Below are 133,913 nucleotides of genomic sequence, written 5' to 3' on the forward strand. Positions count from 1 at the left end.
CCCGAAATTTTTATCCCCGACCAAAACTTTTACCCGATTTTTTAAACCTCAACCAAAATTAGAATCTAAATTTTTTACACCTTTATTAACCGAAATTAGTTCTTTAAACGCGTCAAATTACAAGATCTTTTTTCGAGCTAGTGAAGGAAACCATTTCATTTGGACAATTTAGTTGGGTGAAAGTGAGTAAATTTAAAATTTTGTCGGGGAAAAGTGACGAATTTGAATTTTGGTCGGGGAAAGTGACAAAAATGCCTCTAGATGACGAAATTTTTCCCCGATGGAAAAAATCCCGGCTTAATAAAACTAATAATGGATATATTTTGAATAACTAATGGAAAAAAAATATCGCGGGGATTAAATTTCTCGGTTGGGCTTATCTGCGAAACTCAAAAATTTCACAGGGACTTAATTTCGCGGGTGGAACTATTGGATGGCAATATTTTCACGATTTTGTATCTTTATACTGTTGAATCATGCATATTGGTGCTTGAAATACACATTATTTTGAAAAATATAAAATATACTATATACCGGAGCCTGTCCCGGCATGGATCTTTTGGATTTAAATAGAATTCTACTAGAATTATGGATTATGTATAAGAAAGGAAAAATAAAAACTTAAACTTCATCTTGAGGGAGTCGTACTCTACCTCTCGACCCACGGATGCATCTCACTGTAGATCTAACGAGCGAGAAGCATATGATAGTTCTAATGCTGTTAGTAACTTTTGAGAAAGTTTCATGTCTTTTGTCTGCTATCATTTCAGCTAGACGCTTGTAAAATAACGTACATTCACGTCCCATCGCACCATTTGCCGCAAAAAAACAAGCGGAGAAAAAGTCCCATTTTCGGCTTGCAAAATACGTTCACCATATTGTCTCTTCTTTTCGCGTTATTGGATGATAAGCAGTTCTCAATTTTTGAATTGGTGTACCTTCGAGCAAACGGGTTGAAAACCCTCACATCAAAAAATGCTCTTTGGCCAGCAGTCCAAAAACTGAGAGCGCTTATATCCAGTCTCGCCTCGCGTGAGACATTTGCATGTCTTGGTAGATCTTCGTTATTAAGTTCGTTTAATAGGGGTTCAGTTCTTACATCTACGCACACTTCTCTTAGCAATTTGGACGTAATGTCTCTAATTTCATTGTGTCTCAAAGACACGAATCCTCCCTTCTTGCACGAGAGCGCGTGTGCTAGATCGAACGATGATCCGCACGCGCAAGTTGATGGTAGTCGGTCGAGAGGCCAGTTGTATCGAATTCTGATGGCATCCCAAAACTCTTGCTTGGTCAGCTCGAAACCTTGTTCATTCAAAGGAATGGATGTCAGCCAATTTGAAACACCTTTTTGATTGAGCGTCTCCATCGTTCGTTTGGTGTTGATGTCGGCTGTCTCCAAGAAAGCTCGTAGCTTTTCCTGGTGACGTTGCTGCCGTTCGTTGTGAAGACGAGACTTGGATTTCGCTTCGGGTGCACCGTCATTTGTTTGAAGGATTTGATTCTGCAGTGCCACGGTTGCACTCATCGAGTCTCTGTGATCGTGGCTCGTGACTACACATTATTTGCGCTTTTTTGATGCAAGTAACCATTCAAAAAGTATTTATTTGACATATTTTGAGTTTTGATTAGAAGTATTTCGCGGATGAGGCCCTTCCAAATTTCCATCGGGATTTAATTTCGCGGATTTTCGCGTGAGGCCCTTCCAAATTTCCATCGGGATTTAATTTCGCGGATTTTCGCGGATGACACCCAAATCCGCGAAATTTAATCCCTGCGAAAGTTTATCCCACTAAAGTAAACGATTCCCGTGCTGAAGTCATTACGTCATTACGTCAAGTCAAACGAAGGAGGTGTTTTCGGGGGAGTATTTCTTAATAACTTTTTATTCGTTTTTTTTCGGAACACACTAATATTTGGGACCGAACACGATGCATGCGCTCATTGACCTCAGACTCTCTTCTTAGTTGGTCAATTACTTACTTCACAAGTATTAGAAAAAAGGTTACGTCACCCAGTATCATATGTTAGCTCTTCTAGAAAATAGGTGTATATGCATTGGCGGCAAGGTGGATCTGAGGAAGAGAGCTGGGGACCTTTAGTGATGTTCCTCATAAGGAAACCCAGCTGGCACACAACGTTGTTTTCAACGTACATCTAACGTTATATCGATTTTATGAACGTTAGATAAACGTTGAAACAACGTTGTGTGCCCGCTGGGAAAGAAGACTCTCCAAGTTAAGACAAGACAAATAGATTAACCGTCGTCTATGTAGTGATTCGAGACCTAAAATCTAATACCACATTTCCTTTGGTTATTTTTCAGATTCAATAAAAATAAAAGTAACGTTTAAAAAAAAGGTCAGATTTAGCATCCATGATTCGTTAAATAGTTTTACTTTAAATACGATGGATCAATGTGGACACGCTCTGCAAACGATATCAACTACCTTCGACACAATATTACTTTATTGGACTGCATTTTCACAAGGTATGATAATTAGTTTAATTTAAATATGTTTTTTTTTTCTTAAAAAATGGATTTTTAGTATGGTAACCAGCTCGGTCACCAGTTTTAGCCCCAAAACAAGACTTAAAAAAGGAATATTTTTTTTCTTCAAAATTTTCAACTAAAGGGGTGTGATCACCAGTTACAGCCCCAAAAGGAGGCTAAGATTTTTGGCAATGCTGAAATCTTGCACATATTACCCTTAGGTGAATCCAGGGTATTTTTCTTTTTTTCAAAATTTTCTTTTTTTCCCAAGGTTTTTTTCATCAATTTTACAATTAGGGCCTACAAATGACTTAAATACTAAAATTGAGCCAGTGCGGTTAGCACGTTCGACAGTTCATTTACGAAGCAATTTCTTTATTCATTTTTTAGTCATTTACAACAAGGAGATAAAATATGTTTAGTATAATGGGCTATTCCATTTTTAATCCATACAGGAATATTGACGAACTTTTTTCACATACCCCCCCCCCCCTTGGGAATTTCCAATATCAGCTGGAAATTGAGCTACAAGCTCCCTGGAAATTAAAATCTTATGGGTTTTTTACTGAATTCCTTAAATTAGGTCCTGGAAAACTCTCTTTAAGTTACTCTGATCCCCTGGAAAATATCAATAATCCCCCTTAGAAATTTTCAAAAACAATTAAACCCCTTGGAAAATCTGGGAAAGTTCATCAATACCCCTTTATGGCTTAAAAATGAAATAGTCCAATCTTCCGAGAATGATTACACCAGACGATTATTATCAAACAGCTTGGCTTCGACACATTCCACACGAATAAGGACACATTTTACGGACGTTACCAATGGATCGGCAATATTTCTTCCATGAACCACACTTGTGTGATGTGTTTTGACATGGTTCTGAAGAAAGAAAAAGAATCTTAACGTGAGTTATCAACCTTTTAATGATGGCCAGCAATTAGAAAAAGGCCCGGGTTCAAAACTGGATTAGCAGCCGATTAGCTTAATTTTTGATTGAATCTCGATTAGCGCCGATTATTAGCAGAAGACCGTCGGTTGTTCGAAAAATATAAGGCTTATATACATTACGTAATGGGCGTAAACATTACATTACTGTATAAAAGAGAAATGAAGTAAGTGTTCTAAGCAATGTCTTACTAGGAGGCGGTGTTCCACAATTAAAACATGATTTTGGACATTTTTGCTGAACGTATTCGTTTGTTTTGCATTGATGTTGAGAAACCCATTTCTGACAGAGATTTCCAGCCATTTTGTCAGTACATGTTGCTAAAATGGTACAAGAAAGAAATTATTATAGATATAAACTAATAATAAAACTTCAGTCACATCCATTCCTTATCTGTAGACCCGATATCTAAAGGAATTTCAAAGTTCATTTGCGTTACTCTGGTGCCGAGTAATCTTTTCCGAATCCCTAAAAATTAAAGAATCTCAAAAAATTCTCAAGTATGTGTCTATATTAGGTACTTGCATTTAACTCTTGCTTAATTCGAGTGCAATTGTTAAATATTGTTTCTTCGAATTACTGAGAGATTCAAATTATAGATAGTAGGCGTATTTTAGGAGGGTCCCCCTTGACGGGAACTCTAGTTTGAATCAGAGAAAGATTCGAAATTATAGAAGTTCGAATTAACTACAGACTTATGTAGTTACAAAGACTACAGTAGTACTTACCGTCGGCTGAAAGGCTGCAGACTACAACAACCAAAAATAAAGCAAGCACTCTTGTTGTTATAGCCATTTTAAGAATCTCCGCTAAAACTACTAGTGTCTTTTCAGGTACTTTAATATGTTAAATATGTTAAAATTTCTAATAATCATGACCCATTTTATACTCGTTCATTCAAGTCTTTTAGTTTACTCTTACCTTTATGTATGTTCTGAACGTCGAGATAACGCCCATGTAACTTTCACAGCGTTCACATGTTATCTTAGATGAACGTTGAAACAATGTCAAGTTGCATTCACTGAAAATTTATCCATGGTAACTTAGTGTAATAACTTTTGATTGTAGATGAGATGGAGTTTTTATAAGATACTTTAATAATTGGTCATTTGAAGTAATAAAAATAATAAGGCGCTCTTTAGAAATAGTAACACAATTGTTTTATTACTGGTTAACGACCAACCAAATCAAATAAGAGCTTGTAAAACTCCATCACGTCCCTTTTAATTGATCAGTGAAATCCTTAGTATGTTTGTGATAAATAAATGTATGATTAGGCAGACAGCTGTTTAGACCTCAAGTTTTTTATGTTGCAACTTCGTTTGATCAGATATGTTTGATACATTGACTTATTATGTGTGATAAAATGGTATACACGTTTTTTATTAGAACATCCAAAATCTTTAATTTTTTCTTCGGATGTTCTTAACTTTTTGGGTTTCAAGCCTAAAAATATTCTTAAAATTTTCTTATTTTCACTATTTTATGACCATTTACACCCATTTTCCCAAGGAATCGTCCACAAAGCCTTAAAATGTTTTTAACTTGTTCTTAATATTTTGGCCATCAAAGCCTTATGTTGTTTGTTCTTATAAAAAAAAGGTGTAATACTAATTAATGTTAACTCTTGTGAATAAAATTTCGCTTTGATTTTTGATATTGTTTTAATACCAGATTATTGTGGATGAACTAGCCTGGATATCCAAGCTCAAAATTTTAGAAAAAACAAAATTTACCTCAACATAAAAAATCATAGAGCTTGGTCTCCCTAGAGAAATGAAAGTGCAAACCCATGTTTCCAAAATTTCCCTAGCCAACCCAGGGCAGCAAAACAGAAATTAATAAAAAGCAGCCTTGAAAAATGAACATGCCTGTTTTCTTCTTTTTCATGTTTTCATGTAACAGAAAGCTCTATCTTCACTAGCAAGTGGAAGACTATCCTATTTTTGCTTCAGAATTGCTCCGCGCCTTGTAGATTGGGCCTTACAGCTTTAGCGAAGTAAGCGCAAGCAAGTGGATTGCATTCTCATAAAGAGAATGCAAAACGCTCTAGGGAGACCAGGCTGTAAACCAGAACATAAAATATCAAAAATTAGACTGTGAAATAGTTTACAGCCTGGATATCCAGGCTATGGATGGCTTTTTAATTATAAAACACTAAGCCAACATAAAACCAAGCGACAACGCAATGTACGATTGTTTGTTGGCAATGCCTTCACTTCGTACTGATTGTTACAAGGCGCCGTTTCTTCCAAAATGAATATGAATTGACAAAATGCTGCTTCTTCATAAATGGACATACAGAACTAGCCTAATTAATACAGAACCACGGACAGCGACATGCTAATGGAAGGCCCAATGCTGGGCCAAATATTCTTTTACACACTAGATAGTTAAAATTATCAAAAAGTAAAATCTCCAGTCACGATAGCCATATATGGATTGACTTTTAATAAATGAAGGTCTAGCTGTGTAAATTTTTACCAGTCTTGGCCATCTGTGCAGGAGGTCGGGGTTCGGCTCCTACCCGACTCCTACCCTGTGATTCACTTGATAAGTGTATCACCTTTCCCGGATCAATCCATTCCATTTGGCAAAATTGTACTGGCCTTGATGTTGTGTGGTTTCCAATACTTGCTAGGTTCGACTATGCCAGGAAAGAATGTTTTCCAGAGTCACTCTTGTAGAGTAACTATATAAGGATGTGTTTTTGTTCGGGCGGGCAAAATTTGTTTTCCAAAAAATGAAATTTAGAAAAATCTTATATCTTCAGTTGTAAAACTTGATTTGGAGTTTATATATGAACAGCAGCTTCTTTCGAAGAGTCAGGTATGCGCAGTGTTTACCTCTAGTCCTTGATTAGTCCTCTAGTCCTTGAATAGTCCTCTAGTCCTTGAATAGTCCTCTAGTCCTTGAATAGGCATGTTTTGTTTATCGGAAGTAATATCTATCTAAAAGTGTCACTTTGTTGTCAAAAGAGTAACCTTTCATTCTTTGTATCAACAGCAAATTTCCTATGCTTCGCATCCAGGGAAATTTCTTTTATCTACGTCATCTTGAAATTTTATTGATTCAACTTTCATGTTCGAGACTTTTTTGTTATGTCATCTTGTTTAAACGTAACAAAAGACACTATTTCCCTAACATTGACCAGAAGAGTCTAAACATCAAAACTCAAAACAGTCTATATGTTTGTATGGTAAAAGCAAGAAATGTCGATACAAGAAATGCAATTATACTTGGATAAGTTTTTTTATTTTGATGAATCTATCAGCCTAATTATGGCAAAGACTGAGACTGGTATTCCTGATGATCCTATCGAAAAAATCATCCATTTGTTGTTCAAAAGAGATTGGTTTCCTAGTGGAAGTTCAATGGAAGGAGCTTTTTTGACTCCTCTAATGATACCAGTTAAAAACAAAACTCCTGACTTAGATTTCATGAGGGTCGAAGGTGTGTTGTCAAAAGAAGACGCATCTGGTATTCTTATTGAGACTGAATATCCAGGCTTTTATCGTATCGATGTTGGGAATCCCCAACTTAAAATCTTCTTTATCACCCATCGAAGTTTTTTCATCTCCTTGCTGGAGATGATACTGTGCAAGAAGCACTGAAAAAGCTTAATAAGGAGCACAAGGATGACAAAAATCTGACGTTTCTGGAATCTAACCATGGATGTCCATCAGCTACCGTGGATATAAGGGATCAATTTCTTAGAGATAATGGGGGAAAGAACGCTGAGCGTTCATATTATAAAATCCTCAGTTTATTGACAGTTGATTTGTTATTTTGTCTACGTTTGAAATTCTACACCCCTGTCTCAGTGCCCCGGTAGAACTTTTTCCCTCAGTGGGGATGAAAATTTCTATCAAAATGCCAATGGGGATAGAAAATCTATTGTTTCTATCTCGAAAATTCCAGTGGCGATGGTTTACATTCAGTTTTCAACGGGGATAAAATCAGAGCAATTTCGCAGTGGGGTTGAAATTGTAGCATATTTGTTCCACCGGGGATGATTTTTTGGCCTATTCGGGTGGGGGGGGGGGGCCCACCGGGTCTGTGACACAGGGATGTAATTCTGGCCCGATATCGCTTCAAAATGGTTCGAAAGAAAGCGATAGTGGCCAGATCAACAGACCTTGTGTGAAATTCGTAAGCTTGGATGCACCTTAGTACGGAAATCTATTGGAGAAGAATCGAAGACGTGGCGGTTATCTTTCTCTGAAGCTGAATCTATTTTGGCAAATCAACAAAATTCTTTCCAAAAGCAAAGTTACCTTTTGGCAAAGTTGATCTTCACATTGGAAACTCATGGGCTTGTTGAGAGCGAAACTGATCGTAAATTATCTTCTTATCACTTGAAAACTGTGTTTCTTTTCACGTTAGAAGAGACACCACCAGAGGAGTTTCAAACGCTTGATCAAACGAATGATTATTTGAAGCTTGCATTTATGATGTTGGAAAAATTGTCACAAGCTTTAAAGAATGGCTACCTACCTTGCTATTTCGTACAAGAAATGAACTTGCTGTATGGTTTCGGTCAAAGCTTTTTAGACAGCATTGCTGATCGTTTGGATAAAATACAAATGGACGAAGCTTTTGTAAAGAGCCTTGTCGAGAATTTCAAGAAAGCTCCGATTTGTCATTCTTTCGATGAAAGAGAGACTTAAACTGAAATTTCCATCATTTTCACTAGAAAAAAGGTGCTCTGTTATGTGAAGCCATATGTAATATGAGGAGAAACACAAAGTTAGTTTTTAAGGAAATATAAGGGACTGTTTAGCGCACACTTCTTATGTAAGTTTTGCGCAGTTTTGTAATTTTTGCGCACTTTTGTTATTTTTGAGCTGCGCACTTTTGTAAGTAATTGTAATTTTGACAAAAGATCGACTAAATTTTCCCTTTCATTGTGCATAAAAATCCTAGACAACAAACTTAAAATTGCAAGATCGCGAATTATGTCGAGCTATAAATTCATTATTAAAGTGATTTATCAGCTCCCTAACGTAAACATTTATTATCACGATAAGTATGAACTAAATTTTGCTTTGCTTGTTATTTCTCAACCATGCTTCAATCTTAAAAGGTTTGGTATCGTTGGGAAGGTAGGAAGGAGCTTATTAATTTACTGTTAGTTTTTTTCATGAAATTTTTTATAAATAGATCGTTATTTTTACATATTTGGAAAGCTTAAAGCTTAGCGATTTCAAAAATATATACTTTGACTATGAGATATACAATTTGAAATTTGCAACATTCAACAGAATGAAACAAAATTTTTCGGGGACCAACCATCTCTAGGGTTATTGTCCTAGTGTGTACTTGTCCGAGCTGTAATTCAGGGGGCAATCACCCTGTTACGCCTTAGGTACTACCCACCTGATAGGATTATGCACGGCAACTCACAACCTTTAAAGAGAAAATGACTTACCATTTTAATATTCTCCTTTTTTAACAGGAAAGAATAAGTCACAAGTTACATATCAACTAATTTAAAAATAGCGTGAAATAAAAAAAATGCTATCTAGGATAAATATTCTAGCCTATTTAGGATTAAAGCCTAATTAGGATAATTTATCCTAGTTGCAATAGTCCTTGACTGTATATTATACGAGTAAAAGTGTGATAACTGGTTTATATCAAATTGATGTCCGATTTAGGAAGGACGGCGGCAAATAGGGGGGGGGTAAAGAAAAAGGAAAAGGTAAGGGAAATTAAAGGTGCGCGGACCTGCCTGAATGATAGAGAGGTGCCCAGTTCTGAAACTTCAAATTGATTGATTCGCTGGAAGACAGAATCAAGTAAAGCAAGGCCAAGTTTGGAGGTTCTTGGATCACTCATTGACTTAAAAATGGTCGAAATCTTAAACAAGTGGATTTTTGTCAAAGTTTTTTTTTATTTTTTTTCTACTTTTTAGCTCAAAATCTCGCTGAAAAGACCCACTTTTTTTTTTTTTGCTTGACCATGAAGCCTAGTCCAATTTCTACGAGTTAGACCAAAAGTGACGATTTCTTACTCAAACTGGGCATGGAGAGCAAAATGGGTTACAGGGATGCGCTGCTGGTCAAGGTACCTTTTTTAACCTCTACGAGTCCCAGGTAGCAAATTTCGGCAAAATTTTTGAAAAAAACGAGTCCCACCTAGGGTCCATTTTTCGAACCCCAGCAGAGCACCCCCGTCTGTCGGCAAAGCTCTTACCCTTCCCCGGGCTAACAGATTTAAGAATTGTGATCATGACCTTGATGAGATAAAAACGTTATAATAAAAAGTCATACAGTTTAAACTGGATAATGTTTTAGTAGCCTGTGCAGTGTATAAAATTCATATATAGGGAAAACAGCTAACAAGTTACAGTATGTTTTATAATTTAAAATTTAAAATAAAACATAATATTTCTGAAATATTATGGTTAATTCATCGAAAACAACTTGACTCCATTCGAGTCAATACTTAACTTTGAAAAATATAGAGCCAAAAGTAACAATTTCTCTATTGTATAAAGATTTTCCATTTAAATTAAAAAGTGGCTTAAACTTGAGTTACAAACAATGCCAGCAATAATTTGTAAACTGAATAACTAAATAAAGGATCGAACAGATTCTGAGACTTCCTCTTCCTTACTGTTAAAACTTTAAATAATAATTCAAAGATGCATCAACCACAAGTAGTTATTCTGCTCTTACGAATATAACAACGTTTATATGTATATCGCACATGTGTTTCGTTCATGTACACTTTCCACTCTATTAGGCTTGGCAGGCTAAACGCGGAAATTGAAAGCCAATTTTAGGGGTTGGTACTTCTTCTAAAGGCTGTAGGGTAGGTCTAAAGGCTTAACCAAGCAAAATGACCCACCGCGTTTGGCTTGGCAGGCTAAACGCGGAAATTGAAAGCCAATTTTAGGGGTTGGTACTTCTTCTAAAGGCTGTAGGGTAGGTCTAAAGGCCTAACCAAGCAAAATGACCCACCGCGTTTGGCTTGGCAGGCTAAACGCGGAAATTGAAAGCCAATTTTAGGGGTTGGTACTTCTTCTAAAGGCTGTAGGGTAGGTCTAAAGGCCTAACCAAGCAAAATGACCCACCGCGTTTGGCTTGGCAGGCTAAACGCGGAAATTGAAAGCCAATTTTAGGGGTTGGTACTTCTTCTAAAGGCTGTAGGGTAGGTCTAAAGGCTTAACCAAGCAAAATGACCCACCGCGTTTGGCTTGGCAGGCTAAACGCGGAAATTGAAAGCCAATTTTAGGGGTTGGTACTTCTTCTAAAGGCTGTAGGGTAGGTCTAAAGGCTTAACCAAGCAAAAATGACCCACCGCGTTTGGCTTGGCAGGCTAAACGCGGAAATTGAAAGCCAATTTTAGGGGTTGGTACTTCTTCTAAAGGCTGTAGGGTAGGTCTAAAGGCTTAACCAAGCAAAATGACCCACCGCGTTTGGCTTGGCAGGCTAAACGCGGAAATTGAAAGCCAATTTTAGGGGTTGGTACTTCTTCTAAAGGCTGTAGGGTAGGTCTAAAGGCTTAACCAAGCAAAATGACCCACCGCGTTTGGCTTGGCAGGCTAAACGCGGAAATTGAAAGCCAATTTTAGGGGTTGGTACTTCTTCTAAAGGCTGTAGGGTAGGTCTAAAGGCTTAACCAAGCAAAATGACCCACCGCGTTTGGCTTGGCAGGCTAAACGCGGAAATTGAAAGCCAATTTTAGGGGTTGGTACTTCTTCTAAAGGCTGTAGGGTAGGTCTAAAGGCTTAACCAAGCAAAATGACCCACTGCGTTTGGCTTGGCAGGCTAAACGCGGAAATTGAAAGCCAATTTTAGGGGTTGGTACTTCTTCTAAAGGCTGTAGGGTAGGTCTAAAGGCTTAACCAAGCAAAATGACCCACCGCGTTTGGCTTGGCAGGCTAAACGCGGAAATTGAAAGCCAATTTTAGGGGTTGGTACTTCTTCTAAAGGCTGTAGGGTAGGTCTAAAGGCTTAACCAAGCAAAATGACCCACCGCGTTTGGCTTGGCAGGCTAAACGCGGAAATTGAAAGCCAATTTTAGGGGTTGGTACTTCTTCTAAAGGCTGTAGGGTAGGTCTAAAGGCTTAACCAAGCAAAATGACCCACCGCGTTTGGCTTGGCAGGCTAAACGCGGAAATTGAAAGCCAATTTTAGGGGTTGGTACTTCTTCTAAAGGCTGTAGGGTAGGTCTAAAGGCTTAACCAAGCAAAATGACCCACCGCGTTTGGCTTGGCAGGCTAAACGCGGAAATTGAAAGCCAATTTTAGGGTTGGTACTTCTTCTAAAGGCTGTAGGGTAGGTCTAAAGGCTTAACCAAGCAAAATGACCCACCGCGTTTGGCTTGGCAGGCTAAACGCGGAAATTGAAAGCCAATTTTAGGGGTTGGTACTTCTTCTAAAGGCTGTAGGGTAGGTCTAAAGGCTTAACCAAGCAAAATGACCCACCGCGTTTGGCTTGGCAGGCTAAACGCGGAAATTGAAAGCCAATTTTAGGGGTTGGTACTTCTTCTAAAGGCTGTAGGGTAGGTCTAAAGGCTTAACCAAGCAAAATGACCCACCGCGTTTGGCTTGGCAGGCTAAACGCGGAAATTGAAAGCCAATTTTAGGGGTTGGTACTTCTTCTAAAGGCTGTAGGGTAGGTCTAAAGGCTTAACCAAGCAAAATGACCCACCGCGTTTGGCTTGGCAGGCTAAACGCGGAAATTGAAAGCCAATTTTAGGGGTTGGTACTTCTTCTAAAGGCTGTAGGGTAGGTCTAAAGGCTTAACCAAGCAAAATGACCCACCGCGTTTGGCTTGGCAGGCTAAACGCGGAAATTGAAAGCCAATTTTAGGGGTTGGTACTTCTTCTAAAGGCTGTAGGGTAGGTCTAAAGGCTTAACCAAGCAAAATGACCCACCGCGTTTGGCTTGGCAGGCTAAACGCGGAAATTGAAAGCCAATTTTAGGGTTGGTACTTCTTCTAAAGGCTGTAGGGTAGGTCTAAAGGCTTAACCAAGCAAAATGACCCACCGCGTTTGGCTTGGCAGGCTAAACGCGGAAATTGAAAGCCAATTTTAGGGGTTGGTACTTCTTCTAAAGGCTGTAGGGTAGGTCTAAAGGCTTAACCAAGCAAAATGACCCACCGCGTTTGGCTTGGCAGGCTAAACGCGGAAATTGAAAGCCAATTTTAGGGGTTGGTACTTCTTCTAAAGGCTGTAGGGTAGGTCTAAAGGCTTAACCAAGCAAAATGACCCACCGCGTTTGGCTTGGCAGGCTAAACGCGGAAATTGAAAGCCAATTTTAGGGGTTGGTACTTCTTCTAAAGGCTGTAGGGTAGGTCTAAAGGCTTAACCAAGCAAAATGACCCACCGCGTTTGGCTTGGCAGGCTAAACGCGGAAATTGAAAGCCAATTTTAGGGGTTGGTACTTCTTCTAAAGGCTGTAGGGTAGGTCTAAAGGCTTAACCAAGCAAAATGACCCACCGCGTTTGGCTTGGCAGGCTAAACGCGGAAATTGAAAGCCAATTTTAGGGGTTGGTACTTCTTCTAAAGGCTGTAGGGTAGGTCTAAAGGCTTAACCAAGCAAAATTACCCACCGCGTTTGGCTTGGCAGGCTAAACGCGGAAATTGAAAGCCAATTTTAGGGGTTGGTACTTCTTCTAAAGGCTGTAGGGTAGGTCTAAAGGCTTAACCAAGCAAAATGACCCACCGCGTTTGGCTTGGCAGGCTAAACGCGGAAATTGAAAGCCAATTTTAGGGGTTGGTACTTCTTCTAAAGGCTGTAGGGTAGGTCTAAAGGCTTAACCAAGCAAAATGACCCACCGCGTTTGGCTTGGCAGGCTAAACGCGGAAATTGAAAGCCAATTTTAGGGGTTGGTACTTCTTCTAAAGGCTGTAGGGTAGGTCTAAAGGCTTAACCAAGCAAAATGACCCACCGCGTTTGGCTTGGCAGGCTAAACGCGGAAATTGAAAGCCAATTTTAGGGGTTGGTACTTCTTCTAAAGGCTGTAGGGTAGGTCTAAAGGCTTAACCAAGCAAAATGACCACCGCGTTTGGCTTGGCAGGCTAAACGCGGAAATTGAAAGCCAATTTTAGGGGTTGGTACTTCTTCTAAAGGCTGTAGGGTAGGTCTAAAGGCTTAACCAAGCAAAATGACCCACCGCGTTTGGCTTGGCAGGCTAAACGCGGAAATTGAAAGCCAATTTTAGGGGTTGGTACTTCTTCTAAAGGCTGTAGGGTAGGTCTAAAGGCTTAACCAAGCAAAAATGACCCACCGCGTTTGGCTTGGCAGGCTAAACGCGGAAATTGAAAGCCAATTTTAGGGGTTGGTACTTCTTCTAAAGGCTGTAGGGTAGGTCTAAAGGCCTAACCAAGCAAAATGACCCACCGCGTTTGGCTTGGCAGGCTAAACGCGGAAATTGAAAGCCAATTTTAGGGGTTGGTACTTCTTCTAAAGGCTGTAGGGTAGGTCTAAAGGCCTAACCAAGCAAAATGACCCACCGCGTTTGGCTTGGCAGGCTAAACGCGGAAATTGAAAGCCAATTTTAGGGGTTGGTACTTCTTCTAAAGGCTGTAGGGTAGGTCTAAAGGCCTAACCAAGCAAAATGACCCACCGCGTTTGGCTTGGCAGGCTAAACGCGGAAATTGAAAGCCAATTTTAGGGGTTGGTACTTCTTCTAAAGGCTGTAGGGTAGGTCTAAAGGCCTAACCAAGCAAAATGACCCACCGCGTTTGGCTTGGCAGGCTAAACGCGGAAATTGAAAGCCAATTTTAGGGGTTGGTACTTCTTCTAAAGGCTGTAGGGTAGGTCTAAAGGCCTAACCAAGCAAAATGACCCACCGCGTTTGGCTTGGCAGGCTAAACGCGGAAATTGAAAGCCAATTTTAGGGGTTGGTACTTCTTCTAAAGGCTGTAGGGTAGGTCTAAAGGCCTAACCAAGCAAAATGACCCACCGCGTTTGGCTTGGCAGGCTAAACGCGGAAATTGAAAGCCAATTTTAGGGGTTGGTACTTCTTCTAAAGGCTGTAGGGTAGGTCTAAAGGCCTAACCAAGCAAAATGACCCACCGCGTTTGGCTTGGCAGGCTAAACGCGGAAATTGAAAGCCAATTTTAGGGGTTGGTACTTCTTCTAAAGGCTGTAGGGTAGGTCTAAAGGCCTAACCAAGCAAAATGACCCACCGCGTTTGGCTTGGCAGGCTAAACGCGGAAATTGAAAGCCAATTTTAGGGGTTGGTACTTCTTCTAAAGGCTGTAGGGTAGGTCTAAAGGCCTAACCAAGCAAAATGACCCACCGCGTTTGGCTTGGCAGGCTAAACGCGGAAATTGAAAGCCAATTTTAGGGGTTGGTACTTCTTCTAAAGGCTGTAGGGTAGGTCTAAAGGCCTAACCAAGCAAAATGACCCACCGCGTTTGGCTTGGCAGGCTAAACGCGGAAATTGAAAGCCAATTTTAGGGGTTGGTACTTCTTCTAAAGGCTGTAGGGTAGGTCTAAAGGCCTAACCAAGCAAAATGACCCACCGCGTTTGGCTTGGCAGGCTAAACGCGGAAATTGAAAGCCAATTTTAGGGGTTGGTACTTCTTCTAAAGGCTGTAGGGTAGGTCTAAAGGCCTAACCAAGCAAAATGACCCACCGCGTTTGGCTTGGCAGGCTAAACGCGGAAATTGAAAGCCAATTTTAGGGGTTGGTACTTCTTCTAAAGGCTGTAGGGTAGGTCTAAAGGCCTAACCAAGCAAAATGACCCACCGCGTTTGGCTTGGCAGGCTAAACGCGGAAATTGAAAGCCAATTTTAGGGGTTGGTACTTCTTCTAAAGGCTGTAGGGTAGGTCTAAAGGCCTAACCAAGCAAAATGACCCACCGCGTTTGGCTTGGCAGGCTAAACGCGGAAATTGAAAGCCAATTTTAGGGGTTGGTACTTCTTCTAAAGGCTGTAGGGTAGGTCTAAAGGCCTAACCAAGCAAAATGACCCACCGCGTTTGGCTTGGCAGGCTAAACGCGGAAATTGAAAGCCAATTTTAGGGGTTGGTACTTCTTCTAAAGGCTGTAGGGTAGGTCTAAAGGCCTAACCAAGCAAAATGACCCACCGCGTTTGGCTTGGCAGGCTAAACGCGGAAATTGAAAGCCAATTTTAGGGGTTGGTACTTCTTCTAAAGGCTGTAGGGTAGGTCTAAAGGCTTAACCAAGCAAAATGACCCACCGCGTTTGGCTTGGCAGGCTAAACGCGGAAATTGAAAGCCAATTTTAGGGGTTGGTACTTCTTCTAAAGGCTGTAGGGTAGGTCTAAAGGCCTAACCAAGCAAAATGACCCACCGCGTTTGGCTTGGCAGGCTAAACGCGGAAATTGAAAGCCAATTTTAGGGGTTGGTACTTCTTCTAAAGGCTGTAGGGTAGGTCTAAAGGCCTAACCAAGCAAAATGACCCACCGCGTTTGGCTTGGCAGGCTAAACGCGGAAATTGAAAGCCAATTTTAGGGGTTGGTACTTCTTCTAAAGGCTGTAGGGTAGGTCTAAAGGCTTAACCAAGCAAAATGACCCACCGCGTTTGGCTTGGCAGGCTAAACGCGGAAATTGAAAGCCAATTTTAGGGGTTGGTACTTCTTCTAAAGGCTGTAGGGTAGGTCTAAAGGCTTAACCAAGCAAAATGACCCACCGCGTTTGGCTTGGCAGGCTAAACGCGGAAATTGAAAGCCAATTTTAGGGGTTGGTACTTCTTCTAAAGGCTGTAGGGTAGGTCTAAAGGCTTAACCAAGCAAAATGACCCACCGCGTTTGGCTTGGCAGGCTAAACGCGGAAATTGAAAGCCAATTTTAGGGGTTGGTACTTCTTCTAAAGGCTGTAGGGTAGGTCTAAAGGCTTAACCAAGCAAAATGACCCACCGCGTTTGGCTTGGCAGGCTAAACGCGGAAATTGAAAGCCAATTTTAGGGGTTGGTACTTCTTCTAAAGGCTGTAGGGTAGGTCTAAAGGCTTAACCAAGCAAAATGACCCACCGCGTTTGGCTTGGCAGGCTAAACGCGGAAATTGAAAGCCAATTTTAGGGGTTGGTACTTCTTCTAAAGGCTGTAGGGTAGGTCTAAAGGCTTAACCAAGCAAAATGACCCACCGCGTTTGGCTTGGCAGGCTAAACGCGGAAATTGAAAGCCAATTTTAGGGGTTGGTACTTCTTCTAAAGGCTGTAGGGTAGGTCTAAAGGCCTAACCAAGCAAAATGACCCACCGCGTTTGGCTTGGCAGGCTAAACGCGGAAATTGAAAGCCAATTTTAGGGGTTGGTACTTCTTCTAAAGGCTGTAGGGTAGGTCTAAAGGCCTAACCAAGCAAAATGACCCACCGCGTTTGGCTTGGCAGGCTAAACGCGGAAATTGAAAGCCAATTTTAGGGGTTGGTACTTCTTCTAAAGGCTGTAGGGTAGGTCTAAAGGCCTAACCAAGCAAAATGACCCACCGCGTTTGGCTTGGCAGGCTAAACGCGGAAATTGAAAGCCAATTTTAGGGGTTGGTACTTCTTCTAAAGGCTGTAGGGTAGGTCTAAAGGCTTAACCAAGCAAAATGACCCACCGCGTTTGGCTTGGCAGGCTAAACGCGGAAATTGAAAGCCAATTTTAGGGGTTGGTACTTCTTCTAAAGGCTGTAGGGTAGGTCTAAAGGCTTAACCAAGCAAAATGACCCACCGCGTTTGGCTTGGCAGGCTAAACGCGGAAATTGAAAGCCAATTTTAGGGGTTGGTACTTCTTCTAAAGGCTGTAGGGTAGGTCTAAAGGCCTAACCAAGCAAAATGACCCACCGCGTTTGGCTTGGCAGGCTAAACGCGGAAATTGAAAGCCAATTTTAGGGGTTGGTACTTCTTCTAAAGGCTGTAGGGTAGGTCTAAAGGCTTAACCAAGCAAAAGACCCACCGCGTTTGGCTTGGCAGGCTAAACGCGGAAATTGAAAGCCAATTTTAGGGGTTGGTACTTCTTCTAAAGGCTGTAGGGTAGGTCTAAAGGCTTAACCAAGCAAAATGACCCACCGCGTTTGGCTTGGCAGGCTAAACGCGGAAATTGAAAGCCAATTTTAGGGGTTGGTACTTCTTCTAAAGGCTGTAGGGTAGGTCTAAAGGCTTAACCAAGCAAAATGACCCACCGCGTTTGGCTTGGCAGGCTAAACGCGGAAATTGAAAGCCAATTTTAGGGGTTGGTACTTCTTCTAAAGGCTGTAGGGTAGGTCTAAAGGCTTAACCAAGCAAAATGACCCACCGCGTTTGGCTTGGCAGGCTAAACGCGGAAATTGAAAGCCAATTTTAGGGGTTGGTACTTCTTCTAAAGGCTGTAGGGTAGGTCTAAAGGCCTAACCAAGCAAAATGACCCACCGCGTTTGGCTTGGCAGGCTAAACGCGGAAATTGAAAGCCAATTTTAGGGGTTGGTACTTCTTCTAAAGGCTGTAGGGTAGGTCTAAAGGCTTAACCAAGCAAAATGACCCACCGCGTTTGGCTTGGCAGGCTAAACGCGGAAATTGAAAGCCAATTTTAGGGGTTGGTACTTCTTCTAAAGGCTGTAGGGTAGGTCTAAAGGCTTAACCAAGCAAAATGACCCACCGCGTTTGGCTTGGCAGGCTAAACGCGGAAATTGAAAGCCAATTTTAGGGGTTGGTACTTCTTCTAAAGGCTGTAGGGTAGGTCTAAAGGCCTAACCAAGCAAAATGACCCACCGCGTTTGGCTTGGCAGGCTAAACGCGGAAATTGAAAGCCAATTTTAGGGGTTGGTACTTCTTCTAAAGGCTGTAGGGTAGGTCTAAAGGCCTAACCAAGCAAAATGACCAACCGCGTTTGGCTTGGCAGGCTAAACGCGGAAATTGAAAGCCAATTTTAGGGGTTGGTACTTCTTCTAAAGGCTGTAGGGTAGGTCTAAAGGCCTAACCAAGCAAAATGACCCACCGCGTTTGGCTTGGCAGGCTAAACGCGGAAATTGAAAGCCAATTTTAGGGGTTGGTACTTCTTCTAAAGGCTGTAGGGTAGGTCTAAAGGCTTAACCAAGCAAAATGACCCACCGCGTTTGGCTTGGCAGGCTAAACGCGGAAATTGAAAGCCAATTTTAGGGGTTGGTACTTCTTCTAAAGGCTGTAGGGTAGGTCTAAAGGCTTAACCAAGCAAAATGACCCACCGCGTTTGGCTTGGCAGGCTAAACGCGGAAATTGAAAGCCAATTTTAGGGGTTGGTACTTCTTCTAAAGGCTGTAGGGTAGGTCTAAAGGCTTAACCAAGCAAAATGACCCACCGCGTTTGGCTTGGCAGGCTAAACGCGGAAATTGAAAGCCAATTTTAGGGGTTGGTACTTCTTCTAAAGGCTGTAGGGTAGGTCTAAAGGCTTAACCAAGCAAAATGACCCACCGCGTTTGGCTTGGCAGGCTAAACGCGGAAATTGAAAGCCAATTTTAGGGGTTGGTACTTCTTCTAAAGGCTGTAGGGTAGGTCTAAAGGCCTAACCAAGCAAAATGACCCACCGCGTTTGGCTTGGCAGGCTAAACGCGGAAATTGAAAGCCAATTTTAGGGGTTGGTACTTCTTCTAAAGGCTGTAGGGTAGGTCTAAAGGCCTAACCAAGCAAAATGACCCACCGCGTTTGGCTTGGCAGGCTAAACGCGGAAATTGAAAGCCAATTTTAGGGGTTGGTACTTCTTCTAAAGGCTGTAGGGTAGGTCTAAAGGCCTAACCAAGCAAAATGACCCACCGCGTTTGGCTTGGCAGGCTAAACGCGGAAATTGAAAGCCAATTTTAGGGGTTGGTACTTCTTCTAAAGGCTGTAGGGTAGGTCTAAAGGCCTAACCAAGCAAAATGACCCACCGCGTTTGGCTTGGCAGGCTAAACGCGGAAATTGAAAGCCAATTTTAGGGGTTGGTACTTCTTCTAAAGGCTGTAGGGTAGGTCTAAAGGCCTAACCAAGCAAAATGACCCACCGCGTTTGGCTTGGCAGGCTAAACGCGGAAATTGAAAGCCAATTTAGGGGTTGGTACTTCTTCTAAAGGCTGTAGGGTAGGTCTAAAGGCCTAACCAAGCAAAATGACCCACCGCGTTTGGCTTGGCAGGCTAAACGCGGAAATTGAAAGCCAATTTTAGGGGTTGGTACTTCTTCTAAAGGCTGTAGGGTAGGTCTAAAGGCCTAACCAAGCAAAATGACCCACCGCGTTTGGCTTGGCAGGCTAAACGCGGAAATTGAAAGCCAATTTTAGGGTTAGGTACTTCTTCTAAAGGCTGTAGGGTAGGTCTAAAGGCCTAACCAAGCAAAATGACCCACCGCGTTTGGCTTGGCAGGCTAAACGCGGAAATTGAAAGCCAATTTTAGGGGTTGGTACTTCTTCTAAAGGCTGTAGGGTAGGTCTAAAGGCCTAACCAAGCAAAATGACCCACCGCGTTTGGCTTGGCAGGCTAAACGCGGAAATTGAAAGCCAATTTTAGGGGTTGGTACTTCTTCTAAAGGCTGTAGGGTAGGTCTAAAGGCTTAACCAAGCAAAATGACCCACCGCGTTTGGCTTGGCAGGCTAAACGCGGAAATTGAAAGCCAATTTTAGGGGTTGGTACTTCTTCTAAAGGCTGTAGGGTAGGTCTAAAGGCCTAACCAAGCAAAATGACCCACCGCGTTTGGCTTGGCAGGCTAAACGCGGAAATTGAAAGCCAATTTTAGGGGTTGGTACTTCTTCTAAAGGCTGTAGGGTAGGTCTAAAGGCCTAACCAAGCAAAATGACCCACCGCGTTTGGCTTGGCAGGCTAAACGCGGAAATTGAAAGCCAATTTTAGGGGTTGGTACTTCTTCTAAAGGCTGTAGGGTAGGTCTAAAGGCCTAACCAAGCAAAATGACCCACCGCGTTTGGCTTGGCAGGCTAAACGCGGAAATTGAAAGCCAATTTTAGGGGTTGGTACTTCTTCTAAAGGCTGTAGGGTAGGTCTAAAGGCTTAACCAAGCAAAATGACCCACTTTGGCTTGGCAGGCTAAACGCGGAAATTGAAAGCCAATTTTAGGGGTTGGTACTTCTTCTAAAGGCTGTAGGGTAGGTCTAAAGGCTTAACCAAGCAAAATGACCCACCGCGTTTGGCTTGGCAGGCTAAACGCGGAAATTGAAAGCCAATTTTAGGGGTTGGTACTTCTTCTAAAGGCTGTAGGGAAGGTCTAAAGGCTTAACCAAGCAAAATGACCCACCGCGTTTGGCTTGGCAGGCTAAACGCGGAAATTGAAAGCCAATTTTAGGGGTTGGTACTTCTTCTAAAGGCTGTAGGGTAGGTCTAAAGGCTTAACCAAGCAAAATGACCACCGCGTTTGGCTTGGCAGGCTAAACGCGGAAATTGAAAGCCAATTTAGGGGTTGGTACTTCTTCTAAAGGCTGTAGGGTAGGTCTAAAGGCTTAACCAAGCAAAATGACCCACCGCGTTTGGCTTGGCAGGCTAAACGCGGAAATTGAAAGCCAATTTTAGGGGTTGGTACTTCTTCTAAAGGCTGTAGGGTAGGTCTAAAGGCTTAACCAAGCAAAATGACCCACCGCGTTTGGCTTGGCAGGCTAAACGCGGAAATTGAAAGCCAATTTTAGGGGTTGGTACTTCTTCTAAAGGCTGTAGGGTAGGTCTAAAGGCTTAACCAAGCAAAATGACCCACCAGGCTAAACGCGGAAATTGAAAGCCAATTTTAGGGGTTGGTACTTCTTCTAAAGGCTGTAGGGAAGGTCTAAAGGCTTAACCAAGCAAAATGACCCACCGCGTTTGGCTTGGCAGGCTAAACGCGGAAATTGAAAGCCAATTTTAGGGGTTGGTACTTCTTCTAAAGGCTGTAGGGAAGGTCTAAAGGCTTAACCAAGCAAAATGACCCACCGCGTTTGGCTTGGCAGGCTAAACGCGGAAATTGAAAGCCAATTTTAGGGGTTGGTACTTCTTCTAAAGGCTGTAGGGAAGGTCTAAAGGCTTAACCAAGCAAAATGACCCACCGCGTTTGGCTTGGCAGGCTAAACGCGGAAATTGAAAGCCAATTTTAGGGGTTGGTACTTCTTCTAAAGGCTGTAGGGTAGGTCTAAAGGCTTAACCAAGCAAAATGACCCACCGCGTTTGGCTTGGCAGGCTAAACGCGGAAATTGAAAGCCAATTTTAGGGGTTGGTACTTCTTCTAAAGGCTGTAGGGTAGGTCTAAAGGCCTAACCAAGCAAAATGACCCACCGCGTTTGCTTGGCAGGCTAAACGCGGAAATTGAAAGCCAATTTTAGGGGTTGGTACTTCTTCTAAAGGCTGTAGGGTAGGTCTAAAGGCTTAACCAAGCAAAATGACCCACCGCGTTTGGCTTGGCAGGCTAAACGCGGAAATTGAAAGCCAATTTTAGGGGTTGGTACTTCTTCTAAAGGCTGTAGGGTAGGTCTAAAGGCTTAACCAAGCAAAATGACCCACCGCGTTTGGCTTGGCAGGCTAAACGCGGAAATTGAAAGCCAATTTTAGGGGTTGGTACTTCTTCTAAAGGCTGTAGGGTAGGTCTAAAGGCTTAACCAAGCAAAATGACCCACCGCGTTTGGCTTGGCAGGCTAAACGCGGAAATTGAAAGCCAATTTTAGGGGTTGGTACTTCTTCTAAAGGCTGTAGGGTAGGTCTAAAGGCTTAACCAAGCAAAATGACCCACCGCGTTTGGCTTGGCAGGCTAAACGCGGAAATTGAAAGCCAATTTTAGGGGTTGGTACTTCTTCTAAAGGCTGTAGGGTAGGTCTAAAGGCCTAACCAAGCAAAATGACCCACCGCGTTTGGCTTGGCAGGCTAAACGCGGAAATTGAAAGCCAATTTTAGGGGTTGGTACTTCTTCTAAAGGCTGTAGGGTAGGTCTAAAGGCTTAACCAAGCAAAATGACCCACCGCGTTTGGCTTGGCAGGCTAAACGCGGAAATTGAAAGCCAATTTTAGGGGTTGGTACTTCTTCTAAAGGCTGTAGGGTAGGTCTAAAGGCTTAACCAAGCAAAATGACCCACCGCGTTTGGCTTGGCAGGCTAAACGCGGAAATTGAAAGCCAATTTTAGGGGTTGGTACTTCTTCTAAAGGCTGTAGGGAAGGTCTAAAGGCTTAACCAAGCAAAATGACCCACCGCGTTTGGCTTGGCAGGCTAAACGCGGAAATTGAAAGCCAATTTTAGGGGTTGGTACTTCTTCTAAAGGCTGTAGGGTAGGTCTAAAGGCTTAACCAAGCAAAATGACCCACCGCGTTTGGCTTGGCAGGCTAAACGCGGAAATTGAAAGCCAATTTAGGGGTTGGTACTTCTTCTAAAGGCTGTAGGGTAGGTCTAAAGGCTTAACCAAGCAAAATGACCCACCGCGTTTGGCTTGGCAGGCTAAACGCGGAAATTGAAAGCCAATTTTAGGGGTTGGTACTTCTTCTAAAGGCTGTAGGGTAGGTCTAAAGGCTTAACCAAGCAAAATGACCCACCGCGTTGGCTTGGCAGGCTAAACGCGGAGAAATTGAAAGCCAATTTAGGGGTTGGTACTTCTTTAAAGCTGTAGGGTAGGTCTAAAGGCCTAACCAAGCAAAATGACCCACCGCGTTTGGCTTGGCAGGCTAAACGCGGAAATTGAAAGCCAATTTTAGGGGTTGGTACTTCTTCTAAAGGCTGTAGGGAAGGTCTAAAGGCTTAACCAAGCAAAATGACCCACCGCGTTTGGCTTGGCAGGCTAAACGCGGAAATTGAAAGCCAATTTTAGGGGTTGGTACTTCTTCTAAAGGCTGTAGGGAAGGTCTAAAGGCTTAACCAAGCAAAATGACCCACCGCGTTTGGCTTGGCAGGCTAAACGCGGAAATTGAAAGCCAATTTTAGGGGTGGTACTTCTTCTAAAGGCTGTAGGGTAGGTCTAAAGGCTTAACCAAGCAAAATGACCCACCGCGTTTGGCTTGGCAGGCTAAACGCGGAAATTGAAAGCCAATTTTAGGGGTTGGTACTTCTTCTAAAGGCTGTAGGGTAGGTCTAAAGGCTTAACCAAGCAAAATGACCCACCGCGTTTGGCTTGGCAGGCTAAACGCGGAAATTGAAAGCCAATTTTAGGGGTTGGTACTTCTTCTAAAGGCTGTAGGGAAGGTCTAAAGGCTTAACCAAGCAAAATGACCCACCGCGTTTGGCTTGGCAGGCTAAAAGGGAAATTGAAAGCCAATTTTAGGGGTTGGTACTTCTTCTAAGGCTGTAGGGAAGGTCTAAAGGCTTAACCAAGCAAAATGACCCACCGCGTTTGGCTTGGCAGGCTAAACGCGGAAATTGAAAGCCAATTTTAGGGGTTGGTACTTCTTCTAAAGGCTGTAGGGAAGGTCTAAAGGCTTAACCAAGCAAAATGAACCACCGCGTTTGGCTTGGCAGGCTAAACGCGGAAATTGAAAGCCAATTTTAGGGGTTGGTACTTCTTCTAAAGGCTGTAGGGAAGGTCTAAAGGCTTAACCAAGCAAAATGACCCACCAGGCTAAACGCGGAAATTGAAAGCCAATTTTAGGGGTTGGTACTTCTTCTAAGGCTGTAGGAAGGTCTAAAGGCTTAACCAAGCAAAATGACCCACCGCGTTGGCTTGGCAGGCTAAACGCGGAAATTGAAAGCCAATTTTAGGGGTTGGTACTTCTTCTAAAGGCTGTAGGGAAGGTCTAAAGGCTTAACCAAGCAAAAGACCCACCGCGTTTGCTTGGCAGGCTAAACGCGGAAATTGAAAGCCAATTTTAGGGGTTGGTACTTCTTCTAAAGGCTGTAGGGAAGGTCTAAAGGCTTAACCAAGCAAAATGACCCACCGCGTTTGGCTTGGCAGGCTAAACGCGGAAATTGAAAGCCAATTTTAGGGGTTGGTACTTCTTCTAAAGGCTGTAGGGAAGGTCTAAAGGCTTAACCAAGCAAAATGACCCACCGCGTTTGGCTTGGCAGGCTAAACGCGGAAATTGAAAGCCAATTTTAGGGGTTGGTACTTCTTCTAAAGGCTGTAGGGAAGGTCTAAAGGCTTAACCAAGCAAAATGACCCACCGCGTTTGGCTTGGCAGGCTAAACGCGGAAATTGAAAGCCAATTTTAGGGGTTGGTACTTCTTCTAAAGGCTGTAGGGTAGGTCTAAAGGCTTAACCAAGCCCAATGACCACCCTGGCTAAACGCGGAAATTGAAAGCCAATTTTAGGGGTTGGTACTTCTTCTAAAGGCTGTAGGGTAGGTCTAAAGGCTTAACCAAGCAAAATGACCCACCGCGTTTGCTTGGCAGGCTAAACGCGGAAATTGAAAGCCATTTTAGGGTTGGTACTTCTTCTAAGGCTGTAGGGTAGGTCTAAAGGCTTAACCAAGCAAAATGACCCACCGCGTGGCTTGGCAGGCTAAACGCGGAAATTGAAAGCCAATTTTAGGGGTTGGTACTTCTTCTAAAGGGTCTAAAGGCTTAACCAAGCAAAATGACCCACCGCGTTTGGCTTGGCAGGCTAACGCGGAAATTGAAAGCCAATTTTAGGGGTTGGTACTTCTTCTAAAGGCTGTAGGGAAGGTCTAAAGGCTTAACCAAGCAAAATGACCCACCGCGTTGGCTTGGCAGGCTAAACGCGGAAATTGAAAGCCAATTTTAGGGGTTGGTACTTCTTCTAAAGGCTAGGGTAGGGTAGGTCTAAAGGCTTAACCAAGCAAAATGACCCACCGCGTTTGGCTTGGCAGGCTAAACGCGGAAATTGAAAGCCAATTTTAGGGGTTGGTACTTCTTCTAAGGCTGTAGGGAAGGTCTAAAGGCTTTACCCAAGCAAAATGACCCACCGCGTTTGGCTTGGCAGGCTAAACGCGGAAATTGAAAGCCAATTTTAGGGGTTGGTACTTCTTCTAAAGGCTGTAGGGAAGGTCTAAAGGCTTAACCAAGCAAAATGACCCACCGCGTTTGGCTTGGCAGGCTAAACGCGGAAATTGAAAGCCAATTTTAGGGGTTGGTACTTCTTCTAAAGGCTAACCAAGCANGCTTGGCAGGCTAACGTTGAATGAAAACCAATTTTAGGAGTTGGTACCTTCTAAACGCTGTAGGGTAGGTCTAAAAGCCTAACCAAGCAAAATGAGCCACCGCGTTTGGCTTGGCAGGCTAAACGCGGAAATTGAAAGCCAATTTTAGTGGTTGGTACTTCTTCTAAAGGCTTTAGGGTAGGTCTAAAGGCCTAACCAAGCAAAATGACCCACTGCGTTTGGCTTGGCAGGCTAAACAGGGAAATTGAAAGCCAATTTTAGGGGTTGGTACTTCTTCTAAAGGCTTTAGGGTAGGTCTAATGGCCTAACCAAGAAAAATGATCCACTACGTTTGGCTTGGCAGGCTAAACGCAGAATTGAAAGCCCAATTTTTAGGGGTTGGTATTTCTTCCAAAGGCTGTAGGGTAGGTCTAAAGGCCTAACTAAGCAAAATGACCCACCACGTTTTACTTGGCAGGCTGAATTCCGAAATTGAAAATAAATTTTATGAGTTGGTACTTCTTTTAAACGCTGTAGGGTAGGTCTAAAGGCCTAAGCAAGCAAAATGATCCAGAGTGTTTGGCTTGGCAGGCTAAACGCGGAAATTGAAAGCCAATTTTAGGAGTTGGTACTTCTTCTAAAGGCTGTAGGGTAGGTCTAAAGCCCTAACCAAGCAAAATGACCCACCGCGTTTTGCTTGGCAGGCTAAACGCGGAATCTGTGTGGGGGTTGATTAGGGGTGATTGTTTTTACTGAAGCAGCAAAACAATCATTTCAAATTTGTTTCGTTAAATTAGGTTGCCTACTGTGTAATGTATTCGATTATTTTAGAACTATAATAGTATAAAGAGTTTACAACAATCGAAATATATGATAACTATAAAATATTTGAAAGCCAATTTTAGGGGTTGGTACTTCTTCTAAAGGCTGTAGGGTAGGTCTAAAGTCCTAACCAAGCAAAATGACCCAACACGTTTGGCTTGGCAGGCTAAACGCGGAAATTGAAAGCCAATTTTAGGGGTTGGTACTTCTTCTAAAGGCTGTAGGGTAGGTCTAAAGGCCTAACCAAGCAAAATGACCCAGTGCGTTTGGCTTGTCAGGCTAAACGCAGAAATTTAAAGCCAATTTTAGGGGTTGGTACTTCTTCTAAAGGCTGTAGGGTAGGTGTAAAGGCCTAACCAAGCAAAATGACCCACCGTGTTTGGCTTGGCAGGCTAAACGCGGAAATTTAAAGCCAATTTTAGGGGTTGGTACTTCTTCTAAAGGTTGTAGGGTAGGTTTAAAGGCCTAACCAAGCAAAATGACCCACCGCGTTTGACTTGGCAGGCTAAACGCGGAAATTGAAAGCCAATTTTAGGGGTTGGTACTTCTTCTAAAGGCTGTAGGGTAGGTCTAAAGGCCTAACCAAGCAAAATGACCCACTGCGTTTGGCTTGGCAGGCTAAATGCAAAAATTGAAAGCCAATTTTAGGGGTTGGTACTTCTTCTAAAGGCTGTAGTGTAGGTCTAAAGGCCTAACCAAGCAAAATGACCCACCGCGTTTGGCTTGGCAGGCTAAATGCGGAAATTGAAAGCCAATTTTAGGGGTTGGTACTTCTTCTAAAGGCTGTAGGGTAGGTCTAAAGGCCTAACCAAGCAAAATGACCCACCGCGTTTGGCTTGGCAGGCAAAACACGGAAATTGAAGCAAAATGACCCACCCGCGTTTTGGCTTGGCAGGCTAAACGCTGAAATTGAAAGCCAATTTTAGGGGTTGGTACTTCTTCTAAAGGCTGTAGGGTAGGTCTAAAGGCCTAACCAAGCAAAATGACCCACCGCGTTTGGCTTGGCAGGCTAAACGCGGAAATTCAAAGCCAATTTTAGGGGTTGGTACTTGTTCTAAAGGCTGTAGGGAAGGTTTAAAGGACTAACCAAGCAAAATGACCCACCGCGTTTGTCTTGGCAGGCTAAACGCGGAAATTGAAAGCCAATTTTAGGGGTTGGTACTTCTTCTAAAGGCTGTAGGGTAGGTCTAAAGGCCTAATCAAGCAAAATGACCCACCGCGTTTCACAGTGATCTTTCATTGGAACTTTTGAAAAATCGGGATTATTTTGGCTAATATCCTTTGTATCTCCTTAAGTAGTGCTCATAAAGAGATAAATTTGGTATATAAGGTATCCTTATAGCAATGTAAAAGTAGGAAAAAAATGTTTTTTTGATGCATAAAATTGTTCAACGGTTATTGGGCTCTTTCGTTTTCGAGAGATCCCTCTATCCCGTCCTCATCCCTCTTGAGATCCCTCTAAATCGGAATCAAGATAATTCCGGATAGGAAAGTGCTAGATACTTGAAATTTTCACAGAATGTACTTATATTTGTCCTCTAAAGGATAAAAGAAAAAGAAAGCATTTCTTCTCAGTTAATTTCCTAAAAGTTGGCTAAAACAAAGAAAATTGAATCCGATTAATCCGATCAAAGATCGCCGTGGTTTGGCTTGGCAGGCTAAACGCGGAAATTGAAAGCCAATTTTAGGGGTTGGTACTTCTTCTAAAGGCTGTAGGGTAGGTCTAAAGGCCTAACCAAGCAAAATGACCCACCGCGTTTGGCTTGGTAGGCTAAACGCGGAAATTGAAAGCCAATTTTAGGGGTTGGTACTTCTTCTAAAGGCTGTAGGGTAGGTCTAAAGGCTTAACCAAGCAAAATGACCCACCGCGTTTGGCTTGGCAGGCTAAATGCGGAAATTGAAAGCCAATTTTAGGGGTTTGTACTTCTTCTAAAGGCTGTAGGGTAGGTCTAAAGGTCTAACCAAGCAAAATGACCCACAGCGTTTGGCTTGGCAGGCTAAACGTGGAAATTGAAAGCCAATTTTAGGCGTTGGTACTTCTTCTAAAGGCTGTAGGGTAGGTCTAAAGGCCTAACCAAGCAAAATGACCCACCGCATTTGGCTTGGCAGGCTAAACGCGGAAATTGAAAGCCAATTTTAGGGGTTGGTACTTCTTCTAAAGGCTGTAGGGTAGGTCTAAAGGCCTAACCAAGCAAAATGACCCACTGCGTTTGGCTTGGCAGGCTAAACGCGGAAATTGAAAGCCAATTTTAGGGGTTGGTACTTCTTCTAAAGGCTGTAGTGTAGGTCTAAAGGCCTCACCAAGCAAAATGACCCACCACGTTTGGCTTGGCAGGCTAAACGCGGAAATTGAAAGCCAATTTTATGGGTTGGTACTTCTTCTAAAGGCTGTAGGGTAGGTCTAAAGGCCTAACCAAGCAAAATGACCCACCGCGTTTGGCTTGGCAGGCTAAACGCGGAAATTGAAAGCCAATTTTAGGGGTTGGTACTTCTTCGAAAGGCTGTAGGGTAGGTCTAAAGTCCTAGCCAAGCAAAATGACCAACCGCGTTTGGCTTGGCAGGCTAAACGTTGAAATTGAAAACCAATTTTAGGAGTTGGTACCTTCTAAATGCTGTAGGGTAGGTCTAAAAGCCTAACCAAGCAAAATGAGCCACCGCGTTTGGCTTGGCAGGCTAAACGCGGAAATTGAAAGCCAATTTTAGGGGTTGGTACTTCTTCCAAAGGCTGTAGGGTAGGTCTGAAGTCCTAACCAAGCAAAATGACCAACTGCGTTTGGCTTGGCAGGCTAAACGTTGAAATTGAAAACCAATTTTAGGAGTTGGTACTTCTTCTAAACGCTGTAGGGTAGGTCTAAAGGCCTAACCAAGCAAAATAACCTACCGCGTTTGGTTTGGCAGGCTAAACGCGGAAATTGAAAGCCAATTTTAGGGGTTGGTACTTGTTCTAAAGGCTGTAGGGTAGGTCTAAAGGCCTCACCAAGCAAAATGACCCACCACGTTTGGCTTGGCAGGCTAAACGCGGAAATTGAAAGCCAATTTTATGGGTTGGTACTTCTTCTAAAGGCTGTAGGGTAGGTCTAAAGGCCTAACCAAGCAAAATGACCCACCGCGTTTGGCTTGGCAGGCTAAACGCGGAAATTGAAAGCCAATTTTAGGGGTTGGTACTTCTTCGAAAGGCTGTAGGGTAGGTCTAAAGTCCTAACCAAGCAAAATGACCAACCGCGTTTGGCTTGGCAGGCTAAACGTTGAAACTGAAAACCAATTTTAGGAGTTGGTACCTTCTAAACGCTGTAGGGTAGGTCTAATGCCTAACCCAGCAAAATGAGCCACCGCGTTTGGCTTGGCAGGCTAAACGCGGAAATTGAAAGCCAATTTTAGGGGTTGGTACTTCTTCCAAAGGCTGTAGGGTAGGTCTAAAGTCCTAACCAAGCAAAATGACCCACCGCGTTTGGCTTGGCAGGCAAAACACGGAAATTGAAGCAAAATGACCCACCGCGTTTGGCTTGGCAGGCTAAACGCTGAAATTGAAAGCCAATTTTAGGGGTTGGTACTTCTTCTAAAGGCTGTAGGGTAGGTCTAAACGCCTAACCAAGCAAAATGACCCACCGCGTTTGGCTTGGCAGGCTAAACGCGGAAATTCAAAGCCAATTTTAGGGGTTGGTACTTGTTCTAAAGGCTGTAGGGAAGGTTTAAAGAACTAACCAAGCAAAATGACCCACCGCGTTTGTCTTGGCAGGCTAAACGCGGAAATTGAAAGCCAATTTTAGGGGTTGGTACTTCTTCTAAAGGCTGTAGGGTAGGTCTAAAGGCCTAATCAAGCAAAATGACCCACCGCGTTTCACAGTGATCTTTCATTGGAACTTTTGAAAAATCGGGATTATTTTGGCTAATATCCTTTGTATCTCCTTAAGTAGTGCTCATAAAGAGATGAAATTTGGTATATAAGGTATCCTTATAGCAATGTAAAAGTAGGAAAAAAATGTTTTTTGATGCATAAAATTGTTCAACGGTTATTGGGCTCTTTCGTTTTCGAGAGATCCCTCTATCCCGTCCTCATCCCTCTTGAGATCCCTCTAAATCGGAATCAAGATAATTCCGGATAGGAAAGTGCTAGATACTTGAAATTTTCACAGAATGTACTTATATTTGTCCTCTAAAGGATAAAAGAAAAAGAAAGCATTTCTTCTCAGTTAATTTCCTAAAAGTTGGCTAAAACAAAGAAAATTGAATCCGATTAATCCGATCAAAGATCGCCGTGGTTTGGCTTGGCAGGCTAAACGCGGAACCTGAAAGCCAATTTTAGGGGTTGGTACTTCTTCTAAAGGCTGTAGGGTAGGTCTAAAGGCCTAACCAAGCAAAATGACCCACCGCGTTTGGCTTGGCAGGCTAAACGCGGAAATTGAAAGCCAATTTTAGGGGTTGGTACTTCTTCTAAAGGCTGTAGGGTAGGTCTAAAGGCATAACCAAGCAAAATGACCCACCGCGTTTGGCTTGGCAGGCTAAATGCGGAAATTGAAAGCCAATTTTAGGGGTTTGTACTTCTTCTAAAGGCTGTAGGGTAGGTCTAAAGGTCTAACCAAGCAAAATGACCCACAGCGTTTGGCTTGGCAGGCTAAACGTGGAAATTGAAAGCCAATTTTAGGCGTTGGTACTTCTTCTAAAGGCTGTAGGGTAGGTCTAAAGGCCTAACCAAGCAAAATGACCCACCGCATTTGGCTTGGCAGGCTAAACGCGGAAATTGAAAGCCAATTTTAGGGGTTGGTACTTCTTCTAAAGGCTGTAGGGTAGGTCTAAAGGCCTAACCAAGCAAAATGACCCACTGCGTTTGGCTTGGCAGGCTAAACGCGGAAATTGAAAGCCAATTTTAGGGGTTGGTACTTCTTCTAAAGGCTGTAGGGTAGGTCTAAAGGCCTCACCAAGCAAAATGACCCACCACGTTTGGCTTGGCAGGCTAAACGCGGAAATTGAAAGCCAATTTTATGGGTTGGTACTTCTTCTAAAGGCTGTAGGGTAGGTCTAAAGGCCTAACCAAGCAAAATGACCCACCGCGTTTGGCTTGGCAGGCTAAACGCGGAAATTGAAAGCCAATTTTAGGGGTTGGTACTTCTTCGAAAGGCTGTAGGGTAGGTCTAAATTCCTAACCAAGCAAAATGACCAACCGCGTTTGGCTTGGCAGGCTAAACGTTGAAATTGAAAACCAATTTTAGGAGTTGGTACCTTCTAAACGCTGTAGGGTAGGTCTAAAAGCCTAACCAAGCAAAATGAGCCACCGCGTTTGGCTTGGCAGGCTAAACGCGGAAATTGAAAGCCAATTTTAGGGGTTGGTACTTCTTCCAAAGGCTGTAGGGTAGGTCTAAAGTCCTAACCAAGCAAAATGACCAACTGCGTTTGGCTTGGCAGGCTAAACGTTGAAATTGAAAACCAATTTTAGGAGTTGGTACTTCTTCTAAACGCTGTAGGGTAGGTCTAAAGGCCTAACCAAGCAAAATAACCCACCGCGTTTGGTTTGGCAGGCTAAACGCGGAAATTGAAAGCCAATTTTAGGGGTTGGTACTTCTTCTAAAGGCTGTAGGGTAGGTCTAAAGGCCTCACCAAGCAAAATGACCCACCACGTTTGGCTTGGCAGGCTAAACGCGGAAATTGAAAGCCAATTTTATGGGTTGGTACTTCTTCTAAAGGCTGTAGGGTAGGTCTAAAGGCCTAACCAAGCAAAATGACCCACCGCGTTTGGCTTGGCAGGCTAAACGCGGAAATTGAAAGCCAATTTTAGGGGTTGGTACTTCTTCGAAAGGCTGTAGGGTAGGTCTAAAGTCCTAACCAAGCAAAATGACCAACCGCGTTTGGCTTGGCAGGCTAAACGTTGAAATTGAAAACCAATTTTAGGAGTTGGTACCTTCTAAACGCTGTAGGGTAGGTCTAAAAGCCTAACCCAGCAAAATGAGCCACCGCGTTTGGCTTGGCAGGCTAAACGCGGAAATTGAAAGCCAATTTTAGGGGTTGGTACTTCTTCCAAAGGCTGTAGGGTAGGTCTAAAGTCCTAACCAAGCAAAATGACCAACTGCGTTTGGCTTGGCAGGCTAAACGTTGAAATTGAAAACCAATTTTAGGAGTTGGTACCTTCTAAACGCTGTAGGGTAGGTCTAAAAGCCTAACCAAGCAAAATGAGCCACCGCGTTTGGCTTGGCAGGCTAAACGCGGAAATTGAAAGCCAATTTTAGGGGTTGGTACTTCTTCTAAAGGCTGTAGGGTAGGTCTAAAGGCCTAACCAAGCAAAATGACCCACCGCGTTTGGCTTGGCAGGCTAAACGCGGAAATTGAAAGCCAATTTTAGGGGTTGGTACTTCTTCTAAAGGCTGTAGGGTAAGTCTAAAGTCCTAACCAAGCAAAATGACCAACTGCGTTTGGCTTGGCAGGCTAAACGTTGAAATTGAAAGCCAATTTTAGGGGTTGGTACTTCTTCCAAAGGCTGTAGGGTAGGTCTAAAGGCCTAACCAAGCAAAATGACCAACTGCGTTTGGCTTGGCAGGCTAAACGCGGAAATTGAAAACCAATTTTAGGGGTTGGTACTTCTTCCAAAGGCTTTAGGGTAGGTCTAAAGGCCTAACCAAACAAAATGACCCACCGCGTTTGGCTTGGCAGGCTAAACACGGAAATTGAAAGCCAATTTTAGGGGTTGGTACTTCTTCTAAAGGCTTTAGGGTAGGTCTAATGGCCTAACCAAGAAAAATGATCCACTACGTTTGGCTTGGCAGGCTAAACGCAGAAATTGAAAGCCAATTTTAGGGGTTGGTACTTCTTCCAAAGGCTGTAGGGTAGGTCTAAAGGCCTAACTAAGCAAAATGACCCACCACGTTTGGCTTGGCAGGCTGAATTCCGAAATTGAAAATAAATTTTATGAGTTGGTACTTCTTTTAAACGCTGTAGGGTAGGTCTAAAGGCCTAAGCAAGCAAAATGATCCAGAGTGTTTGGCTTGGCAGGCTAAACGCGGAAATTGAAAGCCAATTTTAGGAGTTGGTACTTCTTCTAAAGGCTGTAGGGTAAGTCTAAAGCCCTAACCAAGCAAAATGACCCACCGCGTTTTGCTTGGCAGGCTAAACGCGGAATCTGTGTGGGGGTTGATTAGGGGTGATTGTTTTTACTGAAGCAGCAAAGCAATCATTTCAAATTTGTTTCGTTAAATTAGGTTTTCCTACTGTGTAATGTATTCGATTATTTTAGAACTATAATAGTATAAAGAGTTTACAACAATCGAAATATATGATAACTATAAAATATTTGCAGTTCTCTTTTAAGGGCTCTGACCATAGTGAATTTTTCATAATTGCCGTGTTTAAAATGTGTTTTCTGACTGATGTAACCAACAAAACTATGGCATGTTATACATTTTCTGTTAGACAAACTATTCCTGAATCTGAAAATTCAAAAATTGCATTGAAAAAATTTGATGAAGAAGAAAATGAAGACTTTTGCGAGGAAGAGTATTTCAACTTTGAAGAGCTTAGTTTTGGCGAAGAAAAAACATTTTGAAAATTTTTTCGCAGTAGATGGTGTATCTTTTACCGAACAATAAAAATTTTTGCGGAAAATCTTTGTAAATGCTTCTTTATCTCAAAATCTTCAAAATAGTGGATTTTCATCAATTTTTCATTTGGATTTTGCTTAAAAAAACAGTCATAACTTTTGACACATCTTTTTAGAAAATATTTCCGCAAAATTTAAAATAGTTCAATTCTTTGCGGACAGTTTGGAAAAACTTCGAAACAAAAAGGTTAATTACCCATTAAAACTTAGCACTTTTTATAAAAGAAGGTGATGCAACATATTATTAACGTCTTTTTAAAGTTCATAACGTCATTTTTGCAATTAAGTTCTTAATTACTCTTAAGGGATTTGATTAAAAAGCAATTTATAAAGGCAATTCTTTGTTAAAAGTGTTAAAGAATCTAAAACATAACTTTCATGTTCAGATACTAAAATCAATTTTCTGACTATAGTCAGAGCCCTTAAGCAGCTTTTTACAATTATTTGAAAACGATTGAATTACATTCTTTCTATTTTTGCAATAAATATTGTTTAAGTTGAGGCTTATTACAAACTAAAAAGTAAAAGCAGTTCAACGCTAGACATAGAACAACGGGGTTTTAAGCAAATTACGTGTCAAATCAATACCTCACTCAACCATTCAACCAAACCTTAGCCAAATCTACTTCCTAAATTATACTCCCTAAATTGACGTCGTTCTTATAGACAATAAGACCGTCTTAAGCCTCACTAATTAACTACAAGCTTTACTTTTTTATAAGAACATCGAAAAATTTTGAAGCCTTCCAATGTTCTTAACTTTTCGAGTTTGAAGGTCGCTACTCACTCAGCATTTTATGTTCGGCGAACATGGCTCATGGCTCGGGGGCTTTGCGCAGTGGCGTTGTGGGAAAATCTTTCTGGAGGGGCCAAAGCCAATTTTTTTTAAATGGCGCCCCCCTCCAATTTTCCAAAGTGGTGTCCCCACCCACCATTTTCTAAACTTTTACTAAATTCATTAGGCATAATGAGGAAGGAAATATTTAGTGGAGAAGAGTAGATTTATCTTTGATGAATGGAAAAGGGAAAAACAGGCCCCACCATGGTTGGGGCCGACTAGAAAAAATTTTAAAATCAACTGCCAAAAGATACCCTAAATCACTAAATAAAAATAGACAAATTTGACACTTGCTAGAGTGAAAAGAAACTTTAAGAAACAATGTGTTATGCGAGCGAAGCGAGCGAAAAAATTGATGTTTTATGATTTCAATATTGTTGTCAGCATATTGGTCTTGGGGCGTAGTTAGATTTTCATTTAATAATGCTATATTATAGACAAAAAACCTTGTAAATTAGCTGGATTGCAAAGAAGTTACCAATTAACTGTATTGCGAGCGAAGCGAGCGAAAAAAATTGCAAGTATTTTAAAATTATCTCAGCAAAATTGGTCCTGGGCGCAATTTAAGGTGCATAAAGTATGATTTTTAAGATTGGGGCGTTTAAAAAAATCTCTTTTGGCGCCCCTTGCTCTTCGGCGCCCCTTCAAAAAAGCTCCGCTGGGGGGGCCATGGCCCCCCCGGCCCCCCTGCCACAACGCCACTGGCTTTGGTCGCTGAACGTTTTCTTATTCCACTGATCCAAAATAAAGGGGAGATGTGCTGCACATTTTTTAATTTCGCCTAAGGAAAGTATTACGATAGTCTTTTTGCGTGTCTATCGATAAGATTTTTGGGGCGAAATATTGGTGTTTGGGCGTGTATCTCGCTACCATATTTTGTGGAAAATTGACGTATTTAATAAGAAAAATATATTTTGACGTCAAATAAAATTTAAAAACATAAAAAAAAGAAAAAAAAGTTTCGAAAAAATCATCATACTTCGACCCACCTTTGAGAATAGACGCTCGAAGGATTTTTCTCGCTTTTTTGCAGAAATAGTAGTATCGATTTGTTCATATTGATCTGTAACGATTGATATTGATTGTTATAATAATGAGTGGTATAGCACACGAGTGTCTATTGATCCTCTCGCTCGACGGCTCCGCTCCTTAGGACACAATGACCAAGTAAGTTTATGTTGAACTCTGAAGGTTTATGCGAAACTATTCGTGTTTTAAGCTAAATTACCTATGTTTCAAATCTGTTTGGCTTTGTTGTTAGACAGTGACTTCAAAACTTTCAAACACATATTGGGGAAAAAAATTTGAACATTATTCCTTCTTTTTTTCATTGAAGGTTGCTATCAAAGTCATGCCGACTTCACGTGGTATGGCACCCATAATAATGGAGCTTAACGCAATGAACTTGTTGAAAGGTTGTCAGAATGTTGTAAGTATCTTTTGTTTCAGGATTTATATAGCGTTAACGATCTCTAACTCGACGCTCTATTATTCGATACGCTCTTTTATTCCCTTGAAAATTGAATTAAAGAGTTTCAACCTTTCGTGACGGAATCACCCGGACAACTACCGCCGCCCTCTGCCGATCTCCCTGGAGAGCTACCCCAGAATAGAAATATTATTTCAGTACTTCCTAAGAGGTATACTGAAATCCCAGCAGCTTATAGTGAAAAACTGAAGAAACATATTTTTCATATTTTTTATTAAAAGTCGCGCTCTCAAATAAATAAATTCTCAAATGCAAAAATTATTGGACTTACCAAAAAAGAGGATTAGAACATCCCTGTGCCACAGACCCGGTGGGACCTCTACCCACTGGGAAATCAGTCCAAAATTTTGTCTCCGTTGGGAGAAAATACCCTAAAATTTCAGCTCCTCTAGAAAGCTGACTTTGTTTTCTAGAATTTCTATCCCATTATTGGGATTTTGATAGTGATTTTCATTCCCACTTTTGGAAAAAAGTTCCACTGAGGCTGTGAGACAGGGGTGTATTAGATCATCGTTGTCACGCATCGACCTAGATATAAGACGATTCACACTTTTTATGTTCCTATAGGTCCAGATGCTGGATTTCTTTCAAGGAGAAAATCATTGCTACCTAGTAATGGAGCTCTGCAAAGAAGACCTGATGACAACCTTAAACGAACGGATGCACACAAAGCCAAACATAAGAGAAATCTTCACACAAACTTTGAATGGCGTTCATCAATGCCATTTGAAGAGCATTGCTCACTGGTAAGATCTTCTTTGGATAAAGTTTACCCCGGGGGGGGGGCATTAAGGCAAATTGGTGACGGGTATGTGCGGCAGTTAAGGGTAATACTCTATAGAAATGCTCTAAAAGAGTTTAAAATTTGCAAAAATGCACTGTAAGGGTATGAATTTCACCGATTTTGATTCTAAAAGCCATTTTTTCGCCGCACATATCGCCAGTTGATAAACCCACTACCCCCGGGAGTTTACCATTGCATATTAGCAACCCATTTAGTAAAATGTTGGGTGTCATTTAGAATCAATTTTACACCCCTGTCTAACAGCCCTGGTGGAAATCTTTTTTTTCGCCAGTCGATATAAAACTTTCTATCAAAAATTCCAATTTGGATAAAACTTTGGACGGCCTTGGATTGCGATTCTTTTTACATTGAAATTCAAATGAGGATGAGGTCAAAGTCAATTTCCCAACTGGGACGAAATTTTGGCCGAATTTTTTAATGTGGTTGGGGTCCCAGCGGGTCTGTGACACAGGACTTTAATATTAATGGTTAATACACAGCTGTCAATTGCGAGTATACAATGTGTAGTATCGGAAGTACCACGAATCTGACAGGTACAAATATACTTGATGTGGTAGTAGAACGAACCGGTAAAGAATGTTGACCTTAGGAATAGATAAATTTTACAAATTTTACAAAAATTCATGTTTTTTTGTTTCAGTGATTTGAAATTAGAGAATGTTCTTATTAATCAGGATGGAGCTGTAAAAATTACAGGTACGTTTTGTTCTCCATGGTTTTATTATAGAACTCCATCATAATTAGGCGCTATGATAAGTCCTACTTATGAAGCGTTTATGAATATTTTTTTGATAGAGGTCTGAAACCTACTGGAGGTTCCCAGCAGGCACACGACGTCGTTTAAACGCTAACCTAACGTTATATGGACGTTGTGAATGTTAGATAAACGTTGAAACAGCGTTGTGTGCCTGGGTAATTAAAATACTTAGATAATAAACAAATCGAATAATACACCATACATTTACGAGATATTTCGCTCATTTCTTTGAGTATTATCTAGTCTAAAAGTAGAAAAATTAACAGATTAGTCAAATAAATCAAGAAAATCAAAAAATAACAAACTAGAAATTCACTATGCCCTCTTCCACAACAACATCACTTAAATAAGTATAATATAAGTATAATCAAAAAATGTATTTTTTTTTCTTATTTCAGACTTTGGTCTTGGAATGATTCCATCCTCACCCGGTAACGGTTGCCAAAAATTTTGTGGTACACCAGAATACATGGCTCCTGAGGTCCACCGTGGATACGTTGGCTTCGATAACACGCCATACGACCCCTTCAAAGCAGACATGTGGAGCTTGTAAGCTAATGCTTTTTCTCTTTGATTTTAAACTCATCTTTTAACAGCTCTTCTATATCAACCTCTATTTTGTGATGTAGATCTGACCTGTTTGATGAGCCGATTTATTCCAAGTGGCGTTACTTTTCTCGGAAAACGAAATTTGAAAGGGTTAAAAAAAGATTGAATTGAACAAAATTTAATAATTGCTTTTAATAGACGGTGTATAAGAATTCTTCTCCTACATTATATTTTTCAGTTCCTCTATTTACCCTGCTTTTGTGCGCTTTTCCGTGGCCACTATTCTATTGCAACTTGCTATTACATTTGCTTTTTGATTTTCATTTTCAGGGGCGCCATTTTGTATGCAATGTTGACGGGAAAGTTTCTTCCCATTAATTGGTCGAAAGATTTATTCGTGTCTGACGGTATGTTTACATGACTAGTTCTTTTAAATGGATGTTATCTTTCAGTTTCTGAATCCTTGGCCCTCTCTGTACATGTTTTGAGTGAATTAACTTTCTGTTTGGTAAATATTTGAGGCTAACGTAAGAATTTTCTGTTCTCGATTTTCTCAAATGATGATAAGTACTTTAAATTGCTTAAAAAAAACAGATTATGCCAGGAGACTTACTGGACGCATAAGTCCATTCTTTTTAAGGAGACGAGAAATGGATAACCTCGGATTTAAGACTTTTAACACTTTTTCAGCCTGTAATCCATAACCTGTAATATTAGGTACATAATATGTAAAAAACCTGAAAAAGTGTGTTTTTAGCCATTCTTCCTTGGATTTTCATCTTGGTTGCAGGTCTAAGATCTCCTATTCGTCATGGAGATCGAGAGGACTTTTATATCCATTAGTTTGGGGGTGTGATTCAATTTCATTTTTATTCTTTAGAATTGCATGATCTGTTAACCAAATTGTTGAACCACGACCCAGCGTCGAGACCATCTACGTCAGAAATTATCAACCATCCTTGGTTAACACCTTCTCCTTCAGCTATTGAAGCGGTATGACAATTAACTTCTTAACAATAGCCTTTTCAACTTATGACTTTGTATTCCCAGCTGGCAATCAACGTTGTGTCAACGTTTATCTAACGTTCACAACGTCCATATAACGTTAGATTAACGTTAAAACAACGTTGTGTGTCAGCTGGGTTCAGTAAATTTTGGTCATCAACTTTAAGGGACCAGGTTTGACTTTAAAGCAAAAGGTTTAGAAATTGAAAATTTTTCCCTGGAACCAAAAGAAATAGGTACCCCGAAGCGGCAAGCTCGCAATGTATGGATGGATTGAAATAGTCGGACTTCTGAAACCGTCAAAATTGAATTCGACGTACTTTTAATTGCATATCTAGTCGATGTATGATGTTCAAAAGTTATATCACATTATATTCACATCATATTATACATTATATCACACAGTGCGAGCTTGCCATCGAAGCACTGCCTTTCCCAGGTCAAATTAGTCAAATTTTGTCCAAATGTCGTCTGTACTGTAAAACATAAGGGCAAAGTGAAAAATTTTTAACAATGTACGCCTTTTCTTTTCAGAAATCCGCAAACAGTGTTAAGAAAGAACAGAAAGAAGTTGCTAAGGTAAAAGACTTTGATATTGCAATGCCTTCAATGATAAAAAATAATGCAAAATACACCGGAACACCGGGAGAAAACCTAACTTGTCGCCATAAAGAAATCCCCAAATATCGTTTATCTATTGTCTACCACGGATTTCTGAAAGTTTCACAAAATTTTTTTTATATGTTTTCACGGTTTTTCGTCATTTTTGTAGACTGTATCACAATATCATCAAGTGAGCGTTAACAAAGCTTTGGATGAAAAGGTAAGAAACATAATGTTCTTTTAACGTTCATCTAACGTTTCATAAATGATTGTACGTTAGTTGGATGTTAAGTGAACGTTGTTTCGACGTTCCTTTGAACGTTGTTTCGACGTTCCTTTGTCAACGTTCCCTTGTTACACTACCCGCTATTTTATGAAAACCAGTAAATATTGTTTGAAGCTTGGCTTTCTTATTCATTTACTTTAATCATTTGTTGACTTAAAAAGTTCTCAAAACTAGCATTTTCTTGACCATTTTCAAATGTCTTTCCAAATTTGAGCCTTGTATAAATGTTCTTATAAAATTATTCTCGAAAAAGTGTGTATAAGTTAATTCTAAAGAATTAATCTTTGGAAGCCTTGCTTCCTTGAAGGAAACTTAGAAATGAAGCTGTAAATGTAAATCTGTTAACTTTAGGCACAAAAAATGAAGAGCCAAAAATCAGAAGAGCTCGCCTCGCAAGATGTGAGAGTACAAATAAACGAATACCGACTTCATACACTGTTCATCATTGACAATAAGACATTCAAACAGTAAGTTTAGAGTTTTTATTTTTGATGATATGCAAAGTATTTCTAATAACGCAGAATTTAAACAAAATATTTCTTGAAATTTGTGCAAACGACAAAATTCACTCTTTCTTTTGTCTTAAATGCTATTCAAGCAAATTATAATTCATCCACGATTTCACTGTTTAGCCCCTCAAATCTGAGTCACGTGTATTTACACTCAAAATTAGCCAATACATACCGAATCCCAGAATTAAGGCTATTACTCCTGAACATTTGATTTAAAAAGGCATAAGCAGAATGCTTTAAAGAGTATAATATAACCGACCAGAAATGATGTCCAAACGCAACTTTTACGTCATTTTTTTAGAGTTACGTTGGGTAATCGATATCGTTTTTCGAGAGCTTTCGACTGATATAAGCGGTTTCGACTTTGAAATTTTGTCTAAATTTAGGGTTTTGTCAGTGACGTCTATTTTTGGGTCCTGAAACATTTCCCTAGACCTTAGCGAAAAACCACCCAGGCGACAAACTATATAAATGCTTCATTCTTTGAAATATACCAAGTTTGGTTTCGTCTCATAAAAGATATCACGGGCTCCTAAGGGTTTGCCCCCTACTAATACGCCTTTTCGACCGTAGTCGTAAGGTCAGGCGCGTACCACTTTTTATCCCACTAATCTCGATCCAATCCATTTTTGACACATTTTTCTATTGTCTATAGGTGGGAAAAAGGACTGGGACGGTATAGTGGGATAAAGTGGACAAAGAATATGCCTGTGCGATAATTGGCGGCTACAGTCGAAAAGGTGTAATAGGCAATGCGCTGTCAAAGTTTTTGCATACCTTTTAAAAACCTCTTTTCTTTGTTTTGTTTCAGAGATCACGTGAATGTCATCAATGTCGCTTCCAATCCTAAATTCCCTAATGGACATCATTTTCAGCCTGCTGAATTATGGGACTATCCTAACGGTCACCATTTTCCTTGCATGGAATTCTGGGAATGAATAACACAAAAATAATTTATTAGTTTTTTAGTTTTGTAAATAGTATATATACAATCATGGTGTTACATCATCAAAATCAAAACAAAAACAAAATATAAAAAACATTTCAAAAATAATGCACTTATACTCCTCGCTTCTCCCGGCTAGATCTGCGATCTACGTCAAAATATATTGAAAGTTTTGGCTTATTTCCTCAGAAATAAGTTCTTGGGCGAGAAAGTCACTTTTGGACTATTTGTTAAATGTAATCGAATATTTAAATTTGGGAGGGGTTTATAGACTGCCAGGCTATATTGTGAGATTTTTTGGACGATTCTTGAACTTAGCTGGTAAGTCATAAATCTAGTGTTAAAACTCTACCTAACCAACCAAAGGTATAGCCCTTCCAATCATTTGTAGCTATAAATATGTCTTTTTTGAAGAAAAAAGCGGTTTTAATGATAATTTTATACAAGTTCGTAATATATTGTTCTAATATTCTTGTAATATTCTTATAGAAGTTAGTCTTATTATTTAAAATAAGCGTGTACCAACAAATTTTTGAAGGATTTCACGACACACACTTTGTTATAAGAACCAGTAAATTTATCTTATATATAAATATATATATATATTCCTTCCCATCTAGTATGCTTTCTACAACGTTGTGGCAGAAACGTGTACACTTCTTTTTTCATTGTTATTTTAGTTTCTTCGGCTGGTTCCGTGGAGTTTAAGTTTTAGTTTATTTTATATTTGCACGCGTTTCATACTTTCACTAAACACATCTTTTTGCATCTTTTTATCTGTGGTGGTGTCTAGCTAACACTGCTTGGCCTACCTACACAACCCTATTTCCATCATATAGGAGGATATTTTCACAAATGGCCGAAATCCTGTGTAGGTCCAAAACTGAGGAACAGATAATGTGTTTTTTTGAAATATTTTTTGACTCATATTGAGGGGTAAAATGGGTCATAAAAATCGAAACATACAGCCCAGCCTCGCTTTCATTTAATTATATTGTTTTAAATAAAAGTTTAATTCAAAATAACTCAAAATCCAGAAGAGATTTCTAAAAAAATTCTTTTTTTTGTTTTGTATTTTCTTACAGATTTATATTTTACCAAAATGAAACACTCAAACATTGTAACAACAAATAGAAAACATCTCGGGAAAGGTGTAAGGCCTAAGGAAATTCTCTTATTGGCTATTATCAAAGGGTCAAATTATCCGACAATTGAAACTTTCGGGGACCAACCGTCTTTGCGGTTATTGTCCTAGGGTATACTTGTCCGAGTTGTAATTTTTTTCAGGGGGTAATCACCTATTCACGCTCTAGGCACTGATGCACACCGGGTAGGCACAAACTCACAACCATTATTAAACTTCTGTTCGGTTCGACCTTTTTGTCACGGAAAAAAATAAATGTCATTTAACCCTGACCCAACAAAACAAGCTGTAGAAGTCTATTTCAGTTGTATATTCAACCCTGCTAATACTCCTGTGATTCTCTTTCAATACCAATGACATAAATGCCAGTTAGCACCAGAAACATCTTGATCTTATCCTGAATTAAAAACTTTCTTTTAATCGCCATCTTGATGAAAAGATCAAAAAGGCCAATAAAGTTATTGGCTCCATTAACAGACTTCGCAAACATGTACCTAGGAAATTTCTGCTAACTATTTATAAATCTTTCATTAGACCTCATCTTGACTACGGTGATATCGTATATGACCGTCCAGGTAATGCCTCTGTTGTGCAGAAGCTAGAAACCATTCAATACAATGCCTGTTTAGCCATCACAGGCTGTTTTCGTGGAACGTTTCAGGATAAAATATACTCTGAGCTTGGTCTTGAAAGCCTTGCTGACAGGCGTTTTGCAAGAATAATGACATTCTTCTATAAAATTATAAACAACTTAGTCCATCTTATTTACGTAACTACCTACCAGCAAGGCTTTTAGCACCCATAAATCTGAGAACAAGAAATCCTATTTATCCTCTTCCCAGCTGGCACACAACGTTGTTTTAACGTTCATCTGACGTTACATGGACGTTGTGAACGTTAGATAAACGTTAAAAGAACGTTGTGTGCCAACTGGGTTAATGGCGTTAATATACGGACTGAACGTTTCCGAAACACTTTCTTTCCCTACTGCATATCTCAGTGGAATATCCTGGACGATGATATAAGAAATCTACCTTCCACTAAACCCTTTAAAAAAGCTATTTATAAATTTTTGAGACCGAACCAGTGTCATGTTTTTGATGTCCCTGATAATCAAGGTGTTGTCCTTCTCAATAGGCTTCGTGTTGGATTCAGTCATCTCAATGAGCACAAGTTTAGGTACGGTTTTCGTGATACGTTAGACCCTTTCTGTGGTTGTCGGACAAACTCTGTTAAAAATTCACAATACTTTATTTTGCATGGCTCTATATATTCCCATGAAAGACAATCTCTATTCAACAAGCTTCATACCTTAGGCATAAATTTTTTCCCACTTAAACCCCTTCTTGGTGCCTAGCGGGGGGATAAGGCTATTATTTTTTGTCAGTAGTGTTTCGTCTTATTTGTTCGTTAGTGTACCGTGTAACCTATATTATAAAGAAACAAAAAAATAAAATAAAGGTTCGAAGGTTCGAAGATTCTTGCCGACAGAGGAACGGAAATGGCTAGAGAAAATGACTACAGTTTTATTGTTCGTTTTTTTCACAGGAAAGAATAACTCACAAGTTACATATCAGCTTATTTAAAAAGAGTCAAATAAAAAAACTGGAATCCATTACCAGACGATTATTATCAAACAGCTTGGCTTCGACACATTCCACACGAATAAGGACACATTTTACGGACGTTACCAATAGATCGACAATATTTCTTCCATGTACCACACTTAGGGGATGTGTTTTGGCATGGTTCTAAAGAAATGTAAAGGAAATACAGTTTGTAAGTAACATATATCATTTGTAGTTCCTTTTTTGATAAGTAAGTTTGCGACTGCAGTTGGAGGAGACCCGGAGGTTCGATAGCCTATATATCCGAAGGTAGGGGAGGCTTATTTTGTATTTTGGAATTTTAGAGGTCTAATTTCAAACATCCCAACTATAGGTTTGTTATATGTTGGAAAAATTTTGGAGACCCCTTTATTCGGATTCCCTACTATTCTGGACCCCGAAGGGGGAGAGGTACTTATGCAAAATGGGTGCCAGGTATGTGCGAAGAGGTACAAAACCATTTAAAAGCAAGTCGAGTCAATGTGATGATTCATTATGAAAATCAAAAATCGACGCCCTCAAAGGTTCATAAATTCTAGAAATTTTGACTACAATGCTGGACAAAAGGTTGTAGACAAATGAAATTTCAGTGAAAAATGATGAGAAATAGAGCAAAATGACTCTTCGATGTGTCTGAAAGGGGATGGAAATTAAGAAAAACACTTTTGAAGTAGTTGCATTGCTTTTGAATTGCTTTTGAGGGAACCACAAGTTAAAAATCAGCGTTTTGATACTGGTGTAAGCCAGTTAATCAAGCCCTTGTGATTTGCCCTTGCGGTTAGACTGCAGTTGGGTGACTTTGAAAGACTTTGGATGGGTTTGGAAAGCACCCAGAACTTGTTTTTGATCGATATTGAAGTATTTTGCAAATATTGCAGAAGTCTACAAACTTTTTGTCCAGCATTGTAAAATTTGAAAGTTTTGGCTGAAATTTAGGGGAAATAATCTCTCTAAGGGTGGCCAAAACGTTCAAAACATGGACAACATTTTCAAAATTTAGTAATTTGGACACACTTGTCATCTCAAAAACTTAGTAGGTTTTGACCAGGTCTGGACCTCAGAGTAGATCCCTTGCAGAAACGAGGGCTGGGTTCAAGTTTTTTCGAGTTGTAATTACCACAAAATATGTTCAAATAAATTCAAACCATTTTTTTAGAATATTAAGCCTTACTTGGTGGTGGGGGCCCACAGTTGAAACATGATTTTGGACATTGTTTTTGGACGTAATCGTTTGTTTTACATTGATGTTTCGTCACCAAGTTTTGGCAAAGATTGCCTGCCATTTTGTCGGTGCATGTTGCAGCTATAAAGTTAGAAAAATGAGTAAAATAATTATTCTAAGACATACAACTTCTTAAGAAATTGCACAAAAAAACTCACAAAATGGAGAAAATAAGAATTATGTTTTTAAGCTTGAAAACTTCGAAAATTTTGAACACTCTTATGAAAAAAGTTAGTATAACTAAGTATGGCTAATTTATAAAATCATACCTTCAGAAAAGCTCCATACAGCAGCAACAAAAACTAATGCAAAAATAATCTTGATAGCTCCAGCCATTTTAAAGATTTTTCTGAAGCAAATGTTTTCTCTCTAAATGTTCTTTTGAGAATGAATTTTGATTCAGAACTCAATCTTTTAAATAGCTAGGGAAAAAGCTAGTCCCAGTCCTTTTTAAAATTTTGAGCAAAGATCTCAGCAACAGTGTTTCAAAAATTAAAGAACTAATAAACTTTTTATTTTATATACAAGAATAATTTTATGAGAACAAGGCAAGATTTACATTTAAAAACATAAGAAAAATTTAAGAACAACCCTTAGTCTGAAATAACTGAATCAAAAGGGTGAAAGTACAACAGAGAAGGTTTAAATGCCTCGATTCTACCTGAAAAAACAAAAAATGCAAAGTTTGAGGCAAAAAGTATCAAAAAATAAGAACAGTTTACAGGTTCTTATAAGAATAGAGTTTGTTACTTATATCAAAATTTATCATGTTATGATTGAAGACACAGCTATGTAAAATGTTTATATTTGTATTAGCTTAACATTACATATATGATCAGCTATCTTTCTCACAAATACCTTTCCGATATCAGTAATCATTGTTTTTAGCCCGGGTATCTACATTAAGTATTACTGTACACGAACTTTCTATAAGAATGACGTTTTTCATTTCATGATGGATATTCTAAACCTTTTGGGAGAAAATCATCCGGTTATGATCCGACTCAGCCTAAATCTAGCATGCAATACAAACCTCGGGCAAAGATATGGCTTTTTTCATAGCATTACTTGAGGAAAATTGGCAATTTACAGGTAAAATCCTCGAAAAATCGGTATTCTTAGGTTGCCGAATTCCATGATGGTGCTATTCTTATTTTTTTAGCCAATTTCATCATGAATATTCTTATTTACTATCGGATTTAAGCCCCCAAAGTGCTTGTTGAATCTCTTGGATGGTGAATGAAAGCAACTTATTTCCTATCTGATACGCTTCGAGAAACCTAGTAAATATTTACGTAAAGGGGTTGTCTTCATGCGGCCATTGGGGAGTGCCTTTGGTGCCCCGAGCACGATACGTTGCTTCAACAAGCTTTTCCGGAGATTAGGCTATTGGCATTCTCCAACGCTAACGGGTTCGTGCTTCTTATATTACCTGTTTTTATTTATGCGTTGTTTTGTAGTAGATATCGTTTTCCATACTCCCACAAGGAAGGTCAGGGTTCGACTCCCCACCTCGTACCCATAACGATCGATTCTCACAACCATCAAAATTATAATAAAAGAAACAAGACGACTTAAAGTCGAAAATTTCGCCTAGAATTTAAACTACATAGGAAAAACAAGAAGTAGAGATTGAAGCCAATTTGAAATCTACTTTACATCGAGCCTTGATGAAACAATTTTACAAGAACAACGAGGCTTAAAATCGCTAAAAAAGAGACCAATTTAAGAACAACTGTTGTTTAATTTTTAAGAACTAATAAACAAAGGTAATCACCGTCTATCAAAAGTTATTTATTTGATTCTTATAAAGCAAATGTTTATGTCAGTGTTTTTTACACTTTTGGCAAAAACGTGAAAATTTGGGCACTTTTTAAAAACCAAATTTTAGAGAGCAAGTTCTCGTTCATTATCAAATTTAGTGTTTCTATTGGAGAGAGAAAAGATTAAAGATTCCATTCCTTTTTTAAATGTTCAAAGTTTGAGCAGTTAATCATAAATTTATTCCATTGGGAAATGGAAGAAATATTCCATCGGCAATAGCTCATTGAGTTTTTAAGCTTTTGGGCTAAAATTTGGCAGGCAGAAGCCTTTAAGCGTTTGCAATCCGTAATAGGAAAAATTATTCCATTTAGAGCAATTCTGGAGGAGTTATCCCACTTTTTCGTTGGATAAATCATTCACTTCATTCAAAATTTTATTGGGTAGTATTTGAGAAATCATGTTCAAGCAAGCATTTGTTCCATCTCAAGCATCCCTAGAATTGAAAAGTTAACATTTTTTTGGAAATGGAGCATGCAGGGATTCCATATTTCACTTTTTGCATAACCCCTTATCATGGTACTCTTTTTTTATTAGTTTGGTAGAAAAGGTCTCATTTCAGAAGTATCTTTTTGTAAAGAATAATTTTACACCACCTGATAGTAAAAAGCCTGCTTTATCCGTAGGGTAAGATATAAATTCATTTGGAGCTCTCTAGAATGACATATTCCAAATTTACAAAAAATCATGCATGTCACGGATGGAATGATTCATCCTAAATGACTTGCTACATTCGAATGTTTTCATCAAATCCTTTCGAAGAGAAGGTTAGATAATCACTTGATAAAGCGTTACTTGTGATAGAGAGCCTTCTAAGATTGATATTTTCCTAACTAGTTCTTGTGTTAAAAAAATACGAAATAAATTACTCAGAAGTATCTTTACGTTCATGTCAAGTTATAATCCATAATCTGAGCTTCTCGTTCAAAAGTGCTCCTTTTTACAGACTTGTTTCATATTATGACAAAGAAACCTTTCATCGAAAGTATTGTAGTTTAGAGCGTGCAAAGATGATTTATTCCATGAAACTCGAGGGGTAAATTACTCGAAAAAATCTCGTACACTTCTTAGAAAAATCACAAAAAAATCACGCAAAAAATCAAGAATCACAAAAAAATCACAAAAAAATCAAAAAATCACAAAAAAATCACAGAAAAATCAAAAAATCACAAAAAAATCACAGAAAAAATCAAAAAATAATTTTGCTTCCATATAGTCCAAGTTAAATGGAATTTCAAATACTTATTGACTCTGTAAGGGTTGGAATATCATTCTAAAAGCTTTCTAGGGTAATCTTGTACGACTCAGCAGACTTCCCACCAAGTTTACATGTTATAAGACTCAAAATCATTTGATAAAACCTTAAAAATTGATGTTTAGCTTTAACTGACTTTTGTGACGGAATAAGCAATAAAAAAGTGCTCTTCGCTTGTGTTTTTCGAAATTCAGGGATGAAGGTGTAAGGAAATCGTATTTAGAACTTTGAAATTTATATATAACAATTTCAAATGAGAAAAACACAAAATCTAACTTTTTGGAATATCTCATCAAGTATTGCTCGAGGAAAAAATTTCAACAGATTTGAAATTATAATTCGCAACTTATTGGAAGTTTTCATCCCAAAATACTCAAGAATCGTGATTTTAGACTGAAAAAAACGTTTTTGACGAAAATTAGTTTTCACGTTTTTGCCAAAAGTGTAAAAGAAACTGACTTATATAAGAAAAATGAATATGCTCATATTGTGCGCCATCCCTTGTTTATTTTGTAAGAGCTAATTACCGAAAGGTATATCAACGTCTATCAAGAGTTATTGATTTGATTCTTATAAAGTAAATTCTTATTTATAAGAAAAATAAGTAAGCTCATATTGTGCGCCGTCCCTTGTTTACTTTGTAAGAACTAATTACCGAAAGGTATATTACCGTCTATAAAGAGTTATTGATTTGATTCTTATAAAGTAAATGCTTATAAGAAAAATAAATGAGCTCATATTGTGCGCCGTTCCTTGTTTACTTTGGAACAACTAATTACCGAAAGCTATATCACCGTCTATCAAGAGTTATTGATTTGATTCTTATAAAGTAAATGCTTATAAGAAAAATAAATATGCTCATATTGTGCGCCATCCCTTGTTTACTTTGTAAGAACTAATTACCGAAAGGTATATCACCGCCTATCAAGAGTTATTGATTTAATTCTTATAAAGTATATGCTTATAAGAAAAATAAGTAAGCTCATATTGTGCGCCATCCCTTGTTTACTTTGTAAGAACTAATTACCGAAAGGTATATTACCGTCTATAAAGAGTTATTGATTTGATTCTTATAAAGTATATGCTTATAAGAAAAATAAATAAGGTCATATTGTGTGCCATCCCTTGTTTACTTTGTAAGAACTAATTACCGAAAGGTATATTACCGTCTTTAAAGAGTTATTGATTTGATTCTTATAAAGTAAAGTAAATGCTTATAAGAAAAACAAATAAGGTCATATTGTGCGCCATACTTTATTTACTTTGTAAGAACTAATTACCGAAAGGTATATGACCGTCTATCAAGAGTTATTGATTTGACTCTTATAAAGTATATGCTTATAAGAAAAATAAATATGCTCATATTGTGCTCCATACTTTGTTATTGTAAGAACTAATTACCGAAAGGTATATCACCGTCTATCAAGAGTTATTGATTTGATTCTTATAAAGTATACGCTTATAAGAAAAATAAATATGCTCATATTGTGCGCCATACTTTGTTTACTTTGTAAGAACTAATTCCCGAAAAGTATATAACCGTCTATCAAGAGTTATTGATTTGATTCTTATAAAGTATATGCTTATAAGAAAAATAAATAAGGTCATATTGTGCGCCATCCCTTGTTTACTTTGTAAGAACTAATTACCGAAAGGTATATTACCGTCTATAAAGAGTTATTGATTTGATTCTTATAAAGTAAATGCTTATAAGAAAAACAAATAAGGTCATATTGTGCGCCATCCCTTGTTTACTTTGTAAGAACTAATTACCGAAAGGTATATCACCGTCTATCAAGAGTTATTGATTTGATTCTTATAAAGTATATGCTTATAAAAAAAATATGCTCATATTGTGCGCCATACTTTATTTACTTTGTAAGAACTAATTACCGAAAGTTATATCACCGTCTATCAAGAGTTATTGATTTGATTCTTATAAAGTATATGGTTATAAGAAAAATAAATATGCTCATATTGTGCGCCATACTTTGTAAGAACTAATTACCGAAAGGTATATCACCGTCTATCAAGAGTTATTGATTTGATTCTTATAAAGTATATGCTTATAAGAAAAATAAATATGCTCATATTGTGCTCCATACTTTGTTTACTTTGTAAGAACTAATTACCGAAAGGTATATCACCGTCTATCAAGAGTTATTGATTTGATTCTTATAAAGTAAATGCTTATAAGAAAAATAAGAAAGCTTATATTGTGCGCCATCCCTTGTTTACTTTGAAAGAACTAATTACCGAAAGGTATATTATCGTCTATAAAGAGTTATTGATTTGATTCTCATAAAGTAAATGCTTATAAGAAAAATAAATAAGGTCATATTGGGCGCCATCCCTTGTTTACTTTGTAAGAACTAATTACCGAAAGGTATATCACCGTCTATCAAGAGTTATTGATTTGATTCTTATAAAGTATATGCTTATAAGAAAATAAAGAAAAAATCAAAACTTTGGAGCTAAAGACACAAAGATATGACGTAATCCAAAGAAAACCCGCGAAAATCGTCCGTGGTTATACGAGCGTGTAATTTGTAAATTATATTTAGTGAGTTCGTCCACCGTATCAAGCACTTTCGTTTTCTAATTTTTTTTCCGATGACACCGCCGCCGCAGAAAGACTATCGTAATACTTTCGCTAAGCGAAATTAATAATCAGGCCCTGTGTCCGAGTTTGATCGAATCCCACTCTGTCTTACGATTCACTTGATAAGTGATTGATCATTTGCCTGGGTCATACCATACATGTCAGGAGATTAATATAATCTAATACAAGAGTATAGGGAGGGGGTATAGTCAGACATTGTATCTGGGGTGATGACATTGCTCACACGAATAAGCACTCGCAAGGGTAATCTCTCTGCTACGCTTGTTCGAGAAATGTCACCGAAACGCCATGACTCGAGGTTAGGGTCAACGGTAAGCGCTATGATTTCCTTATCCGAGAATAGGAAACTATCTCAAGAAAGTCTGCATCAGCGGGACCATCCTTTCATTATTTCTTCCTTTTTAAAGGGGTCTGCTCTGCTCTAAACCTCCGAGAAAATGACAAATTTCGATTAATTGTTTCGCTCAGTCCATAATTTTTCATCAATAATTTAATATATAATACAATGGAGATATGATGAAAAATTTCTATCGGCAAACTCCACAAGTGATTTTACATAAATTACGAATATCACTTGACAAACGACAGCTTGACTTCCATCTTGAACAGCTTATGATGACTCGTCACGACAAGGACCTGAAATCATATCGTGAATTATATGGATGTAGATTTTTGTAAAGCTATAGGATTGAAAAATCTTCAAATTTTGATAAACAGGGGTCCTAACTATACCGAGAGGTTGGACTTTGCACCTCTAAACATCCCCAAAATAAGAAATTTTAGAAATAAAAGGACCTTTAAGTGATGCTTCTTTTTGCCTTAAATGAGCTCAACCCATGTTTTATTCTTGTTTTAAACCCCCATGGTTTAAACCCTGATGTTCTTATAAAAATCTGCGTTTACACTGGATGCCTCTTTAAATTATTCTTAATCTTCACCTTGAGGTACTTGTCCGCAATTGAAACAATTTTTTCGACATTGTTGTTGGACGTAGTTTTTCTTGCACATATCCTTTGGTAATAATTTGCAAAGGCTGTCCGACATTTTGTTCTTGCAGGTTGCTGGAAAAAAAATATGATAAAGAGGATGTTTTGCCTTATAATAGACTGCACTAGATATAAGTCCCGAAATATTCCACTTTATTTTACTACTCTGGAAAGTATAAAAAACGCCCCTGTCTCGGTGTAGAAATTTTAGTTTGTTCTTTCACCGGGGAAGTTTTTGTGGTTAATCTTTCCAGCGTGTAGGGTGCTCCATCGGGTCTGTGATGGGGATGCTATTTTGGCAAGGTTTTTTTGTCAAAAAGAGTCAATAGAATAAGTATATTGCAAGTGAATTTTAGAAATTGTTGCCATTTTCAGGACAAACATTAAAACTCACCATCAACTGACAAACTCCATAATTACCAAAAAAAGAGAAAATATAATTTTTGTTACAGTAGACATGGATGCAGACTTTTCGATAATATTTGAAAAACTGATCTTTATGCTAATAATTCTTCTGCAGATTAAAATGCTGATCCCGAAAGATTTTTTATTAGAATGGTCGTAATTCTGATATTTCAAATTATTAGTTGGCATAAGGAATTTGTTTATTTTTAGGTGACTTAGGGAATTGTTTTGTTTTGTTTATGTCTAGAGAGTCGCAACCTGCCAAATTGATAGAGTTTATTTTATGGCTGTACTTAAAGGAACAGCTCTTTATATATTTAGCATGTCAAATTTGGAACTAGAGTGGGAACTACACTAGATTTATTGAAAATGATATTATGAGAAAGTTATCAAGCGTTGTTTGTATTTTTGGAATGATTTTTTGTTTGAGCAGGTTCTCAGCTTGCAAAACATAGCTACATTTTACAATTTTTTAATTTGGTTTTTGAAATTCATATATCTTGATTTTTAATGTATTTATAATGAAAATTTAGGTGACGAGACGAAAAAATTCGGATAGGAAATAATGACCAAATAAAGCCGACATCTTAAACGCATGTCCTGCTCTGAATTATGGCAAATCTTTCAAGATTTAGAATGCTGCAAAACAAAGAAAGCACTACATTCAAAGTCAACCCTTTAGAGCGTGACACTCTTTTAGCCTCAAACTGTTATTATTCTGTTCTGATTTTTAGAACAAATGTTGATTGATACCCTATTTTTAACGTATTAATACACCGTTTAACAGGTTCGGCTGCGCACGCGTATGAACAATTTTCTATTGTTTTGATTTTGGCAACCACGGGAAACTTCACTCTCCCCCGTAAAAAATGGTAGGTAAACATCCAGGTCTCATAAGAAAACCCAGCAGAGAAATGGTAGGGAAAGAACTCCTTTTAATCATAACTTCTTTTTCTCTAGATGAATTTTTGTTAAATTTTCAGGAGAGATACATAAAATTGTCATTAATATCATGTTCAAACATCTAAAACATTCTCTTTAAAGGAAGGAAAAAAAATGGCAATGTTTACATTTCTCTAACCTTCCACAGTACTAAAGTGAGCATTTTTACCTACCGCCTCATGGCGAGACTGTTAAACGGTGTATTGACTATGAAGTTAGATCGCCGCCAAAATTCGATCCTTTAAGTCGTCCCCGTCGTACTGGAAGTCGTCCCGTCGCAATTTTCGGTAGTCGAATCTTCCCAAGTTTCAAGTCGTCCCGTCGCACTAGAAGTTCGCAGGTCGTAATTCTTTTAAGTCGAACCATACCAAGTTTCTAGTGGTTCCTATCAGAAGTTAACTCGTCGGAACTTGGTACATGTTCCAATCATGTACGTTTAACTGTTTTCATAAGTGTTCATGTCATCCATCAGATACATTATGTAGATAAAAATATAAATATAAATTCACATTACACACCACACGAACATAACATTATCTCCACAATATTTTTATTTTTGATATACGAAACAATAAAGTTTTTTTTCGGAATAGCCTAGAGTCCAACTCTTTGGGATGAGTCGACTGCCGAAATTTGCGACGATTCAACTTCTGAGGCAATGACTCGACTTAAAATTTGGAGCTTTTCGACTTCCAAAAGATTCCGACTTGCGAACTTCTAATGCGACCTGCGGACTTCTAGTGCGACGGGACAACTTCTAGTACGACGGGACGACTTGAAGGATCGAATTTTGGCGGCGATCTAACTTCATAATTGACCCTTAATTTACCCAAAATTCTGACATTCCAGGCTGAGGGTTGTTTTTAAATTGTTCTTATTTTTTGTGCATTTTCGAGTTTCTTTGTTCTTATGAAATTGTTCTAATAAAAAAAGTGTATTAGTGAGTATAAAAATATTCAAACCTAAAACTGTATACGTGGCGTTAAGATGAATTTTTTGAAAATTTCTTTGAGAGAGAAACGTACTTTGCGTTCATGATATTCATGACATAATGTTTGCTACGGAAAAGCCCCGGGTTTTTGCCAGTAGTGGCAAATTTTGTGCAACTTTTGTCTAGTTTAAATTTGCCACTACTGGCTAAAACTGGGTATTTCCGTAAAAAGCATTATGTAATGAATATCATGAATGTAAAACGGTGTTCCTTAAATTCTAGCATCTTAAAGACCTTTCCAAAGAGCCTTAAATGGCGGAAGAGAGACGCCCATGCCCCTTTTTAAAGAGAGTTTCTAACAATCATCTGTTAATATTTTTCGGATGGGAAATCATTTTTTTTCGCGTCGTAAATTTATCAAATATTAATGACTTTTTGAAGACCAAAAAAAGGAATAGAAAGGATTAGAAGTATTTAAAGTTGAAGAATCGAAAAACAATAAGATTCGAGAAGAATATTGAAGTTGAAGAATTCTTATTATAAGCAAACACATTTCCAATTTTGTATATCAACACTTGCACAATTTTTCGATTTTCTGGATGGTTTTGGTATTCTATGCTATTTCTTTTAATAAGCAACTCCAATTTTCGGGTCAGCGCTGGGATTGCTTAGCATTTTAACTTATTTTCTGAAGTATTTGCCTTTACCACCCCTGATAGGTATAATACACCATATTTGTACTTATTGGGTCAAAAGCTATCGTTTGCCATGCTTAGATTATTTAAAAAGCCTTTTAATTTAAGAGAAAAAAATTTATTAATTTCAGGGTTCGAGTCTTATTCCGGAGCAGCGTTTTGCTTATGATTGCGGGAGTGTTTAGTGACACCGAAATTTTGAAAATTTAACTTCAAGATGGTTGGAAAATGCACTGAGCATCAGTGATTTATCAGAACATTTACAAAAAAAATCATTTCTCAAAAAGTTATTTACTAGGAGAGGGAAAAAGTACTGCGCTGATACATTACACAAGTACCCACTCTGTTTTATTGACCTAGTTAGAAAAACTCCTTGAGCAACCTCAAGGTTGAGAGTGAGAATATTCTAAAATTCTACGTGGATTCAAATTTCTATGTCCTTAAATGAGACTGAACTGAATTTTCGACGTATTTTTTTTTTCAGGCTACAAGAAAATTACAAAGCTCCAACCTCTTTAGAACCTTTATCATTGTTTCTTTTAAAAAACACCATTTTTGAGGTCAAAAAAGGAGAGAGCGCTTTCACCTGCCGGTTGACGAGCTTTGAAAGAAAAAGCTTTTTCTCGACGAAGACAAAACGAAAAACCATATTTATGAAAAAGCAACAATTTAAGACAAATTTAAACTAAGAAGACGAGAAGAGAGTTGCTGAGATATTTATTAAGAATCATTTCTTGAACTTTGTTCTTTTTTCTACAAAAACTTGCTAGATTTATGTATCGACCCAAATTCGGATCGATTAAATTCAGAAATGTATTGAATCTAGACTTGACGGAGGATTAGATAATGATGTCATACGGCTAGTTAACAGGAATAATTAAAAAACATTAAAAACCCTTTGTAAAGCTCACCCAAGAAATAAAAACAATTTTAACCAAGGCTTTAAGAATATGAGGAGAGAAATTAGATTCACATTTTGTTTCATTTTGATATTTTTGTCAACAATACAATCAAACCTGGATCCAAGTCACAATGTCAACACAATCAATACCACAAGTGAAATTCTTTATGGAGTACCTTGTCATAAAGATATTGGTAAATCGTCTGCCGTGAACTTCAACCATAATTCAGAACGACAAGTTTTCAAAAAGGATAAAAAGTAATTTGATTTTTTTGTTACTGTCCTTATCTTTGCTGAAAACATATTTTTGTGTTTGAATGCATTCATTACATGTTAAATTATGAATTTTGGATCCTAACCTGAAAAAATCTTCTCTGGTCACAAATATTTGACATTCATTGGTCTGTAATAATATTCGTTGTTTTACTATTAAGGTACACATCTTCACAATGGGTTATGCAACTTCGTCTATCAAGCATTAACACTGTGGTCAACTCAATGCTGGTCATTGATAACAGCACCGTCATTGAAATGTTTCTTGAGTAAGCTTACTTTACTTTATTTGATATGCCCAAAAAATAGAAGTAAATAAAATAAAAGTTAATTTCAAATTGTTAATCTAAATGAGAAGTCGCGGGAATTAAATTCTGCAAATTTAAGGGGCTTCATTAGCGAGCACCTCACCAAAAACCAGCATTTTTCACTTTTTCAGTTCCACTTTGATGATTTTCGAGAAAAAAAATGTACTTTTCAAATATTTTTTTTGACGCAGATTCGATTTTTCCCTACTGCAAGAGCTTCGGAAGTTTAAAATGGCGTCAAAAATCGAGTATTAGAAGCATTTGAAAAGGCCGCAAAGTGGAATAGACGTGTTACTGCGTAGAATGCGGGAATGCGTAAATGGGCTTTTTCACTTGCTTGAATGCGTGAAAATAAAAAAAATAAAAAAATGCGCGAATGCGAATGCGTGAATTGAAGATACTGTATCAACTAATGTTTCATATAAGAAGTACGAATAAGGTCTATCCAAGAAATAAAACTGTCAACAATTAACAATCACAGTTTGGCGGTGAAAGTCCAAATCATTTAATGCGATAGTCATTTTCTTATTTTTCAGTAAATACAGAGTCACCTCTCTGACCAACACAACTGTAACCACAAGTAAATTGCAATCCATCTTCTCACACATTTATGACATCTCAATAACATGTGCATCATCAACTATCAATGAAATCGCTGTAAAGGTTCAACTAATTGACACCAAAATTATTGGCGTTAACCATAAACATATCCAACCAAAAAAGTAAAAACGTTTTTCATATACTATTAACGCTCTCTGATTCGTCTTTCAAGGCGAATTGGATTTTCATCGAATAAGGGAGGATATTGAATAGTACAGCGTCGTTTATGAGAGTTTCTCGTTGACGGTAACTTTAATCATCGAAAATAATGAAGTGTATTGCAAAGTAGAACATCGAATAAGAGAGTGTCAACTATCATATAACAATAGCGTTCAGTTTGAGGTCGTTGTTGTTATTTTCTGCCCGCGTAGTTTGATTATTCGCCCGATAGTGTCTTTTAGGCCCAACGCGAAGCGGAGGGCGCAAATGGCACAAGAAATTTCGCAAGAAATGGTACAAGAAATTTCAGCTTTGTATTCTTATGAAATTGTTCTTATAAAAAACGTGTATGACAAGGCACGGATGTGACTCTAAGTAGACTGTAAATCACTCCCTTGTCACATTTGTTAGTATTTGAAAGAATTTTGTCTCAGATGAGAGGTCACTCTTAACAAAAATTACTGTAGGGCTAAGATCATTCCTTTTGAACGCAAATTCAACTCTATGTGTTCGTTTTGCTGCGGTGGCACCTTAATGAAAGTTATGGCTAGTAATAGCACTTAATTCGTCAAAAAGAAGGAAAATATTGAACAAACTATTTCTTTGTGGTGGCACTTACAGTAATTAGAAGGTGAAATTCCTTGTCTTTTTTAATTCAAAAGTTCGATTCTTTGAAGTCACTGTCCAAGTTTCCGTATTAATTTTTTTTTCAGCGAGCATTTCCTTCACACAAGCCCGATCGGGTACTTCACATCATTTTATTATCCGTTTGGATACAAATATGGCAGCCGAGTAGTGCACAAAATCAAAACTTTTGGAAAACACAAGATAATTCACATCCATTTTATGGACGTTCAAATGACACAATATGGATTTGTTTGTAGCAGCCATGATGATAATCTAAGGATTAGAGGTTGGTTAACTAAGGTTACTATTCTAGACGTCAGAATCTCAAAATATCATTTTCAATTATTGAAGTAAATGTAATGACTTCGTTGATCCGATCATTTTTCACAAATTTTTGCCATCTTCGTGAAAATAAATCTCGCGAAATTGTACGGAGAAGTTTCTACCAAGAAACCATATTATGAGTTTTTAAGTTGGCATTATGCTGGAAAAAGACAAATATTTTAGCAATGAACGGATAATAAACCATTTACTTGAACGCAGTCTCATGCAATATGAAATAAATTAGGCTTCGAACGCACGCAGGCCAAATATTTTTGCGCATTATATTCGACCCGCTCCAATAATTTTTTATTAGTTGCAGTATAAGCTTTTCGTCAAGTAAGGATATCTCTTGCTGAATTTCATCACTTGTGTAGCACTTTGTCCGACTTCAGACGTCAAAAAACAGCATGAATGTTATTTCCGTAGATTACGTGGGAACAGTAAGGGTGTTTTTATCACAGCCCAAACAAAACCAATGTGTAAAAAATTGAATTATGAAATCCTATCAATTATCAACAGGCTTTTTCGATCTTTTCTAGGAAGCGATCAACTTGATGAGAGGTTTGAATATGCAGATACAGTCGGTTATACTTTAATGTGTCATTTCGATACACCATACTCGATTGAGGTCTCCGGCTACGAATATATCTTTATACAGTTCAATGCACTGCATTCAACCATCGCGCATCGTGGGTACGCAATTGGTTATGAAATAAAGGATGGTATGCTTAAAGCTTTTATATTTTTTATTTAGGCCGTATTGCATAGAATATTTTTTTAGGTTTTGGATCCCGAGATCTCAAAAGACTTGAGTCTAATGTTGAAAATCAAAATTGAATTTTACACCCCAGAAGTAAATTAAAGCAATTAAAAAATTTTACCAGGAATTTCCCTTCTATCAAATATTATGTCTTTGATTGTATTACGAGCTTGTAAGTACAGCTGACCCTCTCTAATTCGTCGATACGCTCCCTCATTCGATAGAATTTAAAGCCCTAGTCATCAAGGGTCTCTCGTAAACGATATTCTATTATTCGATAAGCTCCTTTATTCGATGAAAATCCAATTCCCCTTGAAGATCTTGAAAAATTCTTCTTTCTCATATTAAAGATGTTTCAAAGACAAATCCAGAAGTCTCAAAAGCCCGTATCATAATGGCGACCATTGTCGGTATAGTATTCGGTATGTGTTTGAGTACCGCTGTTATAGTGATTGTATTATACCGGAAAAGAAAACGGAAAGTGCCAGAAGATCCGGAAGAGATGTCAAAACATACGGAAGACGAGCTTAGTGGAGATAATACGAAAAATGATGAAAATTATAGTTCCAATACAGGAGATGAAGACTCAAGGCAATCTGTTGATATATGTGAAGGTGGAACTTCAAGAGATTTTGGTGCACTTAACGGATTGAATTTAGAACATTTACAAAGATTAAATAAATTGTTTAGTTCAACTGTTGCAGCGGACGGTGAGGGACAAAAGGAAAGTAAAGATGAAGCAAATGAAAAGGATAACTCATCTCAAAATGATGATGAAATACGCTGTGAAAGTCAGTTTCAGTCGAGATGGGGTTTTTATAAGATGCTTTGATAATTGGTCATTTGAAGTAATAAAATGACACGTTCTTTAGAAAAAAGGAACAAGATTGTTTTATTACTGGTTAACGACCAACTAAATTAAATAAGAGCTTGTAAACTTAATTTCGTCCCAACTTCAGTGTTTTTAAATCATTCGTAGGCCCAATTGTAAAATTGTAACCAATTTCAACTAAAAACTCATGACCACGCCCTTAAAATAGAAATTTTAAAAGAATGAAAAACCACCCAAAGGGATTCGCCCAAGGAACAAGTGTGCCAAATTTTAACCAAATCTGACCATTTTTGAAGTCTCCAGCCTGCCCCAAAGTTTTAGCCTCGTTTTGGCGAAAACTCGTGACCACGCCCTTAAAAATGAAAATTTTCAAAAAATGAAAAAAACATCCGCAGATATTCACCCAAGGAACAAGTGTGCCATTTATATGAACAAACTATAAGGTTTCGATGGCTAAAAAATCAAAATCAAGTTAAGAACATTTGCAACCTTGAAACTCAAAAAGTTAAGATCTGAAAGCTTCAAAAGTTTAGGATGTTCATAAAAAAACCTGTATAAGTTTCAGTGACAGAAGAAAAAAGATATAGTTGATTAGAATCATAATTTATTAATTAACATTAAAAATAAAAATTTAAAAATCATATTTTATAATAATTATGCTAACTCAATTTTTTTAGTATTTACAAATTTTGACAAAGAAAATCTCACAAAAGAGTTAAAAGACAATGAGAAAAGAAAAATGTTATCTCTTTCTTGGAGAAATTACAAAATTAGTCTTGCTTAAGTGCTTAAAGCCCTCAAATTTTTTAAAAGCAATTAGCTTTAAAAATTAGCTTAGTACTTTAGCCCTAAAATCATCCAAATATTTTTTATCCCGCAATTTCAGAACTTTTTATAATTGCCACCGGAGGAAGTCTAAAGCTTCTTATCCCTGGAGAGTTAAATGAATCTAAGGAAATTCCCTTCTCTGGGAAATTCCCTTTTTATACCACAAGTAGTTATTAAGCGCTCTTCATAGGTTAAAAATATTACTCTACTCAAGGTATTCGAACAGTTATGTTGCTAAACGTTAAAATTAGTAAAATAACATATGAAGAGCAGTATCTTCAGATATATACGCTTTTTACAGGAAAAACCAGTAAGTCATACGATTCTGGCCGGACCCTCTTAAATTTATATGAGCTTTTCAGCCTTAAATATCAATATTAATTAAAATGGAAATATGTACTTCTCAGTAATTTCTGAAATCTGAGGTTCAGATTCTTCTTAATTTGTTCTTAGGTTTTGGCCAAATTTCAGCCTCGTATTCTTATGAAATTGTTCTTATAAAAAACGTGTATGACAAGGCACAGATGTCACTCTAAGTAGACTGTAAATCACTCCCGTGACACATTTGTTAGCATTTGAAAGAATTTTGTCTCTGATGAGAGTTCACTCTTAACAAAAATTACTGTAGGGCTAAGATCATTCCTTTTGAACGCAAATTCAACTCTATTGTTCGTTTTGCTGCGGTGGCACCTTAATGAAAGTTATGGCTAGTGATAAGTAATAGTTATCACACGGTACAGAGTAAAATATGGTATATATCTTCAAATTGTTCGTCATCTTATCCGAGCCATCAGGCTCTGAACGTACGAGTGAAAGTGTGATACAGTAACTGATGATAATATGAGAACTGGTTATGGAAAGTCCTTCAAAAATTGGGATAGAATTTTAAGCAACTCCGACCCTGAGGCCAAAATCTAGATTGCTTATAAAAATGTATACACAAATGTCTCCAATTAATATCAAATATTTAAGTGCAGACACTGCCATTCAATAATAGTCATGGGTTCAAAAGAAATAACTTCCCTTTGAAGATATCGATGCAGCAGTGTACAAAAAAGATTTAATTCATAAACTTTAAATCAATAAATTTAGGACATCTTTCTGTATAAATTTCCAAAAATTCAGGTACAAGTGTACACACATCTTAAATACAGATGTGATCCCAAAAGATTTGGTGGCAACATCCCCCCGTGCCCGCCTTTAAATAGTGACCCTTCTTTCTTCGAAAAGCGTCACCAGAGCCTGTACGTTATTTTTCATCAGCACAATCGAATCGAACCATTGACTGCGTTTGGAGCTGACGCTTTCACTTCTAACCCATTCCTGATGAACATGGCTAAAAAAAGAAAATTAATATTTCATACAAAATTTATTCATCCATGAGTTTATCATTTAGCAAAACTTAACTCGAAAGCGTTCTCTTGTATTTTTCTACCTTGCACCATCATTATATATTGTCAACCTTCTAATATAGAAGTTTTAAAAATGCATTTCTACAACTTGTTTTCTACAATGGTTCTCGAGTTTGCCAGTCGTGTAATTTTATGTCTTTATTTGGTGAAATTGCTATCTTTTTATCTTCTAAAAGGTGTTCACAACGAAATGTATGTATATGTATCAGGGTGTATGATCGAGTGCTTCCTTCTGGCTCCTTCTGGTTTCCCCAGGAGGTGTACTGGTTATCTCCAGAGGGCTTCATAGCTTCCTCCAGACGATATCATAGCTTCCTCACGGAGGTGTTCTATTTCCTCCTGAATGTAAACAGGCCTCCACCTGGAGGTGTCCAGGCTTATACCTGGAGGTGTCCTTGCTCCCACCTGGTGGTGTTCTTGCTTACTCCTGGAAGTGTCCTAATTTCTTCCTCGCATATACCTTCAACTTCCTATTATCAAAGTGTGTGTGTGTGCGTGGTTGGCTCGTCAATTACTACAGAATTCTTCTATTCCCAATCTCTTCATTTTTCTACTGCTCTACTCTTGTTTATTTTCCGTCGAGTCCCTTCTTAGAAAATTCTATTAAACAAATCCATTACTTGTTTCAAACCCATCAATAATCTTCCCTTGCAAATCAGATCGTTGTTGTTTCAGCTTCCTAAGCACTTCACCATACATGACCATATTCTTAGTTTTGATAAAATTCAGATATTCAGCTTCTCTGAGAGTGATTACGCGATAGATGGTCTTCTTTGGTGAGCTTCGACTATAACAGGTTAGCTTAAACAAATGTCCGAATAAAGCGCTAAGTAGACCAATGATGGAGATACATATGCTGATGATGAAGAGGAACCAGAGGACTACCAAGACGTATTGGTATAGGATATTTGTGGAGATTTCACATAGGAATACATAGCTGTTATGGTGAACTGTTAACTGGTCTTTGGAGGCTTCTTCGACTTCACAATAACCCATGGTTGGGAGAAGATGGTTACCTGGGAAGAGAGGGTGAAAAATGAGGTTACTTTCGTTAAAATGTTTGTTTTTTAATGAACGAATAAATGAAGGAATAAATGAATGAAGGAAAGAATAAATAAAGAAATGAATAAATGAAGGAAGGAAGGAAGGAAGGAACGAATCAGGAAATGTAAAAAAATCAATAAGAACCAGGAAAGGTTACGGAACAAATAAACAAAGTAGACTATTAAAAACCCGGTAAATCTACTTGACAAATAAATTTTTTCATTCTATGCGGTATAGAAATACAATTCAATATAAGAAGAATATTCTTTACCTGGCTTAGGTCCTTTTCTAAACTTGATGGGCAAATGACTTCGAGCCGAATCTGAACGTGCCCATCGCACATATTCCGTCCCATAACTTCTATAATTACCATGCAGTAAATAATCAGTGAAATAAAAACCAAACAAATTGACAACAATGTAAAGACATTTGACGAATAAATTCAGGACCACTCGCATTCGTAATTTACTGATCGAATTGATTTTATAGTTGAAGTAATTTCGAACGATATGGTCTGCATCACTGGTGACTGATTTTAAGACGGATTTCAAACTGATCAAATCTACGTTGATAATCCTGTAAAATAAAGAAAGAAAAGAATGGAATGATTTAGACCATGTTCAGACGTTACGGTTCCGTTCCGTTCCGAAACGAAACAGTTCCGAAACAAGTGTGAACGTCAAAGTTCGAAACGTCAAAAAAGGAGACGTTACAAAGCAAAACGGTTTCACTCCACTCTATTCATCGGAACGAAACTGCTTCGTTTTCTTACTTCGAAACGTTCCGAAACCAATGTGAACACATTCGATCCATAACAAAAATCATACCGGAGCGAAACGGAACAGTAATGTGTGAACATGGTCTTAGACTACGTTGACACGCTACGGTTCCGTTCCGCTCCGAAGCTAAATGAAACCATTCTATTGGTTAAATTCAAGTTTTACGTCACTTCTAACCAAAAGAATGGCTTCGTTTTGTATTAAAGAGGAGTAAATTGCAACAGAGATTGCTTTCTTGTGAGGTGACGTTCAGATCAGCAAATATACACTCAAAATAGTTTGGGAGAAAATTTGTGCACGGCGGGAGAAAATTTGTGGAGGGTGAGGGAGTTTTTCTTTTTCTTTTGTTTGGTAGAAGATACGTCATATGGTGTGTCCTTTAAGATTTGTAATTGACGATAAAAAGAAGTACATAGTTTCAAATATTCGACCATGTAAAATATTACACACCTGAACAGTATATAAGGGAGATAATACAGGACACCCAGTGCACCAATATAAAATGGCATCCACTGATACTGGAGATAATAGATTCGAGTCATGGATTGACATTCTGGACGAAATACTTTAACATTGTTGGTAAGACAAAGTTGTTGTGTTTGAGTGTCTATACCATCGTGGTCAATTTTGTATGGGATTCCATAATAACCGCTCTCTCTGGGACGGTCCCTCATTTCTTTGTAGCTGAAGAGAAAATATTGAAAAGCATATTGTAAACAATAAAAAGTCTTAGTATACAGGGGTTTTGTTTTGTTTTTGATAGACTAGCGAATCGTTATCAAAGCGTTCTATGATGTAGAACGGCAAAGTCTTAGCAAGCCCAGTGTAGTGTATTAATTGGCGTGAATATATACTTGAGGCAGCGAATCGAATATTTAGACCGGCGAATTATAATGTTTTTCGTGCCGGGCCTAAGTTAGACGAGTACGAGAACTCTAAGAAACTCAATTTCCAAGGAGAATGGACCAACATACTCACAAAATGGTGAAAAAAAGAACATGTTAAGAACATTTTTAGGCTTAATACTCAAATAGTTAAAAACATCCGAAGGCTCAACAAATTTTGAATGCTCTTACTAAAAAAATTGTATCGGGCTTGAACGAAACATCAACATCAATAAAACTTACACATAGAAGCCTGATATCCAGCATGCAGCATGTATAAACTCTTTCGTTAGATCCGTTTTCTTCGGATGAATACATGAAATACGATCGGAAAAATAATCGAAACCCATTATAACGGCTGCAATGAGGAACATCTTGGTCATGAAGAGACGACTGAATTGGTCACACGGCGAGTCATGACGTGCTTTTATTTTGAGTGCCAAAATATCTTTCAGGGAACGTACCACGACCATGTTTTAACAGTTAGGTGATCTAATTGGTCTCCTCCTCAAATAAGCTTGCTTTTTGGGTTTAGTGACCGTTGCAACTGTTGTTGAGAAATCTGAAAGAAAAAAAAGTTCAACGGTTAGTAAAGAATAAGCTTTTGACTACCAAGCAATATAATATAAATCTCTTTTTTAAAGTCCCTTGTAACACCCAAGCCGATTCCTGAAAGAAAATTAATACCTTGTTGGAAAGATATTTCTAAGCTGCTTACAGTATACTGCCTTTAAAATTTAACTTTATCTTTATTTTCAAACTTTATTGAGAAAATACTACAAAGCTTAGATCAAGCCGTTCAAAATTATCTTTCCAACGAAATATTACTTTTAGTTATATCTTTTTTATCATCAGGAGTAATAATTAAGAAAAATACAGACTGCCCAATTTTTTGAACAGACTATATTAAAAACTTTGATCAAACCGAAATTAAAGAAAATGATGCCAAAGATTTGGTAATTTATCATATTCTTTTCTGTTTCGTACAATCAAACACAGTAGAAAATATCGATTTCTCATCCCAATTAGTATTGCCGTATTAATTAGATAGTACCCTAATTAACAAGCCGGTCCCAGGGTAATATACATTTGAATTATATCAGACTACCTATTTTCTTTCAATGTTATTTTTTCGTATTTTGTGTCTAGTTTCTGTGTTTTGTTTACTTTTTTTTCTGCTTACGAATATTGTTTTGACTGTTTTAGAATAATCGTCATAATTGTATGCTGACGTTAAACACACAACGCCCACAATGATAATCAAAGCAACTTTGACTGCTATAATTCGTTATTGCTATAATTCGATATTTCTGTAATTTGAAATAATAAAATTCTCCGCTCAGGCGGCAGGGGGTATTAAAAAAAACATCCCCTACAAGTTTTGTTATAAGAACTAGTAAAAGTTTTCTGAGGCTCGGCTGTTCTTATTTTTTTGGCACTTTGAGTCTCAAATTGTTCTTATCATGTACTTACTAAATGGTGAAATTGTGGCTCTTTGGGCGTTACACCCAATTTTTACTACTTTAACCCCTAAATTGCTTGAAATTAACCCTTTCAGTCCCACGCGACCGCACTGCGGTTCCTTTGGACCCGTCGTTTTTTCCCAGAGGACTGCATAGCGGTCCCTGATTTATTTTTTAAATTGTGATGTTTTGGCGGGAAATAAAGAGATGTCTTTAAACAGCTTTCAAAGAAGATAAGATAGCGCGTCGTGTGCAAAAGACCGCGTAAAAAAAGCTTGTTCGAGTAAAAAGTTTTGTTTACAAAAGTATTTACAAAATTTTTTGCAAGCAAAATCTGTAAGGCTGAAAATGGGATTTTTTACAACTTCTATCAATCATTATGATTTTTCTATGAGGACTAATCAAACAATTCTTTTTTCAGTTAGTAGATACTGCTGTGCTAAACATTTATCAGAAGAATGAATTGGTTTAAATCATTTTTTCATAAAAAAAATTACCATTGAATGGCAAAAAAATACTGTTTTCAAATTTTTTTTTGCCTTTCTCTGGTCACGTGACACGCTGATGACGTCATTTTGCAAATTTTTTTCTATCAAAATGATCCTCATATTATAAGTGAAAAAGGGTGAAAACTTGAGAGGACTAGGTTTAGTGATTCCAGAGATATTGAAGCATAAGTAAATGGATTCAAAAACTCGTTTTACGGCTCTGGGAAAGTAGCTGTGAAAACTCTGGGACTGAAAGGGTTAAGTAATTTCAGGCTCAGCATTGTTTTTATTGTTCTTATATAAAAAAATTGTAGTTTAAGTTCGAATAAACGAAAATCAAACTGTACTCTTCTCATCAAAAAGCATTATTTATTTATTTCAAAAAGCCGAATTACGATAGCAAATTAATGAAATTGTCTGCTTGTCCTTCTCTGCTTGAATTTTGATAATGTCAGCAATTTAGCAAGACGCGAAATTGCGCTCCTAAAACAAAAGACATACTGTTAACTCGAATAATTAAATTAGAACCTTCGCAATTCGAATCCTTCTGTTATTCGAACTTAAAGGTTTTATTTTTACATAAGTGTTCCCGTTTCATATCAGAAACATATTTCATATCAGGACAGTGTCTACCTATTGTTATATTGTGCTGATAAAGCAAAATATGGTTTTTCTTTTCCTCTTTCTGACAAATCTTGCTCCACATCCGTGTCAATATAATGTGTAAAAGCTTGTGAATAAAAATTGTTGAGTAAGCAAACGATATAACTTTTATTTAAAAACAAAACCTATAAACCGTTTGACCCTTTAGCTGAAAAGTGGCATAATAACCTCTCTGTATTTCGAATATTCTTCTAAATCAAAAACTTTTAACGGTCCCTTGAAAATCGAATTAGAGAGAACTGTACTTTACGGTTTTGCACTCGAATAAGTTTGAAACATTTCCAGATCTTCCTTTGCCGATAGAAATAGGGTTTCCAATCAATCAAACTTTTTCAATAGATCATGACATGAAACAGTGTTCTGTGGTCACATGACAAGGTTTACTATCAATCAAAGTAAACAGAAAGCAAATCTTTATTTTATAGACTCCATTTTGAAAAATATACTTTGAGAGTAAAATATCGACGGCTGATGTCGGCTTCTATTTGAGGAGACTTTGTTCGGCAACCTGAAGACATTTCAACCAGGCTAAAACTAACTACTGTAAAGGTTAGAATACTTATATTAGCAAAAAAGAGTGGAAGAAATAAGAAATGCTTTATTTTTGACAAAAAAGCCAGAGTAGCCAGTGCGAATGGTGGTTCAGCTTTAAAACTTTTGGGAGAGAATAAATTCTTGGTTTTAGCCTAATTCTGCCAACCGGAGCTGTCTCCAACGGACGGGGTGTTCTAACGGGTTCGTAATACGGCCATGTACTCACTTCAAATAAGTTTCTAAATAATTCTTTTTTTTATATATGATTTGAAAAACTACATTACACTTACGAACATATACTACTTACAAAAACAAACACAGAAAAAATAAATAGCTCCTCCCCCCGAAAGACACTAAGTGATATCGCCAAGGGTAATAAGCTATTGAAAAGAAGAAAAAACTTAAAGGGAAAACCATCACTAAAAGGATAAACACAAATATTAAAAAATATTAGAGATCATTAAACTAAAATAAGGCACAACTAAACCTCTCAGAGTCAAGAATAAATTCAATTGCAAGATTAATTATTGAGTTGTTTAGGTTGAAAGGTAATTCTGGATCACCGTACAACAAAAGGTTGTAGAGCTTAAAAGGGCTTAGTGGATAAATATTTATGTCTAGGTACTGAAGTTTGTTGAACTAAAGATGTCCTTGCCTGAAAGTTCTAAATAAATGAAACCGAACCAACTATTCAAATGACTCTGCAGAAAGGCCATCTCTTCTAAATTGATATTCTCTTTATCTTGTCACATTTTTGAATAATTAATAGTCTCATTTTCTTTCTGATGACAAATAATCAACTATAGTCTGTGTCATCACCATCTGGTAAATAGTTTCAAAAGGGTCTGTTATTACGTGCGTAATAATACGTCCCATAAGACATGAGTGGTTTGTAAAGGATCCTGCTATGTCCCTTTTTAAATGTATGTGTCACGTCCAAAAGTGATTCACAATTAATATTTTAATATTTAAATTTTCTTGAACTCGAGCAAATGTGTTCCCCTTTCGTGTTCGAGTTATGACGATTCTAATGTATGTATTTGTTTCCCAAACTAAATGCTTTAAAAATAAATTATTTTACTCTAGCAGACTATCTTCTACTCAGTACTCGTTTATAAACTCGTTTATACACCCCTTCTCACAGACCTGGGGGATTTTTTCAGCCAGTGGGGATAAAAACCACGGACCAAAACTCAATCGGGATTGATATTCCCAGCAGAGCCAGAAAATTTAGTGGGGATAGGTCTTTTCATAAATTATTTTAAGTGCAACGCCTGCCTCGTTTTGAAACCATTGCCAAGGTAATCAAATCCCTTGAGTCTCCAGGTGTTTCTTGTTAAAAGAGTAAACTTCTTATGAAAACCTCTGTGGTAATAAATTACCATAGCAATATTTTGAAAACGAGGTAAGCGTTACTTGTGACGTAATGTCATAATTGATGACGTCATAAAATTAAAATTTGAATATCTTAAAAAGTACGTATCAAAAGATTATGAAATTTTGCCCATTGATAGGTATTGGCAATCCACTAACTTTTGAAAAAAAAACTTTTTTGATGACATCAGCAGAAACTAGCAAAAATCTATCTTGGCTGAAAAAATGATGACCTTATCATTCTTTAGAAATCCTTTTTCGTGAATTGCTTCCTCTCGATAATATGCATCTAGTAAGGTGAAAATTTCATCCTATTTTGATCATAAATTTTTGAGATATTCAAATTTTGAGTTTTATGACGCCATCAATTATGGGTGGGTCTTATGTCCTTTTGGGACATGCCATAAGTTACACGAGGTGGTGATTTGCTTATCTGGATATTTTCAGCGGCGGAAAAAATTAGAATATAATTTTCTACCGGGGACGATATTTTGGCTAATTTTTCCAGTGGGTTTCTGCGAAAAGGGGTGTATTCATGGTCATTTATTAGAGTGAGAAGCAGAGAATAGATACCTCGTTGGAGAATTCCTGGCACACGAGGAGTTCCAAACACTATTTCGATCAGGAAGATTCTTCTTATTTTTTTTACCCCTTTGGGGATATTCTTCCTTATTAGAAAGTCGAAAAATGACTCGATCTATAAAATATTGGAATATCAATCCCGATCAAGTTTTGGTTCGTTATTTTTACACCCACTGGCTGAAAAATCCTCCCGGGTCTGTGAGAAAGGGATGCTTAAACAAGTTATTTTATTTTAAGTCAACAGCTATATTGCTAATTCTATTTACGGTTTATGCTGTACACCCTTTTAAAACAAGTCATCATTTTCAAAACTAAATAACGCCTAAATTTTAATGAGTGGGAAGGTATAATTAAACAGTGACAGGTATATATTTACCCAAAAGTAATGTTCAAAAATCGAATAAAAAACAAAATTACCAATGATTTTCACTTCAATATCTTGGTGGACCTTAAATTTGCTCCCACTTAAATTCCAAAATTCAAAATCTTTAAACCAATCTTAATCTATTAACTTTAAATCTTCAAGTTTGAATCACACAAAAAATGTATATAATGACAACTTTTATGTTCGCAGAAAACATATATTTAAATCAATTGTCAATTTTATTTTCCATTTTTCATAAGAGAGGTAAAGCGTAGTACATTAGTCACAAATTGTTTTTAAGACGGTCCATATCTGATTATCTAAATATGGAACTATGATTTCCATATAAGGAAATGTATTGTCAATGTCAAAACAATAAATCTGTTATATTTTCACTCCATTAACAAAAGAATTGACATAAAAAAACAATAAAATTTGTCTATTGTCAAAACTTAGCGGGCTGTTGAGAAAATATATGAAAAATTAAGTGTGTTTTAAAGATTTGGTTTTATTTTAAGAGAACAATTTCACTCAAATAACCAAAGTCGATGTTTTTTAAGCCCATATGTGACCCACTATTTATAAAATAATCTTTTTCAAGAATATTAAATTGAAAATTTCTCTCGCTTCTTGAAAGTAGATAAAATACTCTTCAAAAAGTTTTTTCGCCCTGACAAAATATATAAGTATTTTGATATGTTTTGAGTTTAGTCCACGTATGGGGTAAACTTATTAATCTTTATGTTGTTTCATTATTTCGAGAAGCTTTTTTAGGGCGTTGTTTTTTCTTTAGAATGTCGGAAAATTCTTTGATATTTTTTTTCTGGTGAAAATTCTTTATTTTTCTTATAAGATTATCCTCACCTATACAAACTTGGCAATTCAGAAAAATGTTTTTATCGAAGAAAAATTAAAATTTTAAGAATCGGCCTCTTTTTTACCTAATATTTCTGGTGGTCTTGGCAAAAATCTTGATACAAATTTTTTGCGAAGACTAAATTTCGCGAAAATTGCTAAAATTTAATCCACCTTTTGAGTTTCTGTTGATTTTCAAAAAATTTAATGGCTTGCGTGGAAAAATTGGAAAAAATTATTTTATAAACAGGTTCTTTTAAATTATATTTCTTATAAAAAAATTCTTGACACAATCTAACATGGTTCCAGATACAAAGACAACAATGGATTGACGTTAGATAGGTCAGTCGGCAAAAAAATTAAATTGAAAATGATCGCCGAAGAGGTTAATTGTCTGACGGTAACTCACTGACCAGACTGTCAACATGACCGAAAAGGAGAAAGTTTTCAAAACATCATAGCTTGATATGTCAAACCGCTAAAAACGAAATTTACAGACAGTTCAAGGAAGAATCATTTACGTTAAAGAGAAAGAAAAATAATCTGGATTTCTTAGCCATAAAGCACCGTCACCAAAATTCCGATGAATTTGATGGATCAAATCTTTAGTTATACGTTTTTGGGGTAAACGGACCGGTCTGTAAAATACCAAACATGGTTGGTTAATTTCTATCACTTGTGAAAGTTTCAAGTCAAAAGCTTCAGAAGTTCCTAAGTTCTAGTGCGAGAGTTCGATGTGTATTTTACAGAACCAGTTTGCAAAGTAACAAAGATTTGTATTTACCAAATACCTTATCAAGCGACCATAGTGCAATGGCAGAGAATCCAGCTACGGTGCGCAAGGTTGTGGGTTCAACCCCCAGCCGGGTCATATCAAAGATTCCCAAAATGGTACTTGATGCCTCTTTGCTTAGTGTTCAGCAATTAAGAGAAAGATCAAGGGTAATTGGAGGATTCCAAAATCGAAAGAGGAGCCTTCGCGTCACCTCCAACAGACTTATTTACTTAAAAAACTTACAGTATATACTTTCCATTACTTGTTTCATGGAGGTATAAAGAAACAGGAGAAGTATGCTATTGTAACCATGCTCGCCCTACGATTAAAAACATTACGATGTATGCATGCTCATAATCTCATATATCGTGCATTTTTAATGAGCTCTTTTGTTGATAGGTAAAATCTTATTGGCTAACTTAAGTGTTGGAAATAAGATGGGACGAGATTCATTGTTTCTGACATTGGTGTAAGAAAATATTTGGATTAAAAATGGGCCTGTAAACTTCGCAATCCTTCATCAAATGACAAGATTTTTCGATCAACATTTTCTTCAAGGTGAACTCTATTGCTCAATACTTTCCTCCAAAATTCTCCAGCGACTTTTTGTCTACAAATTGGGTCTGAAATTGTGTGTGCTTATAAAGAACTTTTCATTTTCTGGCTTGAGAAAATATCTTTTCAAAACAAAATTTAATGGATGACAAAATTGAACGCAAACTTATTTCGTGGAGCTAAATTTTATTTTATTCTGGTATATTAGAAGGCTGGAAATCTTCGATGCTGATAATAAGAATGTCCAGAGCAAACTTGAGTTCTACTAAAAAGTCGTATTTCATCGGGCGAGCCTAGAATTTCTTTTGATTTATTACATAAAAGAAATCAAAAGACTTTAACGACCAATTACCGACAAATTCATCTCCTGTCTTTCTTACATATAAGGGAAAAAGTTCAGCAATATCATGGTCAATTCAATCAAGCAATGCGTGATTCTTAGCAAAATTTACATTCCTGGTCTTTAATCGCTAGAACTAATTTACCAAAGTTAAACGTTTTTCAAATTATAACTGAGAAAGTTTCCAGAAAAGTCTTATTTCAGGGAGCTAGGGCAGTTACCTCCGACCCTATCAAAGTTTATAAGACATTAATAATGAAAACATAAAAATATCTCCCGAATTTGAAAAAAAAAGGTCAATCATGGTTTTTTGTTTGTTTACCTCCAAAAAAGGACTGGATCTAGCGGTATGGTTTTGCTAGGTACTTAAGCAATGCCGAAAAATAGAGTTTGCCAAATTACACCAGGCCACTTTTAAGTGGCATCCAGTCTATCAAAAAGCTTTAAGTGGCCCCCGGGCTAGGGTTCACTCCATAATCCTCACATAATAGATGTCTAGAGTCACCCTAATCAATTATTTGATGCAAAAGCAGGCTCAACAGTCTTAATAAGTAATAAATTTGAACACAATAGCTTTTAATTATTGACTATTTACAGGTGTGAAATGAAATAATTTTACAATAATCTTCATCAAATAATATAATACTACTGCATTTATTAATTTCTTACAATAATTTTACAGAATTAATTAAAATCTTTTTTTTACACAAGCCTACACGTAAAGAATAATTTTTTGCTCTCCCCTTTGCTCTCATAAAAGCATAAATAAACCCAAACCCAACCCGAGAAATTTTAGTGGCGCAAAAAAACATGTGATAATTCATCTCCGATATTCTGATATACAGAACCCGGTAGTAATCGATTAAATCGATCATCAATTCTAATCGAATTCTCATCAAAATAAGCTAAAATTTGGTACCAGTCGGTAGAATTTAGTGGTTGTCGTTTAAAAAAAAAGCTTTCTTTATGTATAGACCTTTTCATAAATTACGTCACGAAGATCACTTGCCTCGTATTCAAACAATTTCCATGGTGATCATGTCCCTTGAGACATCAAATTATTTTTTTATGAATAGAAAGTGGTTGTGATAAAATCCGCTGGGAGTTAATCACCAATAATTTCAAAACGAGGTAAGTGATGTTCGTGACGGAATTTATGAAAAGGCCTATCGGATTCTCATCCAAATAAGCACAAATTTGGTGTCAGTCTGTAGAATTTAGTGGGTGGCCTGATCTTTTCCATAGTGAAACTTACTAAGGTCACTGTTGGAAAAAGGTGGAAAAGTCATTAACTGTCTGTCAAAGACCCATTTCAAAATCTTATGGCAATGAATCACAGGAAATAAAATTGCCTTCATAACAAATTCCTGTTGGTCAGACCTAAGTTTTTTTTAAACTCTGGATCACAACAAGAATAGCCATCCATTATCATGAATTATATCATGATTACCCATAAGTCATTACGTTGATAGTGAAATTTTCGAACTTTTCGCTGCAGCGCCCGCAAGCCTGCGATAATTTTTTCACGTAACTGAAAAAGCTACCGGTTAAAATGGTGATTTAAGTTATGAAGTGCAAAAAAAATTAAAAATTACATCAACACGGAATCAGCACAATCTGAATGACGTCATTTCAATGGGCGATGGGGCGGAGGCTCGAATTTTGAAACCATTCTTAAGAAACGCCGTGGCGGTGTCTAAAACGAAAAAAAGAAAAGAAAAAAATGAATACGTTTTGTATGTGTATGATTGTTAGATGCATGTATTGTTGGTTAAATGATTCGCTGGATAAGACTTTAAAATTTTTTTAATATTCATGATATCAATGAGGTATGTCCTCTACGGAAACACACTGGTTTTTACCATTAGTGGCAATTTCAACATTTTTTCTCTAGCTTAGATTTGAAACTACTGGAAAAAAAACAGGGCGTTTCTGTTGAAAACATTACGTCATTAATATCATGAATATATACTGAGTGAAAAACTCTGAGTGCAGTTGAAAACCGTATTCATTGATTTCTTTCCTTTATTCGACAATACACGTTTTTTTATAAGAACATCCAAAATTTCAGAAGCCTAGTTTTAAGCCTAGAAATGTTCTTAACATGTTCTTATTTTCGCCATTTTTTGAGTATTATTTTTTGTCCATTTTCCTAAGAAATGTAGTGTTTTGGAGTCCGCAAAGCCTTAAAATGTTCTTAACTTGTTCTTAAAATTTTGGCTATCGAAGCCGTATGTTCTTATATAGTTTGTTCTTAAAGAAACGTGTAAGACACAGACACAGATATCTTATAAAAAACTCTAGATCGAGCTACTCCGTTCCTGGCTGAAGCAAATTATGCACCATCTTTATGAGTATCACTGTTCAGTGCCAGTATGAATTTAAGAATGTTTAGCATGAATTGAGCCTTGTGTTAAGGTTATTGAATGATGGACATTCTTCCCACTGTGGATGTTAGAAATATTGGTTTTTGAGAGGTTTTGCTGTATCAAATACTTTTCTATCGATACAAATAAGACGACAGTTTTATGGACTCTGAACCATGCTGAAGTATGATAAACAGAACAAAATGTTTCATGATGTTTTTCGAGTATTTTTTGGACGCTGCTGCTTCATCTTTTGTATACGAAAGTTACTAAATTGAGAATGCAAGATTTTTATGAGAACAACCAAAATTTTTGAAGCTTTCAGATGTTCTTTACATGTTCTGATTTTCTTCGAGTGCTTTTGTCAAAGTAACCGAGTGCTTTTCTTTAAGTAACCAAGTGTTTTAGAGTCCACAGAGCCTTAAGATGCTCTTAACTTGATCTTAATATTTTGGTCACCGAAGCCTTATGTTCTTATATAGTATGTTCTTATAAAAAAAACTTGTTAAACTTTTTCATTAAACAAAACAAAAACAACAAAAAAGAAAGTTCATACAAAACCATTACTTGTTTCGAAATCTTCATGAGCAATTTTCCCTTGCAAATCTGATCGATGTTGTTTTAGTTGAAAACCGTATATTCATTGATTTTGTTCCTTCTTTCGACAATAAGACATCTTAGATAAAACTCTAGATCGAGCTACTCCGTCCATTGCTGAAGCAATTTATGCATCATCTTTATGAGTAGATCAGCGTTCAGTGTTCTAAGTGTTTTAGAGTCCACAAAGCCTTAACATGTTCTTAATTTGTTCTTATTATTTGGGCCACCGAAGCCTTATGCTCTTTTATAAAAAAAACTGTCAAACTAAACAAAACAAAAACAACAAAAAAAAAAGTTCATACAAAACCATTACTTGTTTCGAAATCTTCATGAGCAATTTTCCCTTGCAAATCTGATCGATGTTGTTTTAATTTTCTCAACACTTCACCATACATCACCATATTCTTCGATTTGATGAATTTCAAATACTCAGCCTCCCTCAGTGTGATCACCCTTAAAATGGTTTTCTTGGGTGTGCTTCCAAATTGACCAAACATGAAATGCAAGAAATAACCAAGAACCTGGGATAAACATCCAATGATGGATATTGAGATTGACACAACAAAGAGGAACCACATGACCAAAAGAACATATTGATACAGAACATGTGTAGACATTTCACAAACAAAGGAATGGCTGTTGTGGGCTGTTGCACCAAGATTTGTGGCCGATTCTTCAACGTCACACATGCCCATGGATGGCAATAATTTGTTCCCTGTGGTGGAAGAAATATTGTGAAAACACACAGTTAAATTCAAAGCGATAAATCTAGGGAAGTCACTTAGGCAAGATTGGGTACAGGGCGTGCCGTTGGTCTGGATCCACATTTTAAGGCTCTAATGATATCTGACAGGGTCCCGAATTCACTAGTTTTAAAGATGTGTATCTGACAGAGACTCTTGAATATTTGGACAATTTTTAGGGTTCGATTTTGGGATGTGACAGGGTCCCAAATTCATCAAATATTAATTCATTATCTGATATTGTCCAAATTTCAAACTCCAGCAGCACGTCTCCGGCAACCCCCTGGAGCGTTAAAAATTTTCCGACACAAGGTTCAGTAGAACAAGCTGTAAATAGCAGAAATATAAACATAAGAAAATATTTTACACCTTAGATATAGAGCGGAGGCTAATCTGAAAGTAGAGAATAACGAGTTCAAGCAAAATTCAAAAAATTGACCAGGCTGCAATTAAAGGATTCCTTAATTCGTGATATTCATGACGTAATGTTTTATACGGAAGCACCAAAAAAGGCCGGGTATTTACCACTCATTTTGAAATTAAACAATAAAATTAGTGGCAAACACCAGGGCTATTTCAGGTGCTTCTGTATAAAACATTACGTCCTGAATTTCATGAAGAGAGTCATTAACCTCATTTTCAAGAAAATTAATTGCATTTCACAGGCCCGGCGAAACAACCGTAAAAGTGGGGAGGCTGAAGGCTCAAAATGAGATAAAATTCCCTAGGAATTTGAGAAAATAATCTCATTTGCTCAAAAGTTGGGAGGCTGAAGTCTCCCAAGTCTCCCCGCTTCCACCGTGCCTGGGTGGGTACGAATTAAGGGTATATAATTATTATGCAAACTGACCTGGTTTCTCGATCCTTCTCCTGTACCTCAACCCAATATGGTTTTCATCTGTGCTATCGCGTGCCCAATCCATATAGTCGAATCCGTAATTCCGATAATTACCATTAAGGAGATAATCAGTGAAAAAGAAACCGAAAAGGTTAGCAATAACGTATGCACATTTCACAATGACATTCAAAAAGATACGCATGCGCAATTTACCAATGGAATTGATTTTGTAGTTGAAGTAATTTCGGACGATATGGTCTGCATCACCGGTAACCGATTCCAAAACTGACTTTAAGGAGATAAGATCAACATTGATGATCCTGAACAAGACATATGGGAGATAATAAAAAATAGCTAAAGCACCAATGTAGAACGGCATCCATTGATAATGGAGATAATATTCTCTGGTCAATTTGGTGCACATACCAACTCCCATATTTGATGCCGATGTTGAATCACAAGGATGGTAACTCTCAGATGTGAAACCGTCCATCTTTAAATTTGACGGAATTCCAGGATATATTTGATTTTCAACCAGCTTTCTTTCTTTGTAAACATAGAGCCCGGATATCCAACAAGCAGCATGAACAAAGTCTTTAGAAACGTCAGATTTGTGAGCTTGAAGGCAATTGATTTTGTCCGAGAAATATTGGAACCCCATTACGACAGATGCTATGAGTAGCATTTTGGTCATAAATATACGACTGAATTGATCGCAAGGTGAATCATGTCTTGGTTTAATCTTTATAGAGATGATGTCTTTTAGAGAGCGTACTACTACCATTTTTCAAAATCAAATTGATTTTTTTAAGTCAGCAATGTTCCTTTAGTGAAAATTCCAAATAGCTAATGGTTTATATTTACACTTAATCTTGACAAACTTTCGATTCCCAACAGACAGTTTGGTTGTCTTTTTAGCACCACAAAAAAATTGACTCCAAGGTAAAATCACTCTTTAAGATGTTACATTGTTTGCATTGCCTTCTAATCTTGATCTAGGTATGCAAGTTTACGCAGCCCAAATACCCTTTTTAAATTCAATTCACTGTTAAAGTTTATATTTGAATGCTTTGTGGTACAAAGATAGAGAATTAAACATGAATTATTCTTCAGATTTTCCAGAGAATTTCCAGAAGTTAAAAGATTTCAAAGTATCATAATGCAGAATGGAGAAGAATTTCACTGGAGTCCCTTTAAATGTATTCCTTTTCGACAAAAAGCTTCTTTTAAAAATCTTTTTCCTTTGAAAAGCCACAGTTCAAAATATGGTTCCAGCCTTTTCCAACTTTGGGTAAGAAATATCAATTTAGCTTCCTACCATTATTCAACTACTTGCTAACCGCGAAATGTTTAGAAGAATCTATACTTATTTTTTTCATTAGTTTTTAAAAGTTTTGTATGAATTCTTTAAAAATTTACCAATAAATAGTTACAACTTTTATTTTTTTTTGGCATCCAACAACTTACATCGCAAATGGTTCCTACCAAAAATATTAATTCCCGTGAAAAACATTGAATTGAATTGAAAAGGTAATTTAAAGTTTTTAGCCAATGTGTCTGGATCCTCATCTAACCAAATCTATTCTTAAAAATAAAATACTGATCCATTTCAGGCAGAAAAAATTGACAAACACTGAAATGGTTTTTGTAAGATAAAGTCTTTGATTCCAATTTCTCCCAAAAATAAAAATGAACTGGCTATTTTCATTTAATAAAATGAAAATGCTAAAAAACGCAATCAGCCAAATAATGAAATTAAACTGAAGATTTTTTAGTTGTGTTTTCTTTAATCATCGACTTGATTAATTTTTTGTCCTTAATATAAAAAGAGCCCTTTTCTGCCCTTTTTTAGATAAACTGATAAACTGGCATGTGTTTTTGATATTTTCTTATTGTCATTTATGCGAATAACTTGATGATTTTATTAAAATATCAACACGTTTTTTTTTCTTGAAGTTTTACTTTTTCTTGTGAAAATTGAAGCTAAACCGAATATAGAAGTCTAGTCTAGGTTTATATCAAAATTTATCAATATTTTTCTAAACATTTCGGCGATTAGTAGAAAAGTTACAACAATTTCCTGGCTATCGAAAAAATTTCTAATTTTATGCGGACACCATTTAAAGATTTTCGGTGAAGTTTCACCCCCTTTATAAATAAGAACCCATAATTACTTTTTAAAACTCCGATGTTCCTTTTTTAACACTTTTGCCCTTTATTTGCTTGAGGCTGGAGCCTCTATTTCAGGCAAGGATTATTCTCAAAATATTCTATTTTTTTCTAATTCTTACTTTTTTGAGCCTATTGCTCTTATAAAACTTCCTTTAAAAAAGCTTTAAGTGCTTCGCATTTCAAAGATATCGATTAAAAAAATCCGAAATGTTTTCAGCTTGAAATTTGGTCGAAAAATTGGTTTAACAATTATTATATATTTTGAATGGGTTGAATTTAGTATTTTGGAAGCTAAGTAACCCTAGGTACTAGGTACTCACATGATTTGAAAATAAAAAGTTTGGATTTTCTGAAAAGTTACGTCTCAAATGTTGACTAAGATTCTAAAAATCAAAAAGGAAACCAAACCCTTATTATTCATTATAAAGATCCTTTTCTAGTCTAGTGAAAGTAAATAGACGATATAAATAAATAATTTATTGAGTGTTTTGGATTTTAGAATCACTTTATAAAATTAATAGAGAATCAAATATGGAATAATACTAGATCATCAAAAAATAATAATTCCCTTGGGGCAAATCGTAACCCCCTAAAAATCACGAAAATAATTCTAAGGGTCACCGTTTCTAACCAATATTATTCATTTGGAATTATCTTGTACTTTTGTACTAAGTTTTATCGGGGAAAAAATGGGGAAAAGTGACGAAGATTTTGAGGGGGTGACGAAATTCTTCCCCGACGAAATATTTCCCCGACATCTTATCACCCGACCAAAACTTGTACCCGATTTTTTATCCCCGACCAAAACATTTACCCGAAATTTTATACCACAACTTTAAACGTCGAATTACAAGACCCATTTTCGAGTTAGTGAAGGAAACCATTTCATTTGAACAATTTAGTCGGGTGAAAGTGACAAATTTGAAATTTTGGTCGGGGAAAAGTAACGAATTTGAAATTTTGGTCGGGGAAAAGTGACGAAAATGCCTCTAGGTGACGGAATTTTCCCCGACGAAAAAAAAACCGACTAAATAAAACTCCGACATTTTTTTCCACGATAAGGTGTGTACCAGAGTGTATCTCACGTTTAACAGCGTGGTGCAATGAATTTTGAAATTACCGTAGATATTGAGTCTGTTTACAGCGAACTACTTGCCTATAAACAATACTTAAAAACTCATTAAACTTATAAGGTTTGACATTAGGTTATTGAGACGCACGACAAAAAAAACACATGGCCTAAAATTCAAATTTGTTAAAATGGCTTTTTTATTGAATAGCTAACTTTAAAATTCTCGATATCGGAACGTTTTGATATTCGGTGACATTTTTTTAGATATCAATTTCTGGAAATTATTGGAAAGCGAAAGCGACAGTCTCTGATCTCTGAAAGCAGTCTCTGATTTCTCTAATCCTTACCAACAGTAAACACTGTTCTTTTGAATAGAGGGTTCAAAATTTTTAAAGCCTAGGGATTTCTCTTTCTTTTATTTGAAAATGTTCTGAACATGTTCCTATTTTTCACCATTTTGTGAGTATTTTTGTTCATCTTCCTAAAAAATCGGGTATTCTAGAATCAAAGTCTTAAAATTTTCTAAACTTGTTATTAATATTTTGGTCCCCAAAGCCTTCTTATACAGTTTGTTCTTATTCAAAACGAATATACACATATTTTTGGCAGTTTTGGTAAATCCAGCATTATGAGAATGCTCCTTCCTGGCAACAAACATGTTAAAATATATCACTTTGTTAATAAGTCTTTAAGTAATTTTTGGTGGCAGTGAAATATTCTTAGGGCATTCTTATTTTTACTCAACGATGTATCTCTAACTAGGCCTTCGTTAAAATACAAAAGGACCCCTAAACAGCACCCCATCAAGCCATCCTCTTAATTCTTTTGTTCCTACATCAAAATACGAAAAGTGCCAAAATTGATTAATCAAACAAAATTAGCCTAAATCACGCGCATCGAACCTCGATTTATTTGCTCTATCAATGGTCACGACCAAAGTCCCAATCACGCCATCACGCAAACCGATGAGGGTGTCCTATAAAACTGTTAACATATTCATTCTCAACGAGACCGGATATTGTTTGGTCTACCGAAATTTTCAAAGCTCTTACGTTGCAATATATATGAGAGACACTCTGGTACAAAGTAGATATTAGTTCACTCATGACAAATCATAGTCAAAAGATTTTCAAAAATATGCAAAAAGTTAATTTTATCAGCATTCATTTGATTCATTATCCCTTTGGAAAGTATTTCTGGTGAGCCTTTGATCAAAACTTCCTTTCAAAATTAAATAAATTAGCGATTTTTAGTTCATCAAAACGGACCGTACTGGCTCTTACACACACGTCTCTGAGATATTGGTATTTAAAACACTATTTTCAATGGCCCTGCAATAGACGCAAAGTGGCTGAAAATTTACAAGGAAAATTAACCCAATATAATCTTTTGTACAAATTGATACTTTTAAACTCTATCACTTTAGGAATGTAAAAATGATTTTCTTCAAAAGTTTTGATTTGTTTTTGATAAATTTGAATAATTCTTAAAATGAGGTATACCATAAAAAGAGGTATGCCACTGCTAAGATTTTAGTACCGACTCCCTGATTGAACAGAAAACGTTTTAAACTTTTTTAAGTGCATAAATAAAAATGTCTGACAACCTAAACATACCACCATCACGCACAGAAAAAAAGACTAAAAAAGACTAAAAAGGAAAATTCGAAGGAGTATTCAATTTCGAAAGATTTCGGACTAAAAAGTCAATCAATCAATAAATAAAATATTTCAAGTGATTTTTTAAATTTGCTTTTTTATTGTCAGTCCATAAGAATTCTTTTTTGATTATATTAATATAAATCAAAGTACGATGATATAAAGCGACAAGTATAAATAATTAATTCGAAAAAGCGTCAAACTGCGTTCTTAAGTAGGAATTCACAATATAGATTTCCCTTAATTGAGAGATTTCCTGATTTTCCTTGATTTTAAGCTTTTTATTTTCATATTTTTAAAAAGAATCAGAAGAATTCACTTCATTAGTTTTTCAATCACCCATTAAAAGCAAATTTACTTCATATTTTGAGTTTCTTTGAAGAAATAAGGGAAGCATCCAACATGCATGATAATTAAACGTTAATTAATTAGTTCTTTTAAAATATACCATAGTATACTACGGCTATAAGAAATTGAAGTTTAATATTCGTGAAAGAAAAACAACACATTTGTAGCTCGTTAATGAAAAGAATTGTCGTATGAAATATCTTTTAATCATTTCCGGACGAGAAAAATGCACTTTTCGTTAAAAATAATTCAGAATATTTCACAGGACGTCTCGCAGTCCAACGGTAGTTGAACTAGCTTATGGGAGGGCTCATTTCTCGAGATATCCTCGTTTGAAATATGGCTATTTGTTTTGGCCATCCTGTGGCTCGTGCGCCAGGAAAGGGTTAAGCTCGAAAAATATAACAAAATATGAAGCAAGGGCAAATGTTTTTCTCAAGAATAAAAGCGGGATTTTACGGTATTGGCTTGAGAGTGAGAATCTTAGAGGTGAAATTTCAAAAGACCTCGGGCTTGAAGGTATTGAAGTTTATAAATCTCCATACAAATTCAAACGAACCCTTAAAGCTAACTATCATTTCTTAAAGGGAAATTCAAATTTTCAGGAAAATTGATAAAAATTTTGTAATAATTTAAAAAACTGAATGAGGAAAACCTTTTTTTCAGACATTATAATTTTTGAGAATATTAATTAAAGCGATAACTCCGTAACGTTTTATATATATATGTCATTAATATTTCACGAATCAAAATAGTTGAGATAACAAGAATTTTTTGCTTAGCTCATCAAAAATTGGAATCTGAATTTCCATATAAGGAGAAATAAAATAATTGAGGAACTGATAGAACATTATTTCAAAAATATATGAAATCAGGAAAAAAGTGACGTTATCATAATCTTAATAACATTCGAGTTAGGTTCTATTCTGAACATAAAAAGAACCAAAATATAGCATACCAAAAATATACATGAACCAAGACAAACATTATAAAACTAACTTTTGAACTAAAGTTGAAAATCAAAAAATATACTTGTTTTCAAGATTTTTTCGTGAGTATTTTATTTCATGGTTTCAATTAATACAACAATCTAAAACAATTACAAAAATTTGCAAACACTATGTTAGAAAGAAGTTATAGAACACTGAAGTAAATATCAAATTGTCCCTCCTCAGGCTTAGCGCTAGACAGGGACCACGACATGATCTGAAATATTGAGGGGCCAAAATATAGTGACTAAAAAGCCATGGTTTTCGACAACGGGAGAGAATTTTAATTTGACTCCCTACCTTAAAATGGCCATATTTCAAACTGATTTTTCCTAGAAATGAAGCTATTGGGATTAAGGGTCGTAAATTGCCGTTGAAATGGACCTTATCCTATAGTGACAAAAGAAGGCTTTTTATCGAAGTACTGTATTGAAAAGTTACTGGTAGACAAACTAGTCATTTTAAAACAATTACATTGGCTATGAAAGGAGCGATGACCAATCGGTCAATGCGTCAGCACCTGAAACCATGGATTCCCGGTTCGAATACCAGTTCCGTTCAGTTCATAGATTGTGTACCCAGTGAATACAATGGAAAAACTGCCTAAAAGTCTTTGATAGCTGGGCTATCTACGTTAAATATATGACTGCTTGCTGATTGCTTCATGTAGATTTCCAATTTTGAATTGTTGCTTATTTACAGGCCACAATGCAGAAGAGGTCAACATCAATCAGTTTCAGCTCATTCGATTTTCTATTCGATTAATTCTAACATCAAATGGACGCAATCCATAATCGATTCTTTCTTCAATGGATGACTGATCGGCGAATCGATAGGTAATTGATACTCATCGATTGGTGATCGATACTCGTCGATTGGTAATCGATACTCGTTGATTTGTAATCGATACTCATCGATTTGTAATCGATACTTGTCGATTGTTAGGGGTTTTTCAAAGTCTGAAAATCAAATATCCGAGGCTACCAACGGATTCAGCGTGAAAAGTAGATACAGAAAATAGGGTTTTTTGTTAAGTTTCTACCACCTGGTGCCGAGAAATGGCATTTTTAAGGTGAAAAATCGACGTTTTTGGCGTTTTCCGATGACGTCAGCATTTTTCTGGGAGCATCAGAAGAAATTATTCCCACAGCTGAATAGCTCTGAATTAGTAGTATCCGAAAATGGTTTGTTAACTTTCGATGTTCTGATCTTGAGATATTTCATTTTTAAGGTAGGTAAATGTGCTGAAAAACTGCTGACTCAGCAAAAAATATCGATAATTTTCAATATTTAAACCAAAATATCTCGGGAACTAAACATCGAACTAGACCCTTGATAAGTTCTATCGATTAACTGAAAATCGATTCACTCGAAAACTGCAGGAGATTCGAAATGCAATTTTTTTGCCAATTCTACACCGAGCATAATATCAAAAATTTGCCCTGATCTAAGGGGTGCTCTACGAAGTGACACAATTCACTACCTTGGCCGCAGGTCTATCGATGGTATTTGAATTTAGTATTTTTTTTTATTTACTTTTTATGACAACTCGGGATGAAATGATAAGCTATATTGAAAACAATTTACATAATGTTAGAAGGAAAACTAAACAATATTAGATACCTCCATTCGAGATAAATCATCCCTGTAGCATTTAGGTTGAAAGGTTAACGAGGCGCTAAGCTCTATTGATTGAGATAATCCAAGGGAATTTTGTGCTTCATTGTAAATCTTTATAGACTTTGTTGGTTGCAAATGTAAATTCAAACGCAATCAATATCAAATGAGTAGCTTAAATCGAAGCCATCGCCAAACAATTTCAAAATTAAAGAAAGGATATAGCAAGATCACGTTTCCAGCTCATTATGCAAAAGGAGGTCATCGTAAAACACAATTTCCCAGTGGTGGATCTAGGGGGCGGGGTCAAAATTTACGACGGAGAGTCTTCTTTTCCTTGTTAGGAGTATGAATAAAAGAAACACTCCCCGCTCCTTTTTAGATCCGCCACGTTTTTATGTTTCATCGCATGTGAATCGAATCATACAGTTATGCAATAGATTTGACTGACATATCATCCTCCCTACATTTTCTCCCAAATTAGAATGAGTGACCGCAAATTTCGTTATAATGATATAAGTATATTCCCTTCAGATTTGAAGTCTTCAGTCCCTCTTGTGGCTTCTTGAGAGAAAGATTACAATGAAAAGTTTTTGAACATAACTTTGAGATTTCCAAATAAAACAGATTTAATCCCAAAAAAGAAAGAAGTTGGTTTTTGAGGGTCGAAGGAAATTTCCCTCTGTGAATTACTTTTCACGTGTCTGAAAGACATGGTTTTTATCAATTAATCACACCTTATTTTGCAGATCGTGAAACTTCAAGGTATAGAGCCTTAAGTAAATCTGAATATACGACTGCTATTCATGATATGCACCATTGCAATGTTTTCTGACATAGCTGATTGGTCAAAAATTGGTCAATACGTCACTTTCAACCAACCAGCTGTGTTGGGTCCGTGGTGCATATTATGAATAGCAGTCATATATTCAGATTTACTAAAGGCTCTATACCTTGAAGTTTCACGATCTGCAAAATAAGGTCTAATTAATTGATAAAAACCATGTCTTTCAGACACGTGAAAAGTAATTCACAGAGGGAAATTTCCTTCGACCCTCAAAAACCAACGTATTCATCATCATCATCATCATCATCATCATCTTTCGACCGCGGTCGAGATGATGGATTCCACCCTCTGGCGCCAAGAATCGCGGTCGCGCATGGCAGTCTCCAGGTCACTATAATGAAGTCCAGTGTCCCTGCTGTGTCCCAACGTATTAATGTCAAATTACACTACCAAGTCCATCTAAAAATTATGATGAAATATAGGAATATAAGTAGTTTCTAAGAAATTCAAACCAGGGAGAAGGATCCATAAGGATGCACAGCTTTTTCAATTTCACTGAAATTGGCATCATAAAACTTTGAATTTGAAAAATTTACAACCCAAGTTCTTAAGTTAAACTAGATCATTAAATCAATTTGGTATCTACTGCTTATGAAATTGAATAGTTCAGACAGTCGTTATATCCATGAAATTACTTTGAATTAACTTTGTAAATAATAAAAATAGAAATCTAGGCATAATTGATGACAATCATTGAATAATCTAGATAACAATCCAAAGTAAATTGTAATCGGTGATTATCGATCAACTATAGATAATCGATTATAATCGATGAAAAAACCATCGATCAACACCGATTAGTAACAGATTAATGTTGGCATAGTTTTCTGAAGGGTGTCGGGTCACACATCAAAGCATCTTGCTTTTTTTGTTAAAGAATGTACCACACTCCTCCTTGATGAAAATTAAAAATCACCCTAGAGGCTCGACGTGTCACAGGGTACTTTTATCACAGCGCGCTTTCCCGCAGCCTTAGGAAACTATAGAGTGTTTATGTATCCCTACAATTGAGGACGGCTGAGTGAATGAAACGATTTAAAAAAAAACCGCCATAAAATCGAGAACATTAATAGTGCTGATTCATCGTCGTCCTCAGTTAGTCAGGATCGAGACAAATAACAAGTTAACTGTCTCTATCGCAGAAGAACATATAACACATAAACTCGCTTATGTAGGGTATTTCAACGCAAACAAAACATCAAATATAATTTTCAATGAATAAAGATAATAAAAGAGTACCTTGATTTCTGGTAATGTCTTTGGATGATGTTTTTCGATAGTGATGAATGTTATGACCAAAACAGCAAGAGTGGTCTGAAATCAAAAAGTGTTAAAAATAAGGAAAATCAGATGGAATGAGCTTTTATGACTTGTGAAATCTCTTCACGGTCCTGAGTATAACTTCCTATTGTTTTAGTCCAATTATTTACGAAATTTGAGTGGAGTTGGGTTCTTACGATCAAATTTTATTATTTTATTCATGAGGGCCAAAAACTTGTAACTTGAATATTTCGAATTTGGAAGACATTTAAGCAAAATCATATGGAGATATTGGTCAGGGAAGTGTTCACGAAATCAACAGTCGAAAGACATCAAATCATCTGATTATCTCTTTAAAACGATATAAATTGCATCCATTTACTACTCAACCGTGTTTTACTCTCTCCAATTCGAACTTCTATCATTCCAATCTTTCTATACTTCGAACTAGTTCCAGTCCCCGTCAAGAAGAAACCCTCTTAAATTACTTTCTATAGCATTTGTCATTCTCAAAGTCAATATTATTGTCTCCGTTAGGATCTTTGAAATCTCTCGTTAATTCGAAAAAAAAAATTCTCCGTTCGAGTTCGAATTAGCGAGAGTCAAAGGAGTACAATCTTAGACCTACCGAATTGAACGATTTTCCTTCTCAGACTAAATCCCTAAAATCCACTCATACATAATTTCTTAAAAGAGAGGGTTGGACCAAATCTGACAACAATAACAAATACATGTTTTTTTTTTATAAGCAAGTGTATGCCCCTTGTTCAGGCTCGTGTATGCTTAAGTTCTCAAAGCATCCAGGCATAGTTTATGCTTATTATATGCTTAAGAATCATGCTTATGATTCACCCCGAGCCAAGTATTTAGTGAAATTTCAGAAATTTTGTAAAAATTTGTTCAGACTTTGGGAGCAGTGGAATGTTAGCGAGCCGTGGAATGTCTTATTTTTTACTTGACCTCTACCAAACCTTTTTAAACAGATAAAAATGACCTCTTGAAAAATATTTTAGGCTGACTTATATGCTCATGTTATGCTTAGGAATTTTGCAAATCTGAGCCTTCGTATGCTTATAAGCGTTATGCTTATAAAAAAAAAAACATGTAGGCTAAATCTGACTAATCTGCATCAATCAACATCACTTTTGTCTGATTATGGACAATGGAAGTCAATCTTGAAACCCTAAACAGATTTACGTTCCTATTCGATAGAATGGGTTCTAAAAAAAACAAAAAAAAACAAAAAAAAAACAAGAAAGAACATTACGAAAACGAAAGCTATTCAAAAACTATTGTATTCGCTAAAACCGTCGTCACACTTCGTCAAATTTTAAAGCATTACTTGAAACTATACATTAATAGGAGAATATGGGGTTCCACTCTCACACTTCTGAGTCTCACACTCGCTGGTTAAAATACACAAACTGAATTTTTAACTTCACTTCAAAAAAAGTCAAAACTTTCGTAATCCCACCCGTAAAATAAAATTAGAATGGTATGTTGAATGTGTAGGACCAGGGTTCATTATCATTCGAACCCTGAGACAGCGATTATTGTGGATGAATAAAAATGAAAATTAAGATAACAAGAAAGAACTTCAATGCATACCTTGAACAATTACAAATCAGCACAATAAAATCAATGTATGAATTATTCAAAAAAACAAAAATATCCTTTTTCCAATTAAAATCGATTGCCAAAAAAATAAAATCCAAAATTCATTTACGTTTTCAAATGGCTGTTTCTTTTGTTTTTTTTTGTGTTCTTAAAAAGACAATATACATTTGACTCACTCAAATTCTGAACCAATTATAGTCTTCGAATTAGAGAAAGATTCGAATTACAGAGAGTGATCTATACCACTCTCCAGTTGAGGGGACCAATATTTTAGTTTGAATTACAGAAAGATTCGAATAATAGAGGTTCGAATTAGAGAGAGATAACTGTACTTATTTTCACCTGTTAAACACCATTTGACGAATAATAATTTACATATCCAATTTATCACTTTGTTTTTTTTTGCTTGACTGTATGTCCAAAAAATGTTAAGTTCAAAACTACATGTTTGACGTGCTTCTTCGTTTTTCCGTATTGCGTAAAAAGAACAGACAAAATTCTTTTATTCTTTTTCACACTATTACAACTATATCTTTTCAATTGATATTTTTCTATTTTTGTGACTGTGTCTTTATAAACATAAAATCCCTCCTTTTTATACCATCTGTGTTTAATGTCTTAGGACAGGATTTGAGACGGAAAAAGTTCTGATTTTAGTTTTCACGTACGCATGTATCTCATAATATCTGATGGATTGAATAACGACAAAAAAAACTTTCTTCCTAAAATATTTTCCTCTGTTCTCTTTGAGTTTTTGAACCTATAAAAATCAGTTATTGAAAAAAGGTGCTCAGATTTTTGTTAAAAACTTTTAATTTGAAAAAATGAAATCCCAAAGAGATTATCTGGGGATCACAATTTTTCATCGAGATAGATATACGATTTCTATTGTTCCGAGAACAATTGAAAACAATAAGCTCTATTGTTCATCATACGATCACGTGATCAATCAAGATTAATGACGTAATAGAAATGTATCAATCATTCACTTATCAAAAGATAGTCGCACTTAATTTTTTTTATCTGGGACAAATACTAAGAAGACGGGGGTTGTGTCTCATCTTTTATAAAACTGAATGAACTGTTATGTTATAAACTTAATCAAATCTACTAACACACACAGAAAAAATTGAAGAATTATGTTGAAAAGAATTTCTGAATTTCTGCTTTTAATGAAGAGGGTAAAGAAATATGAGCTTGAAAAAGTATAGTACTCTAATCCTTTTAGAACTTATTTCCGAAAACTCAAATCCTATATATGTACCCTCGAGTACCGTCTTCCTCGAAATTTCCCAGCTTTACTAAGTTTCCAAGTACTGGTAAGAGGTTCAATTAAATTATTTCCAAAATTTTGAAATATAATTATTACAGAAGAACTCAAACTGAAATGTGTAAAAGTTAGGATACAGTATGTCACATAATTGACCAGTCAAAAAAGTAAAAGCTACAAGCAAAAAGTTTAGTTTTTAAAAAAGTTGTTAAAATTATAAAGATTATATGGGAAATTTTTCTTCCAAAATGCCGCGTACCAAAAATACTGCATGTTTCTAAATAAGGGGTCTCCAAAATCTTGGTCCATCCCGGGTGGATAACAATCGAAAGACGTGGCTTCACGTCCAACACCAATCACAATAACACTAATTAATAATATTGCGAAAGAATTCAAGATATAAAATGAATGGGTACAAACATCGACTTACCGAATGTGATGAACAATTATCTCAAGCCTGATTGATCATATGCACATATTAAAAATTATAATTTTCCTGTAAAATAAATAAATGAACGTATTTTAATTACATGATTTTGACGTTTCGTCAAGGGTTCACTTATAGAATAAGCTCCTCGGTCAGTGATCTGGAGTAAAACCAAGCAAAAACAGCTGTCAAATCTTATGTACATCACACAATCTCATAGAAATTGAAACCTTAGAATTTTCATAACTCGAACCTCTATAACTTGGATGTTTTCTGGTCCCTTCAGTCAAAAATGCATTAAAAACCAGTGAACTCGAAATTTCTATGATTAAAACAAATTTATATTCCCCTTGAGTATTCCAGTTATAAATAGAGACTCCAATGTAGAAATTAAAAGTCAACACAATAAGGGCACCCTAACGAAATAAAACGATTTATTTATTCAAGATAACAAGATCAAAAAGAAGTGACAATCGAATTAAGCGGATAAAATCGAACGGGTGACCGGGTAGCTAACTCGGTATGGGTAGAAAGAGCATTCGATCTCTCAGGTCTAGCGCGAATAGAAAAGGGGATAGGCTCCCTCACTTCCAGCTCCACCGACAGCCACCATATTAATACAATTACTTACTCAAATTGAATTTAGATTAAATTGAATAAATCGATCCATACAGCAAAAATTCTATGCCCGCCGTTTGTGCAACGGTGATTGACAATGTAAAACACGTTGAGGTACGGTGATTAATAATCAGAGAAATGTTCAAGGGTGGGTCATTAAAAAAAGCGTGAAAAACTTACTTCAAAAATCGATAGTCCCTCCGATGTGATCAAGCATAATGAAGTTGAACCAACCAAGTTGATTGCCAACTTTCCTGAAATGATAGGACACAAAAAGAATAAGACTCTCTGTCAAATGCCTAATTAGAAATTCGAATGGAGTATTGAAAGTTTCTATTTCTTCAATTTAAATTATCTAGATTTTGTGGTAGGGTTTGTTTTATTTGTTTACTTTCGAGGTATTAAAAAATCTATTTGAAAAACAGGGCAAACACTTTTGAAGTAAACGATTATTTATCAGTAAAAATGATCTAAATTAGTTTTCCATATTTATACTTCCTAACCTTCATATCTTTCCTAAATATTTTACCACCCAAATCCTTTGAAGCAAATAATCATGAAAAGAATCCAAAAAGGAGATAAGACCTTATAACAACAGATTTACACAAACAAAAGTCGTAGTAATTAATTAGGGAAATCAAAATGGTATAGGGTTTGTAAAGAAATAAAATTTACAATACAATAACTAAAAAGATACCAATAATTTCCATTTTGTATGTTCTCTTTGTATGTTTTCAAGTACTAACATATCTTTTCGAAATCGGGATGAAGTCTTTGATGTATTCTAAACAAAAAAGAATACATAATATAGATAGCCGAGAAAATTGGATGCAAAAATTTGAGATGCCTTAGAGTTTTTACAAGAAACTTCACTAATTGGTCATTTAAAGTGATAGAGATGACGCGTTCTTTATAAAAAGTAATAAGATTCTTTTATTACATCTTAACGACCAACCAAATCAAATAAGAGCTTGTAAAAACTCCAGCTTGTCCCAAAAATAAAAAACCTCAAACAATTCCCTAAAAATATGACTTCAAATAAAGGAATTCAGCGCACTTTTTTAAATTTTTTATCTTAAGGCATCAGTTTTTTACTGACAATTATGACATGTGTTGTAACGTTACCAGATATTGTAACTCACTATTATAGGGGGCGTCAAAATCCCAAATTTCAAAGATTGCCTCCAATTTTTGCTTTTAATTTGGTCGGCCCAACACGCTTATGCTGAGTGATCTATTTTAAGTGTGTTTTTAATAGATTTCATACAGAAGACTTATCAATCAGACTGCAACGAGATAGGACAAGAATTTCTCACTTAAAAGTCTTTTTGGTCTGGAGAGTTGTTAACATGATAAACCATCCTTGATTGGTTGAAAATTGTTTCCAATCTTTTCTTGTATCTGATTGAAGCCATTAAATTTCAATAAGTGATTTCACAGTACTGTAATTATTTTTCAACACCTAATCAGAAACTAGATTAGAAATGGTAAAAGTATAGTTTTATTTTGACTGTACTAAGCTAAGAATTGAAAACATAAAAACCACCAAACAAAATACACTGTTGTGCTTAAAATTCTAGGAAAATAGTGTTAAACTTGTCAGGCACTTAGTAATTTTAAGTGTAATTTGTAAGAAATGACAAAAAATTTAGAATTCTAACTGCAGCACAAAATGACAATAATAAATGAGGTAAGCAGGCAGACACTATCTAAAACAGCCCCAGACCAGTTAAGGACATGTTCATTAAAAAAGGCAAGTCATGTGACATGTCAAAAAGTTGGAAAAATCGTTTTTTGTTAATAAATCAATAAATTTTGTCTCAAAGTCTATGAAATTTGCTGGATAATTAGGTAACATGGTAACAAAGCCCATGAAAGGACAAAATTTCACTTTTTGTTGTTAGTTTACCAAGAATGGATAATAATGTAACTTTTTAATTCACCTTGACCTGGAAAATGACTTTTTGAAGAATGCATGAAAATTGATTTAAATTTTCAAAGCTTAGTATGTTAACTATCACCTGTTGTTATTCGGACAGGTTTTGTTGAATGGTAACAAAGATATGGGATAATGAAGTAACATAGTCAGAAAATCATAATCTTTCAATAACTTCAATATTATAGAACATAGAAAGTCAAAACTTGAACATTATATAATAAACAAGGAATATAAGATATTGAAATCCCTAAATGACGCTAACATTTTCATTAATTGGGGCTTTTTGGATAATTTGTAACAAAACTGTCACCTATCATTATTAGCACTTTTGGTTGCAAAAACTAGAAATTTAGGTTTGCTATCATTTAAAACTTAAAAGTAAGCTTGTGACTCAGTTGAAGGCAAGCCGGAGGCTTCTTATATTTACCGGAAGGAGCACACTTCTCTACCTATTATATTCAAAACAAAATCATCATCATATTATGGTTGCATCATGTTTCCCTTTGAAACGTTATTTTATTTTAACCCAAGATTCAAAACTCTCTTAAAAAACAAAATAAGAGTTCGAAAATATGTATACAAATCTAACTAAAAGAATGGGCTCTTCCAGAAAAAATCCGTTCATGGGGGGTGGAGGATATATTATTTTTTTCATGAATTACCCCTGGACATTTTGATTTTTAACCCCCTGGACACGGGTTATACCCCTGGACAAACATCAAATCAACCCCGTGGACACAAAAAATTACCCCTGGATATTGCAATTTACCCCCTGGACATTGCAATTTTTTGGTATTTTTTCACTACCCCTGGACAATTCATCCTCCACCCCCATGAACGGATTTTTTCTGGAAGAGCCCAATATAAGAAAAAGCATTGCAAAAATAAATACTAAATCTAAAAAATAATATTTGTATGCTGTTATTTAAATGTCGTAAAACTTGTTCAGTCAAAATTACCTAATTAATTGTTAATAATTAACTATTTTATGGGTTTTTAAATTTTACATAAAAAATGTGTTTTTATAAAAAAAAAAATTCAAACAGAAAATGTAAAAGTTTTAAATATTCAAATTTTCCAATGATCAAGATAATTGGAAGAATGCACAGACAATGCACAAACTTTGTTACGCAGAGCACAAAAAAGATGTAAAGTCTGTTTTATTTCTAAAGCAGAGAAAGACCTAGCTGAGTATTAGGATATTATACAAATAATAAATTTACCATATTTGAACTAATCTTCGCAGGAATTAATTTCAGCATTTTTCAAAATATATACAATTTTTCCAATTTTATCGAAAAATTTGAAAAATCCCTAGGAAAATGAAAGAAATTTGTCTGAAAAAGGGCAAAACCGTGAAAATCAAAACCTGGGAAATCAAATTTTAGTTAGGGTGGCAAAACAGTGTAGTAAGGGAGTTTTCACCATGATTTTTGATTGAGAGTTGTCAACTGGCTTTTTTTAGAGGGTTTTCAACTGACTTATTTTTAGTCTGTGGAGAGTTTTCACCATAATTTGTGAGCGCACTTGATGGCATGTTTTCTTAGAAAATGAACATGCCTATGTTTTCTTCTTTTTCATGTTTTCATGTAACAGCAACTTATATATTCACTAGCAAGAGGAGGATTACGTTATTTTTATAATGGAATTTCTCTGTGTGTGGATATCAGGCCTTACAGCTTTAGAAAAGTGACCGCAATCAAGTGCATAGTTTGCAGAGGGGTATGAACCCCCCTAGGTTTATTTCATCCCCCCCTATATACCCATCCCCCCCTTTTGTAATGAAATCTTATCCCCCCCTTTTTTTTTACAGAAAATCCGTTTTGAAGGAAACTCGCTTTCCCACCTACCAGCAAAATTATCAACAAGAAAGAGTATGAAGTATTATAGTCACGAGCCAACAATGACAGAATATAACTAGCGTTTTTCATTAATCTTGATCATTTTAAAATCTAATCTAAAATGTGTGTGTTCTGTTGAAACCCCCCCTTTTTTATTTGATCCCCCCCTACATTCCCATCCCCCCTAGTTTTTTCGGCAGATCTCGGTACCCCCCCTACAAAGGCCCTCCAGAAAGTTGGCATCCCCCCCTATTAAAAAGGGGGGGTGCAAACTATGTCAAGTGGACTGCATAATTCTGATTTGAGAATGCAAATCGCTTTATGGTAGGGAGACTAGGCTTTCTTGTTTACCAGAAACACTAAATATCAAAAACTAGACTGCGAAATAGTTTAATGCCTTGATAATGCAGGCTATTGGTGTTTTGGCGAACCCGATGGTCCTTTGAATAACTTATTACTTCACAGCAGTTGTTACATAGAGACAAGATAATCTACCGGGTGTCCCAGAAAAAAGTTCCGCTCTTTGAAGTGAATTTTCTCCAGTTCTATGAATTTCTAAACAATCAATCCTATTGCATTGGTAAGAGGAAGGATAAAATTAAATTTTGAGGGGTCATTTATCAAATTTAATCAACTGGATCAAAAGTTACGCCAAAATGAATAAAAATTCTTTTTTTTGTAATTGCTCAAAAACGTTGAAAATCGACCTATCAAATTGTTATAGAAGCATAATTGCATGGAGCATGATTTTCATTGTTGAAGCAATAAAAACCTAATGGAAGTATCTTTTTATGAAAAACGAAGTAAGATTTTAAGTGAAACAAAGAAATTTATCTGAAAAACTGAAAAATTTGGTAATTCCAACCGATATTTGACTTCAATAGCTACACTGATGAAATCAGTGCTATTTTTGACTTTAGGGGTCCTTAAGACAAAACTTGAAGCTGAATTCCATAGAAAATAATTTGAAATGACCCAAATGAAAATTTTTAGTCCTTTAGAGAATTATTTCAAGCATTTTTTGTTTTCATGTCCACTTTAAACTCTTTATTCCTGCAAAAAAGTAATAATTCGCTGATTTTGGAAATCAGCGAAGCCCTATTTTTCTGAAAAGATCCAAAATCATGAAAAAATCTTTTTGCTTGAAAATTCAAAACTGATAGACGATGAAGCCACCATCGCTAAAATTTTTAACAACTTTTTTGTAAATATCGCGTCAAATCTTGGTCTAAAAACTTCAGATTCCAATCTTCCCACAGACCTTGAGATCGATTCGCTGTCGAACCATCCAAGTATTATACGTATCACTGAATCCATGTCTAAAAACAAATCTTTTTCCTTCAGTGATGTAAAGCCTGAAGACACACATCGTGTCATACTCAAGCTAAATCAAGATAAATCTGTCAGCGGTCCTTTCTCAGTGAAATTAATAAAAATGGTTTCTGATATACTGTCAGAACCATTATCAAAACTCATAAACCTTGCTTTCAATTCATGCAAATTCCCCCAAAGTCTTAAGAAGGCAAGGGTTACTCCTGTTTATAAAAAGGAAGATAAGTTTCTGAAGAAAAATTATCGACCAATTAGTATTTTACCAGCTTTTTCTAAAATTTATGAGAGAATAATTCATAACCAACTCTCTTCCTACTTCGATGACATTTTCGATTCAAGACTCTGCGGGTTTAGAGCTAAACACAGCACTCAGCATGCATTAATAACAAATGATTGGTCAATGGCATCAAAGTCTTGATGGGTCCGGAAAGGTGGGGGCAGTTTTGATGGACCTGTCGAAGGCTTTCGATTGCATTGATCACAAACTTCTGGTTGCAAAGCTCAAAGCCTACGCAATTGATACAAAGAGTCTTGAACTATTGCAAAGTTATCTGAGTAATCGCTATCAGAGAACAAAAATCGGCTCTGAATACAGCGAATGGCAAGAGATCACTCTAGGTGTTCCACAAGGCTCGATTCTCGGGCCTCTTTATTTAATATTTTCATAAATGATTATTTCTTTTTATTGTAAAAGCTAGCATTTGCAATTTTGCCGATGAATAATACCTTACACTCGTGTGCTGAAACTCTTGCAGAAGTCATCTCGAATCTAGAGTTTGACCTAGAAATAATCTTAGACTGGTTTTTAAACAACTACCTTGCTGCAAATCCTGGTAAATTTCAAATGCTAGTTTTAGGAAATCAGAATATTCCCTATAGAAATCACTGTCAGAAATGTAACTATAAAATCTACGAATTCTGTTGAGCTTCTCGGTATTACCATTGATAACAATCTCACTTTCGAATTACTATCAATGATCTTTGCTCTAAAGCTAGGTCGAGAGTCTGGAGTCTGAACAGAATTCGCAATTATTAAATTTTGATCAACGAAAGTTGATATTTAACGCTTACATCATGTCAACATTTAACTATGCACCAATAATTTTTGGATGTTTTGTAATAAAACTACATATGAAGAAATCCCAAAGTCCATAACGGGCATTGAGAAACATTACTTTGTGATTTCATAAATGACTATGAGGTTTTATTGCAAAACGCCAATGTAAAACGGTTCATGAAATTCAGCTTTGCTTTCTACTTTGTGAGGTTTACAAATCTGAAAATAAATTAAATCCAAAGTTCATGCAACAAATCTATATAACGAAGGAAATAAAATTTAACTTCCGAAACAAAGTTTTGATGACAATACCTAAGGCAAGTCTCAACGTTTTGGAACTCAATCCTTTTTTTCCGAGGAAGCCTAGCTGGAATCAAATCCCAGAAAAAATTAAGCTCAAACCATCAATCGATTCTTTCAAATCCTCGCTGAAAGAAATAAACCTTACAAATGTTTGTCTTTGTAAAATATGTATATAAAAAAATTTTTTATCGTATATATTCTTTATTATAGTATTGCGTATTTCTCTACAGTTGGTATTAATTAGTATTCTATTATAACTATGTCAGACCAACATTAAATAAATCGGAAAACAAAAAAAAAAAAAAAAATAATTAGGTCACAAAATTTGATAGGTCGATTTTCAGCATTTTTGAGCTTTTTCAGAATGTGCAATTTTTATTCATTTCGGCATAATTTTTGATCTAGTTGACCAAATTTGATAAATGACCCCTCAAAATTTAAGTTTATCTTTCCTCTTTCCAATGCAAAATAATTGATCGTTTAAAAATTCATAGAACTCGAGAAAATTCACTTTTGGTCAAAAAAGTCATTAAAATTGATTAGCCTCTGTAATGGAGTGCAAGGCTGAAAGCCACATGAATATGGTCCATCCTATAAAAGGAAGTTCATTCTATGGTGGCCTATCCTGAAGTGAAGGTGGTTGAACAAAATGTTTTTGGCATTTTGATGTAACTGTCTGTACAAACCAAAATATGGCTTCGTTGGAATACCGGTTGAAACACTTGTGAAAGAAGGGTGTCAGACGAAGGATGTCGATATTTAGACCAACTTTAGTGCACCCTTTAATTTTTGTGTATATAGCTAGCGCTCAATAGACCTTTTCGCCTTTCCATCCGCCATCTTGAATTGTATGCAAAAATACAGGAACAAAAAAGCTGTGGTTGGATTTAGTTGGAAAGTATGCAAAACATTTGTAAGTTTACACAAAGATTATAAAGACAACAAAGCATCTTATAAATAAATATTATAATCATTAGAACAATAAAAGATGGAATTTCTTAATCCAAAAAGAAATATTTACAGAACAACAAAAAAGCCTTTTAGAAATTTGTTCTTAAAGACATAGCATATTCTGTTTTAATGCCATTAAGAAATTCCATGAAGACGGAGTACACATATCAAACTTTCAAAAGGCAATCTGAATTAGCAGTAATTATGACGTCACACATTATCAATGTTTTGATTGGATCATTTGGTGGCTCTATTCTCAGGAGAATAATTTATCGTCAGCCGGATAAGGATCATTTTTTACTTTCGTTGGTGATTTTTCAGTTTGAGTTTATGTCTAATGTTATGGATTTTTGAAGTGCTTGTTCTAAGAGATGAGCGAATATAATTATTTTTAGTTTTCAAGAGAAGAAAATTTATTCTTTCTTACGACCCTGCCGATTCCCCGGACTCCGGGGATTTTCTTGTTGTATGTCCGGGGATTTTAACATTACTTTTTGAGACTCACCCCGGACACCCCGGACTGAACGCGCGGTCCGCGCGACGTACTTAAACGATCGCGGGCTCTTCTCAGGCTTTAAAAAGAGATGTTGGCGTGGTCAAACGGCGTAAGTGATATACTTATGAAAACTAATCACTTATATATTTAGTAAGATAGGCCAATGTTAACAGATCTTTCAGGAAAACAAGCCAATCAAAGTTATCAATTTTCCCGCGGCACATTTTGATTGGCTGATATTAGCGTATAATGGGTTTTCTATCATGGTAGCTAAAGTAGCGATAATTTCATTCAACTTGTTTTTTTGATGGTGGAAGGAGGCTTTGTCAAGCTTTTTCAAGTTAAGTGAATCAATCTCCTTTTAAAACTTCAAAAAGCTTCTGAGAAATTTGATTGGCTTGTTTTTAATGTTCCTCTTGGATAGAAGCAGGGGTTGAGTGACTTCTTATATCTAATATAGCCCTTCAAACAGTCTTATTTCTTCCCAAAGATTTTCTAGAATTTCTAAAGGAAAATCACATCGAACAGGATCCTCAATAATCGAATAATCTGGCTTATAGTAGTAAATACTAAATTAGAAGATCATAGCTATATTTTGTATTCCTTCAATATCTTTTCTTTCTTGTGTTCAGGACTTTGATCTGTGGATGGATGGTTCAACGACCAACAACCGACGACCGAGAAAGCTGGTACACGAAATGAAAGACTTGACCCTGGATTTTAAGGTAGGACTTATTTGAAATATTCTTAAGAGGATTAAGGTACTACCGTCAACTGCTCTAACTTGGGACTATCCGACATCTGACACAACATGGGACGGCAATTCGGCCACCATTTTTAACCGAACCTCCAAAGTCATTTGATTTGACTTAATTTAATGAACGGCGTATTAAAAAATACACGAAAACAAATTTGTTGTCAAAGAGATTTAACAGTAAGTGAAAATAGAGGCCAGATATCAACTAGTCCCATGTTTCGACCAATTGTCCCAAGTTAGAGCAGTTGACGGTAATAGTTTTTTTCAAGGCTGAGGGAAGTGGTGATTGGGTATATGAACTGATGATAATAGACATTCTTTTTGGTATGTTGTTTTTTATTTATTTTTAATCATTTTGTAGGACGACTTGTGTGGTCCTGCAGCAACACGTAAATTTATGGCTGGATAGCTGGACTCCTCGACTAATACTGCTCAGCTGCTTGCTGATTTCTCAATATCCAAGTGTAGAAGATGGAAATATACCTGTTGTCATGCTGGAATCGTATCAAGAAGACAAAGGCATGAGAACCTCAGGGAGAAAAAGCAAGAAAGAAAATTTTTTCTGCTTTTTAAATTCTTGTTAACTTAAAATTATCCATATTTTTTAAATAAATCAAGAAGAAATCATTTATTACATTAACACATACAGTTGTCTGTCAAATTACTTTCACGAGGGACTGATTTGGAACCAGTTGGAACACATTATTTAGTGAAATACTCCTCTAAAAAGTCATTAAATTCCCAGAAATTTAGAAAGTTCCAAATTTGAATTTCTAAAGTAAAAACTGAGCTTTATTCAAAGTTTCCTGATGTTATATGGGTATTGATCATTCTTAGGCATGTCCTCTACCTTCCAATAGACTTGTAAAAACAAATAATGGCCTAAAGTCCTATTTATAAGCCTATATTTCCGTTGTAAACAGGTCCGAAAATTTTGAAAAATTTACTTTGGCGTCTTTGATCCCGCTTTCTAAAAAAAGAAAAAGAGAGTGTTTATGAAATTTTATTTTTCTTAAAGCTCTATCCTTCCCTGAAAAAGCGTTTCTTACAGAATTAAAAAAGCTTCTTTAGTTGCTGAGATATTTGGGATTTTGTATAGGGGGGTACCATTGCGCGCTCGAGCTCAGGGATAATGTATGGGGTCATTTTTCTTGCGCGTAATGGTACCCCAGACATATGTCCGGGGATAAATGGTACCCCAGACATATGTCCAGGGATAAAAATATTTGTTTTGTTCCCCGGACATTTTCCCCGTATTGTCCGGGGAATCGGCAGGGTCGTTTCTTTCTTCTACAAGATTACACTTTAATAAATGCCAATTATGCATGTAAGTTTTATATTAATACTTTCTTTTTGCATATGTTTTGCATACTTTCTAAGGGAATTTCACCACGGAAATTCGGCCACCATAATTTTTGCATACAATTCAATATGGCGGATGGAAAGGCGAAAAGGTCTATGCTGTTTATGAATTTATGAAAAGCCTCACAAAAATTTAAAGATAAAGGTACCAAATTCTAAGTTAGTTAGAGATTTCCTTGGTCATATCATAAGAAATATAAACAATACAGTATCATCCAATTATTTATCAAAACGACTATAATTTGTGGTTGAGTCATTATAAAGTCCATAACGAGATTGTGGTTCTTCAGGATTTATATACCAAGAAGACCTTTTATCTTTTTCTTTCAATCTATGTGAAGATTTGAGATGATATCGTTCTTCTGAAGAGCTGCTTTCATTTTGACAACAGCAACACCAACAACAACAAATCAATGCAATCAATAAAAGCAAACCCCCAACACATGGTAAAACAATAATCAACCAATATCCAGCAATCGTACATTGCCCAACAAACCAGTTGGCTGTAGAACAACCTGTTGGAATGGTATTATAAGCATGACAGGATTCTGTTGCCCCACACCAAAAACAACCTTCAATGTCTATGCAATCACTACATGTTGTGTTCACTTGATTACAGCTTTCTTCTGAAGTTTCACAGCTAATGAAAGGTACAATGTTCACAATCAAAACAATGATAAATGATACATACATTATTTCAGTCAATTTTCTTGGATGTTGAAATTGAAAAGGTCAAGTTGGCTGGCAAACATTGATGTAAGAGAAATGTTTGACTTTTTTACTTTTCTCCTCTCAAACGTCAAAATGAAATCGAGCAGCGAGGTTACTTTCCTCCGCGGCAATATTTGTTATTGCGTGGTCAATCTTACTTAAAAAGATTACCTTAATAATAAAATTATTGAACATATTAGACTTGACCACGGTAAAGGAAAAGTCAAAGGTCGTTCTATTATGACGTCGTTTTGCACCAATCAGATTTCATGAAAGAGGCCACTGCAAGTGTGCAGCACGAAGAAAGATACAAATTTGAACTAGTAGACAGCATCCGACGGGTTGCCATGGCATGCGCGATGTTGAGGCGTGGCTATAAATGTCATGATAATCACTTAATTGTCCTGGGAACGAATTAAGGATAATGATGTTTTACAATCCATATTCCTGGGGAGCTTGCTATAGTGTTTTTGCAAGTCAAATAATATCTATAGTCAGGGTTCTAAAAAAAGGAAAAAGCAACCTCGTTAGTATCCCAGGCTTTATCTGGCACAATCAGTGTCAACCCCGCAAGCATAAAAAAGCTGATAAGCTAAATAGTATTCAAAGATGTATACTTTTTAGCTTAGTTGCAAATAATTTCGGAAAAATAAAAACATACTTGCATTTTACCGAAGACTATTTTTGTATTATCAAGGCAATACAAATATTTTGTTATCAAAGGCAAAAATAATGTATGGGTTTACATCTGTATGAGAGAATCAATTAACAATCCATTTGTCGATAGCACTAAATGAAAAAGAATATGAACGAAACTAAAAATCACTTATACGAATACTTTAATAAACGTGATCGATATTTCCTTTATCATATCAAGACCATTTTTCCATAAAATTACTCCATTACTCCTATTCATAAATTTGAGATAAATCAAAAATAAATCAAAAATAAATCAAAAATAAATCATAAACCAAAAATAAATCATAAATAAATCATAAATCATACCATTGTTGAAAACAAATGATGAAACAGTGCTCGATAGAGCTTTGATACATATATTTTCATTTGTTAAAATTTAAAATCCATATATTACTGTCAGTTTCCCGCCTTGTGCGATCATCAGATATGCTATACTACGAATAAAATTTTCTCTCATAAGATGTATACACTATGCTAAAAATTGTAAACCGTTACGAATGAAAGAAATTTAATAAAATGCTCTTGGGAAAAAAATTTATAATAAAAACAATAGTTTTCAACAATGGTATGAATTTGCTCCTGTAATATTTTGCTGTTGAGCACTGTCGAATGGATGTTGTTATTTGTTTGTTTTAATTGGTCGAATTATGGATAAATTTACTCTCAACTATTCAATGAAAAATGTACCTCGGAGAAAGTTGAAAAGTTTATCAAGAGAGTCAGATGGAAAGTATTTCATTATGTTATGAACTTTTTTTTTTTTTTTTTCTTCTTTATTGAAACAAAGACACGTGTACACTACGAACATATATTACAAAACATTACTTAAACATAAAATATAGTCCCTCCCCCCGCTAGGAACTAACGTTATATCGCCAGAGGTACTAGACTATGTAAAAATAAATAAATAATAAGTAAATAAATTAAAGCAAAAAAAAAAAAAAATCTTGGAGAAGGAAGCTACAGTTGTTAGGTAAAAGCCTAAAATAAAGCACCGCTAAACCTTCCAGTTTCGTTAAGAAATTCAACAACAGAACAAAGAATAGATTTATTTAGATTTGAAGTCAAACTTTCATCCCCATATAATAAAATCCGACAGAAAAAAGGAGGGTTAAGTGGCGGATGAAAAATAATGCCTAGGGTCTGAAGTTTGTCGAACAAAGATTGTCTTGCATGGGAATATATAGAGCAGTGCAGAATAAAGTGTTGAGTGTTTTCAACAGAGTTAGTTCGGCAACCACAGAAAGGGTCTAAAGTGTCGCGGAATCCATGTCTAAATTTATGCTCGTTGAGATGGCTGAAATCGACCCGAAGTCGATTAAGAAAGATCACTCCTTGAATGTCAGGAACATCAAAAACGTGGGATTGCTTGGGTCTCAAAAATTCATAGATTGCTTTTTTGAAAGTTTTAATTGAAGGTATATCTCGTATATTACCTCCCAGAACATTCCACTGAGATATGCAGTACGGAAAAAAAGTGTTACGGAAACGCTCAGTTCGTATATTAAGAGGATAAATAGGATTTCTTGTTCTAAGGCCACCTGGTGCTGTAAGTCTTACTGGCAGGTAGTTGCGTAAATACGAAGGGGCTAAATTGTTAATAATTCCATAGAAGAATGTCATTCTTCTAGCAAAGCGCCTGTCAGCAAGACTTTCAAGACCAAGTTCTGAATATAGTTTTTCTTGAGACGTTCCACGAAAACAGCCTGTTATAGCAAGGCAGTCTTTATATTGAATAGATTCAAGCTTCTGCACAAAGGTAGCATTTCCTGGGCGGTCATATACGATATCATCATAATCAAGATGAGGCCTAATAAAAGATTTATAAATGGTTAGTAGAGATCTCCTAGGCACATGCTTGCGAAGTCGGTTAATAAGACCAATTCCTTTATTGGCCTTTTGTATCTTCTCATCTAGATGGCGATCAAAAGAAAGTTTTGAATCTAAGATTAAACCAAGATGTTTCTGGTACTCACTGGTCGCGATATTAGAGTTATTAAAGGATATTACTGGAGCATTAGGAGGAGTGAGTCAACAGGTAAAATAGACTTCAACAGCTTGCTTAGATGGGTCAGGGTTAAAAGACATCTTCCATTGATGAGCCCAATCAGTTATTCTGGAGAGATCTCTGTTAAGTACATCAAGGCTCAAGAGTTGATCAATCACAAGAGAGAATAAAGAGGTATCGTCAGCAAAGATCTTGAGTTTTGACTCAAGGTTTTCTGGAAGATCATTAATATAAATTAAGAAGAATAATGGACCAAGAATCGAGCCTTGAGGTACCCCTGCATTGATTCGCTTCCACTCAGATGTTTTCCCATTCAACACAACTCTCTGATGCCTATCGTCAAGACAGCTGCGAATTAAGGAAAGCAACGGTCCAGTCACCCCATAAGATTTGAGTTTAAAAAGTAAGCCATCGTGCCACACCCGATCGAATGCCTTTGAAATGTCTAAAAACACCCCTCTGGTATCTAGAGAAGGATCTTTGTCAAACCCTGTATAAATATCATGCGTTATGGATAACAACTGAGAAATGCAGGAATCCCCCTCCCGAAAACCAGACTGACAAGGAGAAAATAAGTTGTTATTTTCAAAATATCTGTAAAGTGTATCATAAATACACTTTTCGTATATTTTTCAAAACACAGGAAGAAGAGACACTGGTCTGTAGTTTTTGGCTATGCTCCTGTCTCCCTTTTTATAGACAGGAACCACGTTTCCTTTCTTCCACTGTGATGGAAAGATGCCAGAGTTGATAGAAAGATTGAATATACTAAGCAAAGGTTTTACTAGAGACTTACCACAGATTCTGACCATACGAATAGAAATATTATCCCACCCATGGGCCTTGTTAACATTCAAAGAATTAATAATAGACTCGATTTTTTCTTCTTCAAATACAAGATTATCGAGTCTAGAGTTAGTAAGAAATTGTTCAGGTGGCAAAACACTGCCAGTATCGATAAGTGAGCATTGGTTTGAGAAAAAATAGTTGAAAATATCGGCCTTCTCAGAAACATCGGCTTACAAGGACGTTTTCTTTCATTTCGAATAGGTGGAATTTTCGGGGTTTTGCGTACGTTCAGAAAACTGCTTCAGAGTAGACCAGTATTTCTTACTTCCTATGTTTGGATCATTTAAAGAGTTGCCAAGACGAAAAATAGTTATCCTTGGCAGTCTTGATGGCCAATCTACACCTGTCAACCATGTCAACAAGTGCCTGACCATCTAAAGGATTTCGCCATTTTCTCCAACGACGATATATCTTAGCCTTATCCAAAAGCATCTGCTTTATCTCAGGAGTCATCCATAACGCATCTTTGTCTCTGACGGTGATAGTTTTATTTGGAACAAAATTAGAAAAAATATTAAGTATATATTCAGAGAGAAGGGAAACACGATCTTCTACGTTGAGTCCCAGAAAGGAGGTTTCCCAATCAATGGCATTCAGGGCAAGCACGATTCCCCTCTCATCAGCACGAGAAAAGTCCCAAATCTTGCGTTTATAGGCTGGAGGGAATGTAGTTTGAAAGTTTAGTTTTACGAAAGGTATCTGGTGGTGGCAACGTGGATTAAGTGAAGGTAAAACCCCGGAGTCTAAAATAGGAGTCCGCGAAGATGAAAAAATAAAATCAATGCAAGAGGGAGAACACCCAGGACGAAGATGAGTCGGCTCACCAATCAGTTGATGTAACCCATATTGTGAAGCTAACTCGCTAATGTCCTCTCCTTGAGAATTTGTGATATCACCAGTCCACCAAACTGAGTTTCTTGCGTTAAAGTCACCGAGAAAAATAGCTAAAGTAGGAGAAACATTATTAATTTTTCTGATAGTTTCCTCCAATTTTTTTTTAAATGCAGAAAATTCTTCTGCATTTTGACTAGGAGTTCGGTAGAGAAGACAAAGAAAAAGTTTTTTCGAACCAGATTTAACTTCACAAACAAGGCACTCGTCAAGAGAAGACAACTCAGGCCTTCTATCAACAGAAAGACCCCCTCTATAATAAAGACAAACACCACCTATTTTTGAGTTAGATGGGTGATCACATCTGAGCAACTCATAATTTTCTATCTTCAACCTCGAATCATCGCTCTCGATAGAGGAATCGAGAAACGACTCACCAACGCAGAAGATGTTAAACTTGTGAGCACTCAGAAAGGCAGTAATTTGAGCAATCTTTGAAAATTTATTAACCCAAACGCTGTTTAGATTCCAATGAGAAATTGATAAGGTGTTATCTTTCTCTCTCGGCCCCGGGTTAGACTCAATATCTCCTGCCAAAAGGAGAAGGCTAAGCTGAAAAAGTGTATAAAAATGTTGTAACCAGAAAAGATGGAAATGATAGGGGAGAAGATTTGGTAACCCCAAAACATAAGATTAATACACAGACTTAATCTCCCGAAAAGATATTTGCAATAGTTAAAATTTCCAACACACGCTCTATACTACTGTAGACTTATTCCCATATCAAGCCATCCGGTTCGACAAATCCAAAACCAAAACAAACCTTACAGATGTAGCTCCAACATACACATAAAATAGTAAAAAAGATACGACAAGACATTATGAACTTGACGAAAAACCTGAACATAAACCAAACTATGGTTTCAAAACACTTAAATGTTCACCAAGACATGCTGAACTTGAACGCAATTTGAAGACGAACTCTGAACCTCATACAGCACATCGCGTTCAAACCTTTCAACAATGAATTCCAAAACACACTTTGCGAAGATATCAAAAGAATCAACTCTTCAAAAAAAGCACTTATCCCAGCAGACAAATCACGTAGTTTGTATGAACTCGACAAAGAAACCCGCAACAAACTTTACATCGAAAACGTCACAAAAACTTATGAAAAGTCAAACAAACAGTTGTGGACTTACGACACAATTAATACCGAAGCACAATACAGTTCGTTAAGAAACTCGGGATTGCTGACAGTCGAATGTCTTGCCAAAAACGTTTCTTTCATCACATTAAAAGACCATAAACCTAATTTTGAAAACAACCTGAAGTGTCGACTCATAAGCCCTGCGAAACCAGAACTAGGAAAGGTTAGCAAGCAAATCATCGAGAAGATAAACAACGCAATTCGCCAATCGTTTAAAGTCCACCAATGGCACAATTCCGATGACGTAATATCCTGGTTTAAAGATATCAAATCAAAACCGGACCAGAGATTTGTACAATTTGACATAGACGAATTCTATACCTCTATTTCCGAAACTTTGCTAAGAAAATCACTGTATTTGCAAAACGTTTTGTTGAAATTCCTGTAGATGACGAAAACATCATCATGCATGCCCGAAAATCACTTTTGTTCACCAATGATAGCAGCTGGTTTAAATCAAAAGGCAACCCCAACTTTGATGTTACAATGGGGAGTTATGATGGTGCGGAGCTGTGTGAATTGGTTGGCTTATATATATTGAATAAACTCAAGGATCTATGGTATTGATACGTGTGGTCTTTATAGAATTGATGGCCTCGGATGCTTTCGTAAACGTAGTCCAAGACTGTTCGACCGCTTGGAATCAGAAATAAAAGATTTTTTCCTGGAAGAATCTGAACTTAAAATCACAATCGAATCAAATTTAGAAATCGTCAACTTCTTAGACATAACCTTTGACCTAAAAATGGGATGAGCTGGAAATTTTATAAGATACTTCACTAATTGGTCATTTGAAGTAATAGATATGACACGTTCTTTAGAAAAAGTTACAAACATGTTTTATTACAAGTTAACGACCAACCAAATCAAATAAGAGCTTGTAAAAACTCCAGACTGACCCCTAAAAAGACAGTTATACAAACCCTATTCTAAACCGAATAGTGATCCAATCTATGTCAACACGAAATCGAACCATCCTCCTAATATTATAAAATACATCCCTAGCATCATATCAGACCGCATATCGAGAATATCGTCCAGCAAAGGAACTTTTGACCAAGCAGCACCCTATTACAACAACGCCCTACAAGCCAGTGGCTACAAAGAAAGCTTAACCTACAACAACAAGCCAACAAAAAAGAAACGATGCCGGAAACGCCAAATTATCTGGTTCAACCCTCCCTTTAGCCTAAATGTAAAAAAGAACGTTGCGCGAAAATTTCTAACTATTGTTGATCGTTGCTTCCCGAAAAATCATAAATTCAGGAAAATTCTAAATCGAAACACACTAAAAGTGAGTTACACAAACAATCGAATCCTGTTGCTAACAACATAGTATAAGAAAGCCGCGGCTGGAGTGATAACATCTGAACTTCTCTTGTTCTATCTCTGTCGTATTTGATGACTATTTGTTGATCAAGAAATCAGTAATGTAGCATCTTTAATGGTAGATTTTATTGGTTTGTCGTTAATACTTACTTCTTAGCGCGTTTTAGACATTAATGATATGCCCTTGATAATACACTTGCATTATAAAATCATTGTAAAGGAAAGATCAACAATAAGAAATTTAAACAAGCACAAAATGGCTGGGCTGAAAGAACTCAAAAGTTAATAAAGTGCCTCGGATGCCTTCGCAATATTTCAGTAAAATCTTTTTAGAAATCAATGAAAAAGTACATCAAGATAATACTGTGAAAATTTCAAGCCAGCACCTTCAAAATTCATCATTCAAACTGACAGGAAAGTTGTCATCTTGAAATAGTTCTTATAATTTCAATTTTGGCGAAAAACTATTGTTTCCACAAAATACCCCTAAAATATGTCCAAAATTAGTTCAAGTGTTCTATTGGGTACAGATTCAAAGATATCTAGCAATTAAAAAACTTTTTTTAAAGGAAAATAAGAGAAAATTTCCAAAAGCTATCTACCAATAATAAACTGAGCATCTTGATGTTCTTATAAAGCTCGGAGACAGAGATGGAACAACAAATAACTGAAAAGACAATGCTGTACATATTCCAGCCGCGGCTTTCTTATACTATGCTAACTATAACTTGTGCAACTGTCAAAATCGAAACGATTGCCCATTGGATGGTTCGTGCCTAACCGAAAGTGTCATTAACAAGTGCCACGTCACCCAATCAGAAAACGACGAGGGCAAACATTACATTGGCCTTACCGGTGGAAAATTCAAAGACCGTTGGGCGTCACACAATCATTCATCCCGACACGAAATAGCGTCAAAATCTACGGAACTATCAAAATATGTTTGGGAACTGAAAAACAAGGGGGTTATACCTAAACTCTCTTGGAGCATAATTGATCGTGCTAGTTCGTACAAAAATGGTAGCAAAATTTGCAACCTGTGCGTGACGGAAAAGTTTTATATTATCACGTCAAAACTACCTCTCTTAAACAAAAGAACAGAACTGATTTCTAAATGCCGCCACTTAAATAAATTTATCTTGCACAATTACAAAGTCGTCCCACCGGACTAATTTTTAATGTCTTAAACTATTGTTTTTATTATTAATTTTTTTCCCAAGAGCATTTTATTAAATTTCTTTCATTCGTAACGGTTTACAATTTCTAGCATAGTGTATACATCTTGTGAGAGAAAATCTTATTTGTAGTATACATAGTATATATTAAATTTCCGACGTTCGAAGATAGTTGGAAATTGTTTTCCTTCCGTTTCTATGCGAACATGTTTTCTACGCATGCGTAAGCATGGAGTCTGGGACTATTCAAAAGGCCTGACAAGCCGTGTGTAGATCACTCGGTCTTTCGACTCTGGTTAGCAGCACACGTGGATTAACTTTGAAACAAACATGGCTACCATCGAAGAGATTGAAAAATTGTTAGAAGATAAATTAAAGGAGAAAGAAACAACATTGATGGAAAGGGTCAACGAAAAGCTAAAACGTTCTTGTGAACATGAACTAGACGACATTATTAAAAAGAGAAAGATTGGTGAACAACAAAACTTTAAAAGAATCGCAAACAAAGATCAATACGAAGCAAACGAGAAAGTCATTAACTGTTTGAACGACGTTGAAAAAGCTTTAATGAATGGTAATGGTAGTGAGATTATGAGCAACTTGCAAAAAGGTAAGAAGTTTCTTGAAGAGAGGCAAAGACATATTTTGATTGCTGATAGAGAAAAACACGGTTGGAACGTTATAAGACATTATAGATCCGACGCACTTGCTGTCGATGAAGATGATGAAAAAAGGTTGGCAAGGTCTAGAAGGCAGGCCGATGTAGAAAGGAAAGGCAAGGAACAATCAAAAAAGAAATTTTCTACTCAAAATATACCTATGAAAAGAGATAACTCTAGAGACTACAGATCAGATCGTCCTTATTACAGAGACAGGCTTTTCAATACTTATAGTACGAAAAATTTTTCTAATTTTAATAGGGCATGCTTTATATGTGGGAAGCAAGACCACCTACAGTACACTTGCCCAGACAGACACGGAAAGTGAGAACACTAACTTTGAGGTTTGTTCGTCCGAGCTTAGCGACAAAACTTGTGTAGTTGGGAGATTGAAAAAACATTCTGATTTTTGGAGAAATACATTAAAAGCTCCATCTTTTGTACAAAACATTATCGATTCCGGTTACGTAATACCTTTTAACGAATTCCCAAAAGAGTTTTGCGAAAAGAACAATGCAAGCAGTTTAAAACACAAAGACTTTGTAGACGAGGCAATTTTGAAACTTTTGAAAAACAAATGTATTTCAGAACTCAAAAACGTGCCAAAATTTTGCAATCCTCTTACTGTGGCAGAAAATAAAGGAAAACTGAGGCTAGTAATCGACTTGAGGAACATAAACGATCACGTCGTAAAACACAAATTTCAATACGAAGACTTGCACACACTTTCAGAAACTATGAACAAAAACGATTTCTTTACTACCTTCGACCTAAAAACAGGTTATTATCACATCGACATTCACCCTGAACAACAAAAATTTCTAGGCTTTCAATGGACATTCAAAGACAATTCAACAAGATATTTTCAATTCGTAGTACTCCCAATGGGATTGTCAACAGCATGCTATGTTTTTACAAAAGTTCTTAGACCATTCGTGAGCAAATGGCGAGGTCAAGGTATCAAAGCTATAATCTATCTAGACGATGGCATACTGAGCGGGAAATCACAAAAGGAAACCAGCGAGGCTTCAGATATTGCCAGAAGAGATATAGAGAACAGTGGCTTAGTTTTGAACTTAGAAAAATCCGATTTTAACCCGCGGCAAGAAGGTCAATGGTTAGGCACCGTGATCAACACAAAAGTAATGAAATTTTTTGTACCTAAAAACAAAGTTAACAGTTTACTACAAAGGATAAATACGGCTCTTTCGCAAGCTTTGGTCTGCGCCAAACAACTATCATATATCGCAGGACACCTTTCTTCAATGCACGCCGCAATAGGACCAAGCACGCGAATGTTTACTAGAGGGATCTACCGCGACATCGAGAGCAGAATTTCATGGTATAATTTTTTCGAGCCTTCCACAGACACAAAAAGCGAACTTAAATTTTGGTCAAAAAATCTTAAAAACCACGATGGTTATTCTATGAAACACAGCCCAGCTCATACAAAGGTGATTTTTTCAGACGCAAGCGACTCAGGCTTTGGAGGTTTTGTATGCGAAAGATTGAACAGAAAGGTTTGCGCAGGGAGTTTTTCGTCTTTAGAGTCATCATCAAGCTCAACTTACAGAGAACTCTTAGCAATAAAATATGTGCTTCAAAGTTTTTCACGATTCTTGACAGGAGAAACAATACAGATTACACAGACAATCAAAACGCTTCAAGAATTTTAACTATAGGAAGTACAAAAACAGATTTGCATCAACTATCTCTTGATATTTTTCATTTAACAACGAAAAACGACATCATTTTAAGTCCTAAGTGGATTCCTCGAGAAGAAAACGAACTTGCCGATTATCTCACTCACGTTAACGATTCAGACAATTGGTCAGTCAATCATTCGTGTTTTCAATTTATCTCTCGTCATTTCGGACCTTTCACAATAGACCGCTTTGCAGATAATAACAATTCGAAACTTAAAAGATTCAATTCCAAATTTTATTGCCCAGGGACAGAAAACGTAAACGCATTCACAGAAGATTGGAGCAAAGATAATAATTGGCTATGTCCCCCTATTTCTCTTGTGGGTTCTACAATAAAACATCTCAAATTATGCAAGGCTAGTGGAACTCTTTTGGTGCCTGTCTGGAGATCCGCTTATTTTTGGCCAATATTATTCCCTAATGGAATTCAAATGGCTTCATTTATTAAAGACTTCAAGATTGTAAAACCATTTTTTATTTCAAACAAAAGTAACATTTTTCATGGTTATACCAGATTCGATTGTATTGCGTTAAAAGTTTCATTTTCGTAGCAAATTATCTTTTTAATAGCTATCGTTTCGTGTTAAGAATCAAATTGCATACTATAATTAACCAAACGGTGATTAACTTTTTTCTTTTATCTACCCTTTTATCTTTTACCTTTTACGTTCACTTGTTACGACTTAATTAATATGACAACACTAAAAAATATAGTAAGACACTTATTTTGACTTGTACTAACACAGAATAGTAGAAGAGAAGAGACAACGCGACTCTGCTTGAGGTAAAAAATTTGTATTTTTTAGATTGGTATACTGAAATAAAATAAGAGAAATTTAAAGCTAGCTACACTTACAAACGTTTAAAAACAATTATTACTGAGAGCATGAAAAGGCAATAAGGCCTAAGTTTCGTAGTATGGAAAGCTGAGAGCATGTAAAGGCAAGAAGGCCTAAGTTCCGTAGTATGGAAAGCTAAGAGCATGTAAAGGCAAGAAGGCCTAAGTTCCGTAGTATGGAAAGCTGAGAGCATGAAAAGGCAAGAAGGCCTAAGTTCCGTAGTATGGAAAGCTGAGAGCATGAAAAGGCAAGAAGGCCTAAGTTCCGTAGTACGGAAGCTGAGAGCATAAAGAGGCAAGAAGGCCTAAGTTCCGTAGTATGGAAAGCTGAGAGCATGAAGAGGCAAATACGACCTAGGTACCGTAGTATGGTAACATCGAACATTAAATCAAATCGAACTTAATACGAGTTTCTAACTAGAATTAAAAGATACGAGCATCTTTAGATTGTGTAACAGTTTTTCATGTCCTTAGAGATTTTCGTTTTAGACACAAAATCCTGGTGGAATCAGTCATTTGAGAACACAGAACTTAACAACCTCAAATACTCGCTAACGACGGTGCTCGAAGCTTCACACGCAAAATCAACAAACGATAAATACTCCAAAGCCTGGCAAAAATGGATAGAATGGACATCAACAAAACCAGAAATTCAAGCAATACCAGCAAAACCACTCGACGTCGCTCTTTATCTTAACCACCTGAGACTCACCAGATCAACGAAAGGATCAGTCATTTCCGCATTCTACGGTATCCGATGGGCTCATATTATGGCAGGATTAAATTCTCCAACCGAAGACCCATTCCTACAGTCAGTCCTTGAAGGATGTTCAAGACTCACAGCAACCCCAAAGGAAAAAATGGAACCATTAGAACCAGAAGTAATCAGAAAGCTAGTCGACAAATACAGAGAAGACCACACAATTCCAAATCTTCGATTCTTAGTACTTGCGACGATAGGTTTCACCGGATTCATGAGAGTAGAGGAAATTCTGGAATTGAAACTCGGAGACGTACGCATCAAACCCGACAGGTTAGAAATTATCGTAGAAAAGTCAAAGAATGACCAACATCATGAAGGTAACAAAATTCCAATTGCTAGATTGAACTCGAAGTACTGCCCAGTTAATATCTTTGAAGAATTTTTGCAAAAAGCCGAACTTGATATTTCAAAGGACAAACAATGTTATTTAATCCCAAGAATTTTCAAATGCAAAAAAGGCCACAGAGTTTCCAAGACTTTAGGGTTCGGTTATTCTAGAGCAAGAGAGATTTTCTTGAAATTTGTCACTCCTTTTAAAGAAGAAGGTGTTCGGTACGGTTTGCACGGTTTGAGATCAGGCGGAGCCTCGGCCGCAGCCAACAACGGAGTAAGCGACAGATTGATATCAAAACACGGACGTTGGAAATCCGAAAAAGCCAGAGACGGTTATATCAAAGATAGTATGGCCACTAGAATGAGTATTTCTAAATCCTTAGGCTTGTGATTATTACTTATTTTCTTTATCTACCACCTACCATTCTTTTTTCCACTCGGAACCACAAGACAATGCCTTTCAACGAAACAAATGTGTCAGTTTATTGGGAGGGGTTTGATTGTGAGTAAGATTAGGCAGGAAATTAAATTTCCGACGTTCGAAGATAGTTGGAAATTGTTTTCCTTCCGTTTCTATGCGAACATGTTTTCTACGCATGCGTAAGCATGGAGTCTGGGACTATTCAAAAGGGCTGACAAGCCGTGTGTAGATCACTCGGTCTTTCGACTCTGGTTAGCATACTTAGCAAATATTTGCGACCATTTCAATTATATCCAATTTTTTCTTTCTTCATGTTTACATCAATACGTGACAAAGGACAAAAAGCAACAAAAGAATGTCATCAATACCATCGAACAAGCGCCAAGACCACAAAAAGAAGAAATATATATATATATATATATATTTTTTTTTTTTGTCAGTTATAAAACTTGTTATATTTATTTGGATGGAACTTCGGTTTGGCGCAACAGTTTTCTCTTGCACGTTCTCTACGTTTGGCTCCTCAGAGAACACCTTGTTTCGCTATTTAGGGCAAGAGTTTTTCACCTGATGCATCAGGACTATCACAAAAGATCAGTCCTCATCCATAGGGGTTAAAATTTTAATCGTATAAATATTTTTAAGTCAATTATAAGAAAATTCTCTATTAGGGAAGGAACAACTTACTATCCAACATCGTGTAACATTTCGGAATATCGACAACGCGATTATCAGCCCAAAACTTTTCCCGGCGAGATATGCCAAAACACAGATGCTTGCCGACTACGTGCCAAGAAAAGAGACACACAAGAAACGATTGCACGGCCATCGACCAACTACTTACGCGACCAACCCATAATATAAATGATAACTCAAACTAGTTATTATTAATTTTTATATTATATAATTATATATACTAGAAACATGTAACCACTGCTAACCGGAACCACAAGACAATGCCTTTCAACGAAACAAATGTGTCAGTTTATTGGGAGGGGTTTGATTGTGAGTAAGATTAGGCAGGAACTGATGATCGCACAAGGCGTGAAACTGACAGTAATATATGGATTTTAAATTTTAACAAATGAAAATATATATAAATCATAAATCAAAAATAAATCAAAAATAAATCAGAAATCAAAAATAAATCAGAAATAAATCAGAAATCAAAAATAAATCATAAATCTCGTACACCATTTTTCGAGTGATTTGCCCCTCACTTCTAAGAGGGTATATACACGGTCTTTGTGGTATAGGTAATAAATGTCTTATTTTCCACAGCGGCGACAACGACGACCGCATTGACTAGTGCTTTTTGTCCAGCTTTTGTTTGTTGATGTCATCATAATCAAAGTTTTCATCAAATACAACATTCATGTCATGCATATCTATGTGAAGAAGATAATACAATGCAAATTATAAATAAAGAACAATAAACCATGATCTTGTAGCCAGTGTAAGATAATTCAATATATTTTCTCAGAATTTTCATTTTATATTATAATTTTCATATTTCGTAGGTTTGGTACACAAAAGCGTGGTAGGTCAACCAAGATAGGGGCAAACTGGGGATGCAATTTTTAGAAGTACTAAAACACCATCTTCTCACAGACCCAGTAAGATTTTTTCAGCCAGTGGAGATAAAAATAACGGACTGAAACTCAATGGGGATTGATATTCCCATATTTTTATGGCTGGGGATTGCAATTCTTTTGTTTTTAAGTCAAAAAATTCAGTGGAGATTGGAAAAAAAGGATTATATTTTGCAGTAAGAATTGGTTTATTAGATTATTTTCAGTAGGCAAGGGGTTCAAAAGGCACTCCCGACTATGAATTTTTTTTTCCACCTTGGAATTAATAGTTTTCAGCAAAAAAAGAAAAAAGTATCGAAAAGTTTTTGCCTCGAAAATTTTTATTTCAAAAGAAAGTAACCTCCCATATCTCCAAGATTTAAACCTGTGATATTTGCCTATAGGAACTTAATTTGCGATTTCAAACATGAAAATGCATGAAATTTTGGCAAAAGAATCTATGTCCCCGGTGGTACTTCAGATTTACTGAGAAATTGATTTTGATTTCATCCCATTCGAAATTCAATGTTTAAAAATGGCACTCCAGAACCCTCCCCACCGGATTTTTTAACCTTGGAACAATAGAATTTCTATCCCCATTGGGATTTCATTGGGAATTTTTATCCCCACTGAGGAAAAAGTTCCACCTACATTCATTCACCATTTTTGCATCACCAAAAGCCATATCTTCAAAAGCTACATCCGACATACCAGTAAGTTCTTCTCCATCCTCCAAACCTTTGAGAGTAACAAAGAATAAAAGAAGTCATAGTCAACCTAGTAGGAAAAAATCAACCATCTTATGAACATAATTCAACTTTAGTAGAAGCTGCTACATATAGATGTAGATTCAGACTAACCCTATTCAGGCTTTTTTGAGTTTTTTATTACCAAGCAACCGTAGTGCAAAGATTTCGAACTTAATATGAAATGGTACTACTTGGTGCCTCTATGCTTGTTGCTTCACGCAATTAATAGAAGGTTCAATGGTAAGCGTAACAATCCAGGAAAAAGGGTGAAGTCCTCCGCTTCCTTCTGGTAGATAGCTACCCAGCTGACACACAACGTTATTTCAACGTTAATATAACGTTAAACGGACGTTGTGAACGGTAGATAAACGTTGAAAAAACGTTGTGTGCCAGCTGGGACCGAAAGAGAATCTTCTGGTCGAGTCAAACTGGAGTTGCAGACTTACTCATTGTAGATGAAATTTTAATACCAAATTTGGAAAAGACGCTTGTAAAAAAAGTTACAATTAAATATAAGGCCTGAATACTAATGTATCAACTACTAAAAAACAAAGCTTGATTTACAAGCGGGAATATGTAACCAAACGATCAACTTGATTTTCTTTATGATGAACCATACAGATGGACCCATAGTCTGCGGCCAGGTCAGAAAAGAAATTTTTCACCCGGCCGGTGTAGCGGATTATTTTAACTCCCTGTAAAAGATAACTCTCCCAGTCATAATAAACTAATAAAAAAACACTCCCCTAGAGTATAGATTTCTCAGGAAATTATAACTCCCTTAGTAAATAATGACTTCCCAAAACCATTTTCTAAAGAGGTAGGGAGTTAAAAAAAACTAATTGGATAAGACTCCCCTCCTCAAATGTCAAGCAGAAGAAGTCATTGCATTGCATTGCATTGCATTAAACCTAACTAACCCTAACACACTTCATTCGACAACACACATCTTGGAATCATCCTTATATGTCCCAAGAGACCCAAAAAACCCAAAGAGTCTTTAGAATTAAAGGTTTAATTTGGAAATTTTGTAGATATCCTGATTATTTGTTACTTTTGCACCTTTCTTTGTTGCTAATTTCCAACAATTTTTCAAAAGCTTAACTACATTAACTTGATCAATTTAGTGTGACCTTTTATTCGATTCACTACCCTATGTGTTGCCGTAAATATCACAAAGTTGCATTGTAAGATTCCGAGCTTCAGACTTATAGACTGAAAATGGATCACTTCACCTTTCCCAACGTATGCGGTTTGTTATTGTATGTTGTAAATTGCGTTGTAAATCCACCATTTCATTGTATATGATTTCTCATTGAATTAGCCCGAATTGTTGAAATGTTTTCAAATACATTGAATCAATACAAAAGCTTCTTTTGTGGCTTGTCCTTAAAAAACTGGTAATAGAGGATGAAAAAAAAAATTCTACCCTGTCAATTTTTGAATCAAGCACATCTAGATGCTTATACAAGGAACACGACGAACAAGTATACCCAATTAATCCATCTGACAACTTTGGAAGTCTTCAGGCTGCCTTAGATTTTTCTGGTATATGCAGTATCAAACAGACACGCATTTTTAGATTCTAGCTCGACTGAAGTTAGAGTGCGGTGTACGGTGGAATACTCGACCGTATCGAGTAAATCTAATTTTCTAAATTTTATTATACACTATTTTAATAATTCATATTCATCTCCCAGTTTATTCAAAAGCAGCTCATCAACTATGCTTTTAGATTGTACAGTTTATGAATTGTGAATTATGAATTTCCAAGAAATAAGTTAGCAATTCAAATGCATTTCAAAAACACTTGGTTTGTAAACAATAAATTGGAAGTAACATTTTCAGATTATGAAATATCTCTATTTGGGTTCCAAATTTCATCTTTCAAGAATCAGAATAGTCATACATTGATATCTGACAAGGTTCGTTTTTGAGCTCCGACGGTCAACCCCCTCCCCCTATACCTGAAATTTGACATAGCCCATGGCGTTCTAAATCTAGAATTTAGAACGCCATGATATAGGCCAGTCATCATGTTGATTCAAGTCTTTTTACAATATTTGGCACAAAACAGGAACTCCCTCAGTTTTAACATTAGACTTAAGATTTACCATGAGATCAAATAACTTGCATCAGTGGAGGCTAACATGCATTTCCGCATGTATTTAGATTCTATTGTCTTTAGGTGCGAAAAAAAGACTGGGACGGTTTTAGGGTGTTAGAACCGGAAAAAAATGTCCACACGGTAATTGGCGGCTATGGTAGAAAAGGTGTAACTTGCTTGATGTGTTTATATATCTCTTAATTTAGGTACCCAGATTTTTCTACCGGAACATCATACAGTTGAATCAATTGAAAACTGGCCCCCTCCGAATTGGCAAGTCAAATTGTGGATTAAATTAATGGGAAATATTGGTTGGGCAGACGCATTTCTTTTGTCAAAACCAGCAGCAGGAGACTTTGGATGACGAATACCAAATATTCAATTCTCTCCAACCAATAAAATGCACGTATGGTCTCACATTGGCACTAGCACTCAAATCGTCTACCAGCAAGTCCTTCCATTAAACCAATGGTTTGATATCAAAATTGAACAAAAATTGAGAGGTGGTAATTACTATGTGTTGGTTTTCAAAGATGGTGTTAAAGTCGCCGAGGTGTTGCACATGGGATACACTGTTATGAGTGAGCAAGTCAAAGTTTCATTTGAGAAGTCATATGGGAAAATCGTGATGCGAAATTTTGACTATGGTATTGTATAGACAATACTAGAAAGTTAGTTAGTTAGAAAGTAACACTGAACTTAAATAAACCCTGGAGACCTTTTTAATTAGAGTGTTTGATAGTGGTAGCCTAATGGTAGCACAACTCAATAGCGCTATTAATGAATCGAGAACGCTTTACTTACCTCGGATAAGTATGATGATGCAGTACCATTTGAGATAAATTTTAACACTGTAATGGTTTCTTTAAAGGTGTCACAGTTTTCGAAAAAACTCCCCTTTAAAGATGACGGATAAAGATTAATCCATGGTTTATCTTTGGAACGATTTAAAACCTGAACTTACAAATATTATTAAACTATCGTCTTTCAAATCAAAAGCTGAAAATTCTGGCTAAACCAACGTAATTTTAATTTATATATACATTTTTGCATAAAATCAAACATTTAAATAATTTATTTTCAAACTTTCACAAACACAATATTTCAATATTTATATCAATTTTTACCCAATTAATTTAATTTAGATAATTATTCTCAGCATCTTTGTGCCTTAGTCTCAGCCTAATTCTAGTCTTCTTGAGCACCTTTGATAATAACTTCTAGCTATTTCAATTTAGCCTGCTTGAGTCTCTAATTTTTATGCATCAGTACTTTACACTAGTTTAGCATTTTATCCCTATTACATTTATGTAACTTTTAATTTTTTAATTTAATTTTAATTTACAATAATATATTTCTCAGGTCTATCGACCTCGGATTAAATAATCATGCTTAACATTTTACAATTTTACATCATCATCATCATTGCTCGACCGCTGTCGAGACAATGGATTCCACTCGCTGGCGCCAGGAGTCGCGGTTGCGCATAGTAGTGCCCAGGTCGCTAAGATCAAGGCCTGTATCCCTGCTCACCACATCCGGAAAGGTAAGTTTTCTCGATCTCTGAGCCACACGTTTAGGTTTCCAAAGCAATAGGGAGGAAATAACCTCAGATGAGGCACGGAAACAATGACCAGCAAATTGAACGCGATTGGCTTTAAGGAGGAGAGAGATTGGTTTCAAGGAACCGTATATGGTGCGTTTTGTTGGATGGTCACGCCAAGAGAGATTTCTAACCCTTCTCAGAAGTCTGGTATAGGTACCGTCTAGTTGCTTTTCAAACTTTTTGGTAAGGGACCAGGTTTCTGAACCATACATAAGAATTGACTCAATAGTTGACTTGAAAATTTTAACTTTGAGACTAGAGTCGATGAAGGAAGATGACCAAATACTATGCAGCTTATTGCATGCACTCCAAGCTAAACCTTTGCGAATTTTAAAGTCTTTTTCAGAAGAAGAGATGTAAGAACCAAGATATTTGTAGTCTTCTACCTTTCGTAGGTTTGTACCAGATATTGTTTTAATATTGTCTGATAATTCGTTAACATTAAGAGTCAAATATTCGGTTTTGGACTCATTGAGGTATAGGCCTGTACAGTTTGCAGCAGATTCAAGAGCAATTAGAAGATTTTGTGCATCCTCTAGGGTAGAGCTGATAAGTGCTATGTCATCAGCAAAGTCTGTATCTGTTAAATGAACGGCAGGATTACGTGGACCAAGCCTACGTTGAAGAAGAAAACCGCAGCTAGATATTTTATCAACAGAAACGCGCATAAGGTAATCGACAACTAGAATAAAGAGAAATGGTGCAAGGGTATCACCCTGGAGAATACCAGCTAAAATAGAAAAAGTTGAAGTCTCACCATCAGGTGTTTGTACTGAAGATTTTGTATTAGTGTACAGAAGTTTTTTGGTATCAATGATCTTTTGAGGGATGCCGTAAAGAGAGAGAATATCAAACATTAAGTCGCGATCAACCGAATCAAAGGCTTTCTTGAAATCAACAAAAATCAAAATTGCTTCAAGATTGAAGTTTCTAGCTTCCTCTAAGATTCGTCGAAGAGCAAGAACTTGGCTTAAAGTAGAACGACCACTTCGAAAACCGTTTTGATTTTTACGAAGAATGGGTTCAACATGAAGCCGTATTCTATTTAGAAGAAGCTTATTGCCACCGCAGGAAGCCTAAAGCTTCCGAGGATGGCATTCATAGCTTCACGCATAAGGAAGTTGGGCAAACATCTCATAATTTTGCGCGCGTGTTTCAGTATTTTAGTTCCGGTTAAATGGTGTACCGGTAACATTCTTAGCTTGACTGTATTTCTATTGTTTCATCATCATTAAAAACACTTTTCCGGATTTGTTTTGATCTGATTACCCATTTTCAAAGCTCTATATGTCTTTTTTTATTACCTCAGGGATTCGAATTATAAAGGGAAATTCCTTTTTTGTTGGGAAATTCCCTATTTAAACCACAAGTAGTTATTAGCCGCTCTGAGCAACGCAAATTAGAAATTTTTATCCTTTCAAAATCTTGTCGTTCGACTATTACAGTAAAATGGCAGTTGAGTACAGTAGCGTTTAGTATGATATAAACAAACCATTATATACCATTATTTTGGTAATAAAAGAGATGACAAAAAAATCTATAAGAAGATATCTATGAGATGGACACAAATTCCAAATTCAACAACTTATTTGATCGTTCTTCTGCGGTGGCACTTTAATGAAAATTATGGCTAGTTATAGATTTTTGCTGCGATTGGGAGAAGAGAGATACCATGATAGTTTGTGGCAAGACTAAGGTCTCCCTTTTTTGGTACTGGGACGATGGTCGATTTTAACCAGTGTGTTGTACAAACTTTGTCTTCAAACGTGAGGTTGCAAAGCTTTAAAAGGATATCATGAAAATTTCTGTCCTTCCAGATAATAGGTGGTATGTTATCTGGACCGAGGGCCTTGCATGATTTTGTTGTGGAAAAGACCTTTGTCAACTCTTCCATGGAAAAAGAAAAAGTAGATATATCTAGAGGGGGAGAAATTTGCTCTCGTGGGAGAAAGTTATTCGTTGCTAACACCGGTTTTTTACCTAAAAGATTTTGAATGCTGTAACCAATTATCTAAGCGTTTTTTATCCGAGCCACCTTTCAGCTGGATGGACGGTTTTGAGTTCTTGCCACTTAGTTTTTGTACTACTTTCCAAGCATCGCGATGAGAATTTTTGGAAAATTGCTCAGACATGTCCTTCAGCTGAGTATCAATAAAAGAAACTTGAGCCTCTAGGTAGGCCTCGTCAAGTTTAATCTTGGCAGAGTTAAGTTGCTCCTTGCTACAATTTTACAGTTGTAGGCGCACGGTGGGCCTCTTCACCAGTCGTCTTTACAATATTTCATTTTCAGTAACGGGTTTGTTACAGATCTTATTAAAGTAGAGTTTTGTCCGAGGACTTCCTCTAACCTTATATATCCAGCTGCCATTCTTTTGTAATTTTGTTTTCTCCTTAGTAGTAGGGGGCAGAATACATGTGAAATAAGTCCCGTTCGATTTTTCTGATAAAAGCACTTTCTCAACGGATTTGAGATATTTGACCTTAGTAGAACCCAAAAAAATAGGGTGGCAATTTTTTAAATCTCGTTTTGGGTATTTTACAGACCAGAATGGAAACGCCCTAAAAATCACTTATTTGGCAATATCTACTCGAAATATTGATATTTTTCACTGAAATTTTGACTGGACATAGGCATGAGTGACAGGTAACGTTCTCATCCATCAAAAAAAATATTTCTGAAAAGGTGTGTATTTTACAGACCAAAGTCTATTTTGAGGTTTCTGGTCAGTAAAATGTCTCAGATTAATTTTTTTTCTTCTAATTTCTAGTTATAGCTCCCTCTTACTAATGTCTAAATACTGGGGTAATTTCAAGTCGGCCGGGCAATTAGTTCCCGAGTAATCGTGATTTTTATAATTTACAGACCAGAATTTTGAAGTTTTAACCAAAACATTAGGTCATTAGGTAAATGTTACATCACAAGGAGAGAATTCACAACTCACTTTTCTTATTATTTTGAATCTTGTTTACTATCTCGAATTTCTTATCTCCAGTAATATTTTCAGAAGCTCAATTCTCTCTTTTTTTTTTAGATAAATAATAAAAAGTTGAATATACAAATGAACGACGAAACGGACTTTGAAAAATGTATAATCTGCCAAGAAACAGACAAACAGAAAAAATTGGTAGAACCAAAAACTACTTCCTTGGTAGCTTTGAAAGAAGCGTTAAAAGAGAGAAATGATTGTAAAGACGTCAGTATTGTGGGGCTATACCAACGATTATCCGACTATTCCGCTGAAGATTTACAAAAGAAATCAGCTAAATATCATGGAGGATGCTATAAATCGTGTACACATATTAAAACTATCACACAAGTACGAAAACGTTACGATGAAAGCTTGCAAGGCAAAGTTTCTGCACCAAAAGCTGTTGTTGGACGACCTGAGAAACGGCCTTCAGATGCTATTGATCAAAGTGTTTGCAAGCGATTGAGATCTTCATCCGGAGCGATATTTAATAAGGATTTATGTGTAATATGTCAGAAGTATCGCCCAGAATCGCTACACACAGTTGAATTTTTGGAAATGGGAAATTGAATGTTTGAGGTTTCACGTAATCTAACTGACAAAACACTGTTCATCCGACTTAATTCAATTTCTGCTGCCGATGATGGGGTAGCTAATGATGTTCGTTACCATCGATACTGCTGGGTAGATAGTCAGAGACAGATGGAAAAGGATCAAAGGAAAGAAAGCAACATCGAACAAGGTAGAAACCTGGAAAAAAGAATAGCCGATATCGAAATTATCCATCTCGTTGATTCGGAGATTCGTACATCCACAGTATTAAACATGAGTGACATAAACGATGCATACAATGACTTCCTTGATGCTCAGTCAACAGAAAAAGATCACAAAAAAGACTTCAAAAAGTATCTTAAAACGTTGCTAAAAGAGAACATTACCGACATCGAGTTCACGAAACCAGAACAAAAGAATCAGTCGGAAAAAGTTTCAATGTTGTCAACAAAAGATAATGCTGCCGATACTATTTTCCGTGCAACTAGTGATGATATGAATGTTTTGTTCAAAGCTTCCAAAATTGTTCGGTCAGAATTGTTAAATCATACGAAATGGAAATTCAGTGGAAGTTTGAATAATTTCGATACATCCTCACCTTTGGTAATCGCTGGCCCAAGAGAGAATATTGCGTCCGAGCGAAAGATCGAGGAGATTAAAACCGCAACAAATTCGACTATTCAAATGTTGATCGGTGCTGTCAAAACAAACGACCAAGTTCGTACAAGAAAATCAGACGATACAACGAGAACTACCAATGATTTAGGTTTTTACAATACCAAAGAGACTCCTAATATGGTTGGCCTGGGGATGTATGTTTACCAGAAAACCCGAAGCAAAGAGGTTATTGACACTCTTGCCAAAGTTAACAGTTCGATAAATTACAAAAAGTGTGCGAGCTTACAAAATCAACTTGCAAATCATGTATGTAAAAGGATGGATGAGATACACCTGATGGAAAAGGAGAGTTCCATGGTACAGGGATGATCGCGTGCCAAAAATTTACCGAAAACTCGCAAACACCATTAAATTTCGAGAGAGTTAAGTCAGGAGACCCGACAACGAAATTCAAGGAAGACCGCTTTTCCAAGGTCTATCAATGCAATCCACCAAAACCGCCAAACCTTACATTCAAGTCCGATCTGAAAATTGATCTCGAGCCTCTGAAAGAGTTCCAGAACGAAAACCTTGCCTGGGTATTAAGAAAGTACCGCGATACAAGTACCGCCCTTGATATACCTACTTGGTCTGCTTACAACTCGTTGACAACGGACGCTTTACCAAAAACTACGTGCTGTAGTTTGCCATTGCTGAGAGGGTCTCCTACAGATTGGAGTAATCTTTACACATCGCTAAGACGAGTCCAGCAAATCAATGACACTGTCGATCCAACAAAGAAAACTATTGTATCTGTAGATCTACAACTGTACAATAAGTGTTTATTATTGAAAGCGAACGAGGACATTGCTAAGAATTTCATTTTTCGAATGGGAGAACTACACTCTGTGTTTGCCATGTTGAAAGTAATCGGGAAATACATCGAGAGTAGTGGACTTGATCAAATCTTTGTTGAAGCAGATGTGTATGGTCCAGTTACAAAAGGACAAATAATCGATGGTAAGCACATGAAGCGTGCAGTTGAAGCTCACACCATGCTGTATCTTGCAATGTGCCCTTCTTATTTTGAAAATGCTATCAGTACCGACAAAAATCTCGCCAAACCTTTGCAACAAATTGAAAGATTGGAAGGCGTTGGCAAGCAAATCCACAACAAAGCTTTATCGATCATTGCTAATCATGGAGTTACCAAAGCACTCGAGAAAGTCGATTCTTCTTTAACCATGCAGGCCCTCTTTTATCGCAATTATATGAGGATGGTGGAAAACCTTCTCCTCTTTATTCGAGCCTCCAGAGAAGGTCAGTGGAAACTTCACCTCGCCAGTTTATACTACTTTGCAGCTTTATTTTTTGCTCACGACCAGCTCAACTATGCGAGATTGACGCCGGTTTACCTGAAAGAAATGCTCACTCTAAACAGCGAAGATCGCGAAACTTGGAATTTCTTTGAAGCCGGCAATTTCTCCGTAAACAAAAATTCCGTACCGTTTTGTGCAATTGGGGTTGATCACGCAATGGAACAAGAAAACAAATCGATGAAGATCGCTGGTGGGATTACTGGACTCACTCTCAACCAAACCGCCCTGGATAGATTCGCTTTGACTGCTCCACACATGTCTCAAATCATCGAGGAATTCTTTGAAAACAATTGTATCGGCAAAACTGTCAACAAAAAACACCATCAGCTCGTCGGTTCCACAAACGAAAGAATCACAAAGAACGTCGAGACTTTGAAAGCCACGATGGATAAATTCAATCTAAGCTTTGAGGAAACCACTTGTGTTTTCAACTTTGTCACAAAAAAGATTTTGGGCGCTGAAGCCACAACGGAAATGCTGAACCACGAAAAGGAAGGCAAAAAGCTGCTTGATGAGTTCACGACGGCGCGACTGGAAGGACCTGTATCAGTATGGGACAAGCTGAAAAAACGGAAACTACCAACGTTCAAAACGACCGCGAAAACACTGAAAAAGAAAGTCAACGATAAAATCGTGTCGCTGAAAGAAGAGAAAACTCTCATCACAAAGTTTTTGGTCATGGCAAGGCAGAGACCAGATATAGATCTCCCGATGCTTCTTGGCAACTTCGAGTTCTCTGTCATTCCGAAGTCGTTATTTCAGACGGACGGATCCGTTCTTCCAGTTATTGATAAGTCAAAGGTAACTGACAAAGTTATTTCCTTATTAAATTTTGACACTTGACTATCTGACAGATACACACTTGACTTTGACGATACTAATTTCACTTTACAGTATCATTCTGTAGACAAAACAGCGCGTGGGGTTGGAACAAAGATTAAAAGCGACAATAAGTTACAACATACAATACAACTGAATGACAGTGGACACAAACTGATTTACAATGACAAGGTACATATTTGATAAAGATTTTATCTTAAATTTATCTTCAATTTTAAATGGTTTTCGAAAGTTTTCAAGGACTTTGCAATTGGTGATCAAAAGCTTAACTGTAATGTATTTTCAGTTTAGCTAACAAAAACCCATTGAATATTTGCACTTTTGTATTTTTAAGATAAAGCGTGAGATTGAAGCTATGATCAAATCAACAACTGACGACCAACAACCACCGGAACACGCTGAACAGCAACCAGAGCAAGCGGGACAACCACTTGAACACGCTGACCAACAACCACTTGAACACGCTGAACAACAACCGGAACACGCTGGACAACTACCAGAACACGCTGGAAAACAGGCGGAAGATACCCAAAAGTCATCACAAGAACTTCTGACGACGCAAGAAGATCAATATAAAGTTGCAATCATAGATGGAATGGCGATGGTTAACCAAGTTGGCTTCAAAGGTCTTCACACTTGCAAAGATTTTTTAGCGCGATTTATGAAACACCTAGATTCTTCGACACATGGCTATAACGAAGTCCGATTGGTATTCGACCGATATGTTTCTAAATCTTTGAAATCGGGAACAAGAGACAAACGCACTGATGGTGTCCAAGTTAGGTAAGTATATGTTGCGTCCACTTTTTGGTATTGTCTTGTCTCTTTTTGTTATTGGTCAGCCCAGGTGACCCTTCAAATCTGTTCCGCGATTTTTTTCCCGCTCGTCGTTAAGACTCCTCAGTTTAATTCCGATTTTCCCGATTTCACTTAGAAAATCCGAAACAAGAATGTGTATGCGCCGAGCTGCGCTATAATTATTACATCAGTCGTTATCTCCCTTATATTGCGCCACCTCTTCCGAAGCGTACTGTGAGCAATTTTATGAAATGTTAAAGCAGCTTCGCACTAGTAGCTGGCTAAGTGGTTTCATGACCCAATTGATCCTGATTACCCAAGATGCACCGCGACCCTGAAATAGCCTATGGCAGTCAAGAACACCTTCAAATTAGCCTATCATAGGCTGATTAGCCTATCATAGGCTATTTAGACTATTTTATATAGGCTATTTAGCCGAAAATCGATAAAAACCTCGATTTCTGACGAAATATAAATAGTCGCGTCTTCTCTAAGAAATACATGGTTTCTAAATGTCAGAGAAATGCTCATGACAAATTTTGACTTTGGATCAATTTTGGTTTAGGATATATTCCACTTTTTGGTACTGTGCATGCGAGGGTAAGAAAATCGGGCTTTTTAAGAAAAAAAAAAGAAAAAACAAACATGTATTTTTGCACACGGCACTTCATTATAAGAAAATTAGCCTATAAAAATAGATTTATTTATATATTTCTGTTTCCAAAACTGAATGTCATATCAGTTTAAGTGAAAAAGATTCTTTTGGCTTTGGGCAATGAAGTAATGGTGAAAAATAGACGCGACTATTTATATTTCGTCAGAAATCGAGGTTTTTATCGATTTTCGGCTAAATAGCCTATATAAAATAGTCTAAATAGCCTATGATAGGCTAATCAGCCTATGATAGGCTAATTTGAAGGTGTTCTTGACTGTATGGAGAAGAAGCAAGAAGATTTCGATCAGTCTCAACTTTCTTTCATCATCTTCTTGAGGTGAGAGTACTTGATTTATTTCAAAGTTTATTATTGATTCCTTGTCAAAGTTATTTTCAAAAAAGATAGCAGCAAGTGTACACTGGTACATCTACCTCACTTGCAAGTTATCCAAAAGATAGCATTAAGCTTGTCTGTGATATATATCAGACAAGCAGCTACACCCTTGAGGTTGCATGCGAGCTCCTTGCATCCTCTTACTTATCTTACTTAACCTACTGAACTACTTGTCACACTTGTCAAACTTGAATAACCTGCAAAACCTACCAAACGTTCAAAACGTGCGAAACCTGCTAATTGTTCAAAACTTGCAAAGTCCATCAAACACTTGCTTCCATTACTTCACACATCCTAATCTCAGCTTACATATCTCAGCATTTAAGCTTATAAATCTCAGCTTCTCAGCTTATACGTCTCAGCGTCAGATCTACTTAGCCTTATTAACTTATACTCCTGCAAAACAAAACTCTTATTTCTCCAGTCAAATTTGAAAAATATGTTGCATACGCAAACTTATCAAATTTCAAAAGCTGTTTTGGGCTCATTTAATCAAGCCAACGAGGAATTATTTGGCCAAACTGCTGGCACTCAATGTAGCGTTAACTGCCTGTATGCTATCTTTTGGTCTAATTTTCGACGTGTTAATCTTTGGAAGACTACCGACCTTGACAAAATCTTAATCGAAGGTGATAAGTTATACAAACAGCTTGATACAAACTCTCATCTTTCGGTTGATGAAATGCCGCGTTTCATTGAATCAAATGGTGTCATAACTAATTTCAATTTTTTGAATTTTGCAAACGGCGAAGCGAACCTGATTAATGATAGTGCTTTCCTTCAAATCCCTCTGAGTGAGTCCGAAAGTCTAGAACAACGCCCTTAATGATCATAACGGTTTTACTATCGCAATTATGAGTCGGCATCAGGGTTACTTTATCTTTGACTCGCATAGTCGAAATGAACTTGGATTACTGATCCCTCAAATGGAAAATCGTGTCTTTTAAAGTTTGATAACGTTTTTGAACTTGAGAAATATATCCAATTTTTTATTTACGACAAATGGAAAAGAGAGTACTTACTTTGAAATTCAATTTATTGAAGTGGATGAACTAAAAGAAGAGCTAAAGAAATTCTACAAAGGGACATTTCAGTATTCATGAAAGTTTTCAAATAAGAGCGTAAAAGTGATGCCAGTGATGGAAACAATTCTAAAGCGTCAAAAAATTAATCAAAAGTATTACAAAAAAAAAACAAAGAAACAGTGATTGAAAACAGAAAAACTTATCGTTCCCAAAACAAAGAAAAAATTAAATGAACAAAAAAAAGATTATCGTTCCCAAAACAAAGAAAAATTAAACAAACAAAAAAAGATTATCGCTCCCGAAAAACAAAGACAAATAAATGAAAAAGATAGAATCTATTATCAAAATAACAAAGATCGTGTAAGTGCAACGAAAAAATCACGCTATGAGAAAAATAATGCGGCTGCAAACAAAAAAACCCAAAAATGAAAAAAAATGATCTAGTATCAAAATTTTTAAAACTTATTTATGAAGGTCTTTCTAATCTGTGTTTGCTGTAACAGATGCCTCTATAAAAAAAACAGTGTCAAATACTCGCCTGAAAAATATGATATCCCACAAGAACATTATTATTCTGAAGTTTTTTCATTTGACGGCCAACTATACATTTGTAGAACATGCCATAGTAAACTTAAAAAATGAGTTTGCCTGCCAATCTGTCAAAAATAAACTGAGCCTTGATGAATACCTGCTGAATTCCGTACTCTTGTAGACTTGAAAAAATTTTGATTTCTCGCAGAATATTATTCAAAAAAATTGCAATCATGCCAAAAGGTCAGTTCCCCAAACTCAAAGGTTCTATTTGTAATGTACCTATTGATGTTGAAGATATTGCTAATACTTTACCAAGAAGAGCAAATGCTAATGGACTAGTTATGTTTTTAAACTCAAAAGGAAAATGGAATATAAAGGACATGTCGTTTTGAACCAATCAGACCTGATTTCATTCAGCGCGTAACTGAATTATTTCAAAGAGAACAACCCCTCTTATCAAGACATAGAATTTAATGTTAGCAATATTTCAAATGAAGAGACCATATACAAAATCTGCCCAAATAATGAGGAAACAAACTCTAATGAAAGTGACCAATTGAGTGAAATTGCTTCCAATGACTATAGCACTGAAACCTGATCAACAACAAAATAATGCTTCAGATTCTGAAGAGCTTGAGACAACTGACAACCCACTTGATGCTCATCGCTCAAATGCAAATGAAACTGCTCTAATGCCTCACACTCCTTCTGATGCAGAAGTAGATAATGAAATTTTGTCATTAGCGCCTGGTCAGGGTAAAAAAACAATTTCAGTCTTACATGATGAAAATTGTGAAATGCTTGCTCATCCTCATTATTTCCTAAAGGTAAATTTGGTTACAAAGTTGAACGTGATGTTAAACTAAGTCCATCCAAATACTTCAACCAGCGTTGTTGAACTACACACAAAAGTTTGCTTCAGACCCAGACTACATATTTTTGCTAATTTTGTAACTCAGCAAGTGTCTTTGACCAATCAGATAAATGTCGCAATGAGAAAAGTTGCTGGCTCAAATTTAAATGCTGGTATGTTAAGTCAGAATTTCAAAGAAACAGTAAGGCAATTCATAGCAAATGATATAAGCTTTTGCCTTTATGAGTACTGTTAAAGGAACTCCAGCATATTGGAAAAATTTCCAGCAAGAAGTTTTAGCAATGGTTAAACAATTAGGACCACCACATTCTTCAGACATTGAGTTGTGCAGACCTTCGTGGAACGAACTCATCTCCATAATTACAAACTCAAGGGTAAAAAACGTAACCGATGAATTTATCAAGAATCTTTCTTATAACGAAGGTGTGATTTATTAAATAGTAACCCTGTACTTGTAGCAAGGCATTTTCAATAAGAGTAGAAGTATTTTTTAAAACGATGTTTTGGACGGCCCACTCGGTAAAACAACTTTCTACGCTATTCGAGTAGAATTTCAAGTACGCGGAAGCCCTCACATTCATTCCTTCTGTGGATTTTAAATGCACCAGTATTGACCAAGGAAACAAAAGATGAGTACATTATGTTCATGATTTAAAATAATCAAGGTCTATTTACCATCCGTAGAAGAGGATCCCGAATTATTAACCTTGTGAAGACATACCATACCCACTACACGCCATTCAAAAACTTGCCGTAAATATAAAAACACTCCTGCAGGTTTTATTTTGGTAAATTTTTTTCTGAGAGAAAAACAATCGTTTCTGAGCCCTTGCCACAAGAACTACCACATGAGGAAAGAGAAGCCATACTTGCTCTGCGAAAAGAAGTTTTGACAAAAGTAAGGACTTACATCAATGAGAACCTTAATCCTGATAAAAGAAACTTTTTCAACCCTGATGGAGAAAATTTTAATCCAGTTCCTACCATTAATGAAGTCCTAGCTGAATTAGACATTCCAAAGGAAGATTATGAATATGCTCTCTCTGTATCTGAAGATGACGATTTTCACATTTACTTAAAACGCAATACAAATGCATGCTTTGTCAATAACTACTTTACAGAAGGTCTTAAAGCTATGCAAGCAAATCTGGATATTCAACCAGTATTTAATTATTACAAAGCTGCAACTTACATGTGTGCATATCTTTCTAAAACTGAAGATGAAATATCTCATGCTATGACCCAAGCTGTTAAAGATTATGAAAGAAAGAAAGAATGTGCAAGAAGCAGTGTATCTTAGTATGCCACAGCTATGGCTTCGTAAGCTGTATCCAGGTGTAACTTTTGCAAATACTAATGTCCCAGAAAAGAGATTTAGAATGTGCCTTAGTGAAGATGAAATTAATGAGTTGCCTGAAGATAGTACTTCAATTTTCAAAAGTAATATGCTTGACCGGTATTGTGATAGACCAAGAGAAAGAAACTGGACCTAATAAACTATTGCTGAAATGTGTTATGCAGAATTCTTGAGATTCTACAGTGTTGTCTATAAAGAATGTAGTGAAAATGATTGCCAGCCTAATGAATTGGAAGATGATTTGATAGAATCAAACCATCTCTCAAGCAACTACCCAAAGATTGTCAAACTTTGTTCAATGAAAGGTAAACTAAAATGCCGCAAAGTTCCACTTGTACTTCGACTTCATCAGCCTAACAGAAACAAGTACCCAGAAGATTACGCCCACCACCTACTCATGCTGTACTTACCTTTCTTTGATGAGAACGAATTATTGTCCCAAGAACACAATAATATACTGGCAAAGCTATTGGAACCAGGTGTCATTGAAAGGATTGAGAGAAACAGAGCTTTGATCCAACCTTATGCTGGTTTAGTAGAGATGATGCATTAGAAAGGTAGAAGAAATGATTGATTCTCAATATGAATGATTTTGAACAGCAGGAGAATGATGAAACAAATGCAGAGCTTCAAAGTAGAGCAAACAATAATGAAGAATCGGATGATGAAAATAAACAATGACCCATACTCATGCCAGAGCTTCAATCCAATGGAATCAATTTTGCTCCCAGATAATGAAGTACATGCTCGTATAGATCTCTAAATCACCAACAAAGAGAAGTTTTTGATGTAGTTCACAAATGGGGAAGAGATTTCATTAAAAACCTTTCTTCAAAAGTGCCTAATGTATTGAGCCATTCATATTTCTTAACTGTGGCGGAGGCGTAGGAAAAAGCCATTTACTCACAACAATCTATCATCTTTGTCAAAACTTCTTAGTACAGAGGAGGAGAACCCACAAAAGAAGAATTTTCGTTCTTGCACCAACTGGCGTGGCAGCAATTAATGTCAATGACCACCATACACAGCGGTTTGA

The 133,913-nt window shown here is 36.6% G+C and overlaps 8 protein-coding genes and 1 long non-coding RNA gene across 9 annotated transcripts; 5 read left to right on the forward strand and 4 right to left on the reverse strand.

Annotated features, from left to right (window-relative positions):
• Positions 1–3,179: 3,179 nt before the first annotated feature.
• LOC136823603 (uncharacterized protein ZK673.1-like) lies at positions 3,180–4,266 on the reverse strand. Its single transcript, XM_067079784.1, has 3 exons — positions 4,172–4,266; positions 3,635–3,763; positions 3,180–3,376 (listed from the first exon to the last, which is right to left on the reverse strand). The coding sequence occupies exons 1-3, from the start codon at positions 4,236–4,238 to the stop codon at positions 3,258–3,260; spliced, it is 315 nt and encodes a 104-aa protein (XP_066935885.1). The 5' UTR covers positions 4,239–4,266; the 3' UTR covers positions 3,180–3,257.
• A 2,458-nt stretch (positions 4,267–6,724) lies between these two features.
• LOC136823600 (cyclic GMP-AMP synthase-like receptor) lies at positions 6,725–8,113 on the forward strand. Its single transcript, XM_067079781.1, has 2 exons — positions 6,725–6,923; positions 7,617–8,113. The coding sequence occupies exons 1-2, from the start codon at positions 6,725–6,727 to the stop codon at positions 8,111–8,113; spliced, it is 696 nt and encodes a 231-aa protein (XP_066935882.1).
• A 27,561-nt stretch (positions 8,114–35,674) lies between these two features.
• Positions 35,675–40,003, forward strand: LOC136823601 (sperm motility kinase 3A-like). Its single transcript, XM_067079782.1, has 9 exons — positions 35,675–35,718; positions 35,888–35,980; positions 36,608–36,786; positions 37,486–37,541; positions 38,001–38,151; positions 38,482–38,558; positions 39,032–39,144; positions 39,691–39,735; positions 39,929–40,003. Exons 2-9 carry the CDS (start codon positions 35,903–35,905, stop codon positions 40,001–40,003), a joined length of 774 nt encoding a protein of 257 aa, XP_066935883.1. The 5' UTR covers positions 35,675–35,718; positions 35,888–35,902.
• Positions 40,004–44,166: 4,163 nt separating this feature from the next.
• On the reverse strand, positions 44,167–45,870 carry LOC136823604 (uncharacterized). The gene is made up of 3 exons (XM_067079785.1): positions 45,746–45,870; positions 45,426–45,557; positions 44,167–44,398 (listed from the first exon to the last, which is right to left on the reverse strand). The coding sequence occupies exons 1-3, from the start codon at positions 45,810–45,812 to the stop codon at positions 44,280–44,282; spliced, it is 318 nt and encodes a 105-aa protein (XP_066935886.1). The 5' UTR covers positions 45,813–45,870; the 3' UTR covers positions 44,167–44,279.
• Positions 45,871–55,818: 9,948 nt separating this feature from the next.
• LOC136823606 (uncharacterized) lies at positions 55,819–60,142 on the forward strand. The gene is made up of 6 exons (XM_067079788.1): positions 55,819–56,293; positions 56,470–56,577; positions 57,153–57,338; positions 58,089–58,288; positions 58,866–59,048; positions 59,437–60,142. The coding sequence occupies exons 1-6, from the start codon at positions 56,085–56,087 to the stop codon at positions 59,916–59,918; spliced, it is 1,368 nt and encodes a 455-aa protein (XP_066935889.1). The 5' UTR covers positions 55,819–56,084; the 3' UTR covers positions 59,919–60,142.
• Positions 60,143–60,535: 393 nt separating this feature from the next.
• LOC136823602 (innexin inx3-like) lies at positions 60,536–92,015 on the reverse strand. The gene is made up of 9 exons (XM_067079783.1): positions 91,998–92,015; positions 91,481–91,554; positions 90,686–90,751; positions 87,348–87,422; positions 65,109–65,427; positions 64,432–64,665; positions 63,474–63,778; positions 62,779–63,174; positions 60,536–62,082 (listed from the first exon to the last, which is right to left on the reverse strand). Exons 5-9 carry the CDS (start codon positions 65,336–65,338, stop codon positions 62,006–62,008), a joined length of 1,242 nt encoding a protein of 413 aa, XP_066935884.1. The 5' UTR covers positions 65,339–65,427; positions 87,348–87,422; positions 90,686–90,751; positions 91,481–91,554; positions 91,998–92,015; the 3' UTR covers positions 60,536–62,005.
• On the reverse strand, positions 73,953–78,628 carry LOC136823608 (innexin inx2-like). The gene is made up of 3 exons (XM_067079790.1): positions 77,418–78,628; positions 75,792–76,539; positions 73,953–74,554 (listed from the first exon to the last, which is right to left on the reverse strand). The coding sequence occupies exons 1-2, from the start codon at positions 78,187–78,189 to the stop codon at positions 76,121–76,123; spliced, it is 1,191 nt and encodes a 396-aa protein (XP_066935891.1). The 5' UTR covers positions 78,190–78,628; the 3' UTR covers positions 73,953–74,554; positions 75,792–76,120.
• A 7,449-nt stretch (positions 92,016–99,464) lies between the features above and the next one.
• Positions 99,465–100,538, forward strand: LOC136823611 (uncharacterized). The gene is made up of 3 exons (XR_010849054.1): positions 99,465–99,559; positions 99,852–99,944; positions 100,338–100,538. It is a non-coding gene; the product is annotated as an uncharacterized lncRNA (long non-coding RNA).
• Positions 100,539–113,610: 13,072 nt separating this feature from the next.
• LOC136823607 (integrase/recombinase xerD homolog) lies at positions 113,611–115,196 on the forward strand. The gene has a single exon (XM_067079789.1). The coding sequence runs from the start codon at positions 113,818–113,820 to the stop codon at positions 114,838–114,840; it is 1,023 nt and encodes a 340-aa protein (XP_066935890.1). The 5' UTR covers positions 113,611–113,817; the 3' UTR covers positions 114,841–115,196.
• Positions 115,197–133,913: the final 18,717 nt, after the last annotated feature.

This window comes from Clytia hemisphaerica, unplaced genomic scaffold, assembly GCF_902728285.1.
Source record: "Clytia hemisphaerica strain Z4C2 unplaced genomic scaffold, Clytia hemisphaerica genome assembly, whole genome shotgun sequence".
Classification (NCBI taxonomy): Eukaryota; Metazoa; Cnidaria; class Hydrozoa; order Leptothecata; family Clytiidae; genus Clytia; species Clytia hemisphaerica.

Coding starts and splice junctions, on each gene's coding strand:
- LOC136823603 (XM_067079784.1), bottom strand. CDS start 4,238: ATGGCTATAACAACAAGAGTGCTTGCTTTATTTTTGGTTGTTGTAGTC. Junction 3,764..4,171: donor CTGCAGCCTTTCAGCCGACG/GTAAGTACTACT, acceptor GTACCATTTTAG/CAACATGTACTGACAAAATG. Junction 3,377..3,634: donor TTGTGGAACACCGCCTCCTA/GTAAGACATTGC, acceptor TTCTTTCTTCAG/AACCATGTCAAAACACATCA.
- LOC136823600 (XM_067079781.1), top strand. CDS start 6,725: ATGGCAAAGACTGAGACTGGTATTCCTGATGATCCTATCGAAAAAATC. Junction 6,924..7,616: donor GTCAAAAGAAGACGCATCTG/GTATTCTTATTG, acceptor GATGCACCTTAG/TACGGAAATCTATTGGAGAA.
- LOC136823601 (XM_067079782.1), top strand. CDS start 35,903: ATGCCGACTTCACGTGGTATGGCACCCATAATAATGGAGCTTAACGCA. Junction 36,787..37,485: donor TTGAAGAGCATTGCTCACTG/GTAAGATCTTCT, acceptor TTTTTGTTTCAG/TGATTTGAAATTAGAGAATG. Junction 37,542..38,000: donor TGGAGCTGTAAAAATTACAG/GTACGTTTTGTT, acceptor TTCTTATTTCAG/ACTTTGGTCTTGGAATGATT.
- LOC136823604 (XM_067079785.1), bottom strand. CDS start 45,812: ATGGCTGGAGCTATCAAGATTATTTTTGCATTAGTTTTTGTTGCTGCT. Junction 45,558..45,745: donor TGTATGGAGCTTTTCTGAAG/GTATGATTTTAT, acceptor CTAACTTTATAG/CTGCAACATGCACCGACAAA. Junction 44,399..45,425: donor CTGTGGGCCCCCACCACCAA/GTAAGGCTTAAT, acceptor ACATTTCTTTAG/AACCATGCCAAAACACATCC.
- LOC136823606 (XM_067079788.1), top strand. CDS start 56,085: ATGAGGAGAGAAATTAGATTCACATTTTGTTTCATTTTGATATTTTTG. Junction 56,294..56,469: donor GTTTTCAAAAAGGATAAAAA/GTAATTTGATTT, acceptor TTTACTATTAAG/GTACACATCTTCACAATGGG. Junction 58,289..58,865: donor TGATAATCTAAGGATTAGAG/GTTGGTTAACTA, acceptor GATCTTTTCTAG/GAAGCGATCAACTTGATGAG.
- LOC136823602 (XM_067079783.1), bottom strand. CDS start 65,338: ATGGTCGTGGTACGTTCCCTGAAAGATATTTTGGCACTCAAAATAAAA. Junction 63,779..64,431: donor CTCCCTTATATACTGTTCAG/GTGTGTAATATT, acceptor TTTATTTTACAG/GATTATCAACGTAGATTTGA. Junction 63,175..63,473: donor TAGAAAAGGACCTAAGCCAG/GTAAAGAATATT, acceptor CTCTCTTCCCAG/GTAACCATCTTCTCCCAACC.
- LOC136823608 (XM_067079790.1), bottom strand. CDS start 78,189: ATGGTAGTAGTACGCTCTCTAAAAGACATCATCTCTATAAAGATTAAA. Junction 76,540..77,417: donor GAGAAGGATCGAGAAACCAG/GTCAGTTTGCAT, acceptor CTTCCACCACAG/GGAACAAATTATTGCCATCC.
- LOC136823607 (XM_067079789.1), top strand. CDS start 113,818: ATGTCCTTAGAGATTTTCGTTTTAGACACAAAATCCTGGTGGAATCAG.